We start from the raw sequence: 127,873 nt of genomic DNA, 5'->3' as shown, positions 1-127,873 counted from the left end.
TAAGTTTATAAGCAAAGTAGGTACTGTATAATGCTGAGTGGTAAAATATGCACAATACCTCTGTGATAACAGTAACTCTATGAAACTACTGTATAGGGGCCATTAATTAGTCTAATATGAAGCAAATAAGTACTATTCAGTATCTGTTTTGCAGAACCTAAAGGAACAGATCCTAGTTTTATTTGACAATACTGTAGATATAAACTATAGAGTACTTCAAAAATAAACAGCACAACTACAATGTTTTTATGTTCAGTTTAATACACATACATTACATGCACAAAAGTACTGACCTAAAATACTAGTACATGTACTGTATTATTGTTAAGACATACTGTAAAACAATTTATTATGTTGTTCCTAAGGTGTACTGCTATGCTAAGTTGCATGTTAACTGTTAAATTGCTCTTAGTGGTTACTTTTGTGCATACTGTAGTACCTTGAATAAGTACAGCACTGCTTCATACATTTTAGTAAACTAACACAGTGTTCATTCCTTTCAGTGAAGTGCAATTCCAAAGGCACAAACTCCACATTTGTCCACAAGTTCTGATGATTTCCTTTAATATCATATCAGGTTTTTCTGCTGCACGCCCACATACACTTTTTGAACATCGCTTGCAATACTTCTTTCCATTCCTCACAGAATCCCTTCAAATTTTACCAATCAGGACTCCAGCCTGAAGCAGTTACAACATCCAAGGTACACAGAAACATCAAATGATGCAGAACTAAAGTTCTACTTGCTTTAGAACTTCTTTCACAGTTTTTACAAAGCGTCATATCTGTGCTCATTAACTCAATTGAATTAAAAGCACAGAAATTGGATGTACCACTGCCCAGAGCACAAAAATGTTCCTAAAGGTCAAAATTATGATTACCGTCATCTAAAATTGTACTGTATCTACATAGTATATGGTCTTCCTTTTTTTGTTTAGCTGCACATAACATGGAAATGATCTCATTGTAGTACAAACAGCACCTTTGAAACGGTAAGTGAACTCTGTAGTGCTCTGCAGTGATGCACCATATTACTGCAAATAAGAAATTCTACAGCTATTTACAAAAAAACTTGCCTTTACTTCTTTCAGTAAGTTATACATCCAGTTTAAATTTCGATCCAGAAACAAGAACAAGAAAAATATTTAAAGTGTGTCATTTTAACTAGGAATTAAAATTTAACTAAATTGACTAAAAGCCTTTTTAGTATTCTGTGCTTACATTTGTTTTGCATATTCCTAAGGTTTTACGGGATGTTTCATAATCCTTTATGTGTTATTACATTACATCCATAACAAAATTGGCTTTACAGTTACTGGGCTTTTAAATAGGTGATGCTACTGTACGCAATTGAAAGATACAAGAATATGTTCGATCTTTCCTTAAAAGTGGTGGTTTACTGAATTGGTTTTAGCTGAAGAAAGCAGGTTATGAAAAAAGAATAAATGGCATATTTTCTAAGGAAAAAGTAAAATGTGGCTTCATCCAAACCTGGCAACATCTTTAGAAGTGCATGTAACCCACAATTGCAGAGCCTAGAACTTGTAACCCTGCATTTTTGTTTTGGAATGAACTGTAACAGAACGTCCTAAAGATTGGACATTCCAGGAACTCAGCGGTTCCAGTTCAACTACAGCCTTATTTATCTGCACAATGAGCATGGGTTTCATCAAACATGTTGAAAAGTAATCAGAAATGTAGTAAATCAGCATATCTCATTCATAAACAAGCTAAAAAACATGGTAAGATTTAATGTATTTTCATCAAATACTTTGACACATCATATTGTTCCTGCTGCATATTGAAAGACTAATAACAGTAATATAAACTGTAATTAACTATTGTAAACAGCTATTACAAGCATTTAAGTATTTTTACAGTATCCAATTGTCTTTTAAAAAAGCAATCATACCTTTCTTCTTTTGCTTGTTTGCCCTTTGAAGTCTTTATTTTAGAAGCAAAAACTCTTTGACAGCAAACTCGTTTCAGCATTTTTACTTGGTATGCATTCTGTTTTCTGTTTTTGTTTATGTGATGAACACATGAGAAAAAACTGAGCTTTACCATTTTCTTTTTTTTTACATATACAGGTAGCTCAAAATATATCAAGACACTGGAGAGAAACCGCTAAAAATATTTCCAGTAGAAAAACGACACATATCTGATCAGAGTAATAAGGCATCTCTCCTTCCTTTGCACCAATTTGTGGGTTTTAGGGTTAGAGACGTATTGCAGATTGGTGAAAAGAGATAAAGGAGTCCACATAATTTCATGCACAGCCATTTATTCTGGTTCCATGATTGTTAGTCAAGCTTCTTTTCCTGGGACATGGTGGCCGAGCTGGACCATCTTGTAATCTCGAGAGAAGCCAGGCTGGCTCTTCAGCCGTTCTACTCATCCTTTTCCACGATCACCTCCCCATGAAGCACCTTCCTCCTTTGGCGGAGCATGTGGAAGTACAGTTGTGGAAACACTTTCAAGGAAAAAAACAAACAAAAGAGACGCGAGGTTGAGCATTCAATAATAGGCAGGCGATATGGAAGTTACTGCCCCAACGCACCACAGCAATGTTATTTCAGCTCATAAAATGTATCTAATTTTGAACAATAAATGTGCATGTGTGGATGATTTCCCAGTTAATTTCATGCCATATTCTAAAAGAAAACTTAAGACGCTTGAATGTAAACAATTTACAATGAACAATTGTTCTCTCCCCCCCCCAACTTTTAATCTGAGCATCAGAGTGTTTATACAGCATTTTCTCATTTTAATAATAACCGAGAATACCAATGTGTGAAAAACGTGAGGTCTGTGTTGACATATCTTATGATTTCTTTTACTTTATTTTGACTTTACTTACAGAGTGAACTAACTTTACTTGCTCATAAAAAGGCTGAGTACTGCCCATCTACAGGATGTAGGTTTATGAAATTGCTTGGCAAGTAGAGGTTACTGCCTTAATAAAATACATAATAGTTTTACTTAAAAATAATTCACCAATGTAAATATTAAAGGTCTGGAGAGAACAGTAGATTTAACCTAATGTATACCTAAGAGTATTATTTATTCTAACATTTTATAAACATAAACATAACTGTTCATACAAAAATACTTTGAATTGGAATTCACTAAGATTTTCCATTCAAATCTATGTGATTTGTTATATTTTACTGTTCATTTAATTGTGATTTATGCTGGAAAGGTGCTTTTTCAAAATTCCTGTTAAAGTGATACACCTACTGTATTAAAGTTCTCTTATCAGTAAACCACTTAACCTAACAGGGTTATGGCTCCCCGGCCATGAGTCTGAGCTGCAGTATCATAGCTTTCAAGGTGGGACTGACAGCACAGTCTGCTGTCACCCTTGCTGGGGTGTCACCCTCCATTGTAGAGCCACAGAAAAAGGAACAATATAGAACAGTCAACCCCAATCAGGTATTCATCTTTGGAGATGAATACCTACAAGAACAAGGGGAGAGCATACAAACACCACAGAAGCCGCTATCTGAGGACAAAACTGAAATGAGAACCCTGTAGCAGCACAATTTACTGCTACATCCTCTCTACTATTCTACACAGAAACTAGTGACTGTTTAAATAAAATGATTATGAATATATTTTGAGAGTGAGAAACAGACCATCATGGTTGACTAGAATATCAGAAGTAACTCAATTAGCATGTTAGACAGGACAAGGAAAATGAAAGATGCCACAGACATATCTGTCATCTGTTTTGTTACATATATTGTAGTCCCACTACCAAGTGCCTCGGTCTATACCCATCCTTCACTTTAGGCTTACTATAAACTCTTTGCCTATTGGGCAGAAACTTTTAGAACCCAGGAAAAATATTATTTTTCAAACTCACATTGTCACATACACATATGGATATTTTCAATGAAGTAAAGCCTTAGTACGTGGAGAAATCCACATGTACAAATCAAAATATATGGTACGTATAAATGTACATTAAATTCATATTCAATAACAATACACAAAGGAGCAAATAAAGGTTAATACCACACTGAAACATATACAACAGAAACACAACATTTCAGCTGTAGAGACATCTTCAGGAGTGACACACACATCTATGGTGTGAACCTGGATTATGACATTAGTCAGTTGTGTCTGGGATTCTCTCAGAAAGCATTGGACAACTAACAGTAGGACAACTGTGGTCAACTGAACTTTAATTGTCTAGGTTTTCCTAGGCCTTTGGTCCAAGAAGAACCCTCCAAACACCTTATGGGCACATTTAATTTGGGCAGTGATATTAGCGAGAACAGCACGACACCTCAAACTAGCGCTCACTCATCTGTAGGCCCTATGGAGCTTTCAAAGTGTGAATGAGTCTAAGGAGAGATCAAAGAGTGTAATAATAATAATAATAATAATAATAATAATAATAATAATAATAATAATAATAATAATAATAATAATCGGCTGATTTAAGTTAAATATTTAAGTTAAATAATGTGTTTATTGTGTTCAAAAATTTGTCCACAATAATATACAGTATGCATCTCTTACTTACATGGTATATAGGAGATCATGACAATGATAAGGAAGATGTAGTAATCAAAAGAGACATTGTATTTGTTGGGAAGCCTCATGGAAAACATGCCAGACTTTTGAACGTAAGGCAGAGCAGCATAAATGGTCATGAGTTCACCAACCACTCCAACTGGGTACAGGACAATAAAGAAGTTGTATCTGGAAAAGACAAACATAGTAGAAAAGGTCAGGGGCAGAAAAAATGAATACTCTCCACATTCTTACAACTCCTACAACAGCACAGCCAGTATACACCGAACACCTCTGAGGCCTTGGCGACATGCATAAAACCACACTGAGAAAACATCTCGTAAGAAAATAACACAATCAAGTTTTAAAATGCCTTTTAGGACACACAGTTCTTTCCTTCATATTATGTTAACACTAATGTTTTTCCCCTTTTCAAAAATGTAATGCATATTTTGCTCGGAAATACTGTAAATGTTACAATTCTGGAAATTTTAATTTAAGTACTTTACTACATAAAAGTGACCTTTTCCACTTAAAATGTGGCCTAAAAATAGTTATCAAACATAATAGTTTCGTCAGTTATGGGATGAAAATTTGACCTTTTCTGTCTTCATGTTAAATTGGCAGATAAAAATATATCCTGCACTCTGAAAACTAGGCTCCTTGAAATTAGAGTTCCATACTTAGTACTAAAGTACATCAGATGAGAGGGATCCTAGGCCAGCATAGTACTGCCTCCTTTTGAGTGTGGTATAGTACAATGAATCAGATTCACTGGATCTTAGCACCTGACTCAGTTAAGCCATCAGATGCACTATATTTAGTGATCCAAGCCTTGAGAATCTAGTATTTACAGTGGCAGAAGTTAAGGAGACTGTCTCAGTGGATGTGAAAGAAATGTTCGAAGTGCATTCCATGACCAAAACAGATGGCCTTTAAAATGGGAGCAGCTGAATCTGAAACCCTCCCAAGGCCTTCTCCCTCTCCTCAGCTTAAAGGGGCCACCCCTACATGTCAGACAGACGTTTTGCAGCCCTCGTCTCATACATTGACACATAACATGAAAAAGACACCATTTCATGTTTAAGAAGGACACGGTACAAAACCAAAACTGAAACACTAGACTGACAGTGACAAAGCTTTCATGCTATTTATGTTTGATCAAATCCTAGAAAAACACAGCTCAAGTTAAACTCAGTGCACATCTGGCAATGTTTTATCCCATCAAGGTTTACTTCTATGTTGTTCACTTCTACATTATTAAAATAAACTTTAATTAATTATTTAAAGTAATTAAAAGTAATTATAATACAGTGTAATATTTCAGTCATGCAGTTGATAAAATCAACCAAACCTAAAATGTACCATCAATGTATACAATGTAGCCTCTTCACTTTTTAAATATTTTTTAATTCCCCAAACAGCATATCAAGTGTGTAACAAGTTATAGAAGAACATTGCTTAGCCATTGAGTATTTCCAAAACAGTATTTCTGTTACTTTAATTAATATCTTGTCCCTGTTCATATCATTTTGAATTTGGTAATTGGTTTTACACAAGATCTGTACTTGTACTTCTTGTACTTGTAGTTCTTCTATGTAAAAGTAATGTTTTTGGCAATGTCTAACAGAAATGCCATTATTACAGATGCAAACTGGAGGCTATGGAGATATTTCACAAAATTAAATCACCAAACCTAATGGCTTTCTCCTCACAGATGTTTTTTCTGCTTTGATAACCTTTTGTCTTTCTCAGAATGTTTAGTGTGCCTAGCAGTGATAAAAAAATACACTACAAAATTCATATAAAAGACAAAAAACTGACGCAAAACTGCTAAGGAATAAAATTTCTGTGATGCTAACATAAACTACACTTTAGAGCAATAATAACACTTTCTCTCTACATATCAGCCCAGACCCTGCTAGTACCTCCACTAAACAAACCTGCCAACATACTGATATCTTGATGAGATTTTGTGGTACAGACTTTGTATGACCAGGCCTTAAATTCTCCTTACTATATTCCAGAGGGTTACCCTCTGGTTTCATTCTATTGGTCTTTTTTTCAGTGGTTGAAAATTAGTCAGCATTTCAATATTGTACAGGGAGAAATGGGGAAAAAATCAATTTTGAAAAAATAAAAAAGGTTGCAGTAAATTTACAAATAAGAGGATAAAATTTAACTATAGAAAATAAATCACAGATGGATAAGAATACAAGAGATACGAATACAAAAGAACGTTTTGAGGCAGCTTATTTAAATATATTTCATATATATATATTTGAAATTTTAGTAAAATTTAAGATGAAATTTTACTAAAAGAAAAAACTTTCTTGTCCCATCAACAACCCAGGTGAGCATGCTACAGGCATTTAGCCTCATGCATTCTTTGACAGCACCAAAGTGCCCTTCTCACAAAACAGTAACTTTACAGTTTATCAACTGCAAGCTCTCTAAAGAGAATTTCTGTGAGATTTCTTAACTCATGAATTCCTATGGCAAGTGCATTAGCCAGCAGCCATATCACCCTGCAACTCACAACTGGCAACCCACTGAAGCTAAGCAGGTGAGAGCCTGGTCAGTACCTGGATGGGAGACCTCCTGGGAAAAACTAAGGTTGCTGCTGGAAGAGGTGTTAGTGGGGCCAGCAGGGGGTTCTCTCCCTGCAGTCCATGTGGGTCCTAATGCCCCAGTATAGTGACGGGGACACAATACTGTAAACAGGCGCTGTCCTTTGGATGAGATGTAAAACCGAGGTCCTGACTCTCTGTGGTCATTAAAAATCCCAGGGTGTTTCTTGAAAAGAGTAGGGGTGAACCCCAGTGTCCTGGCCAAATTTCCCATTGGCCCTTACCAATCATGGCCTCCTAATAATCCCCATCTATGAATTGGCTTCATTACTCTGCTTTCCTCCCCCCTGATAGCTGATGTGTTGTGAGCGCTCTGGCGCACTATGGCTGCTGTTGCATCATCCAGGTGGGGCTGCACATTTGGTGGTGGTGGAGGGGAGTCCCCATTACCTTCAAAGCGCTTTGAGTGGAGTGTCCAGAGAAGTACTATATAAGTGTAAGCAATTATTATTATTATTCACTGCACTTTTCATGTACTGCAAGCCCAGGGCTGACAAATCCAGTTTTGGTAAGTCTACAGAATAACATTTTTATCACTCTATAATTTACCCACGTGACATTTGGGCATGTGTGGAGGAACACTGTAAGTAAAAATGCTCTTAAACACAGCTTTTTTAGAAAGGTTATGCTAAATATGTTGAAGCTTAAAATAAGACGATATGACCTTGTTTGACAGAATTAAACATGAACTTATTTAATAAGAATCCAAAAACTATAAAGGGCCTACAACATATATTAATTTTCTGTTATAACAATTTGTTTCAAATTAAATAATTCCCATTTTAGAATTAGTATGGTATTAATGTTTTCCTTCAAGAGGGAACACAAACTCTTGCTACCAATGCACAATCCTGACACTAACAGTATATGTTGCAAGGAAAATTAATCCAATGGCATGTTTGCGAAGCTCATGCAAACACCATGCATGCCAACCAACCCCACGGCACACTTCTCCACCTGGCCCATTTGATGAAATATGGCAAGTGGTTCAGCAGATTGAATGTATAGAAGGAATATCTTGTAATCTCTGTCACCGTCCAGACGACCAGGAAAAGGACAACACTCTCCTCATTCTGGATCTTCCAAAAAAAGTCAAGAACAAACACACAAACCAATAAACCAGTGACATGTATGACAATTCGGCCACCTTACAGACACAATGAATGACATGGAATGGATGAATGACATAAAAAAGTATGTCACCAGGAGTAAAACAAGCTTGAACACAGCTCAAGTTCATTTTAATATCAGGGTGACTTGTGTCTATAAAAGTAGCATTGAAAGCTTTCAGCAGTGGAAATGAGTACTTCTTTTTCTAATTCTTTAAAAAGAAATGTTTAAATAACTGTCAACAGGAATGAAAATTAAATATAGTTAATGCCTGACAACTCCTTATTCAATGACAAAAAACATTCCTCACACATTTCAAAGAGTGCCACATTTTCTTCTGGGCATTAGGAAACATTTTTTTTTTCACTAGCCTTCTGGAATACAGTACATTTCCTGATACTTTCAAAGGTCTGAAACTGTTTCCTTGTGTAACTTAAGGAGGACAGCAAAATCTGAAGCATGATGTAATTCAAAATCTTGTTGATTTAGCGTTGAAAATATGACTCTTGCTGGACAGATCTTCGGCACAATACAGGTTTTACTAGCTACAGATACTTTTCAGACGATATCAGGTTCTGAATGTGTAATTAAAAACATTTTTTAGTTCTAACTATATTAATTACGTATTTCCATAGGTGCCTTATTAGCCAAAGCTGCACAAGACCCCTTAGCTCACATAACCTATGCTATGCAATTGGAGGCAACTAGTTCACATCTAAATACTGGATATTATGGTGTTCAAGTATGCTGGAGTAACATTTCAGACCGATATGCCCTGTATCTAGTTGGTTTATATGAAGGAAGTGAGTGGGGGGCTTATTTGAGGTAATAAAGACAGCAGGATCCTGCTTGGTGGGGTTGAGTTGCCAATTCGCACCTGAAGTAAGTTCCCATATCACTTTTCCACCGTCCACCACAGCAGACTAAAAGAATTTGGGTGCCCTTGCATGTGCTCATGGGGTAGAGGAGCTGTGCTCCTAGAGTGCACCAAGTCACTGTATAGCTGCCTTGTGTCAATTAGGTTTCCCTGTTTTCTCAACCTGTCTGCCTTAGACTTATTTCCACACTGTTTCAGAAACACATCTCTTGTCTATCAACACATCAAATACATTAAAAGAATGTATGGTGATGTACAGTACGAGTTCCTTTCATGGAAATCCTGCATTCTTGGTCTAGATTTCTGAATCAGCAGGGGGCACTGAGGATCTATGTGCTCCAACAGAGCTGAAAGGGACAACAGTGGCCAAATCTGTCAGGGCCTGCAGATTGTGCCTACAGCAGCAACAGCCCTTCTTGTCCAGAAAAGTGGGGGCCTATACGAAAGCTGCAGATCAAGCCATATCCCCAAGAAGATGAAGAAGACAGTGCCTGCCGTGTCAGCACAGTGACCACACTCAGCACTGACAGCAGAGAGTTGAGGGAGTATGAAGAGACCTGCCATGATTGTAAGTCATGTGACTTAGTGTTTTAATGCAGACACTGAAAAAGGCAGGCCTTAAAGCATTAGAGTAAATAGTGCCAGTAAAATGGAGTGTATAGAGCTTAAAGAGCTCAGCTACAAAACAGACCTGAAAGCTTGAAAGCTTGATAACGGCTAATGTTATACAGTCCTAAGAAATGTCCTAAGAAAACCCCTGGTTGTTCAGGCTGGCTCTAGTGAACAAGGAAAATGATATGTTCTCTTTTTTGAGAACTACAGAAATCTCAATGGGGTCACAAGTAAAGACGTGTACCTCCCCTGGAACCAACAAAGTGCTTCAGTTCTGTCAATTTGAGAAGTGGGGACAGCTACACTTGAGAATTGAGAGAAAAGCGCTTGTGCATTTCTTGTGTATTAAGGCAGCAGGCACCCCAAGATGTACCACCTCCTCCAGTGGGAAACCAAGTTCCTGTGGAACGAAGTGGAGCCAGAGGGGATGACAACTGACAGATTCAGAGATGTAGAGCCATGGCCCTTCCCAAAGAGATTCATTGAGGAGCTTCATTGGCCAGGCCTTTTACAGTTGGAGGTGTCTTTGGGACTTTGGAGACATTGCAGATCCCCTCCACTGGCCCACTGTAAAGAGGACCCCAGCTGCATAGATAGAGAACTGTGAGCGGATGTATCAATACAGAGACTGAGTGTGTGGTTAAATCTGTTTGTTTGCTGATTCTGGAATCCCAAAAACTGTTGGAATTTGCAGTTTTACCTAGTGCATGTTTTTTATTGTCATTACTTTACAGTATATGAACCAGTAACCTGTGTACTGTAGCTTCATTCAGCTTTTCAAGAGATCTTCACTGTGTCTGCACCTCAAATAGTGTATATTTGACAATTCAGTTTATTTGTATACTGTTTTGTTTGCCTTGTTAAAAAATGTTTCTCCAACTTAAGTGAAAGGATTTTATGTTAAAATCATACAATGCACAACTAGTACAACCAAGATTAGAATACCGTTTAGTTTTGATCCCCACGATACAAAAAGATATAGCTGCCCTGGAATCTGTCCAGAAGAGCAAACAGATAATGTACATTCCTGTCCTCAGAGGAAAGTCCTAAAATGACATGCTAAAAGAACTGAATCTTTCTAGCCCTGAAGACCTTATAAAAGTATTTCAAATCATTAAAGGTACTGACAGTCAACCATGTCGACTTCTTTGGTATCAACAGTGAGACATGAACCAGAGGAGAAAAAAGGAAACTACAGGGAAACAGGAAACAGAGAACAGGAGGCACAATTTTCACTAGGTTTTGTGGGGTCTGAAACCCACTCATGTTGTTGGAAGCTGACAACATTGCTTCTTTCAAAGAAATTAACTGGTTGAGATCCTTGGATCAATTAACTATAATTTAATTATTATTTAAATGAGTCAGATGAGCTGAATGACCCTTTTGTCTCTCTAAATATTATCTTATTTTCTCATTTTCACTGATACATCTGTGAATTTGTTTTGTACATTAAACATGTGCAGTTGTCCCCACTAGATGGCAACATACTGAAATTCAGTTGTATTATTAATGATCAGACTGGTCACGTCAGTTTGGGAGAAACACAGACTCTAGTGAATGTTTCTGAAGATTTTAATTAATAATGAATGGAATATAGGGCAAAGGAAAAAAAGTAACATTATTTGAAATATATATACAGTAAGTGCTTAAAGATTTTTTTAACAATGACTGTACTGGTCTAATGCCTTATTCAAAGTAGTTTATATTTACTCAGCCAGACATTTTATTGGATTAATCTGAACAAAGTAGGTAAGCTCTACAAAACCAGATCGTCTTCTGGGTCTGAACCCACACCTTTTTAACTGCAAGTCCAGAACCCTAGTCACAACCCACACAACTTTGAAAAAAACCCAACAATTTCCTACTTTTAAAAATTTACTAAAAAGATATTTGAGGTACTGTTTGATGTGTTAAACAGTATGTTACAAATTGCATTGAACACATAAGTTCATAAAGGTATTAAATTAATTCTAACAGGACATACAATAATCTCCAAATGTTTTGTGAATCAAAAGTATGAACAACATACAGTCCTTCATTTTTCCACTATTAAACTTGATTAAAAATGAAAGTAATCATCATTAAAAGTACAGATACCCTTACTTTTCAGGGTATTATATACTGTTGTATAACCACACTTGTATGAGTAATCCAAAGTATAAGTGTTCAAGTTACCTGTTTAATGCTGTGAGTAATGAACCAAACCATATAGATTCTAGAAGACACTTGGACCCCAGTCACAATCACAGACGTGCGCACCATTCCTTGAAAAAAAACAATGATATATTATTATATATTAGAATATATTATTAACATTATATATTTTTTGTAAATTCAACAAAAAAAACCCAATTATATACATACCAACTGCACAATGGAAAACCTGAAAATAGAAAACAAAAGTCAAACCAATATGTCATAACATGATTATACGAAATCTTATACTAGCTTCGAGTAAATGTCTGATGTCAGAATATGCCATTGGACATATCTTGCCTTATATTAAATATTGTGAACACATTCAACAAGCTCATGTGACTGTAGTGAGCCTACAGTACCTGAAATATGAGAATAGTCAGTCTGTCTAGCTAGCCTTAATACTGTACTGTACCTTACATTAGAGGAAGCCTTAAGAAGTACATTGTTGAAGCAACACAACAAAAAAAACCTTTTGTAAATGTATGGTACCCTAATGTGATTAGTAACAACATGCTTTCCTCTTGAAGAAACCTAAGGTTTAATATGGGACAATATTATTACATTATTCCCAACATCTTTCACATAGACTATAAGAAAAAGACACAGTACGCATGCTTTACAAATGGTAATGTGGAACTAAACCTCACAGAAGGATTCCTGATTTGTCTTTCCTATATTAGCCTCATGGTAAATAACAATTTTATCAGATAGTCTTTTTTTCTCAAAGCAGTTTTAAAGTTGATTATTTCTCCTTTTTTTAATACATCCTCTTTGATATGCGCATCAAGTCATCCACATCTTTGTTCCAAACGCTGCTCTTTGAGCAATTCAGGAGCTCAAGAGCAGATTTGTACTAGCAGGTGGAGGACAGAAACAGCTCTTAGTGGTAATGCCTTGCATCCTTCTGGCAAGCACCAAAGGTCACTGCACCGGATATCTCAAATTCAGCAGAGGTTAGTGAATTGATTGTCACCGCATATTGTGCGAAATGCACAGGTCTAGTCTGAAACTGCAACCTCCAGGTCAAAGGTGCCATACTGTATTGACATAGGCTTGTGTAGTCTAAGGAAGTTTTCCTGAGGAATTAAGATGAAAAACCTGTGGAATTCCAGCCCTCAAGATCTCAATTGAGTATTAAAAATTTAGTTTAAGAATATGTATAATGTAACATTACCATAGAGGAAGGGTAATTTTTATACCAATTGGTCAAAACTAACATAGTTTTCAGTGTTCTCTCAGTTCCTAACTAAAACCATTTATTAAAGAATAAAGAAACAAGTCACCGACTAAATTCTCTCTGAAGATGAGTTTAGAGATAATAACATTCAAATAGGAACACTGTTTTTACCTCAAGTAATGCAAATGTCTGGAAAAACTTGAGCGTTTTTGATATACTCTTGTAGAGACCCTTGTGTGTTCCTTTCTGTATATAAAAGCGGATCATAGCCACAGCCAACACCAGCCACCTAAATATGAAAGAAAAAAAAAGTAAATTTCTGCATCTTCTGTAATTTTCTGCATAATGCAGTAAATACAGTGGCTCAAAATTCCAAAATAAAGATGTGTACCCATAGGAATAAGAAGAAAACTAAAAATCCCAAACACATATCCTACATAAAAGTCAAAAGTTATAGGTGTTCATTATTTTCAATGTTGAATACGTGCAATAAATTATTTCTTTGTTATCAGTTGTTTTTTGTTATGGACACTTCACATTATACTGTCCATCACCTATATTTATGTTTTTCATGCCCTGTAATGTCTCTGTCTACAGTAAAACATTAAATTCTACTAATTCAAAAGACTGGGGTAGCAACTGAAAGCCCGAAGAGATATAATATTTTACTGTTATTTTACTACAGAGTCTGAAACTCTACCCTGAAGAAAAATATCTCTGTTTTGAGGTGTCATCCAGATCCTTATGTTTCTGGAAACTACCCATCTTATAGCCTACAAAATCAACAGAAAATAATAAATAATAAAGACAGTGGTAATGAACTAAAGCAGGGCTCAGCAACCCTGGTCCTGTGGAGCCACAGTCTTGCAGGTTTTATAGGCAGCTATAAAGGTTATTGAGCAGCATTCTAGGAAGCACATTGGCTCCTCCTAATTAAGCAACTGGCATCCCCAATTAAGTCATTCTCAGAGCTCAGCTGGAATTAAATTTAAAGAAACCGTAGCTCTCCGTGACCAGGATTAAAAATCCCTGATGTAAATGGTTATAATTATAAATCTCCACAACAGTATCCCTAAGACAGGTTCCAGCCTGGCCTGACCCAGTAAGATCTAGAGTTAGCACTACAGTATGTGACAATCACAGCACCTTTCATAGAACTTTTATTCGATGTTGTTATGCTTCAGGACATAAAGCTGATTAGAAATGAGAGGGAGGTCATTGCATTTAGCTAAGTCATCTGACGATCTCATCCAGCTGTTTCTTGAAAGAATCCAAGGCATTAGCTTCAAAAACATACTTTAGATAGCTTGTTTGAAAGTCTCGTAACCCTTTGTGCAAAGATATCAGTTTTAAAAGCACTTTTCTGTAATGTCCGCTTTTGTTTTCTGGTTCACTAAAATGTTTCACAATGGATGTTCCCATTTCTTTAGTAGTGTTTACTCTCAAATGAAATATTTCAATCTTACCAGGAAACAACAGCCAAAAGCAGACATTTTGTGCCCAAACTACCCCAACTACTATCCATTACAAAACACTTTTATAACAAAACAGTAGAGTGAATATGTACAGTATATGACCTTGGTTGTTTGTCTTTCTCAAATCAGCTTGTTAACAGTTATGAAAATCATTTACTTACATACCGCAGAATTTTAATTTAAGCATTTATATAGTAATTCCACGTTTCTACTGTATAGTTTAGCATTAAATGCCCAATTCTGGATTTAAATTATACTCAACACAAAATTATAAAAAACTCAAACTTTTTACTGTTTGCAGCAGCTTTTGTACAGGGGAAATAATTGGTGTTTCTGTAAAATCATTTCTGATGAGTTTAAGCAAAAACAGTCACAATAAATCACACACAGACTTCCTGATAAGATGTAACTGCCCAAAGCACATTAAACAATAGTTAATAAATACAAAGTATCACTACATAAATTTCACAAAAACTGGTATCCAACTAAAAAATACACATAATGTACAATCATCAATATGATTCTGCAGTTAAAGCTTTTGCTCACTGTCTTGGATTTAGTCTACATTCCAAAATTATCTGTTAGTTCTACCAACTATTTCAACAATGTCAATTATTCCGACAATGATAATAACATTAATAATTACTTTTATTTTGTATTTCTCTTTCCATCCCAAGGATCCCAAAGCACCTTACATGCAGAATGATTCTATCTCATCCACCACTGAAGTGTAGAACACATCTGGGAGTTGAGTTGCAGTCTTGTAGGCACCAGCTGCCCAACTACAGAGATTTAGCATAAAAGTGAGAAATTCTTTGAACTAATGGAGAACTTTAGGGAGGCCAGATAGTATTTAAAGTGCAATTAATCCAGCACGGCACTTTCTATAGTACCAAGTCACCATCTTGGCACATTTGCTCAGAAATTCAGGTCAAGGGGGAAGAATACCAAATACAAGCTCAACAAAAACCACTTTCAAGCAGCAACCTGATGTTCCCTAGAGGTCGCTTATCCCAGAAATTATATGGCCCAGCTTTGCTTAGGCTTTCAGATCAGACAATATTAGGCACCATGTTAGTAACATGGCTGATGTTTTATTAGAATAAAGAATCAATGTAAAGCAACAGTCACCTGTGAAAAACACTTAGTTTTATTTTCTATAAGCTTCTCATAGCTGAAGAGGTATCACTAGAAATGAGCTGATCTACAGTATGCCCTGCTTGACCAATTCAAAACATTGCTACACACAGAGAGACATTTAGGGAATGTCTTATATTTTTGATAGTGATCATTTCACTAAGCCACATCAACGTTCAAAGCTACAAGACATTTACTTTACTATACTGGGTTTATCGTTACAAATTCCTCCCTATAAAAGTGAGAGATTACCTTGTTCTCTCACTGACCAGAAGACTTCCTCATGACTCTGAAAATGAACACTTTAACACTTAAAAAAGAAATTATAAAAAAAACTCTGTTATCCCTAGTGTGCTTCGTAGTATCAGTATGAATCTCCTTAGGTACCAGATGTAAAATTTGTCTGCAAATGCCCACTCAGTGATGCCCATCCCAGAATGCCCAGTCAACTCCCCATCTAATACCAATGCATTTTGGAAACTGTAAACAAGGAATTACTTACAGTATGCAGCTACGATCTTTATTGCATTTTCTCAATGTATGATTTATTTTTTCCACAAAAAATGAAGGGACTATTTTGTTGTTTTTTTTGGTGTTTGTATGGATCTGTACTGCTATCATTCAACCCAGGAAAAACATACTTTTGGGGTTCTTTTTTAAATTAATTTAAAATTGTCACCATCAAAGTCAGTTTACAAATTATTTTGCAGGGGAGTAAATGGTGATGTTGATTGTGTCACAGGACTCATATTGATTAATTACAACAAAATCTTAAAAGCTTTTTATTGGTGTCTGCAAAAGCATTTCAATTCAAGCCCGTTCAGTCTTACATTATAATTTGTAATGTAAATAGGGGATGTGCCGAAGGAGTGATTGAGTATTAACCTGTACAGTAAGAAATTACAAATGGTAATGCAGGAGGTTTTACTACCAGAATGGAAAAAATAATACAGTTACTATAGAAAGGTTTCAAGGGTGTACTTCTTTGTCCTTATAACACACGTTGTCCCACAATACAGAAAATATTACATATTTTCCTTATCTGGATGAGACTTTGAATCAAAGAATACCAATGATCTCTTACATTTAGAAAGTTAATGGCAAGTGTGATCCCAAAACAGTAATGCAGCAATGTTCTATGTAACTTTAAAACAAAGGTTTGATATCATACATTCATTACACACTGTACCAAATACAAAATTATTGTAAAACATAAGCTTAATTGTCTGAAAATATTTAATTTAAGTATTTTAATATTAACGTTAATATTAATTTGAGCATTGTTCTTGTGGTTGTGATGGCTCAGGACCACTTGATGGAATACTGTAAACACACAACTACCACTACCCCATTTATTATTCTATATTTAACACCTGCTCAATTGTTTTTAACCTCAATGGCACAATTTATGAAAGAAGATGTATGCATTTAGATGATAATAACAGGCTTAGTGGCCTATATAATGAACAGGTTTGTTGTGAGTTACTTTAGTGGTGATATGGCCATAACAGACGTGAATCAAATGCATCAAGAGAAAAATACAGATAAAACATATTTTTACATTTTGTGGGGTGTATTCAAATCGAAACTAGACTTCACCTAAATTGTGTAACGAAAACGCACTTTTTTGTCATGCACTGATGTATTCAAGAGTAACTAAAAAAATACACTGTAACTTGCGAAGTCAGAAATGTATTTTTAAGAGGTGATCACTCACTAGGACACACCAGCCCTCCCACTAATCAAATGTTAATGGAAGTCTGTTCAGACCAAGCAGAACTTTAAGCAATCATTAGTGCTGTGATGGATGAAATTCATGGGACGGGGACCAAAGCTACTGGTGTAGGTTGAAATGATAATTGAGTCCCAGCTATTACAGTAGTCAGCATCACAGTCAAGCTGAGACAACTGGCACCTCCTGTCAATAATACACTACATATTTTCTGAAAGGAAATGGCATAGAATCATCACCAATAGGTACTGGGGTCCACACTAGTTAACCTCCATGACTTTGTCTTGAAACTAAAAATAATCATTTTTCAAGCTAAAAAAGTAAAAAAAACTAGAGATTAAAAAAAAACTTGCAGAAAGATGTGTTTCTTAAACCTTAGCCCATGGTAGAACTCCTAGACTGAGAGCTGATAAGTTACAAAGCAATTATTGCCAGATACTGTAGGGTAATTATTTTTCAGTTACAGTAATTTAGAAGAAGATTAAAGCAAATAATTAGCTTGAACTTTTACCACTCAGTTTTCCCTAAGCAAAGGTCTAGACATTAAACATGACACATAAAAAGCTGATTGCAAAATATTCATTAGAAGGTGCAATACTGTACATACAGTAGAAGGACATCAGGCTTTGAAAGAAAAACTTACCCAGAGTCACAGAGATGCAATCACAACACACTCTGGAATGCAGATAACCTAAAATGAAGTTCTGAACATAATATATTGCTCATATTTTTTATTCGATCAGAGTCTCCTGGAAAAATATATGACAATTTGAATTGGGTAAGAAAACCATCCTTTTTGTTCCCGTGTTCCCATTAAAAAAACTAATAACACCAGCAATGGGCTTTTATTGCCAATGCAAGTAAAACTGCAGAAATCTGTGATTTACAGTATTCCAATATACTTTATTTTCCAAAGACAGAATCAGCTGCACAAAGATGCTATTTGGAATTTAACATTTATATTTCACTCCCTAATGCTTCACAGTGGTATTTGGAAATTTCTTGTAATAGCCTGCATATTTTTATGCTTGCATTCTAACCTACTGTACTCCTAATACTGCCACCAGCTATCTGAGGGAATCAAGGTGGCTCAGCCCATAGCCAGACATATACTCCTCATTGACCAGGTTAAAGATGCTATAAGATCAAACACTGAACATACAATACAATGTTTTTCGGTTGTCAGTTTATAGATTTCAATAATTGACCACTTATCATGGTTTCACATAAAGCTTGCTGGAAAAGTGATGAGAACAGAAGTGCTCTTGAATTCTAAAAAAAAACAGTTTAATTTACAAAAGTATCAGCAGAAAAAGACTAAAGATTTATAACTCAAAAATTAAATTTAATAATTTAATCATTCTTAAACAGATACATTCTAAAAATGATCCTTAATATCCCCCTCACTTAACATTCTAATTTCACTACTCTCGACACTTTAGGGAATTACAAATAATTAGACTGATGGAATAATGTGCCATTATTTCAGAGGATTTTTTCACAGTTCACAAACATTATTGTATTCCTTACATTCTACATAAAACAGAATACATTGTACACTATAGAAACACCTCCTTCACATCTGCATCTAAGTGTTCTTACATTTGTTTCCAAAACAGAACCAATGGCTTTTTTAGACTCCTAAAATGACAGTTCTTCTGGTCCTTTCCCATATTCTGTAGATACAGCAGCCATACTGACAAGTTTGTGAAGGACTATATAATTATTAACAAAGTCAACATCTAAAACACTAATGTACTGTATATCCTACACCTGAATAAGTGGCTAACATTGTTTATTCTTTTAGAAAAAAAACTATTTCTTTGTTCTTTGTTCATTTCCAGTGAAATCATATAGTTTATGGTTGCTGTAAATGGTTACGTGCCATGATAGCTGCCCTAGAAAAAAGAAAACACTTTCTTTTATTTCACTTGATTACTACATTATCTTTCAGTGTCCAGTCTTTTGAGATCTGAATTACCTGACTTAACTCCTTCTAAAACTGGATGCAGGTACCAACACTTTGAAATTATTGGATGTGCTTGTCTTGAAATGTCAATAACAATGCACTTCTGCCACCCCTTGCAACTTAACAGAAAAAAGAAAGCATTTCTTAAAGACTTTGTTAGCAAGATCGTGTTAAGGAAAATTGATTGCTTCCCATTATGCTACTTCTATAAAGTTATTTACTGCATGTCATAAAAGTGCTCCTCATGACATTGAACTGTGCTGCAAATATGCTGTAATACCCAGTTGATTTGGTAATACGTATGTACTGTATGTGTACAGCTACAATTATCTCAGAAACACAAATTAGAGTCAGATGTCAAGTTTAATTACTGTACTTTACATAACATTCAGTATTTTAAATAAGGTATTTATATCACATTTATTTGTGTTAGGGCTTTAACACATTGTACATCAGCACACCTGTAAGTTTTTGATGATAGCCTTGCTTCTGAATAATTGATTGAAGGCCATTATCTGCCAGTTTACGTTTTATCCTCCAGTTCCCAGTATTTTGGCAAAACATTTCCTTTGATTTTAGGAATTAACAATGTAATCCTACAGTATCATAAATTCAGTACAGTACTGTTGCACAATTCCTGGAATGAATTAGACTTTTTCTCCTCCTCAATTAAAATGACAGAGATACAGTATGTTGTTCTTTTTTATGTATCATTATAAAACTACATTTTGGTTATGTGAATAAATCACACTAGCAAAACAAATGTATAGTAGACACCACAGTATCTTAATTCATATGAAAACAAAATGTATGAAAAATAAAAACTAGTTTCAAACTGATCTTCTGCATAAATGTATAAGCTAACAGAGCTTTACAAATTTATAGCTTAATAAATTTAAAAAGGCCGACAAGTTATGTTTTAAGATCTTTAAAGAGAATTGAATTTTGCCTTCTCACTAATTTCGCCAATACCATATATATAGATAATATAGTAAACACTAACATGACATAAAACCGAAGTATAAAACGCAAATGAAATACATTTTAATCCCGTTTGCACTTATTTAAAAAATTCAAGCATCTATTTTTTTAATATATATATATACTATAATGGTTTACATGCAAAACATTTCCATTAATACGGATTTCAAAGATTTTAAGGCTTAAAAGACTACAGTATTGTACTGACAAATGGTAATGATTAAATAACGACAATTAATTAACAGACTATTTTTGAAATCCTTGTTCAATCGATAAATTAAAATCATAATTTATAAAGCAGGATGCATGTACATAGATATGATCATAATTACTGAGCTTTTCGGGCAAGTACACATAATTGATTTTACTTGCTGATTAAATCTTTATAATCCGTTGTAAAAATATGTATTCAGTGATATTTCTAATATAAGAAAAGTTAATAATGTACAATCATGTTAATAATAATAATAATAATAATAATAATAATAATAATAATAATAATAATAATAATAATACGGTCTTCTCGGGTTTAAGAGCGCCGAAACTCCTAAAGCCAGTAAAATGTGCCTACTGAGCGTTTCGCTCTCCCAGACCGGAGCTCCAGTATCAGAGCTGAATCTATACTTATCACCGCAACTGTCAAGACAGGAGAGATGACGCCAACACCGTGTAATCGACCGTATTAGGAAAAGCTGAACGTGCTTCGGGGCTCTCCCTCTGAAGCACAGACTAGCCATTTATGTGTTTTCAGATTATAAAAATATGTTTTTAATACTATTATACTTCTCTTACACGCAATACACGTAAATGCGTGAACTGTTGCTCCACTCCCCAGCGCATGAACTTAAAAGCAGATCAGATACGCAGAAACTTGCTCCTTTAAACGGCAACGCTGCCATGCCGCAAGAGGTAACGCTGCATATAAAAGGGAGTGGCGAAGAATAATGAGAATTATAATTACATACCCGGCTGTCATGGCAATGTTGTAAAACGTCAGCCATGCGGTGGCGAGGACGCGTTTGCCCTTTTTCTTGTTGTTTTCCTTCTCCTCAACCGCGCCGTCCTCCTCACTGGACGCCATGGTACCAGGGACAGAGTGGGCAAGTCAGAAAAGGAGCAGGAGCACGGCTGACAGCTGGAGCTGAGAGCAGCACAGTCATCCATCCATGGATCAAACGGCACCCCCTCTCGCGGGATCACTGCTGAGCAACAAGTGCCTGACACGTCCAGAGAGCCTCATTAGCTACAGGGCGAAGGGGCGCGTTAAAATGTAATGTGCGCACTTGTGTACTTGGCAATAATTTAGTGGCCAGGGACCAAAAGAATAGTATGCTACTTAGATATGTTGTGCGTGTACTGTATATGGAGAAATGTTTTTTTTTTAAAGTTTGTTAAAACAAGATACAGAGATCTTTGGGAAGTAGACATTATTATTTTACTTTTTATTAATTTCTCCAGTACTCCGTGGTGTGTTTGTTCCCGATTAACTTTGGTTAGTAGCTTATTTAATATATTGACAGATAGTTGTTCTCTTTTTTAATGTCATTATCTAAAAATGAACCAGCTGTTCTTAAATGTGTATCATAATATATTTTTTTTCAGACAAACAGAACCTTCTCAGTAATAAACATATCCTTGTGGAAGGACAAATGTGACTGCCATCATTGTGAGATAAATTTAATAATATCAGTAATATTTTAACAGAAGGGTAGAGGGTTGTAAAATATTAGTATATTTAGATTTTATTTATATTAGAAATTCAGAGTTAGAGTGAAGAAGAACCACCAATAACATCCCTCTTTCTATGTGTTCATTCCAAATATTTACAATATTGTAACAATGTGTAGTCTAGGGCCTCTGATCACCTTAATCCGCCCCTTAATTTGACTACAGAAACACAGTTTCAACTTTCCAATAAAAGGACAACACACTGTGCTACCATCATGCTTAAAAAATCCTGAAACATCTGTGGGATATTACAAAGGAGGTCAGTATCTATTCAGTGATACAGTATACAGTAGAACGTAGCTTTAGGGACTGCAGTGGAGAAGATAGAACAACATTTGTTTCACATCCCTGCCTATGTGCCTGCTATAGCCAAGCAGTAGAAAAATAATGTATATCTTGTAAGGGAAACCGAAAAAATATAATACTTTTTAACTGACTTTGGCTATACAAAGGTAGGTAGGTTAGGTCCTCTTTTCAGGCCATAAAGGCCCATGCACCACCTTTTTTCCTCAACCATCCAACACCGGAAGTGAAGGTGATGTGGTCAGCATCACACTATCACGCTCCGGACAGCCTATTATTCCCAGAAGGATTAACCCCCAGTGCTCATTTGGAAAGCAGACCTGGGAGCCGTCTGGAAGGAATTAGAGCAAGTTACAGTATATCGCTTTCCCCTACCTAGGATTGAACCTGGGACCTTCTAGTCAGGAGCTAGATACCCTCGCCATCTGAGCTACCACAGCTCCTCCTTTGGCTATACATATGGGATTTTATAAGAAAGTTGGGGATAGCAAAATGCAAGTATCAACTTATTAGGATTGTTCTGGTGTTTTTTAAAACTACTGTAAATATAGTAATAAGTAAATTATTAAGTGAATATAAATACATCTTCAACAAGGCTGACGTGATTGTTATCAAAATTCAGCAGACTGCAGTTAATATAAGGAACAGAATAATAACAAAACTAAAAAGGTTTTATATTTGGGGGCTATTTGGGTTCTACCGTACTACTTTAAAACTACTTGATTTTCAAGTAATATTTGCTTTCAAAGTCAGTTAATTTGTCATTTCTAGCTTTAAAAATTTACTGTGTTCATTTACATGCACTACAGTCCCAGTCCTCCTTGACTACTCTGACGTTCTGTGCAATACCAATGTAATAACACATCAAAAACACAAATTCAGTGTCGTATTTATAGCACTCGATTTATTCCTAACATATATTATTTGAGAACACATTTGTTTCTTTAATCTAAAGTTGTTTTTCATCTATGAAGTCACATTTCACCTTTGATTTCCTGCAAAGATTTTGCTAGTGCAGTCCCCTATATCCTCCAAAGTTTAGAAAAAAATATTAATTCCATGCCCACTTTGGTTTTCTCTACACATACTGTCATCTTAAAATATTTTTAAAAAGAGACAGAATAAGGTTATTTTCGACACAAGGGATGTTAACAGAAATCTATGATTGAGTTTCTCAAACGTCTACCTATGGAAATGAAGCTTTCCTTGTTTTAAAAAAATATTATCTAACCACTGAGAATTAAGATTACATAAAATTTTACTATTTAAATACTTGGTATGCGGAATACTAGGACCAAGGCAGATGAAAAATGTCTGTACCGAGCTATACTGCCCCCTAGTCTCAAGGCGACTAACCAGAATCAGATTAATAACATGCTACAATACAGTAGTGTGGCCACAAAAAGTAGATCTGGTGCTTCATATTCTGTACTGATTTCAAAGCCTTATTCTTAGAGATGTATACTGTCACGGTCAAAGCAAAGTAATAAACCATACCTTGAAAGCATGACAAAAGCGCAGAGCAATATAGAAAAACACGACATAAACCGAAAATCTTGGTGTAAATATCACAAATGGCCTGGAAAATAACGTAAAGGTCTCTTGTGTATAGTTACAGTACATGTGTAATAAAGGTTTATAACAGGCAATTTTAAATGTTGTATTAAAATAATTAACATGACCTACTTTCTGTATAATATTTAAATATGGAATCATTCTTTATTTCGTTGTGTAAGGTTTTATATATTCCTATCAATAATTAAACAGAAATCAGCATTATAATCCGATAAGGCCAGTCAGTCAAAACTGGGTCAAATTCTGGAAAAAAATATAAACTGTATGTATACTGTATATAGCAGAGCCACCAGAGCCAGCAAATCATGCAGAATTTCAGCATTTTTAAAAAATCTGTTTTTACAATCGCAACAATAACATTCAATCATGCACACCACGCCCTCATTCAAAGTCAGTCATATCGATCTAATTATAAAAGTCCAAATAACAAAAGCTCGCAGGTCATCTGACTGGATCACTTGACTGCAAAAAAACAGCTCTATTTCAGAATAAGGATTGTAGTTGCTCCGCTCGTTCGGATAGGAACCTCGAAACATAAAGGTCTGACAATATCAACAGCGATGTTAAAGACAGAAAAAACTATGAAGCATCTGTAAAACTGTGTGAGAACAAAAAAGACCGAAACGTGTGCATTACTTCATTTCACCGAACCAGGCAATCAGACAGACACCCCGTTTCCCACAATGCTTAGTTGCTCCTGCAGGAGTGTCTGTGACTCAATACTGAGCCTCTGTCTGGATTTGTCAGTTTTTATTTATGTATGAATTTATTTATTAACTGCTGCTTAGAGAATCGAGTGAAAAAATATAAAAAGACGAAGCTGTAGTTTTAATTTCTGCAATGCCTCTCTTTACATCTAATCCATTTGACCAAGATGTGGGTAAGTTACCTATTATTAGCTGTCATGTAGCTACTGAGCCGGCTTTTGTTTTGTTTTCTCCTGTCTGGTGTTTCTGGGATATCTTCCATTTATACTTCTCTGGATTACAGCATAATTGGAATTTTTTACTTTAAAACTCGCCAGTAAATAATTAGAAGTGCGTAATGTTATTCGCCGTTGAACCTTTTTAAATTGTTTCACTCTGTAGGTCCCTAGTAGACTCTTTTATATTATAGCAGCTTAATACATGTCGATTTTAATTGTGAGCAGTTTGAGGGGAATCTTTTGAAAGTAAAATTGTGTATCTTAAAATGTAACGTTTATTTGTCCTTTGTGAAATATACCCGATATTATCATTTGGATTTCAAGGAGTCAGAAACAGTGATTTTGTTTCGCATCAGCACATGACCACTGTGGTATTACAATGACGCTGCAATAGTACAGTAGATTCACGGTGGCACTTACTTAGCAGAAGAAATAGCCTTGCATTATTCTGAAGAAAAAGCAGTTAGTGCAAAGTATTAATTCTTGGCTACTTGTTTGGAGATCAGATTAAAAATAAACAGTGAATCCCACTGTCAGCGCTAAGTATCCGTTCACATCTGTTGGGATTCACTACAGGCAACGCAGAAAGCCACTTGGCTGTCCCACACCCCACACTATACAGTACATACAGTCTGCAGGTACTGTATAATTCAGTCGAATGGTACGAATACTGCTTCTGAAAAAAAATGTTTAAAATGAAGGCTATGATCAATTAAATAGAAGACCAAAAACATACGTTCTCAAACTTACATAATTCTGTTATCTCTCGGGTATATCCTATATTTTTATTTAGTGCCACGCAGAAGTATACAGTATAATAACAGGAGTTGTTATACTTTACAATTAAAGTATTGTTTTCATACATGTAAATAAACTATTTTTTTGTAGCTAATGTTAATTTGCGACTCCTTTGCGACGTTACATTTTCCTGATACAAATCTAACATGAAAGCAAGTATTATATAGTCCCCAGCATCTAAAAATGTTCTATAGCAACAACGTTTTCTGAAAACCACACTTTTTAAAATAAGAGTGCGCTTTCATTTTAAAAGGCCAGGAAAAAAAGCTCTTTGCAGCCTGCAGGGGATTTTATTTACTGTACCTGTTAGAGAATGTCCTTGTATACTTGTTTTCTTTTAAATCATTGTTACAAGTTGTAAAAGATGAATAATTAGCATGTTTGAGAATATGCATGTGAAGGGAAACTTTATTTCTCAATCAATCAATAATGAGTTGTGCCGTTATGTTATAAATACATACGAAATAGAATATTAAGTCACACATAATAATTCTTAAAAATAATCTAATTTTTACACAACATTAAAAATATTTGCTATACCAAACACAGATACTAATAAACTGCTCACTCAAAGATGCTACAAAGTTCAGCCACGCAAAACATACAGTGAAGTTTAAAAACTTTCTGTAAATACAGTTTTTTTGCAGATCAATAACTATTTAGAAAAATGATGTTAGTGTTAATTACAGTACATTGGGTATCGAAGTACTGACATAGAAAATTCAGATTGCTTCGGTTTTTAAATACAATGTTAAAATCACCCCATATAGTACAGTTGTGGACATTCTCCGTGTTTACATATTTAACTGAAAAAAGCACGATTAGCTTTAATTGAGAAAATGAATAATTGAGAATGTTATGATGTACAGGTAGGCCTTTGTGTGCAAAACATCAACAGCACATAATACATTTTTATAGAGAAGAAAGTGTGCATCCTGCTCATTTTATGATTTTTGATCAACTTCTGTGGACAGCACTCAGCTTCTGTGTGCATTCTCTTTTTCTTTTAAATTTTAACTGTGTAATGGCTTTAATGGTCTGCAGTACTAAGAAAGAAAATGGTCTCTTGTGTACCACTAGAGGGTGGCAGTATTACATAGTTATAAGAGAAGTAAATGGACAAATTCTTAGTTGTATTAAATACACTCTTAATTCAAAATTGACCTACTGTATATTAATTAGAAATCGGAAAAGACTTGTGTTAATGCTCGACTTACTATCTGGATGCTGCTGTCTGAATTATTATTAAATCTTGTTGTTGCATTGTCTCCAATTCCAATTAATAAAAAGAAATAAACATTAAACATTTCCTCTCATATCACAATAAGTATTCTGTGTTCAGTTTAGACGGATAAAGTACCAAACAGAAGCAGTTGTTCAGTTTTTAATTTTCTTTTTTTCTTTCCTGGGGTTTGCACATATCTGTAACAAGACTTTATGGGTTTGAAATCTGTATTCTGTGTAGTGTTCTGCAAACAATATTAATTTAATAGATGAGTCTTTATATCACCATACAGTTCAGTGTATGTATGTCAAAATAAGATTGTTTTTTAAATAAGCAATTTCAAAATCAGTTGGTAGTCAACCAATCACTGCCTTCAAGTTCTTACTGTAACATCTACAGTAGGTGTATGGCACTGTATGTACAGTATATACAGTATATAGTACATACAGTATATATTGATTACATACAGTACATGCAGAATTGTAGTGATCACTACATGGCATTGACTTTGCATTTATACAAAAAATGGCTTTTGAACTCTCAAAAATGTTTTCCCATTGAATCTTTGAATTTTTTTTGGAAATATAAAGAATTACTATCTGTTTTTTTCTACCTGGAACTACTGATGTGTTAGAACAGACCGACCAGGCTGTCACAAGTAGAAGTTTCCACAGTGATTGTATAGTGGGTCAGTCTGAGTTCCAACTGGGCAAAAATGAGTCTACGAAAGTTTACATCAGTATATTCTGATATACAAAAAAGGGCAAAGGGCAAATATTGCAAAAACTGAGGAGGCTTGACTGATTGTTTAAAAGGGAACTGCAGTCCCAATTTCTCAGACTGGTTCTTAAATCTCGGTAACAAAATAAATTCCTTGAAGTTATAATTTATTTTTACAAATTTTGAATTAAACACAAAATTGTGAACTTTGTAAAAGTTGCAATGTTGTCACAAGCCCCTAGTTTCGCCATGGGAGAGAGCAAGAGTTCCCACGAATGGTGACACAAATTGATACCTTCTTGCTCACTAGTCTTTGTAATTACTAATGTAATGCAATGTACGATGTTGTACAGCGGATGTTTTACCGCAGAAATGTTCCAATGTGATCTGCATATGGAGTTAATAAGTTAGTAGTATTTGTAGTCAAAACCATCTCAAAATCGAGAGCAATATTTCTATTAGATTAAAAAAGATATATTCACAGGCCTGCTTTAAAATGTAGGAAGGCCCCAACTTTTCACCAGACGTCTTGTTGCCTGAATTGCAGAACATGGCGATGCACATATCTGGAAATGTCGTCTCTTTTATCATGTAAATTGGAGGTTTTACAAGTTTCTGTGTACATTTTACTTTAATTGTGGTCTGAAATGCACTCATGAATGCTGATTCTTTCTAACTCCAAAATTTAAAAATAGCATTGCAGTTTCCCTTCATTTTGCTTATCGGCAGTGTGTGTTACTATACAGGTGCGTTCAAACAAGATATATGACACAATAAACAACCAAGTGTGATACTGTACATTTTCATTTCAGTGTAGTCCCTATGTGGCCTTTAAAGCAATGACCTGCACTGAAGATAAAAGCTTTTTTTTTTCCGTCTTGACTGTCCGGTATTCTTTGTTTGATTCAAGTATTCTCAAAGTCGCCAAACAGTACCAGCAGCGAAATACAGATTACAGTAAAAAAAATGAAAACACAAATTTTCCAGGCCGAACTTCTTACACAAAGAAAAGTGGGTTGTGGGAATCTGGAACTAGCAGCATGGCCATATTGTTGACGTCAATACTTTGGCTTTCTTTATGAAATGATTGGATGATACTGTTTGATCAATCACTTACCTGCCATCAACTAGATGGTCCTCTCATTTGAAATATTTCTTATTTATTGTTCCCTAGGAAAAAGAGAGTGTATGTCAAAAACGTTACAATAAATTGTAACATTTCATTTAGGATCAAGAGGGGACTGATTCTTTGCAAAGATGCAACACAAAGAGGCATAATGATTCTTGATTTCCACTAGTCCAGTAGGCGATGGAAGCTGTCAAGTGTACGAGGTCTTACTCTTATTTCCTTGTAGAGATGGTGAACAGTAGGGACTGTTTTGTATTTAACATATAGTTCCCCATAAAAATATTTACCTCTTTCCAAAGACATAAAAAACTAAAATACGTTGATTGCATAAGAATTAATCCCCCGAATCAATATTTGACGGAAGCACCTTTAGCACCAAGTACATCTACAAGTCTTTTTGGAAAAGTCTCTACCAGCTTTGCAAACCAGAATGCTGCCAGTTTTGTCCATTCTTTTTTGCAAACGAGTTCAACCACTGTCTGGCTTTTTGGGGATTGTTTATGTACAGCAATTTTCATGTCTCGCCACAGATTAACAGTCAAAGGACTCGGAACTGGGCCATTCAAGGACATTCACTTTCTTTTTGTTTAGCCATTCCAGTGTACCTTTAATCAAAATTCAGTAACACTGCAGATGCGTTTGTTTAATTAATATACCAAGCATACGTTTTACACCGCATATTATGTTGGTTTGATTGTAGTAAATATCTTTTTCTTTCTGTCTGAGACATGCAAAAAACAAATCAAATTTTAGTCATTAACACTAAGATTGTGATTGCTGTAAAGCAGATCATGTCTTTAGTGCAAACTGATTTTAAATTTGCAGTTACAGAAGATTCTTATCATTGCCTTGATACATCTGAAGTGATTTCCTTCATTTTGGTTCAGTCCAAGCTGGACACTACACGTTTGGTCTTTGGTAATTTGCAGTTCTCAGTTTTTACTACATTTTGGCTTGCAGACAAGTAACATAAATCTGGAGAGGCAGGTTTGTCCATCTAGGATTGTTGGTTAAACTCTGTAATATTGGATTCTGTGTAAACATGGCATTTGTGCATTGAACTTTCAATATACAGTTCATGTCAGAGAAGCTTTAAACTCCTAAATATGTGTTCACATTCTTGTTCACCAGAGAAAGCAACCAGTGAGATGAACACTGCTGAGGACTGGGGCCTCATACTGGATATCTGTGATAAAGTAGGACAGTCACGTACAGGGTGAGTATAATTTATTCATGGTTCTATTTTGTGTGATACATTATATCAATCCTAAGTGTATGCCGGCAGTTCTATGCATATAATATAATAGCAATAGCAATGTATATATACAATAGCTAATGGCAGTGCAAAAGCACTATATGGCATTTATAATCATTACCTTGATGTAAAATTATAAAAACAGTATCGCTGCTATACGTTACATAGCAGTCTTTCCATTTTAATGTTCATTTTTAAAGACTAATTTCCTCCCCTTGTCTTTAATTGCTAAATACATTTTCTCTAAATACTTTAGCTGTGTCAGAGGTAATCACATTCAGGCAGGTTCTCCTTCTCAGATGTCGAAAAAGTAGAGCTCTCTTGTTTGCTTCATGATCCAGATATGTAGTCATTATACATAGGGGAAAACCCCCACAGTAGGGTCTCACCTGAAGAATTACGTTTCAATTAATTTTACATCTGTTTTTTTTTTCAACCCATAGTCTTTGGCATGAATCCAGTGGGTTTTAAAGTTTTCAAAGCTTGTCTAGACCACAGTCATCTTGATTTGCCAGGTGGAAGACTGACTAAGTATACCAGACCATGACCAAACCACACCAAATATGACCAGACCATAAGGATATGTCCCCTCATGATGGGGGGAAAAAAGAACATCACTCTATCACTATGACTGATCTTTATATTGTGAAAGAATTGCATGACAGTTTACCATCTGACAATTACACACAGTCAGGTGTTATGGTCTTTTCTTGTAATCAGAAGTTCCATTCCCAAAGGCTGGTGTGTCTTTGGTTTGTGTGTCTGGAAAGAGAAATCTGTGAAACTTTTAATTCAATAACACCAGCCACTTGAACTCTAGAAGCTGGCACTACATCAGCCACTGCATGGCAAGCATTTTTAAAACCATGTTTTTCCAGTGTTGGAAGATAGTGTTTCCAGCCCTGGTCTACTGTACATTGACAGTGTGGATACCTCACTACAAACGTAGAAACTCGAAAGTGCACCACTGCAGGTTCTAAAATTAGCCCTTCTATTTGCATGAAGTAGAAGTTTGTGTAAACCCAAGGCACAACCAAATATAGATTGGTGCATTGAAACTTGATCTGATTCTGTAACTTAAAACAGGATTTCACAGAAATGATCTTCACAATGGTTACCTGGAATCTATCATACAGATGCTGGAGTTAGAAGCCCCTATTCTTGAATATGAAACATTTTTTTTATTATGCCTTTTCCTAACATGGAACATTGAAATTTTAATTATTTAATTTAATTTGTCCCTCTGGAAAATGAATGAGTCTGAAACGGGTTCAGTTGGCATCACAGTGTCCTCTTACAGTTACACAATAGCGCTGCAGTCTGACCTGAAAGTATACTGCTATTAAATATTTCACTTGTGCTGTGAAGTTTCGTCTTAGTTAAGGGATGGTCCTAGTCCTGCAGGCATTTTCTTTGTTGTTACTATGAAAAATTGCTGTGTATAGTAAACACATTGTTGAGACAAGCAGCAATAAACTGAGATGTATAACATCTGGTGTTTACGGTTTTATCCACTAACTCTGTAGGTCCCTTATAGAATATGTGAACCTTTGGCTAACAAGAGCTAGTAAAAACAATCAACTTTATTTATAGTATAGTCTAACCTAAGTTGAAGTTGTTGAAATTATTTCAGAAAGTCATCAAAGCCTTTTGGTCATCTCTATGGCCTCCTTGTTGTTGCTGAACACAACAATAACAAAATATGTGCAAGAAAGAATTTTCATCCTTTATCGTCTACCCATTTGTCTGCACGTGTCAAGACACTGGCATGACTTAGCAGTTCGAAGGCTGAAATAAAAGATTGATTGTTATGCCTTTCTTATCTAGCCCATAATTATCTTTAAAAATAATTTTGGAAGTGTGTACATGATAAATAATAGGATTTTGAACTGTGAACCAAAATGAACAAAAAATCTCTTTTGATGGGATATGTTAAAATTGTAAGCTTCACAAAAGTCAGGACTGGCTGTTATGTTGTGTTTGTGTATTTTTCATCGTTTTTATGTGGGTTTCCTCCCATTTGTTTTTCAGGCCAAAGGAATGCCTTCGGTCTATAATGAGAAGAGTAATCCACAAGGATCCTCATGTTGCTATGCAAGCGCTCACTGTAAGTCACTCCACACAGTCTATTGAAGAGATGCATCTTGTGCATTTACTATTAATTATTTCACCTTTTGTGACCTATGAAATAATAATGATGTACACAGTGGGTATCAAACATATTCACCCCCCTTGGACCTTTTCATATTTTGTTACAATATGGAATCATAATGTATTTAATCCACACAAAGTGAAAAAGATTATACAGAATTAATTTTAAATTAATCCTAAATTAATTATATCTACGAAAAAGAAAATAACTGATGGCAGAAGTATTCGTCTGCCTTGAGCCCATATTTGGTAGAGACGGCAGAAATGAATGAGTGTTCTTGGATAGGTCTGTACTAGCTTTGCACATCTGGACATAGCATTTGGCCATTCTTCTTTGCAATTGCTCAAGTTGGATGGGGACCATTCGTGAACAGCAATTTTAATATCCTGCCACAGATTCTCGATTGGATTAAATTCCAGGCTTTGATTGGGTCACTCCAGAACATTGACTTTTTTGTTTTTAAGCCACTTCACTGTGGCTTTGGCTGTACGTTTTGGGTCACTGCCTTGTTGGAAGATGAAGCTTCTCCCAGATCCCAGGTCTCTTGCAGGTTTTCTCTGTACTTTGCTGCATCCATTTTGCCTTCTGTCTCTTCACAAATCTTCCAGGCTCTGATGCAGAAAAGTACCCCCATAGCATGATGCAGCCACCAGTGTGTTTAATCGTAGGCATGGTGTTCACAGGATGAGCACATGGTGTGCAGTGTTATGCTTGCACTAAACATAACAATCGGTGTTGAGGCCAAAAAGGTCAATTTGGATCGAATCAGACCATAGAATCTTCTTCCACTTGTTCTAAGAGTCTCCCAAATGCCTTATGGCAAGCTGTAGTGGAAAATTGATGTTAGGTTTTTTCCAGCAATGGTTTTTGTTTTGTAACTCTTCCCTGAAATCTAAATTTGTGAAGCACCCAGGCTATCATTGTCGTACAGTATGCACAGTTTCTCCCATCTCAGAAGTGGAAGACTGTAATTCCTCTAGAGTTTTCATAGGCCTCTTGGTGACCTTCCTGAGTGCCCTTCTAGCCTGGATACTGTTTTTGAAGACACCCTGTTCCACACATTTTTACAGTTGTGCCTTATTTTCACTGTTTCTTTATAATGGACTTTTCTTACACCCTTCCCCTGATGCTTTTCAATAACGTTATCCTAGATATGCTTTGAATTTTTCTGTCTTCATGATGTTGTTTTTGTTGGAAGCTTTGCTAATCAGCAGTGGGACTTGCAGAGATACTGTAGGTGTACTTCACCTACTGTAGACCCATGTGAAGTAACTTAACTGCACACAGGTGGACACCATTCACAAATAATGAAAGTTTTCAAGACAGTTTGTTTCATGATACCCTAATTAGGTGCGTCATTGCAAAGGGGATGAATACTAATTAAATTGGTTATTTTCTGTTTTATATTTATAATTAAATTAGGGATATATGTAGACTGTTTTGTGTCAATCAATGGCAAAAATCCCATTAAATACATTATGATTCCATATTGTAATACAATAAATTGTTTAAAAAAAAGCCCAAGGGGAGGGTGGGGGGGTGAATAATTTTGATAGCCACTGTGCATAAAGATGCTGTTGAAGATGAATACAAAGCGTTTTCCCTCTGATTCAGTAGGATTCATTAGCCAACCGTTACCTAGATTAACAAGGTTGTGATACACTGATTCCAGCCTGGTTTGAGTGAATGTATTTCATTAGAGTATCTTCTGTTTTCTGCATGACAGTGATCTGTGATCTTGCCGGGCCTCTGGGAACGTGATGTATTGTCAGTGAAAGCATCCTCCCATTTTCAAATAGTGCTAATCTCTCTTGTTGGCATTTTGGGATTTGCACTGTAAAAACTGTCAGATGGCTTTACTAGGTGCACATTTTGATACTTGTCTTTTGTTTTCTGATAAAAGTGTCTTATTACAGAGCCATATTGATGAGTATTACAATTGGGAGGGAGGTGACTGGCAAAGGGAACAAATAATCATTTCAATAGACACAACAATAATTTGTAATAGGTTAATTTGCAGTTTAGTTGAAGGAGCTCCCAGTGATTCTTATGTAGACATGCGTCATCTAACCACAGTGACTGCAGCACAGAAGTGCCTCAGTAGGCCTTACAACTCAACCTAAATGTCTATATTAAATTTTAAACTGAATTAAAAAAAAATGTTTTCGTTAGGTCATGAAGCCTTGAAAATCTGTTATAGAGCAGATTATAGGAAACCCTACAGACATAATCAATTAATGCACTATGTATGCAATCATTAGAACAGTAAAGTGGTTTACAACTCAGGAATGGTGTTATTGACTAATGTAGACTCTTCCTAAAAACACATTTGGTCCTAACAAATTATTTCACAGGGGAAACATGGAAGACCTACTTAGTGTCCTGTAGTGTGATTTTATAGAAGTGAATTCTATTAACACTGTAAATAGTCTTAGGATGGGATCTGTGTTACAAATTAATTAACAGTAGCTTTATTGTAATTTAGATTAAATGAAAATTTGTTAACAAGACAAGGTGAGAATTTTGATTAGTTATGAATGGTGTACGATGCTTATGTTGCTTACTTGTTTGAGTTTTTAAGTATAAAATCTGTGCCTATTTGTTGTTGTTCAAAGCTTAATACCAAAAAGCTGCATTGAGAAATGTTGTATGTGTGGCTTAAAAACAATGTGCTACTGTAGGTCATTGTCTTTGTTTACAGGGTGCTGTGGCTTCCCTAGATTGTGTAGAATTACTGACATTTGGAAAGGGGAGACAGTGATTCACTGTAATATTTGCAGTCCAGCTCTGATTATTTTATAACTGTAGATATGTGTTAAACATGTTTTTTTGCATGGCTTTTAAGAGTTTTAGCTTGCTCCTACTATTAACATTTTATTGTTCCAGAGCCAGTTGTTATAAAATGGCTTTCCTCCTTCTTAGCATTTATATTATTTCACAAGCTCATGCATTACCATAACAAAACATTTATGTTAATGTTGTCTGGCCATTGGTGAAGTTCCTAACACTTTAGTTTTAAGTTTCAGGTAATTGTGTATTTTTATATGTGAATTGTTTTTTAATGCTAAAACTACATTTGGCTGACCACTTTATTTAGTCAAACTGAGAAAGAGCTTTTGTATTCTTTTATTAAGCTATGTTACACTTCATTAGTTCATAACTTAATAAGCTACATTGTCAGTAAATTGATTGTCATCATGTTTTTAAACATTTGTAATTGGACAATGTTTTAATGTTTTTTTGCAGGTGAGAAATAGATTGATGGATAGTTAGCAAATTTACTGTAAATAAAACATTAACAGCCTTGGCATTTTGTGCTCATTTTATTGTAAGAATTAAAATATAGGAAGCCTTGCTTTAATCAAAAGCTATCCAAATGCGCTGTTGAATTTATCCTCTGCACAGATTGCATAAAGTCCACCTACTAATAAATTTCAGCTTTTGCTGGCCATTGACCTTAACCCCAAGGAACATGCATACAGGATACAAATTTATAAGAGAGTTTTCCCTGTATACAGGTACTTGCAGAGATGATTAAGACTAAAAAGACAGAAACTGATGGTGATGCACTATTGGATGTTGTGGACAAACTATGCATAGGTTTTACTCCTCATGGGAGAGATATCTTATCAGGAGAGTCTTATGTACCAAAGAAATAGAAGATAAATGCAGTTGTTTGCTTTTGAAAAGAGTGTATAACTGTTCACATAAAATATCAATGTAGTTTATGATGATGATTTTTTAATGAACTTATGTTACAGTAAAAAAAAAAAAATCCCATGTCTAAATACTTCTTTTCTCTATTTTGAAGCTTCTTGGAGCATGTGTATCAAACTGTGGCAAAATATTCCATCTCGAGGTTTGCTCAAGAGATTTTGCCAGTGAAGTCAGCAATGTCTTAAATAAGGTAGGTACACTGCAGTTTAATAGGATTTGATTTTTCTAAAATAAAAAAGCTTGAAAGATTTTTTCTTACTGATTTACTAATTTAGTACAAAAGTTGATTTAGTTGCAAGAGGTGCGGTTATTCAGTAAATTTCAATTTTTTTCTAATTTGTGTCTCTGTTTTTTTAGAAATACGTGTGAATGTTGTGAGGCATTTAATCAAATGTTTTCAAGTCAAGCAACTTTTTGTCAGGTATCTTACAGATACAGAATTCTTGGCATCCCTTGAAAAATATGACGAATAAAATAAACCACATAGATAATGACAGATATTTAATACTCATATGTTAGGAGAATACTTGTCCCTTTTTTCCCAAAACATTTCATTTGAACGTTCAATTGTAAACAAGTAATGCTGTTTTACCTGAAAATCATTGGTGAAAATTACTAGCCAAAATAGCAATTAAAAGTCACAATTACTGGCACCCTTCAAGATCCTTTCAAATGCAATCAAAAACATCTGAAAAAATAATATATTTATACTTGTTTGAGTTCACTTTTGTCTTAAGGAGCTAATATCTGTACTTTAGTGACTTTCTGTTTCCCTAGGGTATAACAGGCACAGAAAAACCTTTTCTCATCCTTCAGCATGGAGAAGGTCAAAGATCTAACAACAGAAATTAGGCAAACCATTGCTGATCTTCACAAAGGAAATAATGGGTACAAAAACATAAGTAAAACCTTGAAAATACCAATATCGACTGTCAGAGCAATGATTTAAAACAAATTCAACAACACTAGAACAGTGGTTAATTTGCCAGGAAGAGCATGCAAGCCCCCTCTCCCCATGCACAGTGAGGAGGATGGTGAGGGTGGCAAAGAATAATCCAAAGGTTTTAGTTAAAGAAGGATTGATGCAGCTTGGGGTCATACTGTCTCAAAAACGACTATTAGACGACACCTCCATGCCAACAAGCTGTTTGGAAGAGTTGCCAGAAGAAAGCCCCTACTGTTGTGGAGGAACAAATTGAAGCACCTGGAGTTTGCCAAACACTATTGACATTGGGAGTGGGCACTGTGGTCAGATGAGATCAAAATTGAACTTTTTGGCCACAGTCATCACGGGTATGTTTGGTGTAGAAGAAGGATGCATATGCCGAAAAACCTACTGTAAAAAACCTACTGTAAAATATGGCGGGTGATCTTTGATGCTTTGGGGCTGCTTTGCTGCCAGTTGCCCTGGGGCCCTTGTTAAGATCGATGGCATCATGAATTATCAAATGTACCAGGATATTTTGGCCAAAAACCTGGTTGCCTCTGCCAGGAGGCTGCATCTAGGCCGAAGTGGATCTTTTTAACATGACAGTGATCCAAAACACACTTCAAAATCAACAAAGAAATGCTCCCAGTCCCCTGATTTGAACTCTATTGAAAACCTGTGGTCTGAGCTGAAGAGGACTGCCCCTAAGCGCACACCTACAAACCTCAAGGATCTGAAAAAGGTTCTGCATGGAGCAGTGGTCTAGGAGCCCTCCCAGTGTGTTCACCAACCTGATACATTACAGGAAAAGACTTACCGCCATCATCCTTGCCAAGAGAGGCTCCACCAAGTACTAAAAAGAGGGATGCCAGTAAATGTTTCTTTTATTTTGGGGAAAATAATTTCTAATGTATTTTGTCTTTGTTGATTCAATTGAATCATTAATTCAGGATAATTAATTCCTTATGTTGGAAATATTATTTGTTTTATACTTCTTTTTGTCTTCATATTTATCAAGGGGTGCCAATAATTCTAGAGTCCACTGTATTTACTGCACATTTTAGGAAAGTACATTGAACTTGCTTTAACGTGATCATTAATGCTTTTAAGAGGCAGCTTTTATTAACCTAAACTCCACAAGATGTCATTTCAGTTATTACTGTTACTGTCAAGTTATGTGTCTTATAACTTGATCTATTACAAATGTGCATCTTGAGAATTCTGTGGGCATGCATGAATTCAAATTCAAACAGATCATAATGAGAAATTGCAAATTGCATCCACATATGGGTGAAAGAAGATTGTTTTTTCATTAGTAACCTAAATTTGTGAAAATATCTATTTATTTGACCCAAGAAAGAAACAAAAAATAAACTGATTTATAATGTAATTGTTTTATGTTTTATTTTGTATGTCATATTGTCTAGACATGAAAAATGTAAAGTTTAACTCTTAAAATATAGGCTGTTAGTGCCATCTAGTGACAATTACTTTCTTCTGCATTGGATTTAACATCAGCTTCTGAATTGAGTTAAATCACACCATAGTTTTGCACATTTTAGAGCTTACAATTGTTTTCTTGACCTTATAATGGATATAATTGATTGGTAGATCAGCAAATACTATTATGTCCTGGTGTAGTTGCAAATACATTACATAAAAGCAAAAAATTAATCTACTCAACTATTTCCACATTGAATATCTACTTAAGTATTTGTTTTATGAAGCTTCTTTTCCTGCTGCTGAAGACATTTAATTGGTATTTGAGCATTCTAATGTAATGTTTCGAAGTTATACATTATACATAAAGGCTTGACACATTTGCTATTTGATTTATCATACAGGGTTCATTGAATGAGGTGAGAAAATTGGAGAATGGGTAAAAATGTTTACTTTTTATTTTTCACCCTTTTATTTGATTGTTTGACACAATGTAAAAAGATACCTGAATATCAGGTCTTTGTTTATGCAATGTAAAGACTGTTAACGCCCAACTAAAAGCTCACTATGTTTATTTACTCAGACCGAGGGTATAAGAATCAGTTCAGGAACTAGTACAGAATCAAATTATGCGTAATGTAATATGTATACTGCTGTGCATTAGTCTTACACATTTTGAACTGTTCTACACTTAGAAAAAATTTAGAAAGAGAACAATTTTATTGAAAATATAACTTATTATGTATCAAGTTTTAAACTCACAGTTATTATTAATTATTTAATTAATTATTAATATTAATTAAAAGAGAAGAAAGAAAACAACGTTTCAGCCGTGGCGCCTTTTCCAGGTTTGAAGAACCTGAAGCATCTAAACCCTCACACCTGAAGAAGGCTCCACGGCCAAAACGTTGTTTTCTTTCTTCTCTTTTCAGCATGGAATAAACCTATTACTTGTTCCTATACTGTAGATGGTCAATGTGACAACTGAATACATCTTTCCCCAATTCCCCCTTAGCTGCCAACCAAATAAAACATAAGGTTTTCCTATTGTCAGTTTAAGTAAAGTAATGTGAAACTGTTTAATAATAAAATCAACTCCTAAAGGACAAATAGGGCACTTTTACTGTTATTGTACTAATGCAAACGCTAACATCTTCATATCACAAAATGGAGAAAACTTTAATATAAAACATAAAAGATATATTTCATGTTTTTTCACCAGAAAAGGTTGTTCTCAGCTACACAGAAACAATCAGGCTCTGTGAACAGTAAAACCACAATGTGATAAGTATCTTCTTTATCTAACAAAATGCTGTGTTTAAATACAATGAGGGTGTTTCAATAAATAAATTGTCAAAATCACTTGCTGTTGAAAACAGATTACCCTGACAAGTTTGAGTAGTGTGCTGTTTTACCATCACCTTACTCATCATCATGCTGTGGTAGGGCAATTCCTGTTTTTGGTCAGACCAGTATTGGCTTTTTGCAAATGTAGTCAAAGCACTAAGGTTTTCAGCATGATATGTCTGCCTGCAAAGGACACAACACTGTCTGAAATTCATCATCGGTTCTAGGGACTGTCAGCCATATCAACCCTATGCCATGTCATGTAAAGATGTACAGTAGGTGTGCTGAAGTTCCTTTGTTGACAGCAAGAGCTGTTCAAGATGAGCAGTGAACTGGTAACCCTGCATCCTTCTCCACAGATGCAAATACTGTATTTGCCTCAATGAAGAGAAGGCAGACATTTAACTCTATTATTGCAAACTCATGTATGTAATGGTTAACAGTTCACGTCATTGTCCCTAGGCAACTATGCAGTTGGATTACCAGCAAGTGTGCACCCACTGGATACTGAAGCACAGATGTTCACAATGCCATACTTACTGTACAAGGATCTATCTGCTACATTTGTTGTGCTGCCATGCAGAAAACCTTAGTCTGCCAATGTACATTCCAATCGTTTAAGTGTCTTACAGTCACCGGTCGAGAAGGAAATTTAAGAAGAGTATAAAAAGTCAGTAAAATGTAGCAAGCTGTTGACTACACAAGCTTGATACAGATTTCTGTGACGCAGGATTATATATTGATATCATAGTGGGACTTACGCATAAACATGTTTGTGGATTTCACATGTCTTATGGCCATATTATTGCATGGCCTTATTCATGATTATACCTTTAGCTGGGTTGGCAGAAATGCCGGCAGTCTTGTTACCTTATTTATTAAAACACCCTCATAATAAAGTACTGATATTTTTTTTGCCTCACATCTCAAAATAATACAGAATACAATTTAACAGTAATGCAGAAAGCACCAAATTTAAATTTAGCATATCCTTTTTTAGTGAATGGATAAAAAAATATTGGATAAATAACTTGCAAACGTAGCCTTTCTTGTATTTCAATGAAATGACTTGTGAAATGGGTAACCTTTAAATTGTCAGTTATTTTTATGTTAACCTTTTTTTCAGAAAGTAGAAATGTCACTTTTTCAGCACATAAGTGACAGCATTTGTTAACCTCAGTCTGCATTGCAATACATTTTATTTCAATTTCCAGCTGCTGAATTAACCTAATGTTCCTCTGCATTTCAGGGTCACCCAAAGGTGTGTGAGAAACTGAAGGCCCTGATGGTGGAATGGGCTGAGGAGTTCAGAAATGACCCCCAGCTCAGTCTCATATCTGCCATGATTAAAAATCTCAAAGAGCAGGGAGTGTCCTTTCCTGCTGCTGGCTCTCAGGTATGAAACCAGCATGCATGTGAGAATTTCTACTAAAAGAAGCAGCTAGTAGAGTTATTTCACTTTGAAGCACTAAATCAAGCCTTACTGTACCTTTGAGCAAATATTTAGTTCTTTTTAATTCCATCATAAACCACGGCCTACTGCCTCATTATAAGTTCAGTGTTTCTTCTTTGGAGATTCTCTAAGAGATTAGATAGAATATTTCATATGAGTTCTATCAAAGACCATTGTGCACCATGTACCAAAACCTGTGTAATCTTCAGTATCTTCTTAGATGTACTAATCATCCAAGCATCCTTTTTTATGTAGTACCTCGATATAGAGCACGGTGCAACTTTCATCATAAAGAATAAGAGACACAGAAATAATCAAATAGTGACTTCTTTACCTTGTGCCAAAATAATTGCACATAATGACAAAGCTGACTCTACTGTTTTTTTTTCCTTGTTGCAGGCAGCAGAACAAGCTAAAGCAAGCCCCGCTCTGGTAGCTAAAGACCCCTCTACTACTGCAAATAAAAAGGAAGAAGAGGACTTGGCTAAAGGCAAGTTCAACCTTTTTATTCAAAATCCAATAAGTCTTAAAAAATGGCAGTAAGTTAAAACAACATAATTCGTTGAAATTTGTTGATAATTGCACAAAAACGTAAGTTGTGTCTTCTTATGGTTTAACTCAATAAGTTGGAACTGTTAATGAAATATCATCTACACATTAAAGAAACTATTTTTACCATATAGATAATGTATATCTTTTCCTTGTGTTTGTTGTTGAGCATTTCATTACTGGTGAAGTACATGTGGGTATATTATGATCTCTCTTTCATATTCAGCTATAGAGCTGTCACTAAAAGAGCAAAGGCAGCCCCAGTCAGCCCTCTCCAGTCTGTACCCCAGTGCTTCCAGCCTGGTAACAAATCATAAATCAGATGGCAGAAAAGTGCGAGCCATCTACGATTTTGAAGCTGCTGAAGATAACGAACTGACTTTTAAGTCAGGGGAAATTATTACAGTCCTCGATGACAGGTGAATAATCTTTCTTATTTCTTTTTACACCCCTTTAAATAGCTACAAAGGTAGAACAAAGGGCAAATAGAAATAGAACAAAAGGCAGGGTGCAGTTCCACCTTATACTCTATGCTTCTAGGACCGGCTCCAGTTTGCCGTGACCCTCACCAGGAATAAGCAGCGTTATGATAATGGATAGCTTTAGAAACAGGTCATTGCACTGTATTCTTTTTCTTCAGTCCCACACTATTCACGTTTTGTGCCCATTTTATTGTACGAGTTTTCCAATTAAAAAAATGTCCTGCTTTTTCTTAGTTGTTCTCTGTAAATATCAGCCAGTTTATAGCCCACCCAGCATGTTTAGTTTTTTTTTTGTCATGTGCTTGTTTAGATCATTCGCACACACTAGTATAATCGTTTCTTTTTCTTTTCATTTGTATTTGTTCTTTACCTACAGCAAAGTGTTTGGGATTGTAGTGAACAGGAGAATAATATGAATCTAATTTACTGTATGTTAATTTAGTTAGCCTGTATTTTTTCAAATGCAGTAAAATACAAAAAGAATATATAATAACGATTCCCTATACAAGCTCCCTTCAAAAATCCCCTGCTCCAAACTGGGTCTTTACTTTATAACCCGTAAAATATGGTCAAACAACTACTATGTACACCTCATTTATGTACGGAAACTTCTTAGCGCAGTTTAAACACAATTGTTTATCTGTGAACAATGTTGCCAACTAGACTAATATATTGCATTATATATGCAATAATATAGCATTGACTTTAACAACAGAATAATATTGTTACACTTCTCTTTTTGGAAAAAAATAACATAAATGAGCGCGTGTACTGGCTTTTTTATACATAAATAGAGTGTCAGTGAGCATTCCTGGGTTAAACGTGTGTGTTTGTCGCTGTTTCTCTGACAACTAGAATCACACAGCTTTCCAAACGTATGTTATTCTTGATGTGAATCTGCAGAAATATGTACCGTACGTGGGTTTTTGTCGACTCTTTAAACATTGAATGGAATACATGACTACTTACTAGCATTTAACCTGGGAATGCTTACTGTCACATTGCTGTATTTCATGTGCTGTATACAGAAGACGGAACATGTGCTCCTTTAGATTGTTTTTCCCAAAAAGAGGAATGTGGTAGTATTCTTCTGTTAAAGTCAATGCTGCTTTGCACAGGACAATATTGTATATATAATACAATATATTGATGAAGTAGGCAGCATTGTTCACAAATTAAGTATTGTGTTTAAACGCAATCATTTCCTCATATAAACACAATACTATCTTGTTTAAATGCAATAATTTCCTTGTATAAACGCAATACTCTCTTGTATAAATGAGATTTTTTTTCTCCATGGAGCTAATAAGTTTCCGTATTTATGTACAAGAACAAATTAACATTTAATTCACCAGACAGTACACATTAGAAAAGAAGTGTGATAAATGAACAGGATGTAAAATGTTTGAGCAACCCAGGTTGAACAACCCAGGATACATTAAAATATTTGTTAGGTTCACATGAGAACGATATCTTCTGAATTTAATTATTTTCTGAGATATAAATTTGACATTACAAACCGGCCTTTAAATTGCACTTGGTTTAAGATAGTAATGGTATCAGTAGTTACATGGAAACTCTTTGAAACTTGAGTCCCTCTTGGACTCCTGGCAAGAAGTACCAAATTTTAATGAGTCTGCAATATATACATTTTGACTAGATGTTCTTTAAACTTGTAACATCCGAAACATACAATGTATTTTCTCTAACTAAGCAAGTGTTGCATTGATAGAGTAGCCTGAAATACTGTAAATGCATTTACAAAGAAGTACTGTATTAGTAACCTGAAATGGATCATAGTAAAATAATTCTGTAGTTCTGGTGTCTTTTTTTGCTTTGTATTTTTCCCACAGTGACCCCAACTGGTGGAAAGGAGAAACATATCAAGGAGTGGGCTTGTTTCCTTCAAACTTTGTGACTGCTGACCTGACTGCAGAGCCAGAAATGAGTGAGTATAAGAAAGCTCTACATCCAGTGTTTTGTTTTATAAGGAAGATTAGATGTAGATAAATATTAACTTGTTTTCACAGTAAAAACGGAGAAGAAAACGGTACAATTCAGTGATGAAGTTCAAGTGGAAACTATTGAACCTGAGCCAGAGCCAGTTTATATTGATGAGGTAAATATGTTCAAACTTGTCCCATGCCACACTTTGGTTTGCATTGACCAAATGTGTATTAGTTCAGTAGATGCATGATGGTGGGACACGATGTGTTAAGCATAACAAACAAGGAAACACCAGTGATCCCACAGTTGCATTCTGTGTTGAATACAATGAAATAGTTGTGATAATAGTTGTATATATAGATTCCTTGTGTCCAACAGATCTTTTGGATTTTACAAGTAGATTCTATTGAAAACAATACTGTTTCTAGACTGCATTTTGAACACATTGTTAAAATCGCTTTTTTTTTCACAAGTTTCACATTTGACATGAGGATTCTGTGCACTAGAAACCAGTTTTGAAGAATAGTACTAAAACGGTTAAGAGTTTTAAAGCATTGCTTCTAATTTTCAGGAAAAAATGGATCAGTTGCTACAGATGATACAAAGTGCAGATCCTACAGACAATCAGCCTGATCTCACAGAATTGCTTCAGCTGGAAGGTAAAATGATGTAAACCCAGTGGGTTTTCTGGAGCTTAAATCTTTCATTTATGAAATACAGTTTATCTATGAGAGATCATACAGCATGAGCATTATACAGAAGAACTAAGATATTGGAGCAGACTGAAGAAAGGATATCTGAGAGGCTTAAGGATTTTACCTTTGTGAAGGGAATACATAAGGAGACCCTGTTTGTTGTTTAATTAACTTCAGCAGTCAGAGCGCAAGGATAGTAAAGTAAACTTGTTAAAAATTGTCCAGGTGCATTCACACTTGAAAACACTTATTCTTAAAAGAATTCCCAATGCACTGAGCCACATTATGGTGGCATACTGTATTGTATAATGATGGATGATTGAAAATGATGCTCGAGGCAGTAATAGGACCATATAGATTGTAAGATGGTAAGCTCTTGGTTTGCCATATCTGACTTCTTTTTTTGTTTGATACATTTTAATCAAAGAAATAGTTAATAGCCACTAAATAAATCAGAAAAGTAACTTGCCTGGTGTAAGCCAACATTGTTTCTAGTGCTATAGATTTCTGGTCTATGTCTCATGTGGTCTCATGTAACCTTTGCTTTTGCTTTACAGTATTTCTATACTGCTAGTGGGAGAACACTGTACTTAACATTTAGAGTTTTATTCAATGTTTCATCTATCATTTTATATATTTTTTGTATTATAGTGGCTTGCAATCAAATGGGACCTCTCATTGATCAAAAACTAGAAGAGATTGACAGGTATTAAGCCTTCTCCTAAATTATTTTTGTTAATTACCTTGTCAGGTAATGTGGATATAAGGTAATGTAAATATTATTTTTTCCGATTGTACAAAATCATATTTCGATTAAATGTTCTTACCTGTACAACTGTGTCTTGTTAAAATGTTGTTCCAAAATTTTGGGAATATAAATATTGACCTATGTCCTTGGAATAATAATTAGCACTGTACGTTTTTCTTACCATTTGTTCGAAGAGTGACGGCTGCTTGCTTCTTCTCTCAGGAAGCACTCTGAGCTGTCAGAGCTGAATGTAAAGGTGATGGAGGCCCTTTCACTGTATGCCAAGCTGATGAACGAAGACCCCGTGTACGCCATGTACGCCAAACTGCAGAGCCAGCAGTACTATATGCAGCAGCCTGCTTCGGGAACACAGCCGGTATAAAGGATTTTTTTCTTTCTCTTAGGTGTGAGCTAAAAGTTTTTTAACCTGATATATTCTTAAACTTCCATTTAAAATATTGTGAATGTGTGCTAATCATTGTTTTTAACAGTCATAAAAGATAAGTGACCTGGGAAATGTAGTATTAAAACTACCCCCTAATCCATATCAGCCATTTTTTGAAATGACCAAATCCTTTTAGTTTATTATTTATAAACTGAAAATGTTCTAGTGTGCCAGGATTTGGCATGACATGAATGAAACACAATTATGTTGTACAGTATTAACACATTCTTTATATTAATTAAACCAACAGAAGCCTAAAAACATACAGTATGTGTAGGTTTTCCAAATTACCTTTTTGATGTAAAAACTGTACAGATCACACTTAGTCACTCAAGGGCACTCATTCTCTTCTTGTCAGATAGTTCCAGTATGGTTTTGGCTTTGTGTTTTAGGTCACTGTTTTAATTAAATATGAATTTTAAACCCAGTTTTAGATCCTTGACTTACTAAAGCAGGTTTTTCACCAGGATTCACCTCTACTTTTGCCATATCCATTTTCCCTGATTCCTGTGAACCTTCCCAATGCCTGCTGTTTGATGTGCTTCAAATTTTCAATATGTCTCATCAGGCCACAAAACCTTGCGTCACATTTTCATTTGCATAGTTCTTTAAGTGTTCAGGATTCAGGATTCTTGTGTGCTCCAGGTTTTGCCTGAGTTTTATACCCCCTCAAATGGACCTGGACATTTTTCAAAGTGTAGGGCAGTGAGAAAGCTTGTTTGCTTTATTGATACCAGTAACCTGTTTTTGCTCTCTGAGTGTTTTTAGCTTGTCTTTTCTTCTTAATATGAATCTCTTTATTTTTTTCACACAAATGTGATTGACGAATTGTGTGTTGCAAAATGTTGTTTTCAATGGGAATCATTGTGATTTGCTGTATTTTGTAGTCTTATGAACTTAGTAGGAAAGGTTAGGGTGCGAGTATAAACACCCCGTGTTTACTTCTAGGGTTACCCAGGTCAGACACAGAGCAGCACATATGCAGTGAGTGGGACTGCTGCCATGGCAACAGTCCAGGGATACAGTGTGCCACAAGAACAGCTGGCTTCAGTGAACCAAGGAGGACTCCCCCACAGCCCAAATCCTGCCATGACCTCACAGCCTGCTCCGAGGTAACAGTGCTGTTTTCAGCTTTCCGTATCCTTCATTGCTGATATTGGAGGAAATTCTGTTTATAGGAATCTAATTGGATATCTATTTATGTGCCATTTGTTAAGTGTTCAGGTACAGTATATCATTTAAACATTTTAACACAATTATCATTAGTTCAAATTGTTTCATTAGTAGAATACTATTTTACAAGTATTTTCAGATGAGCACCTCATTCTTTGTTTTAGAGCTATTTATCCAAACACCATCATCTAGAGTCTTTAGAGTTTTTGTGGTTAGTTATCTGCTCTGCAAGGTGTTAAGCATGTAGTAGAGCATTTCCATTTTAACAGTAATTTTCAAGACTTATAAAAAATAGTGTCTCTGCTGTTTATTTGGACTAGATGAAAACTATTACAAATTACTGAGCTTAGATGTATTGAACAGCTATAACATTCAAATACACAATTTAAATGCTGATAACATCTCTTTTGCATGCATTTAAAGCATAAATGTTGAAGATAGTGCGAAGCTTGTATGTGCTTTGTATTTTATAATAAGAACAGGAAAATATCCTCAATGGATTTTATTGCTCTTCCTGGCTGTAGTCAAGTGCGACTTGATGCCTCATCGAAAAATAAGATGTACTAACGAGAAATCTATGGTTCTTAATTTATAAGCTTTTCAAAATGTTTTTATATATAAAGCTGAAAAAATAATACTGTATGTATTAAAGTAAATATGAATATTTTTTAATATTTTGAACCAAAAACACCCTGATTATACAGTGTGACATTAAATATGTTCTTCATTCCTGGTAGAAGACAGTGAGGTATACTATACATTGATCGGATTGCACTTGGGATAAAATTCAGACCTTTTTTGAGATTTTGAGATTTTTCTCAACATGTAAGACTTGATTCAGTCAAGTCTATTCAGTTGTATCACACAATGTGCGTAATGACATGATTGCAAATGTATTCTCTGTGTTACACCACTGCTGAGAATTGGTTGCCAAGTGTTAGCTCATGTAAGTAACAAAATTCTGGTTCTTGTTTTTATGGTCAACCAGCACGATAGTGAACTCGACTCCGGGCACTGCATACATGAGCCAGCCGGCAGTCTACAGTCCCCCACCTAATGCTGTGGCTGTTTCCAATGCTGAAATGACCTCCTACCAGAATGCCAGTGTGTCCCAGATGTCAAACTACAACCTTGCCTCTCAGAGTCTTCCCCAGCCGACAGACACCCAGCAGCAGTTGCAGTACTCCCAGAAAGCACTGCTATAGGACTTTGGACATTAATCTAGCATTTATCATCTGGATCATCTCCCTTTCGTAGAAGAATCTGATTCCAGGAACTGATCACAATGTGCAATGACTGGTTAAGAGGGGTTCTATTTTTTACAGAACACTAAAATGAAGGACAATAGCTTAGGTTATTTTCTTCTATGTAATAGGGTTTTTAGTATTCACTAAAAACTCAACACCAAGTATAGTGTGGCTAATACGATAAATTAAGAATAGCTAAGACATGTATGTTGTACATATAACGGAATGGGGGCGTTTTTATTTGTCATTTTGGCTAGCCTTTTTTGATCACATCGGCAACTCTTACTCAGTGTTACATTGATTTATGGTATAGTAAATTTGTCTAAGAAATTGACGTTTTTGTAGTGTATTTTAATTTATATTTGATTTTTTAAGGCAGCAGTATAAGGAATGTATTTAGAAAATATTGTCAACATGATATTCTGCATTCTTCGGTTATTTTAAACTACTGTTTGAAAAATCCCTTTGTGATTGTTTATCATATGAACTCCATCATGGATGGAAATGAATGCTTTAATGAGGAAAATAAATGAAACCAACCTTGACCAAATCCCACTTTGCAATATTTATATAGTAATTAACACTAATCGGGACATGTGTCATAAGTTTGAAGCTGAGAAACAAGATGTTTTAGTTTAATTATTAAATAAAATGGGCATCTCTGCTTTGTTTTTAGGTTCAGGGTTCTCCAGTAACTGTATTCGAATATTCAAATTTCAGGAAAATATTTTATGCAATATGATATACATTGAGAAGCCTTTGGACTGTATCTTATGAAGTTGGGCTCTAAGGAGCTCATTCTAATCTTAGTTATCTCAGGTGCACTATGAGTTGCCACATATCTCAAAATTTCAAGCACAAAACGTAGAGTTCATTTCAAACCCCAATTTTTTTTTAGTAACTGGGTCTCAGCTCTTCTCTGAGAAGGTGTTTTCTCTACAATTAAAATTTACCCCCTTCCAGATTCCAAAAAGAAGCTGTCGTGCTGAGTTTTCTTGGAATTTTAGATAAGAGCTTAAGCAGCCCTGATCTAATGAAATTTGTGGACCATATCAAAACTTTGTATGATGTCCATGACCAAGTATTTTTTCTTCTAGTAGCAGGATCACCAAGCTTATATGACAAAAGTGCAGATAATTAATATCAGTAGTACCCTGAATGGTGTCACAGTATCTCTGATGTAAAGAACATTTTATTTGTACTTATTTTAATAAAAGATCGATCACTCAGCATAATCCTTGTCTTTTGAGTGATGATTTTTTCTCTTAAGTATTTTTTAGTTTCTCATAATCAAGATGAAGGTTTACTGCTACAGTATGTCATGTATTTTTAGCACATTTGGAGACAAAAATACAATTAAGTTACCTTAGAATCAAGATTCAGTTTTATTTCCATGATGTGCCTAAGAATTACACAGTACGGTGACTTGAGCACCTGGATAAGATACTGTAGAAGAAGTGTGTGATCTTTTTATCTCCTGTTATATTTATGCTTGGTGATTTAACATTGCTGCTTTACTTTATGTAGGTATTGAAGGATGCACAATAAGATAGTAAACCTACTAAAATTTGTGTTTTACATTTAGCTTTTAAATGACTTGACACAGGTGACAAAGTTACATTTTCTGATATATACTGTATGAAATGTGAATTTCTGTGATTTCCATGCACTAAAAAATATAGAAATCAAGGAAGAGATGCAGTCCTGCTCAAGAATGTGTTGTATTTAATGGCCTGAATACGTTGCAAATTACATATTCAGGCATTGGATATACAGTATGTACTGTATGTGTGTATAAACAGTAAATGCCCAGTATTTGTACTAGAGTTGTACTCTATAACATTCATGCATGTGTATGTACAGTACTAGATTCTGTCAAATTAACACCATAGGGGTGCAGAATTGCCATTAATGAATAAAGGGTTTGTGGGTAGTGTGACTCATACTGCAGCAGCATTGCAGGCACACTGTAGGCAGATAGTGTGTAGACTACCTTTGCAGTGAGTCATGTTAAAAACTTAAAGCAGAGCACACAGTCACACGCTTAAACATTACAATACGAGATGAAATTATCAGATTTAAAAGTAAAAGGGAATTTACTGAATTATAAAATTATTACACTAATAACTTCAACTAAACTCTAAGGTTCGGATGTGCCTGGGATATTACACTACCTGCCTGTGACTTAAATCTTGAAACAGTGGCACATCATTAGCACTATACCTCCTGGGGTAGGGCTTGGATTAGTTGGCCAAGGATTGCTTTTTTCAAAGCAAAACTGCAACCCCCTGGAAGTTCATGGGCACCGGTAGGCCCATGGTCAGTCGGTGGAGGACATGACTGACTTGATGGATGGGATGGAGTACCCTATCTGCACTTGTTCAAATACTATATTACACTTTCAGCAAGTTGAGAGTGATCATCATGCCTAGGCATGGCTACTTACTTGGCTAAATCTGTGATATTCAATGTATGAAATACATCTAGGGAAATGTACCGTATTTTATATAATAATGCACAAATAGTGTGTTTTTAAGGTTTTTTTTTCATGGTGCTTCATGTGATTAAAACACTTTATTAGCTATATGTTTTCCACATAATGAAGATTTCCTCATAACCCCTTCTTGAAGATTCTTATGGAGTGTCTTGTATCTCAGTCTTACTGGGTTTAGATGCTGAGGACTGTGTGTCCACTTTTTTGACCAAGGAATAATGCACTACAGGACAATGCTAAAGAATACTAACAACTCATTGTTGAAAGCAGCGTTAATCATGCATCTTACATTTTTAATTTTTCCTTTATACTGTATGTATACAGTAGATTAGTTCATCTCCCAAATGAAATTAAAAATTAATTTCAGGAGACATTTATTTTTATTAAGTTTTAAACTTTTCTGTCAAACTGAGATGGACTGACTTTAAAAGCTTCATCTTGCACTACAGTATATTTATCAGTTCCCTCTATATGCTACAGTAGCTGAAGGTATTGGAAAGCTAGTCTGATTTAAAAAACAGAATTTGTAACCGTTTTGCCTAAACCATTCATTGGGCGTCAATAAAAAATATTTTTGTACATACTGTACGTCAGCTGCAAACTTGAATTTCTTGGATGAAATTAAAACATGTACAGCATTTACTCAGGCAGACCAAATGCACTGAATGATACTAAAATCAGAATTCAGAATTCAAACAAACTGTCTCTCAAATGAAATATTAGATTAAATCTAAGATTCATTTTAAAATACATTTTCTGATTTCTACAATTGCTGTCCCTTCTCAAAAGATTTAATATTATTAAACCTCTCTGATGTGGTTTGGCAACAATGCCCTTTGCTAATTACAAGCACTTAGCAAAATCTTGATAATAATCTAAAGCATACTGTAAACAAATATAAGACCTGCACACAAAATTAGGGTTCTTGTTTGACCATTACAATTTCCAGTCCAATTAAATATTGTTCGAATTTAAGAAAACAGTGCACAAGTAGAATTTGAAAAGGGTCTGAAGAACCTAGAGCTATTTTGTCCGGAAATCCCCTATCAAAAATGCCCCCTCAAAATAGCTAAAACCTCATAGCACAGTACTGGAAGTGTTTTGTCAGTGTAATCTGTATCAGCAAATCTATTTACAGAGAGGGTTTGTAAAATACTAATTTCAAGCACGTGAATGATGTTTTTTTATTTTAAAAATAATCATACATTAAAAATATAGCTCTGTACATGGCTATTATGATTACAATAAGACTTTTTAGATTTGTAAATCATTTTTGGCTATTTGATTTTTTGTTCTGATTTCATTGGGGGTATAAATACATATAGAGGGAACTGTAGTTATTAAACAAGTTGTGTAAGTGTAAGATGCTGTTGTTGGTGGTGTCTCTGTGATTGGGCTGGATATTCTGGACATAGATCTGTCCCTCTAAGCAGATGTAACAAGAAATCATTCTTATACTGGTGAAAATTATTTAAAGAGATAATATAATCCAGACATTTAACAGTACATACATGATTTAGAATACTACTGTTAAATTATTAACATGCTTTTCACGTTTTTCAAACATTGATAACTCTGATAATATGTCCAATTATTTTTAAATGCTTTGTTGTTTGGCATAGAGAGTGGTTACATGTAAAATATCCTTTTCGCACCTTGTTTTTTTCTGCACCATTTACAAGCACATTTTTATATAGTATTTACTTCCAGAAAATGACATTTTGATTAATTCTGATGGAATGTGGCTTCACGCCATTATTTCTGAAATAAAATCCTCGTACAAAAAGTCCTTGTTTTATCCAGTGTGATTAATCTTTATGATAAAGTTAATTATGAAAAAAACTTTGTCTGCCATTTGTAACTTATAGAAAATGATAATCATGGAAATTATTCTGGTAAAACAGTTTAGTTTGGAATATATTCAGTGTAAGGAACAACACACAATTCTGTGTATGGATAACAAAATGTTGTCATGTTTGTAAAGGAAAATGACGTGCCACTAGATGGGGCTCAGTGGCAAAGTTGAAAATAGTGAAGATCGTGGTTGAAGTTGAAGTGGTGAGTAGCAACTGTGGTGAGGAGAATTTTTAGATTGGTAAAAAATACCACAGCTAATTTTTAAGGAAGGTAATTACTTACATATATTTGAAAAAGTTTGAAAGGAAATTAGCATGTTATCCCATCTTAGTGTCCTTTATAACTTTGCATTTAATACTCCTATACTCTCCAATAGGAATCACAACCCTGTTCCCTTCCAACTGTGGGTGCCAGATGCTTTAATGTGGTTCATCTTTCTGTCTTAAAAAAATTATGATTCTGAAATTTATGTCATTTCCAATTTTTAATGGCCACCTTTATAATGTACTATTTCAAATAATTTACATAAATCTGAAAGGGATCCGTCTGCATCTCCTAGCTCGTATTTAGTATTTGATTCTACATTTAATAAAATTGTTACTTCTAAGTCTTTCATAGTTCACATGCAAAGGTGATTTTTGAATGGGCAAGATGAGATCCACATAGTGCATTTGTCTCTGAGTAACACCAACTCACCAAACACCAAGCTTATTTAAAAACCGTCAACACTTCTAGTGCAATTACATCAATGTCTTATAATTGCAATCTTTTTTCAGATTAGGGAATTTTGCCTCTTAAGGATATGTGGAATTTAGCTTTTCTCTAGTATTTCATAGGACCTTAAATCTATAAACAATTAAACGACCACAATTCCATATAGACTACACAAATGCCTCTTTCATTACCAAGTAATGTCTTAGTAATATTTTACCTGGTTTCTTTTTTTCTTTACAGTATGACAAGCAATAAACTGAATTTAATGAGTTAAAAGCCATATAATACTTTCCAATACGATAAAAATTCCAAAAGGCAAATGTGATGGACAAAACAACGTCACAGGGGCAATAAAGGTACAGTATACAATGCCTAATGCAGTGTAAGCACTCAGTGTTCAGAGTCCAGTCTACTGTGTGGAAAATGCTAGTGAACATGAACAATGGTAAAAGGCCTAAGCTTCAAACTAACAGGATTTTCTTGTAAATCAAACACATTTTGAAGAATGGGCTCGGGGAAGAAAATCAAATTTGCTTTCTGTGAAATAGTGCAGTTTGCGGCTCTGTGTATACCAGTTTTCGTTGTCATGCAGAGGTTTGCTTCCATCGTGAAACAAGTCAAAGAGGCAGGGATGCAGGATGGGGATGCTAGCACTGCGTACTGGCTCATCGTGGCTTCCTCGGTTGCTTATGTTACTTCTGTGGCCTTGGTGATTTGGGTCCCCATGAAGTACATGATAGCCAAAAAAAGAAAGTTCTTCACAGCAAGGAAAGGATGGTAAGTGATTCAACAGCAAACAGGTTTCATATTCTCCCACTGATGCATTGGCAACATACTGTACCTGTACTACAGTATGTTTATTTAGAATTATTCTTGTATATGTGGATGATAACATTAACCAGAATTTTCAAATGATTTTACCTTTCCCTCAACAATATTCTTAAAACTATTTATTTGTTCGTACTACATTTATTAGCCTCCCAAGTTTGAAAGAAAACCTGTTTATTTTGGATCTGTACATCACACTGGCAAAATCTAAGTGAGGTTAATGATCCTTTGTCAGATAGGAAGTACTAACATAGAAATTACTAGCATGTTTATACATTGCCCGGAGAAGATCAACAGTCCTAGTCTTCAGAATGTCAACTAATGTCCTGGAATGTAGGGTTATGGGAAGGCATCCACTTGGTTTGGAGTTTTGATATCCTGACTCTTTTTCCTTCTTTGTCTGACATGGAGATTTCAGAAAAATGTACAGTGAAAAGCAGAAATATTGGGCCAGTGAAGTGAAAATCATATAAGGTCATTTTTGCTGTGTGCTAATATTTCAGATCAAAAGATTAATATGAGACAAAAATATATAATTTCTCCTCTTTTTGTTTTGCATACAAGTTTAGCTATGTTAAAGAATGTCATTTATTGGTTTTAGTCCCCTTATTTCAAGTGAGCATGAAATGCTTCTACTTTTGTGGCAGAAGGCAAAAAAACAGATGAAATTTGAAATCCAATTAGGAATCTAAATCCAATTAGAACAGTTGTAAAGCAAAGTTAACATTATGGAATGTCTTAAAAAAGGAAGAACCTACTGGGGAAATAAGCAAAGGGCCAAGACTGGGTTGTCCAAGGAAGACGACAGCAGCCAATACCAAACAAATCATTAGAGCTGTGATGAAAAACTCTAAAGCAACAGCCAAAGACATTGCAGACAATCTTCAGAGTACAACGTTGAAAGTATCTCAATTCACTGTGCATACTGTACATAAGATGCAAATAGAATGCTTTTTTTGTAGCCTTTATAAAGAGCATTTCAAAGTACACAGATGAGCAACAACAGCTCTGAAGCAAAGTTTTATGAACAGAAAAGACAAAGATAAGCTTTTTATTTGCCTATGTCCAAAAAAAGGTACACTACAAACCCTTTGGGTGGCAGTTGACCCTGTAATAAGACTACGATACAATGCTGCACACTTAACCAAGGAGTTCATCATGAAGAAAAAGTGCAATCTTTTGAACTGGCCAGATCAATCTGATTTGAATCCTATCAAACATGCATTTTACTTGTTGAAGAGGAAACTTACTGTAAGTCAGAAAATTACACAAACAAGCAACAACTGAAAGTAGCTACAGTTGAGGCTTGACAAAGCATTAAAAAAGAACATATCAAGAGTCTGGACTGCCTCATATTAATGTTTCGACTTAAAATACAAATTTGATTAGTACACAGTGAAAATGACAAATTTAATTTCACTGTCGCAATATTTACACTTTTCACTGTGGAACTCTGGATAGACTTAGTGCACATTGGCAGAATACAATATGTCTTGGAGAATATTTATATATCCAAGGACCTCATTCTGTTCTATGTTGTTGCGCTAGGGTTATCAGCTTCAACAACATTTAAAGGTAGCTTTTCCCATGCTCCCACTGCAGTTTGGGTAAAGAAGTGTCTCCAGTTTTCACCTTTAAATGCACTCCCACCTGTGTCCTGTGTTTCTCTGTTCATTTTAACAATTTTTTCTGGGTTGACTAACTTGTCATGTCCGCTTGTTGCAAACAAAAATGTATACACTACTCCTAATATTTTAACATAATACCCATTGATCTTGTTTCTGCACTTTTTGTTTCATCATGAAGAAACAAATGTTTGTATATAAAAATGGCTTCCCTACTGTATGTTGTCTTTAAGATAAATATGTCAACATAAACATTAACATCTTTTCACATTTTGTATTTATAATTTATGATTTTACTGCCTGCATATAAAATGCTGGACTTGTTTATCTTAAATGCCATGTTTGTCCAATTTTCAAATTTATCTATCTTTTATTTCACTTTCTGCTTCTACAGTGTTTGCTAATCCTTCTAATTTGGTATTATCTGCAAACCGGACAAGTTTTACTAAATCACTGATGAATGATAGAAATTGAGAAGAGCAATGGTCCTCGTAGAGATCCCTGTAGTACACCGCTAATTACATCATCCCAATATGAATATTCACTCCCTACCAGTACCCTTTGTTTTCTATTAAGTAATTCGTAATCTTAAAACTCATGTTATCCTGAATGTCTATTGCTTGCAATAAGGGGCAGACCAATAGATGGTCTCACAAATGGTTCACATGGTTATGGTTCACAAATGTACACTACTTTGCAAAAGTATTCAGACCCTACCTAGGGTGTTTAATTTTGTGAAATTACAAAATTATGCTGTTCCAGGTTGGAGAATGCACAGACAGCAAGAGAGGAGTTGGTGAAATTAAAAAAAAAATAGTATGAGCTGTTTTCAGGTCTTTCTGCTTCTCAAGAATTAAGTCTAGACTTCAATTGGGCCACTCAAGAACATTCACTTTCTAATCCTTGAGCCACTCCAGTGCAGCTTTGTCCTTATTTTTTGGTCGTTCTTCTATGAAAGGTGAACTTTCAGGACAGTTTTAGGTCTTTAGCAGGCAGGTTTTCATCTACTCTATCTACTTTTTCTTCGTTCTTGACAAGTTCTTAATGCTGATGTCCATTAACATGATGTTGGCTCCACCATGTTTTACAGTAAAGGTGTAATGGTTTGTATTTGTACTGGAAAGTTTTTTTTTTAATCCTGTCTGAGCACAAAGCTTTTGACATATGTTTACAGTATCACTTAAATGCTTTGATGCAAAATAAATGTGGGATTTGAGATGCTTAAGCCAATCTTCAATACATTGGTTAACACTCAAGGACATTTTCTCCTATCTCAGCCACTGAACTCTATAGTTCTTTCAAAATTGCTGGTGATTCCATGGTGGTATCCCTAACCAGTTTCCTGCTGGTCTGTGAGCTCACTTTGGAGGGACAGTCTGATCTAGGCAGTGCTACTTCAAGGTGTCATCACTGCAAGCCTTGAAAGCAACACAGTGTGAAAACTGTGCAAGTGTCTGAATATTTTTGCAAGGCACTGTAAATGTATTTACAAAATAGTGCTAAACCTAAATGTCTCATAACAGTGACATTGTGGATTCAACAAATATAAATGAAAGTGTTCTCAAAAGAAAGACATACTGTACAGTATGTCATAGCATTGGAATTGTCCTTTGCCATGGAATACTGATGTTTGCACTAAGCAAGGAGGATGCTATCGTGCATGTTTACAGAGACTCATTTTCCATGCACTTCTTGACAGCGTGGAGAGTCCATTTGATTGGGGTTGGATTTACAGGACGCGTTAACTGCTGCCTTTCCTTTCCTCTTGAACTGGATGTTCAAATTTTTAGGATCCTATAGCTGAATGTCAAAAACCTTGGAGTTCCAAAATTAATTGGCTATACAGTATATTCAACCATTGTTAGTCAATCATGTTCTGCGAATTTGTTAATCACATTGCTGTAAGATTCCACATGGCCTCCATGGCCTATAGCTTTTCTTACAGCTAATTATCATTTCCCTATCATGTAATCTGGATGGTCTTGTTAAGTAATGACACTCAACGAATATTAATTTCCCTTATGTTGAATCTACACAGTTTATAGATGCTTAGAAAGGTAAGATTTTATTTATTTACTTTAAACTTTGTCTTTATTTTAGGAGGCCTGTTACTCTGGTTTATGTGATCCTGTCTACATTGCCCTGCTTTGCCTTTTTAATTGCCAGCTCTGAGGTAATTCCACATATGTTATTTTGGATAGATTTTATTGCAAAGGAAAACTGTCTTTCTCCACTTTCAATATTCTCTTCCAAACTTTTATCCTCTTCCGTGACATACTGTCGTTAAAAATAATGTATCAATAATTATTGCCTTATAATCTGTTGCATTGTTATGGATATATTAGAATTAGACATCGATTTATCCTTGATTTTATCCTAATGTGTCCTTAAATTGCATACTTTATATGAAGCATGCTCCTTAAGAAACAGATCATCAGAAATGTTTGTGTTCCATTTCACAGAAACACTGTAATCCTTTCACTTTTCAACTGGGGAAAATTAGGTAATGATCCATAGGAAGTAACATGTGATTGTTGTTTAAAATGATCACTGTAACATTTGCAGGTGGCTGCAAGATCTGTTTTTATTATGAAGAGGTTATATTAGCCCTAACAGTAAATCAAAAACAGGTCATAACTCAAAGCAACACTGCAGTGCATAGATTAGATAAAATCGTGTTCCTTATTGTTTTTAAAAGGTGATAAGGAACGACATATCTAGCAATAAGCAATGTGTTTGAAAATCTTTTGCTTTGTGGACTGGAAAGAACACTGCTGATCAACTGCTCACTTTAAAAACACATCGTTACAAAACACAGATCAGTCATGCACTTTGAGTGATACAGTACGTTCCTGTCTTTTGTTTCTGTTATACTGGCAAAGAGGAATGGTGAACACCTTTATGCATTTAGTCCAGGTCTCAGATTAAAGTTTCTACTCACTTCCTAGTTAATAAACCCATTATTTGATGGCAGCTTTCATTCCTTCTACCCAAAGAATAATCTGTTATCAAGTGATGGGTCTGTAATTTGGCCATTGGGCAGGGAACTTATCCTAGTTTCTCAAGGGATATTTAGAGATGTCTACAAATCCAAAGACCCTTAGGACTTATACACCACTTTTGAAACAGAAATTTTGAAATTGCCAAACCAGAGTGCACTATGGTGGACAAGGATACAGTGCTGTAAATCAAGGTCCTGAATTCCTCTTGGCTTGGTCAATGTGGCCTACCTGAATTTTACTTCTTAGCTACCTGGCAGAGTAGATTCTCACTTTACTATCTGATGTGCTGCTCGTGCATCGTGATTGCTGCCTGTCTGCTGGGCTGGTGCTACACCACACTGGTGGATGAAATGGGTCCCATTGTGTATGTGAAGTGCTTTGGGGTCCTTTCAGATGAACAGAGCCACTATCTTTTCTTTAAGCCTTTGGACTCAATTTTCTATTACAAATTATTTTTCTATATTAATTACGTTTATGGAGTCAAAGACTCAATTTCATTCCATCTTTGCTTAAAAATAAATTATATTTTAGGTTACAGTAGATTCTGATTAATATATACTGTTGCAGACTGAGGTATGTGACAATGCAGGTGTTTAAGAATCTAGGGGTTCCAGAGTCTGTGATCAAAGCAATCATAAAGTTTACCTAAGTTAAGTTCTGGCTAAATTATTAAGTATCATTTAACAGCCCAGAAAAAAAACCTATATAATCAGATCATGACAGGACAAAAAGAAGGGAGGGGAGAAAAGTGAAAAAGAAGGACAGACGATAATAGAAAGATGGGACAGAAGCACACAGAGCTTGAAGCTGGTGCCAGGTGAGAGTCCCTACTTCAAGATCAGAAAAGACCTGATTAGTACTCTCTGAACATGCTTAGGGAGTACTTGGAGTTCCTTGAGTGAACCCTACTTAGTCGGTACGTTTCAGGATAGGGAGGTAGCCTGTAGTGTCAGGTTAAGAGAGAAAGATTTAATTATAGAGTGTATTCTTTTTAGTTTAGAAGGTAGCTTATCTTTTCTTTGACCCGGGGGTCTCTGAAATGCCTTGTCGGTAAACTTGTAAATACTGTCCCTTTTGCATTGTATGTTTATGTTGTGTGTGTGAGGTCAACCACCTGGGTATATTCTTGGCAGAAATCTTTGTTGGGGGTTATGTATGGTTATTTTATTTATTTAAACTGATTGGTCAATTCCTGTTTTGTTTTTGCAATTTTGTAACCCCTCATTTGTAACAATACACTACCTTAGATTTTTACAATGGGAATGCAAGATTTAGGAGTCTTGTCTCATTGTTGCAGAAGTAATGATATTTCATTTATATGCTATGATTATGATTAAGTGAACTGAAAAAATTGTCAATTTTGATTTGTTTTAGAATCCCCAACTTTAGCTTCTGAGAAATATGACTAAAATATATGGTAAATTTAGACTTAAGCTGAAGTACTGACTCATCAGCCGTACTGTAGCTCTGCCAACAGAAATGTTCAACTGGAATTCTTGATAACTGTTTTGTAATACCAAAAGTAAAACTCTCTTATTCTATAACTATAATCTAAGCAATGTGAATATGAAGTCCCAATTGCAGTCCCAATTTCTCAGACCAGCTATTAAATCTCGGTTACAAAGTTAATTAATTAACAGTTTTGCAAAAGTTTACAATTTCAGCACAACATTGTGAACTTTGTGAAAGTAGTGTACAGTATAATGTCCATGTTGTCGCAAAACTCTGGTCTCACCGCAGGCGAGAATGAGAGTTTGTGAGAATTGTGATGTGAAGCAGCCCCACCTGCTCACTAGGGATGTGATGTTCCAAGTGATATACAAGCTAATAAGTACACATTGTGCAGCAGACATTTTGCTGCAGAAATGTTCCAACGTGATCTGTATGCAGAGTTAACAAGTAGTATTTGTCGGCGAAAGTTGAGAGCAATCACAGACAATGACGGCAATAGGACGCTGCACACACCTGGAAATTTAGTCTGTTTTGTGATGTAAATCGGAGAATTTACACATTACTGTGTACTTTCATTGTGGTTTGAAATGCAATCTACAATACAGATTCTTTCTAACCTCAAAATAAACAATGAATTGCAATGTTCCTTTTTAGGTTGTGTTTTGAATAAAGGGTCCATTATTGTTTTGTGATAAAATACAATGTATAGTACTTTATTACTTTATCTAGTAGGCGCATGTACAGTGTACACTTAGGTCAGCTAGTGCATTAAAACAGACACCTGTCTGAAGACTTTAGGTAAACAGGCCTTCTTCAGGTGTGTAGAAATGTTTACTACATTGTTTTATAAAACCTTTAATATAGTAAATAAAGGTTTATGATAGGATTAATGCATCAAAACAACCATACGTTCAGATAAAGAAATACCCTTGGCTAGGCAAGTGTAATGGGTTTGTCAGGTATTCACCTAATATTTGGGTTCCAAAGACCTTGGAATTAATAATATAGGGTCAGAATTGACAGGGTGAAAAATGGAAGGATCATCATAAAGGCTCATTAGAAGTGGAAGTCAAGACCTCAGTGGCAGAGTGGTTTTAAAAAAGTCTACCTTGTGGAATGTCTCAATACATTAAATAATTAAAAAAAAAAACTTGGACCTGTGTCATCAACTTGACTCTATTTTCAATATTTCTAAACAATGAATCCATGATTCATTTTGTAACAACAAAGCTCAGAGTTGAAGTGCATCTGACTCATGGAAAAGAAGGTAAATAATCTCAAAGTAACCTACCCCAATGCTTTTGAGCAGATTTAATGAGGCATGTGAGAAGATTGGACTTTCACTTAACATTCAGAAGACCAAAACCCTCCATTAGTAAACTTCAAATGCACCCACCCCAACTTCAATATTTGAAGTTCAATTAATTCATTCAAATTTGAATTAATGAGGATTTTCTGATGAAAATTGTCATCAGACCAATATTGTCTGATGAAGATGTACTGTATCAAGATGCAGCACAAATATTCCAGCATCAATGTTTTCTCCTAAACAAGGAAACAAGACACTGTATCTGTGATCATCTGCTATCATTACTGTTGTGTTGATCATATTGTCCATATGTCAGACTTCAGCTTCCCAAAGAAGGTTCCCAGCTTAAGCAATGAAAAATTATTTAAATATACGCTAAAACAATCATGAAAAATACAGCATCAATATCAACTATTATGAGATTATATCTTTCAACTGAACAAGATGAAGGAAGAATTTCGTGGAAGAAGACCAGCGGTTTGAGACTTAGGACTGAACAAAATAAGGAATTCTTTTATCCCATACCTAATCAAAATACTCAATTAAGTTCACAGTAAAGGAGTAGCAGTTAATGGCAAGGGCAACACCAAAAAATGTTGCATCAATTAATTTCTGGCAGGCAGTATAAGGGGGGAAGCGATTGCCATCCAAATGTGAGGTTTAGTGTAAAAATAAATCTGGATATTTTCAGCAATAAAATGGAAGTTAACACCCTTCCAATGAATCAAATAAAGTTAAGAGATCATAACGTACGTTAAAAGAAGAGGAACCAGAACTGGACCTTTTGCAACACTGGGGAAGTACCAGAAATTCATCAGTCAAGTATGACCTAAGCCCAGTCAAGAACTTTTTTATCAATACCAACATTGTTCACTAAATGTTTAAGAAGACTATCATGATAGTTATGTCAAAGACCATACTAAGTGCATCAAAACAGACAATTGGATGCTATAAGTAAATCATGGGCCACTTTAACTAGCTGTTTCAGTGCTCTGTAATTGTTTAAAATCAGACTGAAAAAGTTTAAAAATATTTTTTTCATTCATTGACATAAATGAACATAGACCTGAAATACCAGAATTTAATAAAGAAGCAGGCATTAAATCTAAAGAACAAGTTATAGTTCTTCATTTAGAAACCAATACTGTCAAACTGGATGAAGTGACCCTTTAAAAAGTGACCCTTTGTGTCAGATAATCCACAGCAAACTCTAGAATAGAGGGAAGATGAGTTTTTAATGTTTGTCAGTTTGCTGTAGGGCTGAAGAGCACTGATGAAGTAAATTAACCGTATAAGTATTCATTAAAATTGCCTTCAACCATATAGTCACACTTTCATTTATTTGTGTGTAACAGAATATCAGTAGTAGTGTTTCTCTAACACAAACTTTGTACCACTTGAATATATGTAATGTACTGTATATATATATACAGTGTCTTTCACTAAATTCATATTTATTATAAACATAATAAATATGTTTTTTAAGGATAACAGCCAGAAAAGTCTTCAAAAACTACTTAATTCAATTCAAAGATACTTTAAATCTTTCTCTTTCTCTCTCTTATATGCAATGTATCGTAAGATGTCATTTTATCTTTGCTTATTTATAAGTGATAAGATTTTCCTTCCCCACTCTAATCCATGTCTTTTATTACCAGGTACAGATTAATGCAGCTGAAAGGTTCGACATGTTGTCTGAGCTCCCAGTCTCACTGGTTTTGCTGTCCTTCATATGTGTTGATATCATCGATAGGCTTCGCAAATGCCGTCTTACGGGGCAGAATCATAGTAAGTGCACTTGCCTTTGTTGATTACTGTATGTTCAGAAATTCAAATTGGCTTTATTGTCCTAAAAGACTCTTCAGACAACAAAAGAAGTGTTTGTATTGCCCTTATCTTAGAGTGAAAAATGACAGCAGCTATTTTATATTACTGACACTTTCACACCAAATCTTTTCTTACAAAACCATTCGCTCACATTTTCTCTTCTTAGATGTCTTGCTGTGCAAATTTAGAGGTAATGTATTTTTAACTTTTATTAAGTCTTATTTATCTCCCAGAACACATTTGTAATTCTTTTGCACTTTCCTGCTGAGCTCCTATAGTATTTACATCCATCCATCCTTTGTGCAATGGAGGGTTATAGCAGAACCGGAGCCTAACTAACCCAGCAAACAACAGGTGCAGGGCAGGATACACTATGGACGGGACACCAGTCCATTATAAGGTACACACACAGACATTCACATACTCACACCAGGGGCAAAGTTTTCCAGAAGCTACTTAACCCACCAGTCTTTGAACAATGGGAGGAAACCGAGGAGGACCAGGAGGAAACTCATGTGAACATGGGTAGAGCATACAATCTCCAAATTGATAGTACTCCAGGAATTGACCTCAGGTCTCCAGCACTGTGAAGAAACAATGCTACTTATCAGTGGGACATTTAGTGTAATTGTTTCAAGCATCAGAATCAGATTTTTTTTCCCTTTTGAAAATTTAATTGTGTTGTTTCTTTAAAGATGTACTCCTTGTTTATTACACAGTATATCATCTGTTTGTGCAGCATCCGAACAACCCAAAACCTTTTTTTCACCTTCCTATCTTAGTTTAGGGATTACAAATACACCTACAGTATAATATCTACATTCCATCCCACACATACAGTAATGTTTTCTCTTGCAAAACAGTCTTTAGACACCTGACAAGATCTATTTCTAGGACGTTCCAGTAATTTGTATCTCCCATACAAGCTCATACTGCTTGCACAACAGAGCAACGCTCCCAGAATGGCTCTGAAAAAAGGGAAAGATAGATTCCTCAAGAGGAAGATTAATCCTGTTGTACTTTCTTGCCAGCTATTGAAGATGAACGGGATGCCGATATTCCCAGTCCCATTCTGACTCACTTGGAGCAAGTAACAACCGTATCAGGTCAGATGGATGTTGAAAGAGATAATGATGGCACGAGGATCAGGCTGGAAGCTAATGGAACAGCGCCAGGGCTTTTGGGAAATCAAGAAAGACAGTACAGTATATCTGGCCTGAGTTCCCGCACAGCAAGCACTGCTTATAACAACTCACCTTACACATCATCTGGGCCCTTCAAATTTCTGCACTGTAATGATACGAGGGCAGAGATTTTTGTAGACAGTTTCATATTCTGGTTTGACACTGTTGAGATGGTGAGAGTAGCAGGACACCCTCAAGTTTATTTTTCACGCTGGGTTTTCCCAATATACATATTTAGCTACATCTCTATGTTGAGGCTGATTCTCAAGCCCCGAAACCCACTCCTAAGTTCACTGGGAGTCATATTGCAAGACATTCCTTTTATTTTTATCCGAATAACATTGATTTCCATTTTTGGGTATGTGACACCTCTGCTGTACCTTTTTAAAAACCTTTTCGTAGTTCTGGCTTTTATATATTTTAATTTTATGACCAAGATGAAAATGTTTAATACAGAGAGAATGTTTTAAAAAGGCAGTTTATCTCCAGCTTTTATGCAATAATGGAAAGCAAATGGATTTGGCTATGTTGCCTATGCAGAGCAAAAGTGCAAGATACAGTACTTAAAACTTCCTGAAGGATTTTGAAGCTATATTTTTAAAAGGAATAGAGGTAATTTTCTTGTTATTTTATCTCTTACATTTTGGAAACAGCTGTATTCCATGTGTTTGATTTTTTTTTACCTGTTCTGTAAAAACTGAATTGTAAGTGGCATAAGGTATTATCAGGGTAGGCTTCACAAAGTGCTTTCATAAAATGTAAAGGGTGCAAAGACAATCATGTAAATATTTAACCAAAAAGTGTACAAATTGCTTCTGATATGTTCTGACACATTTTTTAAAGCTCACTACAAAGTTTCATAGAAGATAAGAAACATACTTTAAGAAGAAAGATGACAGGTTTTTACTCAATGTTTTTACTCAAAGTTTTGATTCCTTACATACAGTATATAGAAATACTAACTGTGCAAGACATTAGATTGATATTTTACTGTTATGGAAGTGGTAACCTGCCAAAGAGTGGCAGTGCACATATACAGTACACTTATTGTGCATTAATTGATGATCTGTTGATACACAGTTATTTAGTAAACTGATGTGCAATTATTCCTTATTACTTTTACTTAATATTCAATATAAATAAGTTAGTTTTCAATAATACAATTTCATGAGGAATAATAAACTCCAACAATTAGATGTGTTTGAGAGAGATTATTGATTAGGTACAGTAAGATTTGGCTAAGTCTCCTTGACTGGGTGCCATAGACCATAAGAAGCTAGGATTCCAAACAGAGTGAGGAGTTAACAAACTGTTAACAGCTGGGGGTAGAGGAGGGGTGCATGAGGTGAAATCCAAAGAAAAGGGATATACAGATTTTTTATTATGAAAGAAAACAGTATTTACTAGCAAGACAATGAAGACAATAAACAATGGAAGAAGAAACAAGCATGTGCAGTTTCAGACACAGTGGATTCTGTTGAGTCTTTGACCATTTACCTGAAAGAGAAATTTCACTTGAAAATGACACCAGGCAGCTGGAAAACTGGTTAGTGAAAAGAATCTCCCCATTTTGCTTGCATACCAGTTCCAGTATCAGTTATCCTCGTCCTTCATTAAATTGACCATTTGCAGTATCTAAGCAGCTTCCGCTTTGACAACTGACCTATGGTAGTAGATCTATCAGTTTCCCTATTTAATTGAATTCAGAAAATAAACACAAATAAGAAATGAAAATATCTATGTAATTTAGAATGTATTTTACATCCCAATGTTCCAAAGATCTAAGTCATTCTCATCAATTTGACAGCAAGTCTTCATTTCATATGAGGAAAAAATGAACTCCCAAAATAGAATAAGGAAACAAATAATTTTAGTCCTCAGTTCAGCCTTCAGGTTAACAATTATTCAATTTGTTTTCAATTTGAAATGTCAAATATAAATTAGTCTATATCAAACTAGTGCTATTGTTTTAGGACTGGTGGGACAAAAACATGATCTAAACAGAATAGTGGATCTCTAAATTTCTGTGGGGTTTAAGACATTGCAGTCTGTGACCCTTCATCATCTGTATGATATCATTCATTTCTCTCCACATTGTAAACACTTTTTTTTCCTTCTTCCTTACCAGATAGGTCAATTGTGAACAAAATCTCATGTACAATGGTGACCTGGACATTTTTACAGGAAGATATTTACTGGAACAATCTGAGTGAAGTACCTTGCTCAACAGAACAACAGCAATGCTGCCCCACCTTGAATTTGAACCCATAATCCTCTTGTGTCCTAACCATACAGGTTAGGGCACAAGAGGATCATGGGAAGAGGAGTAAGGAAGGGGCACTATTCCCTGCCACTTCCAATTGTGATGTCTGTGCTCCTTTAGGAAGCAATTATATTCAGTCTGAAAGAGAATGTCAGTTCTTTGAAAAGGAATACAGCTGTTACCTTTCTCAGTTGCTCACTTGTCATCATTGCTGAGATGCCACCTGAGCAAACAAATTGAGATATGAACCTCTTTTTTGCAGTCCTGATATTTTTGTGGTTATATGTTTTTTACTACTTTTGAAAGGTAGTAATTTGCACTTCTCACATTAGCCAAGAATCGGGTTCTTTTTTATAGGGAGCTCAATATTACCTTACACGTATTGGCATGCTAATGACCTTTTACTCAAGGTTAATGGATGTTGGAATGAAAATGTCTTCCTAAATATTAACTAAGTGTAAAGCATGCTTGTAGAATTGGTATCACTTGCTTGTATTTATCCTGATGAAAACTTAAAATAGTAAAATCATATGAATCATACAGTATAACATCTCTGAAAATCAGGAGTATCCAGTCCTGGTTCTGGAGAACTGGTGTGTCTGTGGCATTTCATTCCAAGTCAACTCTTAATGAGATAAACCAGCTGGCTGCCTAACAACTGCACTTAACTGAGCACATTTATTAGCTTCTCCCAGGTACAGCACTTGAAATTTTGAAAATCAGTACACTCTTCACCCTCAACCAGGATTTGGACACTATTGATTTACTTGTTTTTTTAATCTAAAACAGTCTTACTTGTCTTTTCATATTAACTGAAACTAAAAAAAGATTAATTAAATAACAGTTTTATTTGTAATTGCATGTACAGTAAGTTGACATTCCTCTGTACAGTATCTCTGTGTGCTGGGATTGTGAGTTCTGCATTAGGCACATTAGCCTGTTGCAGAATTGCACAGCAAATGGAATCATCAGCATTTCAATTAAAAATTTCAAATCAAACCACTTTATATTTTTGCTATACATTGGACTACCCTCGGTCAGTCCTTTCTCAGCAGCTTTAAAAGGAACCAGGAATTGTCAGATTTTGCACCTCTTTTCTTTGTCTTTATTGTAACTATTAACAATTAATTTTGTTTTGCTCTTGCTCAAGTCACAAACAGCACACTGTATGATACTGCAGGCTGCCAGACAAAGTAACAGGAAGGTGCAAGTGAGTTACACCCCTTTAATTGAGCTCAGTGCACAATCTCCTAGATGCCTTGTTTGGCATGTAAAAATGACATATTTTTAAAATCATTCATCACACAGACAAACTTGAATCCTAGTATCTCACTAATGTGCAAAACTCATGTAAATATATATTTTTATGTAATCTAATATGGTTTCAGCTTATTTTCTGTTTCTATATTGCCTTTAGTTGTATTTATTATATCACACTGGGTGTTGTAAACATTAAAATCTAAAGACAGCAGTACAATACACACAACAACAGTCTATTTTTTTTAATCAAAAGTAGTCTCAATCCTAGTGATATCTCATTCAAGACAAATTGCTGCCTCTATAGTTCTTACCTGTTTAATTTTTCAGTAGCCCATGATTCTGTTGATTTATGAAGAAACCTAATTTATATCTACGTCATGTGAAGGTTACATTCCGAAGGCATAAAGTCCTCTGTTTGTATTTGCTAACTCCAAAATCTGTTTGCACTTTATTTTCAAACACGTCCTTTGATCTGAGTCTTAAAGAGGTGACTATTATTGATGCTCTTTACTCCAATCAGATCTCCATTATATCTTCCTTCTGGGATTGACTTCCTTCCACTGGACAAGCTTAGGGCATAACCTGGCTGTTGTTTTCAGATCTGGAATTTCCTCTTATCACTGTGGCACATTCCCACAGTGTCTGTCCTGACATTTGACATTCCCCTTTTCAGCTTTATTATTATTTATTTTGAAGAGCATTCAACATTTCAGTTTTGTATCAATTAATTTCCAAGTGCATTTTCTGCTCAGTGCTCAAACTCACTCACATGTATTATTATCAATTTGTTTGGCTGATGCTTTAATGTAAATGATTGTACCCTATTACACGGCTGGGTGTTGTGCTGGAGAAATCTGAGTGAAGTAACTTGCTCAAGGGTACCACAGCAGTGACCTATAGGTACCTGGAATTTTAACTTCTACCTTCCAGTTTTGAGTCCTAACCTGCTTGTTGACACATTTATTTAAAATGTACAGTATGCGGGAAAATGTAGGTATTCTTCACAAATAAATTTTAAATATATTATCTAAAAATGCACTTTTTTAGAAGTCAAGCTACCTGTCTGCAATGGCAAAAAGCTGTGGCAAAATCATGGAAAGATTCATTTTCTGAAAATTATTTTCATTTTTTGGTAGTTGCAAAAGTTGACTTGTAAGGCTTTTACAAGTAATCCTTTTCATATGTTTATAAGCAAACTTTTATGGAAATAAATATACTGTATATATAAAATTCTATATGATTTGTTAAATTTTCAAAATGTTATTTTAATTCATTCAAAAATATTTCATTCTGTATAAAAGTCTACTGATTCTTGTACATGCTATTTATATTTTTCAATAAATGCACAATATTTTATTTAAATGGCTGCTTTATTTTCAAGGCAGACATGCAAAATGGGAAATGTTTCTCAACTTGGTGTAGGGATCATAGTAAATTAAGGACAGGTAAGTTTATCCCTCTTCATCCTTTCTGCTTTGCTTACTACAGTAAGTCATTTGAAATCATTGGATGACAGTCATGTGTTTAACATTAACCAGAGTCTCTACTGTATTTAAAAGTTCAAGACAAAAGAAACTGAACATTTGCACCCAACACCACCATGCACAATTAAAACTGCATGTAGGTACTGATACAGATCGTCACATCTTTGAGATTCACACATGGCAATGTACAGTATTATTTCCTTCAGTAGATACAATAATGACTTTATACATTAATATGTTTTTAAGTTATAGAGTTTAAGTTTAAACAGTTCTCCATTTGACAGTGAGCTATTATTTATCCAATTGCATTACTGGAGATCCACAGCCCTGCAGCTTTTCTAGTCCTTGTCTCAGTTTTGGAGCACTTGATAATCTTTAATTAAATTAAACATTAGCTGAAATGATAAACTAAACCAAGGGCACAGCTGATAAGTACTGTATGTCAGAAACTGCAATGACTGCTTAGGACCAGGCAATCAGGAATCAGGTGGTCATCACTGATTAGTTCCACATCTCAATATTTGTTTGATTAACTGTCTGGTTTACAGTAGTCTACAGTACATGTTTTCAATAACTGAAAAGAACTAGAAAACCTGCTTCACTGTAGCTTTGACACATGTGGTCATAACAGTCTGAAATGGACCATTCTGTAAGCTAAAGTTGTTTCAGATTTGCTTGTTAATGTTGTAATGTTAGTTAATCTTCCAATGTCTAGTGTAATATCTTGAAAATATATTTGTACATCCAAGGGAGAAAATAGAAATGCAAATCATTTTTGTGTTTCTTAAGAGAAAGCAAAGAGGCAATTCAGTGTTTTATAGTAAGGCTTTTGCGTTCATTAAACTAACAATCACAGGGACTAACCAGCATAGGGAAAAAGCTATAAAAAGTATGTGACAGTGTAACTTTACTGTAGTAAGGGTCCCTTTTTTTGCTTTCAAGGGTCTCTGCTGCAATCTCTCTCCCGGGCTTCCTTTGGCAGGATGCAGGATATCCTTCTCACTGTCCTCTGCTTCACAGGCTCACCCTTCATTTCCGCTCCTCTTTCAATGGGGTTCCTCTTGGACACAGATTGTTGGCTGATCTTCTGAATCAGCACTATACAGAGATAGACCCCCAACCCACCATCCTTTTTAATTATTTCATCATTAGCAAATGTATTCATGATAATCAGTCTATGGCCTTGATCTGGAAATATTATTTTGACAAGCCCCTTGTTTCCTGCACTGCACCAGTCTTTTGCTAAATACTCTATATTGTGATTGCACTTCTCCAGATTATGGCTTTGTAAGAGTTCATGCACAGCTTCTTTTCACATTGTTCTTATACTGTATAATGGCAATGGTCAAACAAGACTGGACAAACACCTGACAGATGACAATTGAGGTAGATAAGTGCAGAGATTAACTAGTAGGTAGTGGAAACGTAAACCATAAATATAAAGTGGGAAACTCTGAGTTTGAGAAAGCTGATCATGAAAAAGATTTAGATATTCATGTTAACACATCTAGACAATGTTGGGAAGCAATAAAAAGGCTTACAATTTCACAATAATCTGTACTGATCAGCATCCAGAATGTATGGGATGTTGTATTATTCAGTGAATAATTATCTATCAGACCATCTAGATGAGTTAAATGGATGACATCCTCTTGTTTGTGATTCTAATGTTAGGAACAGGTATGCAATAGCCTTCTTAATGGTGCACAAAACACTGTAGAAAATATGATCACTGTTTATTTAAAAATACTCTTATTGAAACCATTTTTTAAAAAGCAATTTGAGAATAAGACACCTCTTTCTGTATGAAGGTGCTGCTTAGAAATATTTTATGTTTATTTAATAAATGTTTAATAAAGAATCTTGAAAATATGAACGAAACATTGCATATACTGTACTGTAGTTTAACAGTGTATAAGTAATAGTTTTTCCATGTTTTGGCTCCTCAATTGTAAATGATTTACATGAATAAGACTCACAATGGCCTTAATCTGCACCATAGCCATTCTTATGTTACAGGATAAATATGCATTGATCAACCAAGTGGCTTGAACACTTCAACACTCACCATAATGTCACCAGGATGTCTTTACATCTTCTGTTAGGTCTGTTAAAGTCTAAACATCATTCATGTGGTTGATAAAACCCCGCACCACTCTTGCCACTACATCAGATGTTCTGCAGCACAAAAAAAATGATTTCTTCTCTCATCTCAGCTTCTGGGAATGAATAGCATTTTCATGATGATGGTGAGCTACAGTTATTATGCTGACCTGCAGTTTATTTCTTGTGCTGTAACTACTGCAGTCTGAAAATGATAACACAGATGGATAAGACAGATGTGATGGTTTTCGGACAGCGTGGTGACCCTCTCCCTTTAAGGTTCTGGCCTGTCCTTCACATACAGCAGTTTCCTGGTTTCTTTTGACTGACCAGTTGGTTGTTGAAACAGAACAAAGCATTCTTTTCTCCTTCAATGGCTACTAGGCAATTTTAATTATTGAATTGGAGTACTGCCATGTCTGTCCACGTCCCTGCGGAGGAGGTTTTTTTTTTTGCCGGACTCTGGGCATTTTGTGTTCTTATGAAATCACATGAGTTGATCACAAAATGATCACAATAAACCTACAGTATGTGCTCACTATTAAAATGTAAATAACATTATTTCTGTATAGGAATGTGCCCAAAGAGACACTGATGTACAAATAAGCCTGTTGTGTTTTCCTTGAGATTGGTGAATTATTTGAAATTAATTGACTAATCATTAAACCAACTCAGTGAGAGTAAGGATTTCTGGTGAATTGACCAGTTTAGGACAAATATTCCCTGAAAAATTGCAGTAACTTACTGTTTCTAAACAACTCAATAAAATATGACATTTTTCATTTTTTACCTATCCTTATCCTAGCCCAATAGTACCTTCACCTTCCTTCTCATTCCCCTGAAGTCTGTACTGAAGATACAGTAGGAACAGTACTTCAGTAAGATCTTAATCTTACTGTAAGTTCTTACAGTAAGTAAGTAACTTACTTAAGTAAGTAACTTACTTAAGTAAGATCTTAATCTTACTGTACTGTATATGTATCTGAAAGGTTAATCTTAAAGGTTCATATGCACATAATCTGGACAAAGAAAATGAGGAGGATAAACTGTTACAGAAAAAAATCTGTATCATTGATGCTGTAGTTAAAATTCAAGAAGGTGGCTGCATAGGCTGAAAAGGAACAGGTGAAGGTTTCTTCCATGCTGAAATGAAAAGAAAAGAGACACAACGTTTTGGCTGTGGAGCCTGTTTTAGGTGTGACACCTGAAGAAAGCTCCACAACCAAAATGTTGTCTCTCTTTCTTTTTTAGCATGGAATAAACCTTCACCTGTTTCCTTTTCCTTGAACGTTGTTAACTACAGCTGTACAGTATCAATGATACAGTATTTTCTGTAACAGTCTTTCCTTCTCATTTTCTGGTTGTCCAGAATATGTGCATATTCATCACCAGTAAATATACAGTAGGTGTTAGTATTGTTTAAAAGATTAGCTAGATTCCATTTGGATATAGAAAACCTGAAGCAAACTTGTGCATAATCAGCACAAAGTGATGAAAGTTGTCCTGTTAGTGATTCTGTCCTGCCCAAACACAGGATATGTTAACTTGAGATATCCTGAAAACCATTCTTCTTTTCTAACTCATGACCATTCTTTTGTCAATTACATTAACAGAACTTACCTCTTTTGGCACTGTATCAATGGTAAGAAAAAACAGCTTTGTTTCGTTGCCGCAGAACATCAGGACATTGGACACAAATATAGACACTATTTAAAAAGAAAAATATAAAGCAATTGTGTGAACATCAATATTTACACTTGTCCAATAGTGACTGTCCAGAACTAGAGATGTCACAGTTTAGGTTAAATATTTAGTACATTTTACAAAATTTTAATTACAAGATTGGAAGGAGTTATCTTCTGTTTTAATAAAGATGAAAGTACCCATTGCAACACTGGTACTTTCCTGTACAAATATGTGGAAACACATGTGATAACTTCGTTCCTGTTATTTCAGATTCCCATGTGACAGGATATTTAGCCAACTCTTGGGGGTGGGAAAAAAGGCCTCACTTTCTCCTAATATTTTCAGATAAAGGATACCTGAGTGTGTCAACGGTCCTTTTCATCTATTCAGCACTGTCAGTCATTTCCATATCTGCCAGGACATGTCTGAGCATTTTATGATGTCTAGATTATTTGCTGTTTTTATGTATTTAACTCTTACTTTTCACATCTCCATTCAGTTAGGTAAGTTGTCTTTTTTATTATGCAAATGTTTTGCTGTACTGCATGTATAACATTGTTAAATCTAAACAGCTAAGCATTAAAATATTTGCCAGGCTTTTTGATTGAATCATTCAATGATGGAAGTCATTGTCCTATGAAAGGGGTGTAATAAATTAATTTAAGTTTTCAGAAAAACTATGGATCGCATATCACTGCTCTTGTAGATTAATTTTACATACACTACTGAATTTGCAGTCTTTAAAAGCACATGTTTTACTGTTAACAGTCAAGCCTGATCAGTGCCTGGAGTCCATCTAATTTACAGTAAGATAAATTGATATTACAATCTGATAAACTTTGTACCTAAAGTAAAAACTTTATATGCACAGTAAAAGTCAAACATAAAGTGCTACAAGAAAGATTGCAGAGTCTTTGTAAATATTGTGTATATGTGTAATTTTTTAGAAAGTACTCCACATACTGTGACACATAAAGTACATACATAAAATGTGTTGAATTTTCATCATAATAGTGCTTATTAAATATTTGTTTTAGTGCATATTAAAGTAAATAATACTTCAATTATGTTACAAATGTTTATTCTTTATTTGCTTTTAATAGAGCAGAGCCTTCTTTTTTTCCTAATGACAAATGATATCAGAAAATTAAACACATCACCAGATCACATATTTTACAATGTGTCAGCTCCTTTAAGATTAATTAGTTGATATAATTTTCCCAAGAATCAAAACTGGAAAAACTCAGTTTTAGACTTTTTTGTTGCAGGGACTTTTTGTACTAGGACAAGTGGTTTGAGCCTTGAATATATAAACTGAATAATTTAACCCCCCACCCCAGGGGTATAATAAGAAAATATTGTTTGAGCACATACTCCATTAAATTTGATAAAAGGAGATAAGTAAAGGATAAAATCTGATAAGGAAGGGATAAGGAAAAAAAGTCTCATGAAGCATTACAACTCTTCCTTATTATTCATTCCACTGATTTAATCAATGACATACAGTATGTGGTACCTCTCAATCTGTTCACCATGCAGAAGCTACAGATGATACTGTACTGTATATAACACTATTTAAAAGCCTTACAAGTATACTTAATATGAGTTTTTAAAATCCAAGTATAAAAAGTAGGAATTTAAAAAATAAATTAAGAAATGTAAATCAAAACTGTAACTAAAAATATGTAGTTTCAGCACTAGTATTTTGGTAGTTTATTTATTTTCCTTTAGTGCGTTTCTGAGTGGACAAATGTTCTTTACAATAATTTGATAGTTCACTCCCCATAATTCGGTATGATATTGTTGAGATTTTATTTTCACTTATGATTTGTTTCATATTAATTTCTACGAATTTGTTAGCTAGAAAATTTCAAGGATTGGGCTGCTGATATGATTTATCTGGTGTATGTGAAGTGTCGCAGCTTTGCTATGCAAAAAAATATTTTTTTCCTTTTTCTGTGTTGCAGACATTGGTCTTTTCCTCATATACAACGAAGATCACAGTAAGTGTGTCACAGCTGTGGGCATCAACTCTGTACAGACGACCTCATGCAACCCTGGTGATAAGTCCCAACAGTTCCGCTGGGTCAGCGAGAACAGACTTCTGAGTGTATCCCAGAAATTGTGCCTTGGAGCTGTGAGCAAGAAGGACTGGGTTAAGGTGCTGCTGTTCCCATGTGATGAGAAGGCTGAGCTCCAGAAGTGGGAGTGCAAGAATGACACTTTATTTGCCTTAAAGGGAGCAGACTTGTACTTCAATTATGGAAACAAGAATGAAAAGAATATCATGTTATACAAGGGTAATGGACTCTGGAGTAAATGGAGAATCTATGGCACCAAAGATGATTTATGCTCTCGAGGATATGAAGGTACTGTCCTTTCCTTTCCTGCTTAACGTTCTGCTTCAGATCCTTTTCTGCAAATTTTAAAAGAACAGAAAGCCCCAAATACATAAACCATTACATTGGTAGAATGAGGCATAAATACATAGTAGAGACCTAATTCCAATGCATTCAACCAGTAATTACAGGCACTGGAATATCATGTTAGCTTTGGCCAAGTCAAACTAGCATGTAAACAATTCCTAGAAAGCAAAAGCAACATCACTGGTCTAAGCTTTTTTGCTGTAATGCTAGATCAAATCAAACTTGCTCTACAATGGAGGGTCAAAAAATATACACGTCATGGTATGGCAAAACCTGATGTTAGTAATAATAATATTTACTCCTTCTTCAAAATTCCTTCCTTACTTAGTTGGAACCTGTGAAAATATGTTTAATGCTTATCCTGATCTACTTATATCATTACACTCAAATGTTGCACACAACACATTGTTTAAAACTTATGCCTTAGTCATACCTACACAAAAGATTCTGAGCCGTAGAAATCTAAAGTACTCTCGTTAGGTTCCAGTGTCATAGACGAAAAAACAGGTAACTTTCATAATTGACTGAAACTCAGTAATCTTTCCTGAATTCATATGGTATACTTTCCATCCATTTACAATTATAAGAATGACTACATAAAAACCCTACTTTGGTAAATGTCATTTATGTCAAATAGCTTGCACTGTACATTCATGGTTAACATCTCTTTAAAGGCCTCTTATAATAACTAGACTATTAAAAACAATGTGTTACCTTGTATTTCATGTGATCTTGAAACTCGTTTCATGTGCCTTTTGGAACAGTTGAAAAGATAATTATGTCAACAGTTTACCTGCTTACCCGCTTGGCAGTCACCAAATGCTCTACTAATACAGTTATTAATTTATCTACAGCACCAGTTTGGAGAAACCAAGCTGTATTTAAATATTTAAAAACATGAGATTAGTATTGGAACCAATTGCCAGTTGCTGCCCTTGTAATGCCTCACCATACAGTATATTTGTGTTAGGCATTTAAAAAGAGGCTTTAGTTGAATATCATGATGAATTAAACTTCTGATCATCAAACACAGAAATAAAAGGCAAGAGATAATGCTTTAAACAGTGTAAACTCATGTTTGGGCTCATCACAGGTTTATTTCTTTCTGGAGATATGGATGAAGGGATGTAGTTTTGTATAATAATAATAATAATAATAATAATAATAATAATAATAATAATAATAATAATAATTGCTTACACTTATATAGCGCTTTTCTGGACACTCCACTCAAAGCGCTTTACAGGTAATGGGGACTCCCCTCCACCACCACCAATGTGCAGCATCCACCTGGATGATGCGATGGCAGCCATAGTGTGCCAGAACGCTCACCACACACCAGCTATCAGTGGGGAGGAGAGCAGAGCCAGGTCCTCAGTCTGTACCTGCTCTTTATACTCTTTAGCATTATTTTCTGTTACTATAAATTTATTTGACTGATGCTTTTATTCAAACCAACTTACATGTCTACACATTTATATAGCAAAGGCAATTTATTGAAGTGATATCGCTTACTGAGGTACCTTGCTCAGGCTAAGAGTGCCCCACTTAGGATTTTCTCAGAATCCTAGGATTTCTAGGAATGTCTGTGATACTGTAGCTATGTTTTAAACACTAGTGTTACATATTCTTGGACAGAAATTCATCACACCTAAAATAAAATGTAAAATTCTTCCTCGATTAGTACAGAGACATGAGCCAGATTATTTTAAATTTATATTCTTTGGAGTTCCTTTCTTTTCTCCAAAGTTTAACTTTCCATCATGTTGGGAAAGTTTATCTTAGTCTCTGTCCACAAAACTTCAAATGTCTGAGCAAATTTTGAAATATGATATAGATAATGTAGACTGGATATTCATGGCTGCCAATAGTGTGGTACAGTACATGCTCCTTAATAATGTAACCAAAGTTGGCTAAAGAATGAATGAATAATACATTTAAAGAAAATGCTTATGTGGACAAAAATGCTCCCATACTTATTGGACATTGTGTAACCATGCAGCATAGCAGCATGATGGAAAATCTTAAGGCTGGTCACGTCAATGCCCAGATTTGAATTAAATTGAACATAACTTTTACATACTGAAGAAAAAATAAAGTCAGAACACGTCAACAGCAGGCAGAAACTCAAAGTGATTTCACCAGAATCTTGGCAAATCATGTCAAATAATTGCACAAAGAGTTTTGGAAGCTCAGTGGGTCACAAACGTCGAGCATTTTATTGCCTCAAATGGATATTTAAACACTGACGTGCACAGACTGAAATGTCTTTAAAATAAGTATACCCCAATACTTATTACCACGTGAAATCACTGTGTCAAACACAAGATACTGTATGAATTTTTATGATTTGATCAAATATATGGTTTTGTCCTAATTATTTTAAATCTTGTAGCTGTTTTTACCATTCATATTAATCTCATGATCACAAATGCACAAAAAATAGTACACTAATTCAGTGCTTTAAAAAACAAAATAATGTAAACTTCAGTTGATAAAACATTCAATACCAATAATTTCCACAGATGTTTATTTGTGGGGACTCGAGAGTTGAGAAATTGTCCATTTCCCAATTCCAGCAAAGTAGGAGTTCAAGTAGAATATCCAGAAAGTAAATACTTTATTTACATTTACATGTAATCTCAGTCATTAGAAATGCCACTTATTGAAAATATTCAAAATATTCTATCCATCCAACCATTTCTAACTGTTTTGTCGGATAAAGAATCAGGAGGAGCTGTAGCCTGTCCCAACAAGCAACAGGCACAAGGCAAGGAACACCCTGGAAGGGATGCCAATCCACTGCAGGACACACACTGACACAAACACACAAATGCTCACACCAGGGCCAGTTTTTCAAGAAAACAATTAATGTACCACTATATCTTTTGTCTATGGGAGGACATTGGAGAACTCAGAAGAAACCTATGTGAACACAGGAAGAACATGCAAACACCATGCACATAGCACACCAGATATCAAACCCAGGGCCCCAGCACTGTGAGGCAGCAATGCTAACCACCCTGCTACCATGCTGCCCATTAAAAATATTCTAGAATCTAAACATTTTGTTTTCATTCATATTTATTCTAAATAGGATTTCAGCGGCTCAAACTGTAATTAAGTGAAACTACTGATGACATTTATTAGGATAATTCACCTGGCTGATGAGAATGACAACCCAACCATAAGAATGGGGTTTTCAAAACCCCCATTTTGATGAAAGAGGAGTCAGGGAGCTGCTGTAAGTGTGAAGATGGGTTTGTAAAAAATGAAATGCTCAAGTATGTAAACAAGAAATGTGATATTTGTATGTACTGTACCGCATTTAGTCAGACATGGATGAGATAAGGATTTTACCTGCTCCTAAACATTTGATATTCCATTTAATGGAACATACTGTACTGTAGTATTACGTTTTTTTTTCATAAAACAGCAAATGTGTTTGCTAACATGCAAAATGTCCCCCTTTGTTTTCCACAGATATCTTTACTCTTGGGGGCAATTCATTTGGATTACCCTGCCAGTTTCCATTCAAGTATGATGAGAAATGGTATGCTGAGTGCACTCTTGATGGCAGATCTGATGGTCAGTTATGGTGTGCAACAACCGCAGATTATAAAACAGATAGAAAATGGGGCCTGTGTCCAACAAAATGTGAGTAGTAAGCTTTTTTTTTTTACCGAAGCTTCTTTTTGTTACTGCACTGTTTTTCATATAAAGAAACCCTGCAAATGAATAATGTTATTCACTAGCATCAATATTAGTAATCATAAGCCCCTTTAAAAAAACAAGAACACAGTACTAATAGATTATGGAAATAGCTTTTATGACATAGAATGTATTTTTAATTATAACTGCCATAACCCGGATAATGCTAAATATTTCACTATGATAACCATTCCAGTAGAAACCTAAAAGATTGGTAACACAGTAACACAGTTGGTAACATTAGAGGAAAATATTAAAACAGTGAAGTATTTGAGATGATTCATTTGATTCTAGACAAGAGAAAAAAGTTTAACTGTAATTTTGGCAAGCTGATTGCCACCTGTATTTTGAACTCTTTTCAAATAAAATAATTATTTTTTAGTCAATTCTACAATAATGAAATCTTAAATATATTACTGGTAAATTGAAAACAAGTACTGTACAGTCCAATAAAAATAAACACACTGTTTTTAAAGTAAGAGAGTGATTATGAACTCGCCAGGTCCATTCTATTAGTAAAGGAGGTCTTGTTGAACACACAATAAGCTTTATTGCTCAGATGTTGTCAGTTCCAGTAAGTACACAATTTCTGTTCTGCTGGGGCTAGATAAGGTAGCATCTGCTTGCTGTGTAGGAGTGATTAGTTGTCTGCCTGGAAGCCAGAAAGCATTCACCATTATGAAGAGAGAGATTCCATCACTCCTCCATGCTCCTGGAACATACAACTACACTAGTATGATTTCATCTCATTACTAACCACCTACTCCTGGTACTTCTGGTCATGGTAGTAACAGGCTGAGCAGGGCACCAGTCCTCCCATTCCTTAGCAATAGTCCCTGCTTCTCCTAGGGCGTACCCTGGCTCCCCCAAACCAGTTTAGAGATAATCCCCCAGGTCCTGCTTCACTACCACAATTCAATTCGGTGTCTGCATTACTGCAGCTGCTGCACCAATCTGCTGGTCAGTCTTATGATCACCTCTACCCTCACTCATGAACAAGACCTTGAGGTACTTAAACTCCTACAACTGGGGCAGCTGTTCCTCCCTCACCTGGAGAGCACAATCCACACTTTTTGGGAGAAAACCCTCAGATTTGGAATTACTGATCTTCATTCCGACTGCATCAAACTTGGCTCTGAACCTCTTCAGTGTGTTTGCCAAAGATTATAGTCAGATGAGACAAAAAAGACAACATTTTATTAATGGTGCAAGTTTCATAGGTTAGTCTCAAAGGGGTTGCAAACTTCTGTGATGTGAGGAGAAAGAAGTGGTCTACTGTTCAATGACTTAGATGGAATCTACATTTTCCTTCTCTATCAAATGATTGAATATCAGCCGAAGTTTCCTTTCCAGCACCCTGGCATAGGCTTTCCTAGGGAGGCTAGGGAGTGTGATCCTTCTGTACTTAGAACACACTTTCAGATCCCTATTTGTAAAATGGAGACCATCAGGCAAGTCTACCAATAAGAGAGTCACTGTCCCCACCTTTTTGTTAAAGAGGTATATTAATCACAGCATCTAAGCACCTTTAGCCAGCATTTGTGGTGTATCTCATCTATACCTTCAGCCTTACTACTATGGATCTGTTTAATCACTGCAGTGATCTGAGACACAGGTGTGGGCCTAGTCCCTCCAGAGGCTTCCACCTGGCACCTGAAAGGAGGGCATATCCACCAGATTCAGGAGTTCCTCAAAGTGCTCCTTCCACCTCTCAATGATATCCTCATTGCTGAAACAGCTTGGGCAATGTCCCGCCTTCCCCTCCTGTTGTCAGATGGTTTGTTGGAACAGCTTTGAGCCCCTGTGGCAGTCATTCTCCATAGCTCCTCCACACTCTTTCCATTTCCATGCTTTCACCTCAGTGAATACTGCAACTGCAACCCTCTTGGTCTGCAGGGACTGTACCTCTAGCAAAATGTGAAACCAACCTGCAAGCAATGCATGGACATCCTTCTTCTTTGACTTGAAGTCTTCCGTTACTGCTGGTATTCACCAGCAGGTCCTAGTGTTCGTGACATAATAGGCATTGACTACCTTTTTTCCACAACTCCTTACAACCCGCTTAAAAACTTTAGTCTTGAACAAGATTAATTCTCACTCAATGTCCCCAACCTCCCCGAAGATACAAGCTCTTTAGAAGTGGGAATTGAACTCCCACAATGAGTCATCCACCAGGAGTTCCCAGGGAACCCTGGCTACCTGTTTGAACCTCCTGGGTCACCAAACACCTTGACAACCTTCTCTGTATGATCCAGCTCAGTTCAGTTGACAGCTTTGCCTCTCCCTCTACCTGAATGTGAGAATATACATCCTTAAAAGTGATGATATGATCACAAAGTTAATAACAACTGGCCTAAGGAGCTCTTGTACCAAATTCACTTATGAGTAACCTTGTGTTGGAACATGGTGTGCATTCTGAGCAGTCCATGCCTAATACAGAAGTCCAATAACAACTCACTCCTCAGGTTCAGATCAGGAAAGGCTGTAACCTGATAACAGAACTACTGCAACCATTTTACTAGTCTTGTCCAAATGTATTACAGTATGTGACCTATTGAATCAGTCACTGTTTACACTGCCAGTGATTTTAAATAACTCCATTTAGTTAAAAGTTAATAAAGTTAAACACCAAATCTGTCAGAAAATCTTGTCAGAGTTTAAAGATAGTAAAGCTACTAGGATGCTACTTGTATGCAATACACATTTCTTATAACTGATGGCTTAATGAATTTGTTATTTAACTTAACGTAATTTTAAGGAAAAACAATATAATGAATCTTGTTTAAGGAATCTTATACTATGATTTGATTTCCTATAATAGGTATAGGTAATTTAGACACATTGTCCTTATACTTTCTATAGCACACTAAAAATACAGTAGATTTTTGCTAAACTGTCAGTACTGACACTTTCACAGAGATTACAATTTACTAGTTTGAAAATTCACATTCCTAATACAGTTCTGAAAAACTGTTTAAGTACTATAATATTGACAGTGTAGTGGAATCATTTTATTTTCCTGTTTTCTGTAACTTACTAAGAGGTTATTATGTAAGGTCTGCACAGACATCTGGTTCCTGACTTCCCAACTTTAACATATCTCACTTCCTTTGCTCTTATCACTTGATTATTCCCTTTTCCTCTCATCATGACTCTAGTGGTCAAATACAACTGAAGATAGGAAGGAGGACATCACTTTAAACGTGATATAGTGAAAAACCAACAAAGAAATGTCAAATATGTACCCTCAGAGAAAGTCTTGTACTTTGCAAAATGATACATTGACCTGGGCAGCACTTAAATTTATGGCTTTTTAGCAGCAAGACAATCCCTTTCGGTATTTCCTTTTCAGCAGCCTGGAGCAAAAGAGAAAAACATATTGCAAGTCTTGCCTGAATAGTGCTGAATTTGCCTATATCTTCATTTGTTGTATGACATTGTGACACCTGCTGACACAGACTACCATAATACCAACACTGCCAGCACATCATTTCAGGTTTCTCTGTTTCAAGTGGTTCATCCTTAGTTTTTCAGACCCCTTCTAGGATCCTGTCCTCTTTCTTCTAGGTTTCTCTCCATTTGTCTCTACTGGATTGACAATGCACTGGAGTATCCAACTTAATTAATTCATACCGCTCAATTGTAATCTTCCCTTCATTCATCATTATTCACAACAAGACACTGGGTTATTTAATTTAGACTAACTTTATGTCACCCAATCTTCAGTGAAATAATCACTTCAACTCAACGTTCCATATTCTTCAAGTACCAAATCTTGATTAATAACCAATAACTCGGCCCATTACTTACTTTCCCTGATGGTCCTGTTTGACCAGGGGCACATTGAGACAACCTGCACTTGCATCCCTGAGGAAGCAACATGCAGTTTATTGTTTTTCTCTCATCTCACACTCTGAGACACCCTGTCTATCTGCTGATGGTAATGCACAGGCAGTACACATCACTAGACTACTCTCTCAGCTGTGGGGAGAAGATACACTGCTACCTTGCCAAGTAATGCCCCACTCCTACAGGTGCTAACAATCGTAGTCAGCCTTGGGACTGCAGGCCAACCCTGTTCCCAGACAGTGTCCTTCATCTTCTTTGAGCCTGGGAAATGAACTACCATGGAGCCTCAATACAGCATAAGCTGAATTTTCTCAAGCCTCCCTAGCTTGTTGAGTCCCACAGGACTTTAAACCAGCCCAGTCTGCTACTTACAAGAGGTCTCTCTTCTCCACCCTTCAGGCTGAAGGTTAGAAATAGACTAAAACTCTACTGCTCTTATAACCCTCTTAGTCCAGGGGAGTGGCTAATTCAATGCAGAGCCTATCCTGACAGCTCCTATCCCTCACATGGAATTCACTCCCCTTAAGTGCTAAGCACTCATTCAAACCAGCTGTCACTCACCACTTTGCCAAGCCACCACTCACCAATATAAATAATACAAATAATCAAAGAAGCTTCCTTTCTGATAGGAAGGATTATTTTGCAGTATGAACCTATTACTCAGCAAGGGAAAATTGTTTCACGTGAATCAATTTTATTATTGCTAATTTCTCCAAAGCACTAATTTTGAATTTCATTGAGCTAATTGCCCATGTACAGTAGATAGTATAATAGAGGTCACATTCTACATGTTATGTTTTCTAGAGGATTACCAAAAGTACAGTATTTAATGGACTTTTTAACTCTACATTTTGTGTTGACACAAAAAAAAACTTTCATATACAGGATGTACCCTAGACATGATAAGACGTGAAGCAGAAAAAGCCCCCTATTCATTGTACAGAAGCATCTCACACTGGCAGTGCTACACAGTCCCATGTCTGTAGAAAGGGCTTTGTTATGGCCAGCTGTACACCCCATGGCTGAACAGATTGTTTATAAATACTCTTCTTCGATAACCCCAACAAAGTTATATAGACCTTGTGTTTGAGCTTTGCCTTTTGCCAAAGGTTAATCAGGCTAATGAGATTAATGAACGTGGTAGCAAGCTACCTTACTTTATTTTTGAAGAAAATTCCATTTTTAAGGAACTGGAATTTTTTTTTTCACATTCAACTCAATCAGTATGAAGAATAGAAATGAGCAGTGATGGCTGATTTGAAATTTAAAGTTGTCACTGATATGGCCAGCTGTTTTTCATCTTACCATGTGCATGTGTGTTTGTTCAAACAGCAACTTCTGGATGGGATACCCACCCTGTAACAGGTGTCCTGTACCAGAGAAACACCCAAGCTGTTCTGACCTGGCACCAAGCGAGAAGAAGCTGTCAGCAGCAGGGTGCAGACTTACTGAGCATTGTGGAATTACACGAACAAACATATCTCTCAGGTAGAAATACTCAAAAATAGATGGGGCCGCACCTGGAAAGGTGTGAGTACAAATGCCACATTTCGAAGGTGTGGTGAGCAGTATCATTACTGGGAAACTTTTATAAAAGACGGAGAAGAGACAGTAGAAAAATCCCTGCAGAAAAACACCTCTGTAGTGCAAAAAATCCTTTGTTTGTTCACAAAATCTCAATTTTTTATTAACCATTTCAGGTTTCCCTCATAATGCACTTACTTACATTTAGTTTTAGAAAGAAAAGAAAGAAAAAATAATTTAACCATAATGGTCTGGTACAGTACAACAATAATTAGCAAATCAACATGCCACCCAATATTAATTGCAACCTTTCATAACAGAAACAATAATCTTAATAATCCATAAATCTTTTATAATTGTTTCCCAAGATGACATGCGAACTACTATGAAATATTTTATGATAAACACAACCTTTAATGTTTCATGTTCTATCCTTATTTTTCTCTACAGTACATTAGTATTTTGATTCTGAAGTCAATGGAAAAAAAACAGATTACGTTACAATACAGTAAATGAAGTTATTTCCTTATTGAAAGTGGTTTCAAGAAACTTTAAGTACCATACTATTAGGAACAGGATAAAAAATACATCAGTGGATTTAAGATACTCTGTTTTTGTATAATTTTTTGAAACCTAAATTTGTTTTCATATGTATACTGTACGTAGGAAAGTACTGTCTCTTAGGGGCATAATGGCTTACAGAAGGAGCCAGTGTAGGCAGAGTACCAGAGCCAGTAAAATAATTTGCAGCACACTGTACATGCATTTTTTTTCAGTTTTCTAAATTATTTTGGTCAGATTTCCCAACCAAAAATAAACACAATATTTAAAGCTGTTTGGTTTAGTTTAAGAGCTCAACTATTAGTATCAGATGAAGTGTAGATGCAATAGTTAAAACACAAATGTCTTGTTAATGTACTTTTATGACCTTCAATGCTTTGCGTAAAATCTAGTTTTAAACAAGAAGTTTTAAGTTCATTCATTTTTTACACTTATGGTACATTGTAAATGCACTCAAATTGCCATATTTAAAACATCAAACTTGTTTTTCCTAAAGGGTGTAGAAATAATTTTATTTAAACCAACTTTAATTTGTTTATATATATACAGAAAATGAAAGCATTTGATTTTTTAATCACATACCTTTTCATTCCTTCAAGGTAGTTGTACTTGTCAGAATACAATCACTACATTTAAACAATAAATATAATAAATAACAGTTACTGGATGACATTTAATCAATGGGCTTCCCACATCTCCAATCAGATTGATAGCACAATTAACAGATGCATAAATGGTCTTAAAAAGTAAACTTGGAAATGTCAGTGTGTGGTAATGAAAAAAAAAAACATATCAAAAAGGAAACAACCTAATAATAATGTTTACAAGTTTCAAATAGAAAAATATTCTGTATGCAGCAGAAGCATTAGAATTTAAATTGGTTACCTAAAAGATGATCGAGCGGGTACAAAATATTGTCATAATTGCAAGCAAATCGTCTTTAAAAATTATAATTGCATTTTCCACATCATAAAAATACTGTAGGAATGGTGTTTGCATATATTGACCATGCTACTCAGGAGGTATGCTTGTAGAGTACCAATGGTTTACTTTTTTAAAAAAAATAGGATTGACAGAAAATCTGGGATCGCCACTGTGGATTGGATTGAATAGTCTGGAGTTTGAGACTGGTTGGCAATGGATTGATGGAAGTCCATTTAGATATCTAAACTGGGCACCAGGTGAGTGCTAATTTTCATTTAAAGTTAACATCAAAGACACTGTAGCATGCATCTCTGTGGGGAACAGATGTGTACTACATGCTTTCTAATGTGAGGTGATGTTTATAACTTTCCTCCACCTTTCTGATTGACTGCCATTGTGATTCAGTTTGTTTTTTTTATTATATCTTCAAAAGCTTGAGTGAATTTAAAAGATTAAATTGAAGGTGAGGTGAACCACTATGAAGCAGCAATATTCATTTCTGGGTATTTCAAAAGAATTTAACTTTCTTGAATTGAAAGTGAAAAGGTGATGAGAAACATAATGTTGTCTACTTATCCAATTTAAAAACATAACCCTCTTGAAACAGGAACTAGATTTAGAGATTAACTAAGATTCTTTGATTTTTCCATCACTGACTGCAAAGGAAGTACTCAAAGCAAGGTCAAAGTCTGTGTACCCTGTCTGTGCAGTCTGTTTCACAGATCTGAAATTAGTTGTAATACTCTGTAGCACTGTTCACTTGATAGCTGTTAGACCCTTTTCCATGGGTGTAATTATAGTACCTTTCTAGTTCATTTAACTAAAAACAGCAGGACACATTCATATTTGAATGAGAAATCTGATTTTAGGCATTGGTAAATTATGTTAGACTTAATGTAAGAGCCTATAGGCTCATTTTTTAATGATTTTTTTTCTTTTTGGCATCTCTCTTTCACATTACAGGGCACCCATCTTCACAGCCAGGACTGAACTGTGCTGTTTTAAATCCAGGCAAAGCAGCCAAATGGGAAGACTCAGTATGTTCGAAGAAACTTGGATATATCTGCAGAAAAGGAAATACTACCAATGTAAACCCCGTGATTCCAGGTTAACGCTGATTGCTTAAGTCTGCTTTTAATGTAGGCTTCACAATGGCTGAAACATGCCGTACAACATATTGACGTTGTATCTTATAATTTCTTAACCTACATTTTTGGATTGATCATAGCACTAGTTAAAATCCATAACTTGTATAAAGAACTCATCAATGAAGCCAGTTCATGTAGCTAACTGTATTGTAAGGCAGTCTTCTTTTTATACATTAGGAACTTTCTGTACTGTGCTTCAATAGCTGAAGAAATTATAATCTACTGTTCTGGACGTTGCTTTGACCTTCAGCCCTATACAATACCTTTAACCGGATTTTTGCAATATGTGTAACTTATGCAGTAGATCACTGCTTTATTTTATGTTTGATTTCTTCTTCTGCAGCGAGTACCCAGCCCAGTTACTGTCCAAATCACTGGGTGCCCTATGCTGGCCATTGCTATTACTTAGAACGAACTAAAAAAATATGGAAAGAAGCTCTGGCTGCATGTCACAAGGAAGGTGGTGATCTTGCCAGTATCCATAACATTGAGGAACACAGCTTTGTCATTTCACAGCTCGGCTACTGTGAGTAGAATGTGTATCTACTGAAACTCCCCTCTACATCCTTTAGACTTGGTGTGATTTCCCTTACATTTGTGATCTGCATTCCTATATTACTTGATATCAATGATTCTTTATATTGTGCACTGCTCATGCAGGTTAAAATGCTACAAGTGCGTAGTCAAGATAATGTGCAGACGCGTCCTGCCAACTTGGGTGTGAAGAGCTCCTTATCATTTCCATTCTAATGGAACACTAACAGTGCTGGTGGTGAACTGTTTAGGTAGTAATCATCATGGAAGCTGCATTGATCATGTATTGAGATTCTTTTATACATTTTTCAACTGCTGCATTTGCTTTTTCACAAAAATGTACAATCCACTTCTGCATGTAATTTACCATTTGACTCGTGTCATAGATATGGAAGAATTACACTTTTTTATCCCTGCATGCAGTGGATTTAGTTTTCTGAACGTTGTCATTTTAGCTTAAAGCTCTGTGTTGTTTTCCAAACAACAGCAAACAATTTCCCTGCAATCCTTTGAATTGAAAATTAGCTTGGCTTTTAACAAAATATCTTATTGTTCTTCAGTGCCAACAGATGAGCTCTGGATAGGCCTGAATGACCAGAAAATGTCAATGTTGTTTGAATGGACTGACAGGACCCATGTGACATTCACAAAATGGTTGACAGGGGAACCAAGCCATGCCACCAATATGCAGGAGGACTGTGTCCTTATGAAAGGAAAGGTAACACTTTTGTTTAAAGATAGTGCGGGTTTCCATACCCTGGGAAACATGTACTGTATCCGACTACTGCTCTTCCTTTTTATCTTTTAGCCTTTCATACTTTCATATTTTTAGCTTCCATCTTTCCATATTCTTTTCTATCTTTCTTCTGATTGCCCTACACATTGCTGTTGAATCTCATTTATAAATATTTATCTGACCTGTGTGTCCATATCACTGCATCCTTATGTGCGTGATGACATCTGTGAGCGTTGTTAGATGTTTCCTTTTTTGTATAATCATACATAAATCTTCTTCAGTTACCATCAAATTGAATCAAAGTCAAGTCTTTGGGACAAAATGCTATTCTGTTTTGTTGTTTTTGTATTATGCTCTTCATGCCCTTTTGACCTACACAATAAGTTGAACTATTCAAACAACTGCATTGTGAGAAAAATGAATAATGGATTAGTTAATTTGTTACACAAACATATTTGACCACATGGACAGTTCACCCTGACAGTTTACATCTGCCAAGGCAGTGGTTCTTTGGTGTTATTGTAGATGTCCATTTGTTCCTGTTTGTGTGAGTAGCACATTTTATGATGCAGTTTTTTAAGAAGTCCATTAACTTCATGATAACCCTGTACTACAGGACAGTAGAGTTGAGTAGTCATTAGAATAAACCGAAAGAGTCATGGGTTCAAATAATGAACGCGGCTGCTGTACCCTTCAGCATGGTACTTCAAACATATTGCTCTCATACAGTACATGCCCTGCTGTATAAATGGACACTTCTGGTCATTGTTGTTAATGCAAGTTTATTTTCCTTTGACTAATATGCTTAAAAACAGGATTAAAATGAAATTAAAATTTTGAATGGGGTGCCAGTGGTGAAAGCAGCCTCTTTTGAATGTTTCCCATCAGGAAGGGAAGTGGGCAGATCATGTCTGTGAAAAGGCCTATGGATACATTTGCAAGAAAAAGGCCTCATCCATCCCACAGGGTTCACCTGCGGTCGTGAGTGAAGGTTGCAAAGCGGTATGTTTTACAGTTTTCTTATGATCAGCATCCAAATGACAAGGACAGATTGATATAGTGACTGTTCATTTGAAAGAAATAAAAAGATACTGGCAATGTGACATATTATTTACACATTATAAATTGGAATGTGAAAAAATACCAGCAACATAAAGTAATAATGTTGGTGGCAACAGTGCAATATTATAGCTGTTAAAGGGCATATAATGTGCATAACATTTTTCTATTTAATTTATTTGAGTCAGTTATATGGTCTTGGTGACTCCAGAATTCTGACTGCCAGCATATACAGTATGCCATATACACAGCAACTTGTATTTATTATCCCAAACAAAAATAGTTAAGACTAATTTCTTGATTAGTCTTTAATTTTTTAAAATGAAAAATTAGTCAATTTCTTTAATTTCTTTCATAGCGATCCTTTCATGGCAAAAACTACTGTAGGTGGACTGTATTCAAGTCACAGTCCAGTTCAAGCTACAGTAACAACAGTAGATGTAAGATCTGTTTCTTTGGCATTATGGCCATGACAGAAAATAGTGGAATTACTGTATTACATTCCTGTCCCTCCAGGGCAAAGAAAATATTATAAAATGGCAACAGCTGTAATGTTGCTACTATTCACTTCCATGTCAACAACAATCAAGCTTACTGTTGCACCAAAATTTAAATACAATAGCTTAATTCTAAATTGTTAATTGTACAGTATCAAGATGTATTTGTAAAATGTGTTGATCATATTTATTATGCTATTACTTTATATTTATGACTATTTATTAATCTTGCTGAACTTAAGTATAACACAACAGTATGTTGAAAAACAACCCTGTCAACTTCAGTTCGGAAACAGTTAATGTTCATCAAAATGAAAGCTATATTTAAAAATGCTCAGCATTTGAACACTGTTATTCTGTGAAGGTTTGAAATATTCTGAAATAAAATATTCCTGTGCGTTTTCACATAATGTTTGGAAGTTAATTTAAAAAAAAACTCAGCTTCAAATCCATTTTACCTCTCATAGTACAGAATATTTAGAAAGATAGTCTACAGTCTACAGAATATACTGTACAGTCTATCCATGTGGAGTATCCATTCTCATTTGGCTTCTGCATAAACCAATAAATATTTTTCTTAAAGTTTTTCTTAAAGTGTCTTAAAGTTTTATAGACTGATTTCTTTAGAAGTTGTTTTTCAAAATTATTTTAATAGTTTATCTATAAGCATTTTTCATTGAGTAACAATATAATTGAGTAACAATAAAAAATATTACATACAGTATGAGACAAGGTCATTTCGCCCATTTGACATTTAGTGTCAGAATCAGAAGACCTCATCCAGGTGTTTCCTGAAAGAAGCCAGGTTGCCTACAGCAACCTAATGGGTATCTTGTGCCTTACTCCCACACTACTCTTTGCATAAAGATGTGACTGAATTATTAAAATTACTATACAGCTTTAATTCCTTCAGTCCGGAGCACATACATTAAGTGTTCCAGGAAACAACATCTCATGACTTCAGAAAATAAATTTAAGAATGAAATATCACTTATTAAAATAATATGCTTTTACAGTATACTGTATATGAGTCTGGTATGTAAATGTATCAGAGATAGATACAGAGAATTATCATAGTTCAGAAGGCCAGGGAATAGTTTTAGGATTTTTAATTATTAGTACTTGAAAAAGATATTGAAATTAAGCATTAAACACAATCACAAACATATGACTATTTTAAAGGAAATATGACTTGACAGTATTTTTTCAGAAGATATACTTTATTAATATTTTTTAGTTTCAGAAATCATCTGATCATTTAAACAAATTTGAATTTTAGTGCTGACGAGGTTATTTTGTAATGAATAAATAACTGTTTGCCAAAATATTCATGTTCTGCAATCCAATTCAGTCTTCCATTTTCATTTAATACGTTACCAATGATGTAATTAATTTTGTCTTCTAGGGATGGATCAGATATGGGTTATCCTGCTACTACGTTGGATCAGAGACTCAGACATTTGAAAGTGCAACTCAGAAGTGTAGGAGCTTTGAAGCCCATTTGGTTGATATTGCTGACAGGTAAGACTACAGTGCTACATTACTACAGTACCACAGTACAGTGCTATAGTGACTACATTACTGTTGAGCTAGGCTTTTTATCTTTAAATTTTCCTAATTTGCTTTGTGTGTATTTCTGAGAACATTCCTATGATTACACAGTGCAAAACTATTTTTGAAAATGCTACAACTCACAGAATAAAATAATTATTCAGTGAATGCCTTTGTATTTGGGGGTTGGGTAGTACAAGACTGACTGCAATCATGATTCTCCAAGTAGATGTATCATGACTTGTGAGCAAACAGTGGGCTAGACTGCTGAGGGCTTGAACTGTTGGGTGCACAACTCCTCCAGTTGGTTCTAGCTCCTCAGTCACTGATTGGAATGAGTTCTGACTCGTTACTCATATTGCAGAGGAAAAATGTACACAGTCTTCTTCCCCTTTCTGGTTTAATAGAGGTAACAAACAAATCCAAAAAAGTTTGGAATTAAAAACGAATCAAGAAAAGCATAACATAATTATGCATACACAAATGCTGTCATTTAAAAATGACTTTAAACTATAAGAGACCACATTTTGAAAAGGCTGGTTTCTCCATCTAGACTACAGGATTTATTGTATTCCAATGTTCCCCCTAGGGATAGTAGATTGTGTTTTGGCACCAGAACTACATAATAAATTGTGACTTGATATTTGCTGTTGAGAATCTCATACAATTATATTCCTTGCTATCCCCAACCACTCTGATCTTGGCCTCCCTAAATGGCAGAAATCGTTTTGGGTGGCTGGTCTTACTGCAGCTTGAAAAATATTGGTATTGTGTTGGGATATTCCTTCCCCTGGCATCACAGGATACTATTTTCTTGGAGCTTTCTTCTGCTGTGATCCATGGCACCAGAGGTTGGGGGCTAGAGCCTTGGAATGCAGTTTGACTTTTGCTTATAGGTTCTTTGGTGGAAATTGATGGGGTACCAGTGATGTGGGGTGGGATTGTAAGTGTTAATTTTAAAGCAAGCCTAGTTCACAAAATAGATCACATCAAGTTAATTATATCAAAATAAAATCACCATGTCAGCAAGGTTTAGTACTGTACATTTGGGCAAAAATAATGCACTTTAGTTCAGAATTGCTATACAACTTCTTTTTATTTACAATTTTGCCAGAACCAAAATATAATGTTAACAATCTGTGAGCCGTATTGGGATTTTGTAATAGATATTCTGATATCTCAACTACGTACTGTAGTTTGGAAGACATGTGCAAAGTCTTCCAAAAACGAACACATAAATGTCTCATGTGTTTGTAACATGGTTGCACATTTTGTGTCTGCATGTGTGACATAACAAACTGTACTATTACTAAAGCACCCTCCCAGCAGTGCTTTAAAAAATTTTTTTTTTCCTATATAACGCCAGCCACCACCTAGTATCAGTGTTTTTATATTGTTTTCTGTGAGCTGGTATACAGTATGAATTTTTTGGCATGTGTTTGTGCATGACATTGTTATTTGACATAATTCTCATAAGTGATGTTTTTTTTCTAGGTATGAAAATGCCTTTCTCATTAGCCTGGTTGGACTGAGGTCTGAGAAATATTTTTGGACGGGCCTTTCTAATACTGCTGACCGGGATACATTTGTGTGGACCAACACTGCAGCTGTGCACTTCACTCACTTTAATGCTGGGATGCCAGGTATGCAGTTCATAAATATTATTTTCTATCAGTTATACAGGTATGGTAAAGGTAGATTTTTGTGCTTGTGTTATTTCAAATTTGACATATACTACTCTTTTAGAGAAAAAGCTCAAAATTTAGAATGACTAGAGCAGAGGTTCTCAATCTGGTTCTTGATAGTCCAGCCTATCTGCTGGTTTTCATTCTAGTTGGGCGCTTAATCACAAGTGCTAATTAATGCAAACGATCTGTTTGTTAAGAACTTTTTTTTGCAGTCAGTGTTCAGTGATCAGGTGATCAATTTAGGATGAACAGACACATGTGGTAATGATAATGTATCAATGTATCCAACACTTCCCATAGTGTGTGTTGTATTTTTTTTTACTTTCTGCATACTGTATTTCTAATTAGTTGCATTTATTTGTTAAATAAATTTGGGAAGGTCTGAAACTCAGGAAATGGCACATGATTGATATGTTTCCTTAACCATATAAGAGCAGAAAGAAAACTTAAAAACACACCTAAAATATAAGAATGAAATAAATATTACCTGTGATTAAGAACTTGAGGCAAGCAATAAAAAACACACAAGTTCACCAGGACCTAGGCTCAAGAAACACTGACCAAGGTAATACACAGAACACAGCTTAATATTATAATTCAAACAGTGCAAAGTAGAGGTCTGTCAAAATTGGTTTCACGGGTGGCATTGCTTTTGGTTAAAAGAGAAACAATGTCAGAAAGATTGGAATTCCTTAGTCTTACAGTCAGTATGTGTCTGACACATTGTTTGTGTCACGAACAGTTCTTTCAGGAGCCTATGCGGACGACACAATCCGGGGTAGAGTGAGGAAACACTAGGAAAAAGTCATGCAGGATACTGGAATAAAAACAGGGGGGAGTGTCCAAGGAGTGCTGGTGGTCGGGGAAGGTGTAACGAGGCAAACAAATCCAGGGACGACTCCAAAGAGAAATCCAAAAGCAAGCATAAGTCCATGGCCAGGCGATGCATCCAAGACAGGAGATTAAAAATTGGAACCGGGTCGGGACCGGCAGGGGGAACAGGAACAGAAAGTTAAGAACATAACGGAGCCAGACGCATCCAGGTCCCGGGCTCGCATGATGCGGAAACCAATGCAGAGCCCTGATTAGTGTCAGCGTCTGGCTTTTAAGGGGGAACTGAAAAGGGGCTGGAATAAGGAACAGGTGCGGGGAATGAGGCAAAACAAGGAAGAGCTGGAGCGCCCTTAAGAGGGAGGGACAACAATCGTGATAGTTTGCCTAGAAGAAATATCAGGAGTATGTTTTTATTGTATTTTCTGTAAGGTTCCATTTTGAACTTTATGTCACCTTCCTTTCATAATCTTTTGGTCTTCTTGCATTTTTCAAAGGCAGGAAACAGGGCTGTGTTGCCTTGACCACAGGAACTTTCGCTGGGTTATGGGATGTCATTAACTGTGATAGTAATGAAAAATACATCTGCAAGCATCTTGCTGATGGAGTGACAACGACCCCAGCCCCGACAACATTCCCCACTGGTGATTGTCCTTCTGATTGGACAGTGATGGCCCAGGGTAAATCATGCTTCAAGGTGAAAACCATAACTTTTATTACAAATTATGCTGAAGTAGTATATTTAAAGACTGTTAATTAAGCACATACAGTAACTAATCACTTTTCATATAAAAGGACTAATACAAATGTGATCAAAAGTTCCAAAAAGCAGCAGGAACTGGGATAGTAATGAAGTATGAATACTGACAATAAAGTGTGATGCTGTAAATAAAGTGGCACATTAAGGGCACAGGTGCTAGGTGGGTCTCTGACTACAGACACACCCCAAGACAAGTCTAATAAGATATGTTACATTTACATATGAGTAAACACACACCATTCAATAAAATCATGAACACCTTACTTCTTCCAGTTCCTAACTACTGATGCGGGGCAGATACAGTAAACTACTGCTGGCACAAACAATCAAACATGCTAGAGTATTTCTCATTAATTGTGGAGGTTACTCATGAGTAGCTTTCACTTTGGGTTTGGCCATTTCAGCTAGCATCTAGCGCCTCCCAGGCATCGTCTCACACTGCTCCACAGGCTCTGTCTGTATGGCATCTCCTTGGTGTCGTCTTCACTGTGTCACTAGGGTGTAGGCTTCACAGACTCACAGAGCTCACAATGCCGTCCTCACAATGTTGCATAATTCTGGCTTGGTGTGGTCACACAGCGTCTCCTTTTCAGCTTGTTCAATAGCTGGGCAGTTTATGACTTCAGTCCAAATACTGGAATTGTAGTGTAGCAGCTTGTGCTGTAGTTAAACAGTGTTAGCTATAGCACCATAGCTTATTTTATAGTTGAAAACTATACCTTTTTGTGGACTGTCTGCAGCACAGGCTCGGGTGCATGATTCTCCCTTGTCCTCTCACTGTCCCCTTCCTGGTTTGGTGCACTATTTATCTAAACTGGAACTAATGCCTGCTCCAGTATTTTTTGCTGTCTTGTCTCCTGTGAGTTGCGAATTGCCATCTTAGATGGAGGGAAAGCTTTGAGAAAAAAATAGTCCATGGGGGAGGTACCTCCCCTTGAGGATTTGGCCGCTTGCGGTGTCACAGATACAAAATGCAATTAATAGGGTTTGTTGAACAGGGAAGGCCAAATTCTAAGTGTGATGTCCTCACACTTCTGCCCCCCTATGTACCTGTGTAGGCAGAGTGGGGGAAGAGGGGGAACTTTCCTTGGTTTTTAGTGGAAAAGGCAGGGAGAGGTGAACTTTAAGGTGAAAGGGCAAGCACTGGTGGATTGCTACACTTTGTGGGGTGTGGAATGGCATAGCATTATATTCTGTAGACTGCACACAATGCTGTGATACCTGTATGTTTTCTAGCACTCTGTATTTGGTCGTGTGGGAAGTTTTCTCACTCTGCATTAGCAAGACCTTACCTTCATCACATTCAGACCGGAGTCACTTTTATACCACTTCCTACCACTTCAGCCTCAAGCTCTCCACAGAAAATGGTTCTGCTCCTGTCATGTTGTCTGTGCTTTACTTCATTACTTCTTTTTTTCCCCAATCCTTGTTTTCATTGTCTCCTCATTCACAGCCCTCATAGTCCCTGAGGACTCCCCAGTTGTGGTGCTAGCAACTACTGTAACAAGTTTCCCCTCACCCTTCTACCCTTTCCTTTGGTTGATGTTCAACTTGTAAGGTGTCTGACCCTGGCTCTTATCACCCCTAAAGCTCCCTTCCATGAACATACAGTAGCTGACATCTCTTCTTCTTTTGGGGGTTCTGCCAGAAATTCTGTATGTCCTCATCCATTCCATCTAACAAATTGCAGCCAGCAGTAGTTGTTTTTCCACCCACATGTAGGCTAATTCTCTGTGTTGCCATAGCATATTTTGCTTCTGTTACATTTCAGCACCTCTGAATATGTAAATTCTCCCTGTGCTTAACTCTTTTCGAGTGCTATTCCCTCTCTGCCTGCTTCACCTCAGTAGCTTTTTTCCCTGGCTTATCCCTTGTAAGTGAGGCGGTTGTGACAGAACTGTCATTTTCTCAGCCAGGCAAGCTAAAGCAAAAAAATCATACTATAACTATGCATTAGTAGGCTTGTTTAATCATTTTAGAACTAGACCAAACAACTGAATCTCCACCATGTGCAATTGTTTCCTATCTAATCATATTTTCCCAAGGATCTAGACAACTATGGCCTTGCTAGGTAGCATGTGTTCACTGCTGGACACAAGATTGTGAAATTATATTTGTCTCCAATAGACTGAAACATCTTTGAACAGCATGTACAGTAAATAATTGAGAACACAAAGCTTGTATGTCCACCCGTTCATCCAGTTTTTAACCATTCATTTTTAAATCCAATTCAAGGTCATGGGGGAGCCAGAGCCTATCTCAGACACAAGCACAAGTCAGGGTACTGTACATCCTGGATAGACACGCACACACGAAAGCTAATTTTTTCAGAAGCCAGTTAACCTACCAGAATGTCTTTGGGTTGCGAGAGGAAACCCACATGAACACAGGGAGAACACACAAATTCAATACAATATAAACAGAGAAACATTAGCACCCTATGTCTGGAACTGAACCCAGTGCCCTAGTCCTGTAAGGAAGCAATGCAATCCACTACCATGCCACCCAAGTTTATACATGTAAATTTCCGATTAAAAATGCGTTTTGAGGTTTTTTTTTGTCGTTTCTCCAGCTTTTTAAGAAAAATTTGAAGAATAAAAAGACATGGTTTGAAGCCCGAGACTTCTGTGTAGCAATAGGAGGAGATCTACTCAGCATTCACAGTGAGGCGGAACTTCATGAAGTATATGGCAACATGTAAGTACAGTAGCTTCTGTCAGGAACAGCTTCAGATTCTGAAATGTCCAAAACACTTTGGCTCCAAAACATGTTGCATTATGCACATTAAAGAAATATATCTGTGATCATTATCATAGAAAGTCATACACAGTAAAACTTTTTTTCTGTATTTATCATTGTTAAAGATTCCAGTTCAATTTTTTATACTATACTAAAGTATTATTAGTTCATGTGGGTAGCTGCGTCAGCATGCGTAGGCTGCAAAGGAACAAGTAATAGGTTTATTCCATGCTGAAAAAAAAGAAGAAAGAGAACACAACGTTTCGGCCGTGGAGCCTTCTTCAGGTGTCACACCTGAAGAAGGCTCCACGGCCGAAACGTTGTGTTCTCTTTCTTCTTTTTTTCAGCATGGAATAAACCTATTACTTGTCCCTTTATAGTATTATTATATTACTGGTATGGTTATAATACGTAGTTACATTTTAATAGTTTAACTAATCAGACAGGTTTTTTTAAACCTATATTCACTGTCAGATAGCAAGGCAATATTTGTAGTGGATATTTCATATAATAAAATACCTTCTCAACAAAAGTGAAATATTGTATGTAATGTACAGTACACTGTCTTTATTGTGTAATATACTATATATATAATATACATCAGCTGCAGCTCCTATTGTACTTTAGGTCATTTTATGTTTGAAAGTGATTTCATGTACTTTATACAGTATTACCAACAGAAAAAAATGAATGTACTCTTTAAGCCTAGTACTCTTGTATAATTGATTCAGGCATTTTGTCCAATTCAAAAGGCGTACGGTACATAAAATAAAGAACAGAAATGATCAGAAAAATCAGGAACAATTTCATTAAAACCAAACAACAAATGAATTTTAGCTATTATTATATCTTATTTTTTAACTTCTAATTTATAGAGGTCATTTCTATAATGAAAATGCCTGGATTGGAATTAATCTTCATGATCCCAATGCTGGATTTATGTGGAGTGATGGAACATCGGTGAGACATTTTTAATTTTGTGACTCATAAACATGGTTATGAATCAGTTGAACTCAGTGTTCAATAGCTCAGTGATCACATTATGCCTCTGGCAATCTCACAATAATGTAGTTCATTAATTGTTAAGTTTCCTTGTGAATATACTTTACATACATATTTATATAGAGGACCTTGAAAAATAATTCCCAACCTTTCCATGATGTCCCATTTTGTGAAATTATAGATTTAAAAAAAATGTTTCATTCAAAAAATGAATATATGTTATTGTAACAGAACTTTACACAAGGCCTTGGTAAGAGGTGTTTTATAGTGAAATCATGAGCACTATTGGCCACTTAACTGTGTGAGTCTTTAAGGTAATTTTGTGCATCTGAATTAGTTAAGGTTTGTCAGATCATAGAGTTTGAATGCTAATGCAATCTTGATTTTTTCTTTTTTCTTTCATATTGACTCAATTTGCTTTGTTTGACTGTTAATTTTTTCTTTGAATGAGTAGAATATCTTGTTAATACTGTAATTTTTACTTTAAAATGTCATGATTCCAGCCTATAAAACAACAAAATATGCAATTACTTTTGCAAGCCACTGTATCTTTTCGTATACAGTACAGTGTATGCAGTATAAGAGAGATGAAGCATTTTTGCAATCGTGTCTCAGGTTTCCTATGAGAACTGGGGATACGGCGAACCCAACAATCACAATGATGCAGAACTCTGTGGGGAAACGAGCTTGTTCTTTGGATTGCCTTGGAATGATCGACACTGTGAACACTACAATAACTGGATTTGCAAAATACGCAGAGGTACCATAACATATGCACTGAAGGCCACGATGTTAATAGGATGTTTAAGTTCTTCCTGTCACTTTTTAGCAGTGTGGAGTAGTAATTAGGGCCCTGAAATCAAAACAGAAGGCTTCACTCCCTGGTGGGACACTGCTGTAATACAGTGGAACAAGGTACTGTATGTTTCTCTGATTGCTGCAATAAAGTAACCATCTACAATATATTTATGGGTACAAATGTGAGAAGCTTAGATGAAAAGCATCGGCAAAAAAGTAGAAATAATAATCATACCTTTTCACAGTCATTGTCTATAGATCAATGGCCATCCTGCCTCAGGACTGTCAGGCTGTGTGCTGTATTGTAAAATCAGTGCTGGAAAATATTTTAAAATACATATACTTTTGTTGTTATTATGGGTTAAATTCTCCTAAATAATTCACAAATAAATAATTCACACAATGTTCTCTTTATTGTTTTAATCTTTGAAGAATAATGAGTACAAAGTAGTGCAGCAAATCATGCAATTAACAAGGAGCCTTCAGTATGTTACTTTGAAGACTGCTTTTACTGAAACCAAATTAAAACAATAACATTTTAAAGGAGATTTCTATATTCTTATAAAATATGGGATTTACATTTAAAATATAGAAAAATAATAAAAAAGTGTTCGCATACAAAAAAAACGAATGAACAATCAAACATTGTGGTCAGTTCTTAAATATATGAAGGGTTTAGCTACAACCCATTTCAAATTGGAACAAAATAGATTAAAACATATGAAATATTATTCTTTCAGAAATCACAACACAAGTGCATGAGTACTTTGCAGTTGTATACTGTAGTACTTCATATTCTAATAAACAGTTTCATTTTTCTACAGGAGTTACTCTGAAAGCAGCCCCAAATGCTACTGTGCCACGTAAGTTCATAAACGCTTTATGTACATACAGTATACAGTGGCTTGCAAAATTATTCGGTCATATCCTATGCTGTCCTATTTTGTAAAATAAAAAGTGATGCACACATTTCTTAAACTTTATATTTTATTCATACTATTCTTAATATGCTCAAACTAGAGATTTCTTAGGGTAAATCAGTTAAAAGAAATGTCAGGGAAAACCCAAGAAAAAAATGAATTATTTCAAAGTTGCCATTAGCCTCAAAGCTATAATTTAGTATTTTCTCTTCCTTTCTTTTTCATTTTTTGCTTTGAATGTGTGGAATAGCTTCTTTATAAAATAATTGCAATTTTAAAATGTAATTACTGCAGGCTATAAAGCAACAAAGTATGCAAACGTATATGCCTTTCAGAAGTATTCATGAAACCGAATACTTCTGAAAGGCACTGTACTGTATATGATGCTAATGACCACAGCCAGGCTCTATTAGGTTTAACCTCAAGCATAAGAGGAATGACTGTCTGAATAAAGTGAAGTTGTAATGAAGGTGCCAAGGTACTTTATTTATTTAAGTGATATTTTGGTGTGGTCACACACTATTTTTTTATCATCTATAAACTTTTGACAGACAAAAGCAAGCTTTAATTTTTCTCTTTGGAGCCCTACAAAAGCTTTTACACTCTCCTTTCTAATGGCATTAGTCCACGTATGAACCATCCAAAAAGCACAACATCTCTTATGTATCTTCTTCCCTCTTTAACTTCAAAGTCTCCACCAATGTTCCTCAGAATACTTTCCCCAGTAGCTACTGCTTTGACTGCCACATCTTCTTACATGGTGGACACACTGAATAGAAAGCAAATGTACTGTGTCTGAAAAAGTCAGTTAACCATGTTAAATAACTGATTGCCTGTCTGGGCACTGTAGTTCTAGCAACCTCTGCTGCACCTAAAAGAACTACAAACTACTGGCTAGCTTAAAGGCTTGTGTAGCTCAAAAAGTACCTCTTCTGTCATTATTTCTTCACATACTGACAAAATGGAGTAGAAAATGGTGGAAAGCAGCCAAGAGAAGAGGACTGACATTTTAAAAAGCCATAATAATAGTGGCATAGTCGCAAGGCAATTAAGGAAGCAAGTTTCTGAATGTGGAAGCACCAATATTGAATGCAGGTGGCTGTGATTATACAGTATGTTGAAGATAAATGGGCAAACAAAAGCTGGGAAAGTTATTGAAAGTCCTGGAGAACCCTTGTGCTTGCCAGTTTTTGTTCCAACTGCGTCCCTAATCACCAGTGCAATATGATGCCAAGAATGAGTCTACTGGCTTGTTTATGCTGCATTGCAGGACAAGCACTGAGAATTACTCATCTAGGAGACTCAAATATAATATAATTAGCCAGAAAGATGTTATAATCTACACTCAAATTGGGATCATAGCGGTTCCGTGCGGTATCATGCCCCCGCCACTCCACCCCGCTGGTTCGTCCCGCAACACCTGGGCGTGAACCTGGGTCTCCGGTGTAACGCAACAGGGAGCCAGCAGAATAAGCTAAGAGAGACCTCCCTCAGCCCAAGCGGCCGAGGTCCCTGCTACCCGCAGGGAGGGCAATGACGTCACCGTGCCCAAACTAGCTCCGCTACAAAATGACAAAGCTCTGAAAAACCTATTAGAAAAATCAAGTATACAAATTCTATACATCGAGAAAATGGTATGCCATGTAATTGGAAACAAATCCGACTTACAGTACGTCTTGGAGGCAGTCTGGGGAATGAGTAAAGGCATGGCAACATCAGGTAAAGTAAAGGAAGGACATGAAAACCCAGAAAGACATACTGTATATAAAAATGACTTGCCATTCTGCTCTCTGTTACTGAGGAGGCTAGCTTGTTAATCAATTGCATTATGAGGGTATATTAAATATATTTATCAACAACAAATCATATTCATATTTGCATACAAAGTATACAATTCCTGTGAACTAGCTGTTAAATATTGTTAAAAATTCTTATTTGATTAATTCGTATCCATGCAAGCTATATAGTCATCAGGCTTCTTTTTAGTGGAATTATGACGGTTAGGTACAATAACACAGAGATGGCTAAGTGTTTTAGCAGATATCGCAGAGGTCTATGGAGTACAGGATGTGTGATTATGAACTAAGACAAAGAAGCAATTGGTGATGACAAATTCTGTAATAAAATATAAAATATACAAATTGTGTTGTAAAACCATAAAGAATTGTTATAAAATGAGTACAACACCTCCATGAAGAAATAAATGACATATAATGCTTTCAAAGAACATAAATCACAGTTTTCTTTCTGTATTTATTAAATGACTTATACAGTACTGTATATCTCATTTGACATTAGACATTTATGTTAAAATTGCTTCCAGTCTTTACAAAGCCTGAAATACAGTATGAAGCTGTCTAGTATTAATTATAGTTTATGTAGAGTTTTTTAATTTGACCATACATCTTTTCTCAGGTTTATAATTTGTTTGCTATACTGTCTCTGACTATGTAGGTTATTAGCTAAAGAACTGTTACTTTTTTACTGGATTTTTTAATGTTGGTGTGTAATTTATAAACCTATCTGGTTATGATTGGCTTGTGTCTTGGTCAGACTCTCTTCTTCTCTTGCTGTTTTATATGCTCACTGTTTCACCACTCCAGCTCTATTTCCTATTATTGTTTCACTGTAAGTCACTTACAGTAGTACTGTATAATGGCACCAGCAAAATACAATAACAATCTGAATAGAATCTAAAATTACAATTTCCACTTTAAGATTTACATTTCGTGTCAATATAAGTGCTGCAAATCAGTTAATCCATTTTGTTTATTGAGTGCTAATGTCATTACGGAGAAATATTTTATTTAATTAGTTTATGCATTTATTTTACACAATAACATGTATTTTTTCAGCTTCTGCAAGGGGCTCCATGTTCTAAACAACAGGTTCTTGCAGCTCAGCAAGTGACACCGAACATTATTTCTCTACAAGCAACTCAACGTCAACACTACATCATCATATGTTCTGCCATAACTGTGGATTCTTAGCAATAAACAATGCACAGCATAGCCTGTACTACAGCTGTGGCTACAAGACGTCCTACATGTATAGTGCTGCTCTGCTTTTTCAGATAGGCTTACTTGTCAGCTACATATGTTTCAAATTAAAAAAATATATATTTTCAAAGAAATTTAGAGGTCCAAATATACAGTACCACACTGTCTGACATGCATGGCTGTTCAACAAGTGGCATTTTTCTGTTTTGCAGAATACAACATGACACAAGATGGTTGGATTGAGTATAATGGATCCCAGTACTACTTGAATAGCCAAAGACTTCCTATGGAAGATGCAAGAGATTACTGTAAGAAGAACTTTGGTGACCTTGCTGTTATTGAAGGGGAAAGTGAAAGGACATTTTTATGGAAACAGGTAAGCGAGGAATGATTTTCAAGGCATTTAATAAATTATTTCTTATATTTTGATAAAGTCTTGCATTGGTACAATTGTAAAAAGCTTGATCTTCCAGAGCTGTATTCTATTTTCAATAGAATGAAAATGAAATAAGCTTTTTATGGATTTTCATTCTTTTATTTCAGATATCCAGAGGCGATGAAGATCAATACTACATTGGCATGACTGTTGGTCTTGATAAAACATTCCAGTATGTATAAGTAGCTTCTTTTAAAGCAAGTACTGTATCTACCTTCTGCTTATCCACACTGAGATTTTTCTATATTCAGTCTTACTTAAGTCAGTACTAAATTTAGTAGGTGAGTAGTTTCCTTCTGTAAAACACATCCAGTTAAATTGTTTTTATGTTATTATCAAGTTAAATCAAATGTATGCATGTCCATATTAAAAAGGTCATGTCAATTTTCATTCATCTACCCAATCTAAGAAAAGCACTAGGTCATGGTAAGGGAAAGGATCACAGCAACACAGAGCATATCCATAAACACAGAGTGCAAGTTAACCACAAAACAGTCTCAGAAGATGCAGATCTCTTTCATGAGGACAGAAAGCTACAGTCATTCAGCTGTGGCACTGTGGATTATTAGTGGGCTAAGTTGTGGAATTCCTGGAACTTTATTGTTTTCTTACTTTTTGCATTGCCACTATTTTCAAATGCCTCTGAAGTCCAAATCCTCAGATACAAAGAACATTAGCAGGATTAGAAACATGTATTGAAAGTGAAAATTTGGATGGTAGGCTAATGGGCTGATAATCAAACACTATATCTTATACCTTGAGCTCTGTATTTTACTACTCCAATGAACTTTACTACTCAAACAATCATAAATAGCTGTGCATTCAATATAAATGTATTTAATTAAATGTAAGTTTAATTTGGTTGGGGCAGTTGCAAGGCAGTTAGCATTGCTTACTCACCTGGCTGGGGTGCTGTCTTCAGAGTGTCATGATTGCCAGCTTTGCAGTGTACTCTACACACCCTATTTGCACCTTAGATGCAACTTCAGGTTACTATTCCATATAATACACACTTGCCCAGAGTAACCTCTCTACAGCCAGCCAAAAAAAAGTTCAAGACAAATCTAAATCTTGTAGATCATGTGATGGTCCAAGCTGCAAGATAATATACAATTACTGCATTGTTTATTGTTGTTTTAATACAGGTGGTTAGATGGAAGCCCGGTAAGCTATGTAGCATGGGAAAAAAATGAGCCTAACTTTGCAAACAATGATGAAAATTGTGTCAGCATGTATAAAAACATGGGTAAGTACTGAGACTTTAATAGGAGAAAATCTGTTCAATATCTCAGGCTTTATTTACATGGTACTGTATATTAGACTGTTATCTTGTAGGGTAAATTTAATCCTATACAGCAGTGGTTCTCAAACTTTTTGGACCAAGTACCACCCCTAATCCAACCAAAGCATCCAAGTACCACCTACAAGTCATCATCTCATAGGAACCCCAGAAATTATCAATGACCAACATGAGCGCATGTGCATACACACTCACACATACATATAATAAATATTATAATAAAAAATTTTGTTTGATATATTAAAAGGTGGCATCTCAAAGTGTTTTACAGAAAAAAAAAACAACACACAAAAATAAGAAAGCACCATTTCAGTGAGAGGGGTGAGCCTGTTTAGTTGAGCAAAGCAGATGTGAATTAATTTTTCGAGCCTTGATACAATTCACAACAGTCTAACAGATTTTAAATCGTCAGGCATTTTCTTGACGGCAAAGGTCTCGCGGTGGATGTTGCAATGAAACCATTAATTTCTGGAGCAACCTCTCTAATTCATGCAACTACACCGCTGTGTCGGCTTGTCATTGCTCTAGCACTGTCTGTACAAACTCCGACACATTTTATCCAGTCGATGCCATTCTCTTCGATAAATTCATTCAGAAGCTGAAATACGTGCTCTCCTGTAGTTCCTGTTGGTAGCGGCTTACAGAACAGAAAGTCCTCACGGGACATACCCTCAAACTCGTATCTAACGTTAACTAGCAAATTGGCCAAATCGACTACAGACTCATCTAATTGCAGTGAAAAACATCTGCTCATCTTAACGCGCGCTGTCAGCGTACTTTTGATATAATCCTTCATTTCAATAATTCTATGAATGTCTTTCGGGGGGGGCAGCAGGTCGAGCTGTTCACCAGGTTTTTCTCCACACATAATAGTGTGGGGCTTACCTGCTTTAGCAATCCGCAAGCGTGCATTTTTCCACGTTTCCGTTTTTATTTCAGTGTTTATTTTAAGTATTTATTTCATGCGCATGGGAGAGAAACACAGAGATGCTCTGTGTATTTTTCTCAAATTAACTTAGAACATTTCTTAAATATTTTTCTGTTATTTTTTACGCTTTCCTGTGCTCACAAGATCACCAGCGTTCATAGCACGCATTTCTATGCATTCCTGTGTTTACAACGTTGGCATTGTTCCAAAATCACGCACATTCTCCTTTCTCCCTATTTGCTGGAGATACAGTAGCTTTTTTAAATACAATTGGTCACTTGCGTCCGTAGCACGCATTCCTATAGAGTGGTATAGAATTACAGAGTATCTTTTGTGTCCACTGAAGTATTAGCGCGCACTGTATCGTAGTACGTAGACTGCGTATTCAACACGTATAAAAAAACAAAATATGAAAACCCGTCCCGCACACAACACAATTCCAGGGTCATTTGGCGTGCCACCTGGCGGCACGCCACGTACCACTGCCGGTACGCGTACCACAGTTTGAGAACCACTGCTATACAGCAATAGGAGAGCACTATAACTGATTAAAGATTTTGGCTGTATGATATTTATTCAGCTTTGTAAATGTTAGGGAAACGTTTCTAAGTAAAATAGTTTCACGTAAAATAGTTTACGTGATAACTTTGTATCTAAGGTAAATTAGGATTCACTACATTATTTAGTGCTGAAACCTCCATGATTTCAATATCATATGCTGTCCACAGATACATAATTTTCCACTTTTGTTTTCGTGTTACCAGATTACATTGTATTTGGAATGTCATTAACCAGGTTAACAGATGTAAAGCTTGACAGTTATTTGTGGATCGCTTCTTCTGCAGGGTTTTGGAATGATATGAATTGTGGTGCACCTCTTGCCTTCATATGTAAAAGAAGCAGCAATTTTGTTAACACCACTGTGGCTCCAACAGTCATTCCCAAAGGAGGATGTCTGCCTGACTGGCTGTATTTTGAGGGAAAGGTATTATTACAGCAAGGAAACACATTCAGTTTGTGTGTCAATGCCTCATTATTTGTTGTGATTAGAAATGTTGTGATTAGAAAAATATCAACTATATTTTAACTGTAATTTATGCTTTATACTGTACATTTCCTAAAAACACATAGTGAATTCTTCTTCAGATTAATTGTAATTTTGTAATATCTTTCAGATGTCTTGATAATTGTAACAGGCTGTATATATGCATTGACATACATTACTCATGCACATACAGTACATATGCACAATTACTTGATATATTTTATTGATTGCAACATTAAAATGCCACATCATACATTAATAAAGAAATATTTCATAAACATAATTTCAGAGAAAATCTGACATGTCCAAGAACTTAAAATAAATGGAGCAGAAATATTAAGATCATGCTCTCATCAAGAGCTTTGGAATTTTTTTAGTTTACTATGTACTGTAACTACATGTCACTGCTAATGTAACTGCTAATTTGGATGGTATTGGGACACAAATTGTGTGTTCTAAAATTTTTGTTTCAATTCCAATTTGATGAGAACTACAAAATGTGATTATATTTGTAAGGTTTCCCAAAAACATATACTGTATATATATGGTTGTCTGTGATGGGGCTATATATGCAGTACCTGAGTAGAAGCAAGGGTTTTACATATTGTGACATTGTACAGTAGATTGAAATGGGACTTGGAATACTTTATAAAATTTAAAAGAAGCATCAAAAAATTAAAATGCATTTTCATTTTGTGAAAAGAGATAGTGTGGTATATCATTATCAAATGTAATGTAATAATCCAACTAAAGTTTCTTTTAGTTTCCTAATCTCAGAATCTGAAATACTTTGATGTCTTACATTTTCCTAGTGCTACAAAATGATTGGGTCCAATCCTGCTGAACGAAAGACATGGCAAGATGCAAGAAATTATTGCATCTCTGTGGGTGGAAATTTAGTTTCCATAACGAATGAAAAACAACAAGGTATGAGAGGAACTGAATGTAATGTCCCATTTAACACACAACATTCAAATGTTCCAATTTTCCATCATGTTGCATTTGATGTGTAGTACACATCAATTCCACTAATAATTTCTGAAAACATTGACGTACTAAAGAACAGCATTTGTTATTTTACTTTTATTTATAAATATAAATTATTATATTTCTTTTATAAATATAAAAAAGTGATTTTATGATAACAGCAGTTATTTTATAGATGTGATTCTACTGGTATTTCTTATAATGTAATTGAGGAGTGTCAGTAGTTTATTTTAGGCCAACCAAAATTATACTTTACTATATCACAGCATTATTTTTAAAGAGTATACAAAGCTTCTCATTTTAAGAACATTAGAACAGTTACAATCTAGAGTGCCATTCAGCCCATTTAGTCCAGTGCCTTGTGAAGGTTTTAAAACCCTTCCGTAAATTTCTTTGCTTTAAAGCAAATCATCACTAAAAACTCATCTCATATTTCATTTGGTTTAAATATGGCACAGACCCAACACAGCAAATCTCTTAGTCAGCCATCACTAGTCAAGCAAAGCGTCAAGCAAAGCGTTGACAGCATCATGCTATGGGATGGTTTTCCTTAGCAGGAAATGGCTTGTTGGGACTGAAGGAAAAGCATGCATGGAACTACAGTAATTGCAGGCAAATACTAGAGGAAACCCTGAATACATTTGCAATAGTTTCTGATTACTTTGCGAGGCACTGCAGCAGCTAAGTGATTCAAGGTTTTCTTCCAACTTTTTTCTTAAAAGAAGCCAGGGTATGTTGTAGGTGTTGTTTTTAAAGCATAATGAAAGGTCACTGTTTAGGTTTTATATTTCAATTACTGTTACACCATCATTATCTCCTTCTTCAGTGTTCCTGACCACCAAGCTTCAGGAAATGACAGCAGATGTGTGGATTGGGTTAAATGACATCAATGCAGAAATGCGGTTCCTCTGGACTGATGGGAAAGGGGTTTACTACACCAACTGGGCAAAGGGCAACCCAGTGTCTGTGCCCGATGGCAGATATCTCCACTCCGATGAGGTACTCCACATCTTAAGGCAATGCATTTCGTTCTGTATGTACATTTAGACAAAATAGAAAATATAAAAAAATTACACCTTCACTGACAAATTAAAATAAGAGTTTCTCCAGCGTTCAGATATATCAAAATATAAGAGACATGTAACAAATAGAAATTTAACTAAGAGTCATTTTCAAAGAGAATTTTTCCATTTTTTATTTCTCTTATACTGCAGAAGTTACATCTGGAATTGGTTGCAAAACCAACTTCCTTGCAGTATTACTATAAATCACTTGTCAGTTAACTCTTCTTTATAGAATAATGTGCTTTATGATTAACAAAACTGTATGAGTGGGAGAAAAAAGAATGATATTCACAATCTTATATTTACACTGACAAGCTATGTATACAGTAAATATGAATATGAACTTGCATCTTCATTGTGCATAGCAGGAATAGTGATCTTAAAGCTGCATACTGTATTTTGTCCCTTTCATAAAAGAATCCAAACCTAAGTCTTTTGTGAATTTAGTAAGCCACACTGCTCTGCTTTCAGGCAAATACATGTACAGTATATGACAAAGACAATGTAAGCAAATGGTGTTGTTACATTTTTAACTTAAATAGCCCTTTCAGAAAATTTGAAGTAAGCAGAACACAAACTCTCCATACTTCTGAGTTTCTGAAAATGTTCATTGCCCAGGTGGCATACAGAGATGAAACATCATGTGCAGGTTAAACCACGTAGTATTACGTACCTAACCTACTTTTATCAAAGAAAACTTTGGTCTTGTGATATACAGTCATTTAAATGTTCCTCAGTGAAGATCTTACTATTGGATCTTTCAATCTGCAGAAAAATGGAATAGACTGTAGCTTGCACAAAAACTAGTTTAATGAATATTTTAGGTATTCTTTAAACTCCAGATATGTTTGCCATATTAATGTTCAATTTTGGTACCGTGTTGTAAAATTCTGTCAATGATGGTTATGAGCAGACCTGGTCTTCTCGATATTGCTCGGATACCTATATATTTAGATATATACAGTATATAGGTTTGTTCCACTGTACATATACAGTATATGAGTGTGAGCAGCAGAAATATTTTCAAAAACCCGTGTTTCGTCCTGAGTATTGCTAGTCTCTTCTCTAGGAATTTGACTGTGTAGTGCTAGTGAGCAGTTCCCCCACGATGTCTGGACAGTGGAAAGTTGAGGACTGTCTGTTGTCGAGGCCTTTCATTTGCCAAAGAAAAAGTGGTGAGCATTGCAGTCTGTCCAGATTTCTCTGATAACACACTGGCAATAGTAAAAGGAAGATTTTAAGGGTCAGCCTCATAGAAGTGCACACAAAAAGAAAAATGTGTTTATGTGAAGTCCGTTTTCACCATCATAAATAATTGATACAAAATAATGCAATTCGTTTATGGCTAAAAAGACATTTGGTTTCACATATTATGATATATATGCACTACAGTGTGTAAACCTGATAAACAATGTAACAGGCAAAAAGCTGTTTTATTTATCTAATTTAAAAGCTGATCTGTGTGAGACATGATTTCTCTCAAGGTGCATTCTGCTCCTTTTTCAAATGTGTATCTATAGAGATTATCCTGATAAAATGCTTTCTCTAATACTGGTTTTGTTTTCTTTTCCAGATCCTTTGATTAATAATCCAACAACAACAGCACCACCTGGTGGTTACATTAAGTTTGGCAATAACTCCTTTAAAGTGATAAATCAGAAAATGAACTGGGATGAAGCCAGAAGACAATGCAAAGCAGATGATGCAGATCTGGCTAGCATTCTGGATTCTATAACACAAGCCTTTGTTAGGCTTCTAGCACATAAATACAAAGAACCCATGTGGATTGGACTTAACAGCAATGTGGTAATGTAGCGCAGTTAGCAGTACTATATATTAATATGAGGGGCTCCTTTTATTTGCGTGGGTCTAAGTGCTTGGAATTCATGTTGAATCCTGTAGCCCAGAACTGCATCACTTTTTAATGCTACTGTAAGTCTCCTACAGTTAACACTGAAACAATGGAAGCCTTTGACAAGTGTTTTAGATTGTGTTTGATCCTTAGGTTCAGTAATACTTTCTCCCATATTGTAGCTGTAAAATGTGTTAAAAAATAATTTGCAATTCCAAATGAGAGCATTAAGGGGAAAAAATCAAATTTAATATAAGATAAATCTAAAGAAATGTAAAGGAACAAGTAATAGGTTTATTCCATGCTGAAAAGAGAAGAATGAAAACACAACGTTTTGGCTGTGGAGTCTTCTTCGGATAAAAAAAGAAGGCTCCACAGCCAGAATGTTGTGTTTTCTGTGTTATGTTTCAGCATGGAATAAACTTATTACTTGTTCCTTTGCAGCCTATGTACAGGTATGCTGACGCAGCTACCCACCTGACTTACATAAAGAAATTTGGTTAAACATGCCTGTACATAATACGCTTGTCAAAGAAAGCTTTAAAATACAAAGAAGTTTTGCTAATGACAATTTAGCTGGATTTAAGTCAGAGGATTATAAAGCTCAGAGAACAATTACCAGTGTGTTGCTGTTTATTAAGTGTAATGCAACTTACTGTAGCTGCATAGAGGTGCTGACACTGCATTTAAAAAGCTTCCTCACAAGGACCTCCCTAGTGGGTCAATTGGCAAAGGTGTTTTCTAGAGGACAGGTTGAGCTCTATGATCATATATACAGTACATAAAGATACTAAATTGTGACGTATTTTTTTATTAAATGACAGAGTAGTATTTTGTGTTTTTTGTCAAATGAGCTTATTTTATCTACTATTAGGACTGCAGTGCATAAATGGGTGGGCACTGCAGGAGGAAGTGTGGGGTTAGTCAGTTAGGCTTTCTTGGCTTTGAGTGACACAAAAACCCCAGTGATCTTTCTAGGAAGGAATTGCACTGACAGTGAAGGACATGTCTTTTGTGCTATTGCTGCTGAATCTACTACATGGTGCTGTGAAGCCTGTGACATGATACGCTTACTCCTTCTTCACTGTGTGAAATTTCTGTATTTATAGCTCTGAGCCAAGAAATAAAAACACTCAAATGGCATAACAAAAACTAACTGGTTGTTCTATTTTTTTTAAAAAAAACTTTCTCAGTTAATTTTTCCTTTTTTTCAGACCTTTGGATATTTCACATGGATCGATAACTGGAAGTTACGTTTCACAAAGTGGGCTGCTGGGGAACCTAGAAATAACATTGCTTGTGTTTACATGGACGTTGATGGGACGTGGAAGACAGGGCTCTGCAATAACACTTACTACTCCGTGTGTAAACAGACAAAAGGTAGGATACCTTGAAAAGTAATTAAATGAATGTCTCAGGTATGCAACTGTTAATGTTATGCTAATTTTGTTGTAAAATAGTAAGTTGGTCAGGACCAGTTTGAGAGAGGGGGTGTTCCTGGCATGTGAACGTGAACAGTTTTTGTTCCAATATCAGTTGTTCAGTACTTGTCACGTTCGTAACCCCTCCTCTTAAGGACGCTCCAGCCCTTCCTTGTTTTTTACTCATCTCCCGCACCTGCTCCCTGTTCCAGCCCCCTTTTCAGTTCACCTTAAAAGCCAGACGCTCACTCTGTTCCGGGCTCTGCATTGGTTCCCGTACCAGGCAAGTCCGGGACCTGGAAGCGCCTGGTCCCATCAAGGTTTTAAAGTTCCTGTTCCTGCCGGTTCCAATCTGGTTCCTGTTTTAATTCTGTTTGTCTTGGATGGACCGCCCGGTTCTGGATTTTGCCTTTTCTCGGATTCCCTATTGGACTCAGTTTTGGACTGTTTGCCTCGGCCAAAACTTCCCCGAACACCAGCGCACTATGGACATGCCCCCTGTTTTCATTCCCGAATCCCGCATGCTTTTTTCCCCGTGTTTTCCTCACTCTACTCACTCTATTGTGTCGCCTGCATAGGGTCTGAAAGGTCATATGAAAGGAAGTCCTGGGTGTAAGGTTTATATACTGTACATTGACAAGCGGAAGTGTGCGAGATTAGCGTTTAACCTTTCTCCTGAATTTCCGTTATGTTATAATTCCATTTAGCTCAACAAGTTTAATACCCTTTTTTTTGGGCTTTAAAATCTTTACTTGAGTTATTGTAATTGTCTGAACCCTTCAAAGGATCATGACAGACAACTGAAATGGGGTAAATGAAGGCAAAAAAGACTATTTCAGTTACCTGAAGTCTTAAATGTGAAATAAAAATGAGAAACTTCTCTCATGGACTGAGGTTTTACAAGCCTGGGTAAGACCAGTATGGTGCAATCTCACTGTACCTTGAATGGCCATCCCAGTTTTGAAGAGGGGTCTAAACATCAGTTCAGCTGGGCTGAACATACACATCATATATTGTGCCGCATCTACTGTATAATGTACTATTAAAACATAAACAAACACCCATGGATTAATAAGCAGTCGTTAGTCGTTAGTCATGTGTATGTGCCTGGTAGCACAACTTTGTTATTTATACTGTAGCAACTCTGCCTGTCATGAAGCAGACCAAAGCAGACATGGTGAAAAATACAGTATAAGACTGATTGTAATGTAGTGTGTTGTACAGATACTGGTCAGACCACAGTCAGAAAGAAAATGTGTGTTGTGCTTGTTAACAGATGTTGCTCCCACTGAGCCTCCACAGCTTCCTGGTAATTGTCCTGAACCCAAAAAGAGAAGAGTGTGGGTGCCATTCCGTGGTCACTGCTATACATTTAGTGCTTCAGTGGTAGACAACTGGGCCCATGCTTCTGTGGAGTGTATGAAGCTTGGTATGTTTCTTTTGCCATTCTTTTCTGTTTAATATTGCACATTCTTATTTTCCGTGGTTATTTTAAAACTGTGCTTGTCATATTTTTTTTTATCTTTCTGAAAAATGAACTTGAGAAATATTTGTTTTCACTGAAAATATTATAGTGAAATTAATAATATTATTACATATAATTAATATCCCATGCTAGGTGGATCTCTCGTCGCCATTGAAGATCCCACAGAGGCTGCGTTTTTGCTGCAAAATGCTGAACTGCAGCGAGACCGAGCAAAGTCTTTCTGGATAGGACTTTACAAGAATGTGAATGGTAACAGCATTTTGATTTAGAATCATATACCATCTCTATGAAATACTTCAGTTGTCTAGGTTACATTCATTTGGTGATTTATTGTATAATGCATGAATAATGTACAATTACATTACATTCTAATACGTTGTAATGTAATATTGCCTTAGGCAGCTTTTCATGGTAATGCTAAAAGTGCAATAGTTTATTTATAGTTTTATATTATTTGCTCAATATAAAATGAGCAAGCTTTAGATTAAAAACAAGAGTATATGAAAATGAAATTTACTGGGAGTTTGTTAGACCAGTGTAATCAAGCCTGTTTGATACTAATGAATAAATACCCCTAAAAAAGCCATTAAAAAAATCCCTTTTTATCATACCAGCTCTAAAACACAGATTGTGAAATACATACAGTTTTTCTAATTAGTAATTAAAGTTTAAATGTCTGCTTACAAGGTCTTCTCCTGCCTCAATGCAGTGGTTTTAATTTGAACGATTTTGCAATTCAGGTTAGCATCTGAATACAGTATGAAGTACAATACTTTTCAGCTTTCAGTTACCCAAATTAAAGTGTAGAAACTGTATAATTTAAACTGTTATCTTAAATTTAATTTGCGATCACCTTCAAAATCTCCATTCTTACTTTGGTTTATCAGAATGTTAGCACCCCAGTGCTAGTTAAAGAAATACATAGTACGTGTACTTTCATTTTTGCTTGTTTTCTTCTTCTACAGGGGCATGGCTATGGATAGACAACAGTGTGGTGGACTACACTAATTGGAATAGTGGTGAACCATCACGTCAAAATGATGAATGTGTTGAGATGTTCTCTGACAGTGGGATGTGGAACAATGCAAACTGCCATTCATACAAAGCATATATCTGCAAAGCAGCAAAAGGTGACACCGATCTTTTCATTCAGACTTATCTGTGTGATGGCAGTTCAGTAGATAATTAGAAAAAGTCAGAGGACAAAGTCATCTCATCAGGTGATCTACTTAGTTGAAACTTGGTTTTGGTGAGCACAAGGAGTGCTGAGTTTACTCAAGATGACAGGACAGCTTCTTAAATACTTCTGAATCCGAATAACTTGTTCTGACACCTCACATTCAAGAGCTTGCACAACATACTGTACATGTAGTTTTTCTTAGCCTCTTAGCATACTGTAGCTACTGTACCTGTCAAACAGAAATGTTTCAATACAAAAAAAGAAAAGGGGAGATATGCAGGGTCCAAAGACATACTGGGACAGTACAAATGTCAAATGTGCATGCACATTGTCATCAGAATTATGGATTTATTTGTAAATTCTTCATTCTGAGAGAAGGCTTTTATTAAGTATGCAACCTTAAAAAGAGTAAACTTCAGGAAGTGGTCTACATAATTTAAATGCTTTAAACTTAGAAGGTGATGAAAATCCAATATTTGATTGTATATTACAAATTCAGCAAAATCAGACAGTTCAGTTCATACAGTTGAACGTGAATTACTTGTTTTTGATACAACATCATCTGTTAAATTGTCTAGCAAAGATTTTTGGATAAAACAATTGGAGTTGGAGTTATATGTCATCAGAGTAGCATACAGTGGCTATTGGCTTGAATATAGTTATTATAGGGAAAACCTTTGAGAGTTACAGTGTTTTTAAGTGCCAGCAGAAGTTGCTGTAAAATATGGGACATATTAATATTAATGTAGTGCTGACCATTTTAAAGCACTAGAAACCAAGACCAAGAGGCCTCAAATTGTGCTTCATATCTATATACTGTATACCCATTGCATGTCTGCCAATGTGTTTTTTGCATTTTTGCTGATATTACCTTTTCTTTTTGTCCAGTCATTCCACCAACCCAGAAAAGCCCCAAAACTGAACAGCGTAAGTGTCTATTTTTTGATGTTTCTAATGCTTTAGTGATCTTTTATGGAAATACTGTATGTGAGGAAAAAGTGTTTAATGACTTTACATTGTTTTTCGTCACTTAATGTAAGTTATTAAATTTATGGACATAGAAGACTAAAATTTTAATCAAGTGTGTCATTTTACCTGATCCACTTGCTAACTCACCAGTAAAGGCTGCCTAAATGTTTTTGAATATTTTTTTATTCAGAAGAGCAGTAGTAAGAAAGTCTCCACATTATGTGAGCACTGTTAAAACTAAGGATTTAAAACTGGCACAACGTTCCTTTTTATTTGTTGTTTTTAATGGGCTCTGTGCATTTCATTGACCTTTCTTCTGATGGTTAAATTTAGTTGTATTCTAAGTCACGGAACAAAAAAGGATATACATTTACTGTAAGTAAAGAAGGGGCATATTCACTTAAAGTATGAGATTTAAATTACTTTTAACAAGCAATTTATTAATCCAGGAAAAACATACCTCCTATTCAAATGATTAAAATGTGAGAGACTCTTGAGCACTGGACTTTCTCTCCTCATATATAGATGTCTGTGTATTCAACCCTACAGAATAATTTTCAAAGAAAACTGTACATGCAGTATATATCTTATATACTGTATGTATAAAGTACACACACAGAAGTCTTGATAGTTGTTTTATTATAAGTTGTATAAAAACAAACATAACAGCATTTGATATACATCTTTTATTTATCATAGACGCTGGTTCTGGAGAACAATCACCCCATGGTTATGCTGGAATTGTGGTTGCCATTATTATCCTCATAATAACAGGAGCTGGACTTGCTGCCTTTTTCATTTACAAGAGAGGACGCAGGCCTGTCCAAGGAGAGTGCAATTTTGATAATACACTATATTTTAATACCGATACCTCTTCATCACCTGTTGACACTAAAGTCCTGGTAGCTAACATTGAACAGAATGAACAGGCCACAATCTAAAGATGCTGCATGTGTGTGCAGTGAAAAAAAAAGAAAAATCAACTTATTAACCTTTTTCCCTGGCTGCTGTGGGGTCTTTAGAGCTATGGAATCTTTTATGAAGATTCCTGATCTTGATTCAGTGGACTTTTGGAGATTTCTTCTCGTCTGACTCGAATTATTACAATTGTGAAATGTTAACAAAAGCATTGTAAAAGTAAAATGGTAAACTTTTGCATGTACTTTTTCCCCATCCTGTTTATCTTGGTGGCAATTGGTGTAAAATTCAAGCTGTTATCATGAAAACAATAGGCTTCAGAAGTGTATGCTTTCTGAATGAATGCAATGTAACAGCAAACCTATGCTCTTCAATGATTTTCTGAAAGACCACATTCAAAACACAGTATTCTACCTACTTAAAGTAGATTTTGCACCACAGCACAAGTCTGCTAGCTATACAATCAAGCTTGTGAATACAGAGGAGTTTACCGTAAGATAAAAAGAAATTGAATCATGGACAGTCAGTGTGACACACCCTTAGTGTGTCTTTACTGTCATTCCCATCATACAAACAAGTATTAGGTTTATTCCATGCTGAAAGAGAAGAAAGGAAACACAACGTTTAGGCTGTGGAGCCTTCTTCGGGTTTCACCCGAACTACATATTCACATCATACTTTTTGTTCCCCAAACTCACTATGGGTCACTACTATTCTCACCAAATGTATAATATGATAATATGATCCTTTTTCCAGCAAATATCCTCATCATTGATTTCAGTTCCTGAGACAGGAACTCTCCCACGTTTCTTAACCAAACTACACGGCAAATAAAAATTTTTGGCAAATTTTATTCATTGTGCTTCTTCATGGTGTTTTATAAAATGTTCCTTTTACCTTTCGTTATTAGTGTTTTACTTGATAAAACAGCTGGATGAGAAAACATTTCTTTGACTGTAAATAAAAGATAAAAAATTAAAACATGATTGGTAAAAATAATGTGTTGATAATATTCTTGGGATACACCTGGGATAGGAATAGATGTATAGCTTTTTGATGTTAGCTACTTCAACAAAAAGTATTTCCTGTTTTGTACTTCCTGCTTCCTGCTAATACCAAATCTTGAACTAGGAAAAGTGATTAGTTGAAGTCCATGCAAAGGTGATGATAATTAATATAAGAGGCAATGTTTCCCTATAATATCCATATACCTTTTAACTGAAAAACTGTTTAAAATTATTTTGAATTTGTGACACATGAACTGTACAGTAGGCTTTTTGTTTTTTGCTGGTGATGTCAGCCTCTAATTATTCTGTATCATAAAAAAGGGTGTAGAGGTATACAGTAACATTTTTTACTCACATCACCAGTTTTGTTAAAGTGGAACTTTGGAATATTATCCAAACACAGAAAACCTGTGAAAAGGTTCAAATACATACAATTCTAAATTAAATATCAAACAAGGCCATTATAATTAAATAATCATTGTGAAAAGTACTTAATTACAAATTATGATTAGAAAACAACTTCAATACTGCACAGCCTCAGACTGTACGGTGTTTACTAATATCCAAAAGCAAGTGAAAAGTGAAGCAACTGTTCATCTTATGTATGAGGCAGACCTTTACAGCGATTAAAGAAAAAATAGAGGTGTATATATATACGTATGTATGTACATGCCAAAGAAAGTTCAGCAATATACAGTAGCTGGATAGCTTGTTGCAGGCTCCACATGTTTTTGAATAAGAAGGTGTTTCCTGTCCATCCATACATTTTCTAACAGCTTTATCTAATACAGGGTGGTGGAGGAGCCAGAACCTATCCCGGCAAGCAATGGGCTCAAGGCAGAATACACAGACACAGACACAAACATGCACACACTCCAAGGCCAGTTTTCCCAGAAGTGAATTAATCTACCAGTATTCTCTTGGACTGTGGGAGGAAACCAGATAATGTGGAAAATCATGTGAACACTGGGGAGAACATACTACTCCGTGTACAACGCACCACAGAAACTGGACCCAGGGCCTAGAACTGCAAGGCAGCAATGCTAACTACTTTGCCCAGTGACTTCTGTCCTCAGTTTTAAATGCACTTCCACAGAGTTTCCACTTACAGCATAGCCGTGCTTTATTGTTGATTCTGGAGATATTTTTTAACTTAGTCAATTTCTTCGCGGAATTTAAAAACTCGAATCAGGTCTCCTCATAGTTTTCTCTGTTCAGCACTAAAAAGGGTTGATTCTTTTAGCCTGTCGGTGTCAGAACATTCCTGGAAGTCCAGTAGCTGGTTGATTCCAGCAATATTTGTTTAGTAATATAGTACCCAGAATAATGCACAATAATCTAAATGAGCTTTGTCTGGTGTATTGCTCAATTTTAACATAGCATCCCTTGATATTTTAAGTGGATAACATACCAGTATGTTTGTCTTTTTATTGCTTCCCAAAAACTTTTGTCAAGAAGATATACAAGATGTACAGTTTTAACATAAAGTCATATTCATAAGTACCTTATTTAAATTAGTTTTGTTTATCATTTTGTATATATAGTTTATATTTTGGCTGCCTGAATTGTATACTTTGTACTTTTAAAAGTCTTGAAGTCTATCTAAATGCTTTTACATTTAATCTGCAGCTTCTATAGAATTTATCGATCCTTCTGTTGTGTTATATTTCACCAGTTTAGTATATGTATATAAGAATCTATTGTAGCTAAATTAAGAATAACAAAGTTCATCATTTATCCCCATCTTAATTGTTTGAAAAGAATAGAAGAAATAAGGAATTTTAACAACTACTGTAGGTAGCTCAATGAACAAAGTAGCTGAATGAGTCAAAAGCAGAAAGAAGGATGGTCACAGCTGAGCAACCTAACAGCAGAAGAGATACAAAACAGAAGTTAAAATGCTAGACAGAGTTTGACCAAGGACAGTTATCAAACGCAGTCATTCAGATCTCTGAGACATGTGCAGTGTGGTTATTGCTTCTTACAGTTTTAAGACTACTGCATCCTCCTGGCCAGTGTTTTTATATGTATTGAGCAGTCTAAGCACTGTACTTTGTGAGCTGTGTAGGTGGTAAAAAAAATCCTCCACTGGCTTGTTTTGTGCTCTGGCAAGTGCTGAAAGGAGAGGTGAAGCAACTAGCAAGAACAAAAAACAATTTCAACATGTGACTGAAGGGATGTGAAGGAGTATTCCCCTGACTTCAAGCACACATTGGCAGATAAGAAAATGTTACTTCTGTTACTTCTGGATCTGTTTTTACATTTGCACCTACACAGAAAGTACATTATATCTGACGTCGTTTTACACTCCATCCTTTTACATTTCTGTGTAAGTGTAAACCCACTATGACATGCTGGAAATAATTTCTGCATTTGGTTGCATTCTAGCATTGAGTGGAAGATTTGAACTGAAGTTTGGGTGGGTTTATGACGAATATTTTTTTTGTCGTTCTAAATCAAAAACATTCCCTCTGTAATTTCCAGAAAGCTATATAGTGTACAGTGTATTGCATATTTGTATATAATATGTAAATCGCTCTTTTATATTTAACTTATATATCCCTCTTCCGCCTCATCTCCACCTTGAAGCTCCCCCTTGGTTAACTCCTCACTCTGCATGGAGGTCCCAGTTTCCTCATCTAGTGGACATGGGACTGGTCCTCAACCAAACGATTTAAGCCAAATCTTAAGCTATCCAAACAAACATCCTCAAATGCATCAAATTCTTTGTGTCATTATTTCCTGTGAAGTGTTTTTTGCGAATCAGATGGTTGTGTCAATGGCACATTCTAAAGAGAATGGAAATTACAACATTCAACGTTCAACATACAACATTCATTAACAACTGGTTAATATGTGATTAAATTCCTGTGCTGCATACTGTAGGTATACAGTTGTAGGCATCCTCTCACGAGGCACCAATAAATGTAGGGATTTGTGCATTTACTAGGACAATTATCAATTGTAGCAGTAAGTCACAAAATGATTCTTTGATGGCTATTAGAAGACCGACCCAACGGGATACTCAGCAACGCACACACATAGATACTAATACACAACAATACATGTATTAATACATAAAATGTGCATATAAACATAACAGATCTTATCGTGAGGGTTAGCAGAATACAAAAGGTATATATTCAATCATGAAGAGTTACAAACCAAGAGGGACATACATTCAGCATACCATTCATTTAGACCATTTCGTAAATGAACTTGGATTATACTTTCTACACTAGATACTCAAAAACAAGTACATCACTCATAGGAAATAAATTGATATCAACTGGGGTTGAGGTAACAATTGAATTCTCAAGCTGTAATGCAGAATGTTGAATACTCATCCAATCTCTGTGGATTCAGATCTCCCGTGGACACAAAGGAACAGTGGCAGGCTTCTTGCTGTGTCTAGTTGTCGCTCTCTGGCCTGGTGCCAGGCAGTGCTGGTTCGGCGTGCGACGTGGGAGAAGGAGGGAGAGATTTCTGCTACAATGCGCTGCTGATGTTCTCTGAAGACTGGCTAGTTAGTTCTGGCTTTACTAGCAGAGTTTGTGCACATGAGAAAAGTGACTGCGGGTCCAAGCACGTCACACTCTTTAGACAAGAAGAAGACCGGTCCGTTCCTGATGTAGCGCTAGCCCTGAATCCTGAGATTCAGCTGTCCACAGTTCCTACCGTAGTTCACTTGTTGATCAGGTGATCGTTCGCGGTGGGTTCACGAGGCTTGCTGCTGGGCTAACCTCGGGCGGATCCTTTGGTTACGCGCTGGCAACCTCCATTCTTCACTCTTAGAACAAAGGAAAGTCCTGGCACTCGAACACACTGGCCATTACGTGGTTGTCTGAGCTGAGTCTGAGAATCTCCAGGAGGAGCACGGAGGAGCCCTGTGCCGCCTGTTTTACCTGGAGGAACTACAGTCGTTCATTGGTTGAAAGTTTCATGGGCATCCGAGACCCACGTGGGGTTACCCTGCCCTACCAGTTCCTGATTGGCTAAGGATGAGTAACAATGCACTCTGACCTTAGGGTTGTAAACAACTTGGGATGAGATTCTCCCTTGGAATCTCCCAGACAGTAAAGTGCCAGAGATGACCATTTATTAGGGTGGCTGATGTGTCTCAGCCTTGGGAGTTGTTCCTCATCAGGACACTCTATCAGCTAGAAAAACACCTTAAATGTGAACCAAATGGAATGGCCTCTCTGTATCCAGCACCACTGAGATGAAGGAGAGATGGACTGGCAAGGGAGCAGCAAACTTAATTCCTGTATTTTAATAAGCCTTGCCGCTACACAGTATATACAGTAAATGGAATCTCTTTGGTTATTTGATTGGCAAGTTGGAAGATTGTCATTTTTGAAAACTAAGATGTTTTATTATCCAAAGAGAACTGGTGATATTATGACAAGAGCAAGGAATCTAATTGGAAATCTGTTTGTGTCTTATTAGTTATAATGTATTTTTCTTTCCACAAAGTGTGTAGCGTGTTTGTATACATTATCAAATATATACAGTATGTCCATCCATTTTTTAACTGTGTAGCGGCAATGCTTGTTAATAAGACAGAATTAAGCGTTGGTATGCTTTCCTAAAGGAGGCCCCATCTCACCCTCCATCTCTGTGGTGCAGCCACAGAGAAAGTATTCATGCAGGCTGATTTAAGATGTTTTTTCTTTTGATAAGGAACAAGTTCCCAGACGGGGATGCACTTAGCTAAGCCTGGCTATCATGATCAATGGTCATCCATTGGCGCCTATCAGTCTAGGGAGTGCCGAATGGACATCTGGACTGCATTCCTAAGTGTCAAGAGTAAGTGACTTATATCTCACCTTGACCAACCAATCAGGGACTGGCAGGGCGTGGTAATACCACGTGGGTCTCCAATGTCCGCCAAACTCTCAACCAATCAGCACACATCTATGTCTTGGTCAAAAAGGGAGCGCAAGCTCAGATCGGGGCTCTCCTTGGCCATTTTCGCACATCCTCAGAGACAATCACGTGACAACTGCTGTTGTCTGCAAAGGGACTTGGACTTTGTTCTAAGCGCGAGGCCGAGGATCCCGTACGTACTCAGAATTCTACCAACGTGAATGCTCCGCTTGATCAACGGCAGCCTACATTTGGACCCTCGTCGACAACCTGAATAGCTTATTCAGAAAAAGCGCTGGACCGGGAACGAACCAGTGACTTGTGAGGACTCGCGGTCACACTCTGTGCATAAAGATTTTCTACTAGCCAGCCGGACTGCTGGTAGATCCCCTCGGAGCAACGACTGCCCTGCGCGCCGCAGTTAGATTCCTCCGCCCGTCCTACTCCGAGCTGCACCTTGACTGGTTGGCCGGTAGCCAGAGGACGCCGACACAACGCCCATTGGACAACCGCTGCAACAGAGGCTGCAACAGAGCCTGTCAGCTGGTTTGGTGTTCGTGCCGGGAAATTTCAAATCCATACACAGTGGATAAGTAAACCCCATGTTCTACATTGCGTCTCGAGAATTCAATTGTACCTCAACACAAGTTGTTATCAATTTAATTCATGAGTAATGTATTTACTTCCGAGTTTAGAGTAACAGTGGGAAATAACACTGATTAGCGATTTGGTAACCGAACGATATATATTGACATATATTCTCTGTTGTGTATCTCTTTGTGTTTGCATCTCTCCGAGATTATATACCTTGTATATTGATAACCCTCACAGTAAGGTCTGCCGCTCGTATCCAGGCAGACTAGTATATGTTTGGTGCACAATTTATATTAATAAATGTATCTCGTGTATTGAACCCGTGTGTGCGTTGTTAGTTGTTCTGACGATTGATTTTCTAAAAGCCCCAACGAACAACCTCGTGATTACTGCTACAATTAATAATTGTCTCAGTAAACCCATCAAACCAGTACATTTAATGGTGTCCCTGGGTGGGTGAGTTTAGAATGAAATGAGAATCAATCGCACAGAATAACTGATGTTGCTGTGAGTTCAAGTTCATCACAGCACCGCGGCTTCTATACGCGAATACCGGGTGTGCTGATAACTGCGTAAAGAAATCCCCCTGTTTTCTAGCGTTTAGTGTAACGTGTGCTGATTGGAAATCCATCTGCTCGGGTGTTTAGATTCCATACTGTATTTTGGTAAAAGAAAAAAAAGTAATACTCTTAAAGTTTCTCTGACGTAATGACAATGGCTGCTAAAATGTCTGAAGTGGGGTCGCTTATAAGTACTATTTCTAGCGACGACAATCCTGGTTACTGGAGCGGTATCGAAAAGTTGAACTTTGATGATATTGAGAAGCTGCAAGTAGATTTAGTAGCTAAGGTAGCGAACCAGCTTAACACAGGAGGGTCCGTGAACGCAGTTCAGGTCCTATTTAGTTTCGCCTTAAATCTAGCTAAACAGCTGGAACTGTCTTTGTCCAAGCTGACAAAGTTTCAAAAGCTTCAGGGAAAGCTAGAAAGATATAAGGCGGAGCGAGTTGAGTTGTTGAATATAATCAGAGAAAAGAGAGTGAAAAATGAGGAAAGTGAAGACAGACTCAGGGAAGTTTTAGGTAAATTAGATGACTTGTCTGCTAGAGAAACTGCGGCTGAGGTAGCAAGGAGAGACCTGGAAGCGAGCTTGAAAGAAAAAGAAAAAGAAATTGAGAGTTTAAATGAGCTCAGCCAGGAAAGGCAAAAGGAGTTAGATGCTGCCGTACTGGAAGCAAAACAGGCTAGATCCCACTTGCATGCCAGCCCACCTAGCAGCCCGGAGCGCTCACCCAGCGCGCCGGGAGGAGGTTTCTCCCGGCCAGGGTCTGTGGTTGGATTGGCATGGGGGAGATCGCCGAGTCCTGCGCGAGACGCAAGGGCGATGCAATTCAGGCATAGACCCCCTGCTCCTGATCACGGCCATCTCCCTGCCCACGGAGAAACCGTAAAAATTAACCTCCACTCCCTGAGGCAGTTAGCCAAAGATGTAGAAAGGTTTGACCCGTCAGTGTCAGGGAATAATGTGGAGACCTACATCGATGAGCTGAGATATACTTTGCAGTTTATGCCCAAAGCGTCAGAACAGGAAAAGGCTATGTTAGTAAGGAAAACTACCAGCCGAGCGGTCCACGAGTGGATGTCTAGACAAGGACCGGAGGTCTGTAATAGCTTTGAGGAGCTGTGTCAGGCAATGATCGGAGAATTTTCGGCTTTTATCGATCCCATATCTGCCGTGGCCGCTGCGCACCATATTAAGCACGAAAAAGCTGAAGCCCCTCGCGACTATTATGAGAGGCTTAGGCGCACTTATTTTGCAGGGCGGAATGAAGAGGGTTGCGAAGAGAACGGGAATTTTAAAGGTTTATTCATTGCTAATCTGCATCCCTCAGTCAGGAAAATGATTGTGATGCACACTGATGCAAAAGCGATGAAAATGGCTGACATTAGAAGGTTGGCTCAAAAAGCCTGGGGAGCTGAAGTCTCTGCTTCCTCTGAGCGAAAACCTGCTAAAACGGCCGTGTTCGCCACTAAAGCCAGCAGGGTTGACGACTCGCCTCAGCTCGAGGGAGCTGAGGTTCCTGAGCCCGCTAAGCCCCGGCGCAAAATAGGCAGGCAGGACCGCACTAAGCGTCAGAGCCGCCGTGAGCGCTACGGGGAAGGCAAGGGCTCAGGCAGAGCCTATCATAAGGCTGGACGAAGGGAGTCGACTGCAACCCTCCTGGCCAGGCTTGAACAAGCCCTGCTTGAGAGCTCAGGACAGGGTAAACCCTCCGCACCGAATGCCGGAAGCGTGAATGAGCTGAGGGGGACCACGCCCCTTCTCACTGGAGGAGGCGGGGATCCGTCCCAAGCCCCTCCCTCAGTCTATCTGATTGGGTGGGAGGGTTCCTGCCTGGAAGAAGGCTGTGACTCTGAGTTGGGCGCTGACCCCGCCCCTGAAGTCAAAGAAAAGGCAGGCTTCCAACAATTCTTAGGGAATCTCAGCCAGAAAGGCAAAGCAAGGCGTATTTATATCAAGGTTTCTCTTGAAAACGTCTTAGATAGAGAAGCACTGATTGATACTGGGGCTGAAATTAGTTTGATGTCAGCCGATCTACTCAGCGAGCTCAAACGAGTAGGGAAAGGAAAAGGCATCAGACTTAAGGTAGAACCGTGTAAGATAGATATTTCCAGCTATACCCAGGATCATACCAGGATCACACACCGAGTGTGGGTGGCACTTAGGTTCGGGCCAATGAACGTGGTGCATCCTGTTTACATCTCTAGGTTTAAAACAGAGCCACTACTCATTGGCCAAGACCTGCTTGACAGGCTGGAGCCTCTGGTGGACTGCCAGCGTGGAAAATTGTGGGCTCAGGTCAAAAACCCTAAGCCTGTCGCACAGCAAAAAGGGGGGTTCAGTGGTTATGCTGTGCTCACACAGTGCCCACTGAACACTATAGCTGAGTTGGAGGTTCCTCCTGGTTCCTCTGGACGAGAAATAAATGTCTCTTCTTGCTTTCCAAAACTACAGGGAAGTCCTGCCCAGGCCAGCACTCCCACGGTCTCCCAACTACAGGAGCAGTGCTCCGAGCAGCTGCTTGTCCCGCCAGGTAAAGCACACCCCTTTTTCATCCCTGAAGAAGAGTGGATCTCCCTGTCCGGTAATGAATGGGAGTCCTTTCTGTGCACCCTGGTACCTCAGGGGGACCAGGACTACCACCCCATGGTGGTGGGAGGGGTCCAGGTGGCAGAAGTGCAGGTTGATGATGTAATTCTCAGCCTCAGTTCTGAGAAGTCCATAATCAGTGAAGGTCTGTTCAAGGACCTGTCGCGAAGCCATCAGGTGACCCTGGTGACGCAGTCACAGGTTCTGTGGTGGGCACCCCCACCTCATAGGTCCATTTGGAGCAAAGGAAGCTGTGTAGCTTCCATCTCCATCGGAAAAAGGAAGTTTGCTCACTACTTCCAGGTAGCACCTCAGCTGACCCATTCGGTCTGTATTGGTGCAGACCTGTTGGTTCGACTGGGCGCCCAGCTGGACACAGTAAACAGTGTGCTGTGGACATGGGTGAACCCAGATGCCCACTCTCTAAGCGGCGACCCCGAGAACATTCGGTCAGGTCAGACGATTCCTCGGGCCTGCCAGGTAGTAAACGAATCGGACCTGATCGTTCCTGCGTCAACAGCAGGGTTTCCGGTACGCCTTGTCCTAAAGAGGGGACAGAGAATGGACGCTGAGATGGTTTTCTTCCAACCATCAGCTCAGTTTATCAGACTGAACCTAGCAGTCTGTGGTACCCCCAGACTGGAACGGAATGGCCGAGCCACCTGCCTGTTGGTGCAGAACATAGCAAAACAAGATGTCAAAATCCCTGCTCGCACTGACATGGGACTGGTAATTGACAATGGTTTCTATGATTTCGAACTGGCCATCCCAGTACTGGGGCAGCTCCCTGGTCCCTTGGCCAGGGAAGGGGGGAACCGAGCAGGTGTACTACACCTACCCTCAGCGGATGATTGCAATTATGCCAATAGAGGGATTGTGCAACCAGGAGGTGTGCAGGGTGGACCTTAGCGATAA

At 36.3% G+C, this 127,873-nt stretch overlaps 4 protein-coding genes across 5 annotated transcripts; 3 read left to right on the top strand and 1 right to left on the bottom strand.

Annotated features, from left to right (window-relative positions):
* Positions 1-547: 547 nt before the first annotated feature.
* Positions 548-21,728, bottom strand: hacd1 (3-hydroxyacyl-CoA dehydratase 1). Its single transcript, XM_088643430.1, has 7 exons — positions 21,392-21,728; positions 13,304-13,421; positions 12,121-12,139; positions 11,932-12,020; positions 8,115-8,236; positions 4,538-4,716; positions 548-2,473 (listed from the first exon to the last, which is right to left on the bottom strand). Exons 1-7 carry the CDS (start codon positions 21,505-21,507, stop codon positions 2,391-2,393), a joined length of 726 nt encoding a protein of 241 aa, XP_088499556.1. The 5' UTR covers positions 21,508-21,728; the 3' UTR covers positions 548-2,390.
* A 2,783-nt stretch (positions 21,729-24,511) lies between these two features.
* stam (signal transducing adaptor molecule (SH3 domain and ITAM motif) 1) lies at positions 24,512-49,642 on the top strand. 2 transcript variants are annotated; one of them, XM_088643425.1, is made up of 15 exons: positions 24,512-24,912; positions 29,961-30,045; positions 32,116-32,191; positions 36,048-36,143; positions 38,726-38,740; positions 40,918-41,064; positions 41,521-41,611; positions 41,897-42,089; positions 44,006-44,100; positions 44,183-44,271; positions 44,671-44,758; positions 45,446-45,500; positions 45,765-45,918; positions 46,936-47,099; positions 48,149-49,642. In XM_088643425.1, exons 1-15 carry the CDS (start codon positions 24,873-24,875, stop codon positions 48,363-48,365), a joined length of 1,605 nt encoding a protein of 534 aa, XP_088499551.1. In that variant the 5' UTR covers positions 24,512-24,872; the 3' UTR covers positions 48,366-49,642. The 2 variants fall into 2 exon arrangements, with proteins under 2 accessions (XP_088499551.1, XP_088499552.1); XM_088643426.1 differs by lacking the exon at positions 38,726-38,740 and having other exon boundaries at positions 24,513-24,912.
* A 4,251-nt stretch (positions 49,643-53,893) lies between these two features.
* Positions 53,894-69,584, top strand: LOC148657322 (transmembrane protein 236-like). The gene is made up of 4 exons (XM_088643420.1): positions 53,894-54,249; positions 58,026-58,098; positions 63,347-63,476; positions 64,547-69,584. The coding sequence occupies exons 1-4, from the start codon at positions 53,978-53,980 to the stop codon at positions 65,167-65,169; spliced, it is 1,098 nt and encodes a 365-aa protein (XP_088499546.1). The 5' UTR covers positions 53,894-53,977; the 3' UTR covers positions 65,170-69,584.
* A 4,230-nt stretch (positions 69,585-73,814) lies between these two features.
* Positions 73,815-118,337, top strand: LOC148657321 (macrophage mannose receptor 1-like). Its single transcript, XM_088643419.1, has 30 exons — positions 73,815-73,998; positions 75,463-75,864; positions 79,405-79,578; positions 84,814-84,969; positions 86,634-86,747; positions 87,454-87,597; positions 87,982-88,164; positions 88,733-88,890; positions 89,797-89,910; positions 91,870-91,985; positions 93,510-93,658; positions 95,032-95,231; positions 97,867-97,991; positions 98,909-98,993; positions 99,651-99,795; positions 100,658-100,696; positions 103,965-104,128; positions 104,296-104,360; positions 105,334-105,434; positions 107,262-107,401; positions 108,274-108,388; positions 109,275-109,447; positions 110,582-110,687; positions 111,086-111,318; positions 112,579-112,744; positions 114,062-114,214; positions 114,404-114,520; positions 115,237-115,401; positions 116,340-116,378; positions 117,120-118,337. The coding sequence occupies exons 1-30, from the start codon at positions 73,917-73,919 to the stop codon at positions 117,359-117,361; spliced, it is 4,365 nt and encodes a 1,454-aa protein (XP_088499545.1). The 5' UTR covers positions 73,815-73,916; the 3' UTR covers positions 117,362-118,337.
* Positions 118,338-127,873: the final 9,536 nt, after the last annotated feature.

This window comes from Lepisosteus platostomus, chromosome 8 (assembly GCF_059453375.1).
Source record: "Lepisosteus platostomus isolate fLepPlt1 chromosome 8, fLepPlt1.hap1, whole genome shotgun sequence".
Lineage (NCBI taxonomy): Eukaryota > Metazoa > Chordata > Actinopteri > Semionotiformes > Lepisosteidae > Lepisosteus > Lepisosteus platostomus.
This window is presented reverse-complemented; position numbering and strand designations above follow the sequence as displayed.

Bases quoted from the DNA above. Each gene is read 5' to 3' on its own strand.
- hacd1 (XM_088643430.1), bottom strand. From the start codon at position 21,507: ATGGCGTCCAGTGAGGAGGACGGCGCGGTTGAGGAGAAGGAAAACAAC. The intron at 13,422-21,391 runs GTATGTAATTAT...TTTCATATTTAG, and splicing joins AACATTGCCATGACAGCCGG to GTGGCTGGTGTTGGCTGTGG. The intron at 2,474-4,537 runs GTAAGTAAGAGA...TTTCCTTGAAAG, and splicing joins CATGATCTCCTATATACCAT to TGTTTCCACAACTGTACTTC.
- stam (XM_088643425.1), top strand. From the start codon at position 24,873: ATGCCTCTCTTTACATCTAATCCATTTGACCAAGATGTGG. The intron at 24,913-29,960 runs GTAAGTTACCTA...CTTGTTCACCAG, and splicing joins TCCATTTGACCAAGATGTGG to AGAAAGCAACCAGTGAGATG. The intron at 44,272-44,670 runs GTAAATATGTTC...TCTAATTTTCAG, and splicing joins AGCCAGTTTATATTGATGAG to GAAAAAATGGATCAGTTGCT.
- LOC148657322 (XM_088643420.1), top strand. From the start codon at position 53,978: ATGGGCTCGGGGAAGAAAATCAAATTTGCTTTCTGTGAAATAGTGCAG. The intron at 58,099-63,346 runs GTAATTCCACAT...TTTTATTACCAG, and splicing joins TTTTAATTGCCAGCTCTGAG to GTACAGATTAATGCAGCTGA. The intron at 63,477-64,546 runs GTAAGTGCACTT...CTTTCTTGCCAG, and splicing joins TCTTACGGGGCAGAATCATA to CTATTGAAGATGAACGGGAT.
- LOC148657321 (XM_088643419.1), top strand. From the start codon at position 73,917: ATGTCTGAGCATTTTATGATGTCTAGATTATTTGCTGTTTTTATGTAT. The intron at 86,748-87,453 runs GTGAGTGCTAAT...TTCACATTACAG, and splicing joins ATATCTAAACTGGGCACCAG to GGCACCCATCTTCACAGCCA. The intron at 114,215-114,403 runs GTATGTTTCTTT...ATCCCATGCTAG, and splicing joins TGTGGAGTGTATGAAGCTTG to GTGGATCTCTCGTCGCCATT.